General features: G+C 34.1%; 10 protein-coding genes, 2 long non-coding RNA genes and 1 pseudogene across 19 annotated transcripts; 7 read left to right on the top strand and 6 right to left on the bottom strand.

Moving 5' to 3' along the window:
• Positions 1-10,199: 10,199 nt before the first annotated feature.
• LOC122590003 lies at positions 10,200-17,335 on the top strand. 3 transcript variants are annotated; one of them, XM_043762340.1, is made up of 10 exons: positions 10,200-10,599; positions 11,025-11,063; positions 11,912-12,018; positions 12,109-12,179; positions 12,252-12,379; positions 15,541-15,646; positions 16,317-16,376; positions 16,547-16,635; positions 16,904-16,981; positions 17,094-17,335. In XM_043762340.1, the coding sequence occupies exons 3-9, from the start codon at positions 11,913-11,915 to the stop codon at positions 16,911-16,913; spliced, it is 570 nt and encodes a 189-aa protein (XP_043618275.1). In that variant the 5' UTR covers positions 10,200-10,599; positions 11,025-11,063; position 11,912; the 3' UTR covers positions 16,914-16,981; positions 17,094-17,335. The 3 variants fall into 3 exon arrangements, with proteins under 3 accessions (XP_043618275.1, XP_043618274.1, XP_043618276.1); XM_043762339.1 differs by having other exon boundaries at positions 17,087-17,335; XM_043762341.1 differs by lacking the exons at positions 10,200-10,599; positions 11,912-12,018 and having other exon boundaries at positions 11,047-11,063; positions 17,087-17,335.
• Positions 17,336-30,441: 13,106 nt separating this feature from the next.
• LOC122586352 lies at positions 30,442-32,522 on the top strand. The gene is made up of 3 exons (XR_006321961.1): positions 30,442-30,631; positions 31,452-31,493; positions 32,266-32,522. It is a non-coding gene; the product is annotated as an uncharacterized LOC122586352 (long non-coding RNA).
• A 2,600-nt stretch (positions 32,523-35,122) lies between these two features.
• LOC122589480 lies at positions 35,123-37,680 on the top strand (annotated as a pseudogene).
• An 8,533-nt stretch (positions 37,681-46,213) lies between these two features.
• On the bottom strand, positions 46,214-55,831 carry LOC122587094 (NO-associated protein 1, chloroplastic/mitochondrial). The gene is made up of 12 exons (XM_043759169.1): positions 55,400-55,831; positions 54,468-54,653; positions 53,534-53,620; positions 53,365-53,444; positions 52,757-52,859; positions 52,390-52,435; positions 51,941-52,059; positions 51,161-51,274; positions 50,911-51,015; positions 50,719-50,808; positions 47,040-47,146; positions 46,214-46,660 (listed from the first exon to the last, which is right to left on the bottom strand). Exons 1-12 carry the CDS (start codon positions 55,814-55,816, stop codon positions 46,414-46,416), a joined length of 1,701 nt encoding a protein of 566 aa, XP_043615104.1. The 5' UTR covers positions 55,817-55,831; the 3' UTR covers positions 46,214-46,413.
• Positions 55,832-60,418: 4,587 nt separating this feature from the next.
• LOC122588053 (F-box protein At5g07610-like) lies at positions 60,419-61,764 on the bottom strand. Its single transcript, XM_043760197.1, has 2 exons — positions 60,761-61,764; positions 60,419-60,647 (listed from the first exon to the last, which is right to left on the bottom strand). Exons 1-2 carry the CDS (start codon positions 61,762-61,764, stop codon positions 60,419-60,421), a joined length of 1,233 nt encoding a protein of 410 aa, XP_043616132.1.
• Positions 61,765-69,762: 7,998 nt separating this feature from the next.
• On the bottom strand, positions 69,763-78,048 carry LOC122588879 (cell number regulator 6-like). 2 transcript variants are annotated; one of them, XM_043761097.1, is made up of 5 exons: positions 77,939-78,048; positions 77,750-77,859; positions 76,949-77,063; positions 70,924-71,195; positions 69,763-70,222 (listed from the first exon to the last, which is right to left on the bottom strand). In XM_043761097.1, exons 2-5 carry the CDS (start codon positions 77,852-77,854, stop codon positions 69,983-69,985), a joined length of 732 nt encoding a protein of 243 aa, XP_043617032.1. In that variant the 5' UTR covers positions 77,855-77,859; positions 77,939-78,048; the 3' UTR covers positions 69,763-69,982. The 2 variants fall into 2 exon arrangements, with proteins under 2 accessions (XP_043617032.1, XP_043617033.1); XM_043761098.1 differs by having other exon boundaries at positions 77,750-77,854; positions 77,939-78,044.
• A 1,374-nt stretch (positions 78,049-79,422) lies between these two features.
• Positions 79,423-80,430, bottom strand: LOC122588052 (F-box protein At5g07610-like). The gene has a single exon (XM_043760196.1). It carries the CDS (start codon positions 80,428-80,430, stop codon positions 79,423-79,425), a length of 1,008 nt encoding a protein of 335 aa, XP_043616131.1.
• A 7,877-nt stretch (positions 80,431-88,307) lies between these two features.
• LOC122587252 (cell number regulator 6-like) lies at positions 88,308-92,404 on the bottom strand. Its single transcript, XM_043759366.1, has 5 exons — positions 92,261-92,404; positions 92,036-92,168; positions 90,879-90,993; positions 89,937-90,208; positions 88,308-88,859 (listed from the first exon to the last, which is right to left on the bottom strand). The coding sequence occupies exons 2-5, from the start codon at positions 92,141-92,143 to the stop codon at positions 88,623-88,625; spliced, it is 732 nt and encodes a 243-aa protein (XP_043615301.1). The 5' UTR covers positions 92,144-92,168; positions 92,261-92,404; the 3' UTR covers positions 88,308-88,622.
• Positions 92,405-94,934: 2,530 nt separating this feature from the next.
• Positions 94,935-100,754, bottom strand: LOC122589166 (luc7-like protein 3). 3 transcript variants are annotated; one of them, XM_043761416.1, is made up of 11 exons: positions 100,533-100,754; positions 100,272-100,400; positions 99,732-99,771; positions 98,263-98,338; positions 97,443-97,643; positions 97,142-97,354; positions 96,381-96,731; positions 96,222-96,279; positions 95,987-96,089; positions 95,537-95,602; positions 94,935-95,257 (listed from the first exon to the last, which is right to left on the bottom strand). In XM_043761416.1, exons 1-7 carry the CDS (start codon positions 100,573-100,575, stop codon positions 96,450-96,452), a joined length of 984 nt encoding a protein of 327 aa, XP_043617351.1. In that variant the 5' UTR covers positions 100,576-100,754; the 3' UTR covers positions 94,935-95,257; positions 95,537-95,602; positions 95,987-96,089; positions 96,222-96,279; positions 96,381-96,449. The 3 variants fall into 3 exon arrangements, with proteins under 3 accessions (XP_043617351.1, XP_043617352.1, XP_043617350.1); XM_043761417.1 differs by lacking the exon at positions 95,987-96,089; XM_043761415.1 differs by lacking the exons at positions 94,935-95,257; positions 95,537-95,602; positions 95,987-96,089 and having other exon boundaries at positions 96,154-96,304.
• Positions 100,755-111,555: 10,801 nt separating this feature from the next.
• LOC122588989 (conserved oligomeric Golgi complex subunit 7) lies at positions 111,556-124,950 on the top strand. The gene is made up of 10 exons (XM_043761216.1): positions 111,556-111,918; positions 112,692-112,781; positions 112,898-113,017; positions 113,091-113,192; positions 113,302-113,582; positions 120,338-120,483; positions 120,934-121,132; positions 122,284-122,950; positions 123,536-123,868; positions 124,486-124,950. Exons 1-10 carry the CDS (start codon positions 111,634-111,636, stop codon positions 124,759-124,761), a joined length of 2,499 nt encoding a protein of 832 aa, XP_043617151.1. The 5' UTR covers positions 111,556-111,633; the 3' UTR covers positions 124,762-124,950.
• A 3,132-nt stretch (positions 124,951-128,082) lies between these two features.
• On the top strand, positions 128,083-128,746 carry LOC122588051. The gene is made up of 2 exons (XM_043760195.1): positions 128,083-128,366; positions 128,482-128,746. The coding sequence occupies exons 1-2, from the start codon at positions 128,083-128,085 to the stop codon at positions 128,744-128,746; spliced, it is 549 nt and encodes a 182-aa protein (XP_043616130.1).
• A 4,078-nt stretch (positions 128,747-132,824) lies between these two features.
• On the top strand, positions 132,825-136,279 carry LOC122589757. 2 transcript variants are annotated; one of them, XR_006322323.1, is made up of 3 exons: positions 132,825-133,402; positions 135,329-135,655; positions 136,061-136,279. It is a non-coding gene; the product is annotated as an uncharacterized LOC122589757 (long non-coding RNA). The 2 variants fall into 2 exon arrangements; XR_006322322.1 differs by lacking the exon at positions 136,061-136,279 and having other exon boundaries at positions 135,329-135,745.
• A 3,836-nt stretch (positions 136,280-140,115) lies between these two features.
• Positions 140,116-143,870, top strand: LOC122589361 (putative glycerol-3-phosphate transporter 1). Of its 2 annotated transcripts, XM_043761648.1 has the most exons (4): positions 140,116-140,362; positions 141,207-141,284; positions 141,686-142,705; positions 143,198-143,870. In XM_043761648.1, exons 3-4 carry the CDS (start codon positions 141,727-141,729, stop codon positions 143,758-143,760), a joined length of 1,542 nt encoding a protein of 513 aa, XP_043617583.1. In that variant the 5' UTR covers positions 140,116-140,362; positions 141,207-141,284; positions 141,686-141,726; the 3' UTR covers positions 143,761-143,870. The 2 variants fall into 2 exon arrangements, with proteins under 2 accessions (XP_043617583.1, XP_043617582.1); XM_043761647.1 differs by lacking the exon at positions 141,207-141,284.
• The last annotated feature ends 309 nt before the right edge of the window (positions 143,871-144,179 follow it).

Below are 144,179 nucleotides of genomic sequence, written 5' to 3'. Positions count from 1 at the left end.
CTCAAATAGCAAAGAAGTAACAATTGCAAATAGCGTTCAATGTTTCACATGCAATCTAGGAGTCCATGAAGGATCTCTTTATTGGTCATCCTAAAGTCCATAAGCTCAATCTTCTTAATCATTGTTATTACCTGAAAATGAATGCTCGAAAATGTCAACATAATGTTGGTGAGTTCGTAGGTTTAAAGGAATACAAATGAGTTTGCTGTGCATGATATATCAAGTTTGGACAATAATGTAAATATAAACATGTAGTAGCATACTAAATACTGATCAATGCCATCATAGTTATCCAACAACACAATCCTCATCACTCCTGCCAACAACTCAATCATGCTTTAAATACCAACAACTACCAGCTGGAGTATAAAGTTGGTCGATAGTTTTCCAATAGTCTTCAATAGATATCAAAAGATATCTATTGCATCAAAGAAATCAATGCAAGCTAACATACACATTTCATAATTACACGTATTTGTCCATGAAAACAAACAAGTTTTGGCACAGCTAGTAAAGAAATGAAAAGTGTTTTGAGCATCATTTTCCCCCAAAGAAATAATATAAAAAGGGGCCACGAAACTCACCTCAACAAGCAAGTAGTTATGCAAAGTCCAACAAGGTCGCTAGAATCTACACAACATATATATGAACAAGTTACAATTATGGACATGGTCAAGAACCATCCATTGTAACCCGTATTTGATGATATATACATATATGGCTACTTTCAAAATATTCCCAACTGATTTGTCATCTATTATTAAGTTACAAGTCACATAACTTAATATAGAGTATTTGTTTTAATGATTTATGATTTAGTTCTACAAGCTCTTATTCGCTGAAATTTTTGGTAACTTTATCAATTTTTATTCTAGATCACACCCGAACTAACCAAGTCCTTAAATTTTTACCACAGTAACTTTTATGTGTTATATACTTAAATGAATTTTTACAGAATTTATTTTGTTCTTGAACTATTTTTAAAATTCGATAATTACAGACTAGTTAATAAATTCACTGTTTGCGCACAGAAAAGTTTTATAAAAGTTAAGGGCCTTCGAAGCTTCAAAAAAATCCATTTTTTTTACTGTACAATCTTAACATCTCAAAAACGTTTCTAGAGAAAAATAATTTTGTAGTTCATAAAATCGACCAAGATATGACTATTTGAAGTCGACCAAAATCTGTTCGGAAAACTCAGCTTTGCGCAGTTTTGTTATAAAATTCGTTTGACAACCTTTAACTTCATATTTTGACACGAAACTACTTCCACCAGAAAGTAGACTTCCTGAAAATAATTTTAGACACCAAAAACGTGACTTAACCATCTTCCATGACCAAGATACGACCTCTTAAAGTTAACAAACTGAATCTGTCCAGATTCTGAAATAACTCAAACTTACTGTTTTAAAGACTACTACAATTAAATACTTATATAAACCTTTCAAATCCTTCCAACACCTATTTACATCTGTTATTATGATTTCCTTGCCCTCATAATTGTATTTCTTTAATTACATTAATTATTATGCTACAATAAATACGTAAACTTTTAACATTAATATGATTTATACTTCAAGCTTTTGATTTAACCCTAAAAAAAAACCCTTTCATTCATTATTATAAATTTGCCATAATATATATTCATCAAATAGGTTACTTATAAATAAATATTAATAAATAAAAAGATATGCTTATATATATATTAATAAATAAAAAGACTAATATATATGAAAAGAGAAGACAAGTGATTTTACCCCAAGATTGATGATCTTCTTCTTAGATACCTTGACAAAATAAAATAAAATACAATCTATAAGCTAGGATTTCATTATAAATTGTATTTTAAATAAAAATTTCATGAGGATATATTATTATTACCAAAGCTTACTTTGACAATGTTGATTAAAATTTGTTCTTGTGGTGTAGGCTTGGTTCGACGACAGCAGCAAAACAAAGATTTGTGATTTGATTTTGATATATATATAATTTTGTTTTGCCGACTTATAAGCTAGGAGGATGTCTCCATGACTCCATCTCAAATTCAAGTTCTATATTATTTTTTTTTATATATAAATAAGTACTTAGAATTTGCATATAGTTAGGATATATATCATTATTATTATAAACTAATTATACAAATTTTAGCCGTAAATTCCTTTTCAAGTTGTTGAAATGAATTTTTTTTTTTTTTTTTGGTATTTGATATTAAACTGCATTTGAACTTTTTAGATGTTTTATAATTTAACATTATAACAAAACTATTATCTTATGACTATAGGCTTTAACTCACCACAATGTATAGGGATTTATCAATGTATAAAAATGAATATGACATATAGGCACATTGACTAGTCAATGAATTTTGAAATATAAGTTAGAGACTATAATAAATTGCAGGTTTTGGTGACGGATGTCACAGAGTACAATTAAAAGTTGTGCTCGCTTGGTACACAATTCAATCCTTTTTTAGTACGAGAGGGTTATCCGCGCAATGCAATGGTAGGGCGGCGATGGGTGATGGCATTAACGTGTGGTTATTAATGTAAAGGTAGTTGATATAACATGATAGTGTAGTTAATGAAAAACATATATTTCCATAGAGGAGCACGGGTGAAATATGAGATATGTGTAAAAAAATTGGTTTTATGTAAGAGTATTTTACTCATATTAAAGGCTTAAAGTTTAATAAAAAAAATCATGGTTGCTTTATTAGGTATTATAAATTACAGATTTATCGGTAGATATATTTTCTTTTATCAATTTTCAAAACAAATTAAAAAACTAAAAATAAGATTAGAACTCATAACCTTTATCTTCTAATGCTAAACATAAACCACTTGATCCGACTTAATGTTTGCTTATCTTTTCGCAAACATTAAATATATACGGTTCGATTAAGTTACCAAATTTTAAAAAAGCAACTTCTTTTTTTACTCATCACTTTATATATTAACTAGATTATTTTTCCGCGTAATACGCGAAATAAATATATTAAACTTTTATAATATTAGTATTTATAGATAAAACATGTTGAAATACGATAAAGTTATAAATTATTTTTGTATCAAACAATATAAATTATGTTATATATTTGTATAATGATGTTATAAAATTAAATATAGATAATGTAGTTGAAAAATTATGATATTAATATATATATTAAAAACAAAGGTACGGAAATGCGTGTAAAGAATAGTAACGGATCATTTTATTTATTTGGGCCCATTTTCATTTTCTTAATGGGGCGCTTCATTTTCTTTTGGACCCATCTTATATTTTTAATTTTGGGTTTGACAAATTATGTTTTGATCTTTTAAATTGCTTCCAATTTATTTACAAAGGATCACTTATTTTAATTGTATATTATTATTTTTTTAGTTTTGTAACATATTTAAAAGGGGGAGGGAATATGAGGCTGTTAGGCACCTAAGTTGGGTGAAAAACCTCTCACATACCTTTTTTAAAACCATAAAAATCATGGGGGGGGGGGGGGCAAACATTTATTCAAAATATTAAAATATTGGTATGTGAGAGGTTTTTCACCCAAATTGGGTGCATAACAGCTCTAACTCACTTTTCTCTTTTTAAAATTATCTCATCTTAGTACAAGTGAACTATTACATAATATATATACACATAACAATAGGGTGTATGTTTTCAATATATACATCTAACCATCTCATAAAAATTTGTTTGCAATACTTATTAGTTTCAATGTTATTTCGGTTGATGTTTTATTATTATGGACTATTTTGGTTTCACTTTCTATTTTCAATGATTTGGGAAATTAGCTTTAATTATGTTTGTATTATTATTATTTTGTTTTTATTTTAAATATTCTATTTTCATACTTATTATCTTTTAGAATTTATATAATATATTAATCTATTATAAAATTATACCGTCAAATTTTTCTAATTTATAATTTTTTACCCATTAAAAAATCAACATCAACTCAGGTTTTGAGCTAAATAATGTTTTCTAAAAGCATGTAATAGTTCTTACATAGTACAGAACACAATAAATATAATGTCTCTTGGGGCAACGTCCGGGTAACGTATCTTGTTATCATTTAAAACCGTTTTATTGTATATGGTTTTGTAAGAATTGTTTGTTATATAGTTATATAATAGTGATATAAAATTTAATATAAATGAAATGTGTGTTTTTTTTAAAATGTTTTGTACCGGTTAATTTGATTTTTTATAAACTACCCAAATAATTCATACCCATGTTTGAAGTGAAGGTGGTGCTATTATCTACACAAATTGTATGAAATGTCTCTCACATGTTAATTTATTAATCCATTAAAAACATGAAGGACCAATAATTTATTTATTATATAGTAAATAGGATGTGAGGGTACTTATCCAGCTTAAGTATATGTGAAAACACTACATTCGCTTTTTCGACGATGCCTTAATCTTTATTTTTTGTAAATGCTTTTAAATGTAATTATCATTTTGTTTAAGAAGCTGTATTAAGGATATTATGATTAAAAAATGAGAATTAAAAGAAATATTGACATTTTGACATGTTATTCTCAAAAGTGAATATTATTTAGAACAAAAATATAAATCTCATACTTTTCTTCGGATACGCTCTATTATATTTTAAAGGCTTAAACTCAATGAGTGTTTTACATTTTTATTTCCATTTATAATGTTTGTTTATAATCATGCACTTATATATTATTCAATTATATCATTGATTCATTGTATATCTATTTTAAAGTCATGTAAACTTTGTGCACAAGATTATGTGAATGTTAATACAATTCATTTACTTGTTTAAGTTCATAAAAAGTCATTAAAAATTTTAATAATTTTAACGGAGTGTTATTATATTTAACTAAAGAAATTTAGTAAGAATTTTTTTAAAAGAGAGTTGAGATCATCAAAACCATCTAAAGTTATAATTAAAAGTGATTTTTCATCCAACGGTTGTGACTTTTTTATAAAATAATTTATGTAGCTCTTTTATAGTTATTGGAAGATATCTAATAATGGAATAAGTTTATGAAATCTCATTCCTTACATTTTAATTTAATAAAACATGTATTAACAAAAATCTTAAAATTTATAAACAAACTTTTAAATCTACTCTTCTAAGTATGGAAATGAACAAAACTTTGTTTATGGTATGTGACGGGCTCGAAAACTTTGGTTTTCATTATGTAAAGTCGACCGCTTAAAAAGAAAATTTTGATATATATGACTGGAAGTCTGGAAATTTGAATGGTCATTTCTCATCTGACTCTTTCAAAATTGAGGGTTTTATTAAGATATTGTGGTCAATTCAAATTTAACTTTTTTTTGTAAATCTTCTAAACATGAAGGTTTTTTTTTTTTTGAGGGGTGGGGGGGGGGGGGGGGGTGTTAATGACTTTTTATATAAATAATAAAGATAAAGAAAAAACCCTCAATGTTGACTATCAAAATGACTAACCTTATTAGACTCACTTAACATTCTAATGAAAAAACTTTCATTAATATGGATATACTTGTGATAAGCTAAACTGTGTTTTTGCTTGAATCTACATCAACATTTATTTTATAATATTTAATCCTTCATCTCAACTTTTATGTTTGTTTTTACTTTATATAACTAATAGAAATTAGTATGAAATAGATGTAAACGTGTAACACACGAGGTCTAAACTAGTATATATATATATATATTGGTAGATTGGAAAATAATTAATCAACCTAGCTCATGCCTAAAAATCAGCCTAAAACCTTAAAAATTTGATATGTGAATTCCATTAAACGTTCTTTCCTAATCTTGTCCCATAATTTTTTCACGTCATCATCTTAAAATTAGGCATATCTTTAGACATATTAATTAGGTTGATTTATCATTATCTATATTAATTTAAATATCTCTATCAATTATACCTATAATATTTTTAATAAAATAACTTATAACATAAAATCCTTAACACATAAAATTATTACAATATCTTTTTTATATCAATTACTTTAAGAGGATAACTTATATGATGTAATACCCCAAAGATTTTTAAGGTAAAAGAAATTAACCCCTTTTTATAGTTTTGACATTAAATTAATTTCCTAGTATTTTATTTTTGATTTTGGGGTTAATTTAGTTGGAACTTTAGCGGATAGCGGATATTTTAATACCAAGAAACTCGATGGGATGTGGCATCTCCAAAGAGTGCCAACCCTCCTTTTCTTTTGAGTCACCTCCCATTACACTCTTTTCTTATTCTTCTCCTTCATTTTCATGCATTCTTCTTAACTTTTCTGAAATCAAGCCTCATCCTCTCTAATTCAAGAATAAAAATCATAATAATCATCACCATCATTTCTTATCAAGCAATTTTGAAAAGCTAGGGTTTGTGGCTTTTGTGTGGTGGCCGAAAATTTCAAAGAAGAAAGGGGAAAAAAGGATTTTCAACTTAAGTCTTGAATTAGCTCATTGAATCTTGAGGTATTGAATTCCCTTAAATTAGTTTTATCTTTCTTTTGAAATTAGAGTTTTTGGAGTGAACCAATTTGGGGGTTTTTGATAGAAATTGAATTATGATTAATTTTTCCCAATTCCCTAGTTAACCTAGTTGTCATTGAGTTATATGATGTGTTTGATTATGAAATTGATAAGTTCTTGTGATAAATTGAATTTATGAGAAAATATGAATTTTTGCTAGTTATTGAATTGATGATGAAAATGGTGAAATGGGCTACCTAATGTTATAGTAAGAATGAAGGTAACTCAATGACAAATGGGTTGGGTTTTCGGTTTAGAAAGGGCTAGTGATTGAGTATGACTAGGTTGAGCTAGTCAAGTGTGAATGTAAGCTTATGCATTTTTACGATATGATTATAGGTTGAAGCTTGCTTGTTCTTATTCGTTTTTAGCATTATTGTCCTTTTTGCGGAGATGGTGAGTACTCATGCATACGGTTATATATATGTTGGATCAATTGACCACATCATGTTGAAGCCTTTTGTCTATGTGTGGTGTTGACCACATCATGTTGAAGTTTATTTATTTATCCATGTGTGGTAATTGATGCGGCATAAGCCCATGTGGGGCATTGTGATTATGAGGCCTAAGAATCCCGATAGTTGATATGATACAGGGCCTAAGAACCTCCGGGGCCTAAGAATCCCGATAGATATGATTGTTATGATTGTTTAGCTTATATGGATCCATATATGTGTTGTTAGTATATAAGGTGAGCATGTAAATATGACATGACCGTGTCATAGGTTACATGTAATAGTCCTTGTACTTTGCCCTCCTTCGTATTCGTAAATGTATGCAAGTACATTCACTAAGCCTTTGCTTATATTTTAGTTGTTTACCCTTTTATAGGTAGTTCCGGAAGAAGGAACTAGTGTTGATTTAGAGATTGAAGTGTTGAAATGAAGTATTTTGCAAGACTTGAAGTAAATAGGTCATTTGCGGATGAATGACGATCTTTTGGGTAGATACTTAGAAGTCCCATACCTTTTGGCTCTTGGTACATTTTGCGTTGATGGTCATACTCTTGTTAAACTTGTGTTTATGATCAGGTGTAAAGTTTTCAATTCGTTGTGAAGTTGCATATTTGGTCGAAACGGTGTCAAAATGGGTAAATGACCCGTTTGATGGTATCCATGAATTGTGAACATGTTGATGTTGTAAATTGGTCTAAAATGTGTCTAAATGTGTCTTGGAAATCTTTGGAATGTGTTTTATATAGTTCTTTGTGTAATGTAAAGATTACAAGTTGATTCATGTGTCAAAATGCTTTTAGTTGTTGATCAGGTATCCCACTGCGACGCAGTGGGGGTGGTTTTGCCCACTAAGACGCAGTGGGTTTCCACGGAAACAAATCTGGTTCCTCCCACTGCGGCGCAGTGGGAGATGTGTCGAACCCACTGCGGCGCAGTGGGGCGTGTTCATGTTCTGGCCGAGGATTTCCATTGCGGCGCAGTGGGGTTTAAATTTTTTTTTTTTATATTTTCGGTTTATCGAGTTGGGTCCTTTCATATGATGTTAACATCATATAGTTCGATGGAGTTCCCCACACAAACCATAAAATTCATGAGGGCTATTAAACATGTGTAAAAATCCATCTAAAAGTTAACATCTTATAACATTTTCTCTTATTTTAAAATTTAAAACATATCACCAACGGTCACCACTGGCTGCCACCGTCACCGTCTATCAAATTGGCTTTGATGCGTAGAAATAGTAGTTTTTAAAAATAACATGTGTTAAAAATTTATTATCATTAAAGTTGATGGGCTAGAGATGAAGAGAAAAAATAAAATCACTTATATGAACTTGTGAAGTAGAGCGACAAAAGAAACCCAATTGAAACATGTCAATATCTCTATTACTCGTATATCAATTATTTTAAAATTAAAACCACATCATCGTCGAATAATAGTTTTTAAAAATACATGTTTAAAAAATTTAGAGTAAATTACACTTTTCGTCCCTCAAGTTGGCACGTTTTGCACTTTTCGTCCCTTAAGTGAAAAAATTACAATTTTGACCTTAAAGTTGGCAGGTTTTTTCAATCATCATCCCTTGGCCACACGGCGTTAAAAAATGACCGTTAACGAGCGCTCGTGCCAAACACGTGAGGGCACATCCGTCATTTCACGTTACACCGAGGGACGAAAAGTGAAAAATGAAACTACTTTGGGAAAAAAAAAATGAAAATCATGCAAGTATTTATACAAGTCAATCATCATCATCTTCATCATTTATACACACATCTCTCTCTCTCTCTCTATATATATATATGCCTGCCAACGACTGCGTATTCATAGCCTTCCCCACCACCACAAACTTGTCATCTTTCAATCGATTCACAAGCACACAAAAAACATATACCGAAATTATATAAACTAGTTGATTGTGAAAGAAAGTTAAGATATAGATCTGAGAATTCTGTTTCTTGTGATATTGACTCGATGTGTCTGTTTATGGGTGGCAGTGTGTGGTCAGATGTGAATGTGTTCTCCATAGATGTGTATGGAATGAAAAAACGAACAAGATGATATTTGTTTTTGGTTGAAAGTCCGTCAAGATTGGCCGATAGTAGTGGCACCGACAGTAGGAAAATGAAGACATCGATCCGGCAACCTTTTGTTTTCATCCATTCACTCTCACCCGCATAATAAAACTAACAGAGAAGCAAAATGAGGAAGAAAAAGGTTTTCCGGCGACTTCTCCAGTTTTCCTACAATCTTTAAATCAGGAAACCGTTGGTCAGGTTTTGTGCGGGATCAAGTATTGAGTCGATTGGTGGTGATTTCAAATCTTAACTCGAAGAAACAACAAAGATATCGCCACTTTAATTTTTCCGGCGAGATTGAGAATTTTCCGGCAAGAGTCAATCGGATTAATTTCTTGTCATGATTTGTTCGGAATTTGATTTAGAGTGTTTTGGCACTAATTCCGAGCTCTAATTCAAAGACCTGAGAAAGTAATCGAGATTTTACGTTTCCGGCGAAAAACGGTTTTCCGGTCACCGTTTTTTGGAGCTCTAGTTCAAGTTTAGCACCTGAGATGCAAGTAATGAGATGTACTCTATTGTTTAAAGAATAATAATAGTTATTGGTTATATGAATTTTGAACAATGCATAATTTTTTACTGCATAATGTTAATTTATGGTTTGGAAAATGAGCTAATATGAAATATTTATAACACATGTACTATATTTACATTGCATATATCTTTATTCAACCATTTGCTTCATCAACAAATTTGCGAAAAATACAAGAAAAAACGAAAGAACCTTTGAAGATGCATAACAGGAACAGAACTCATTTCAAGATTGGTAAGATTGAAGAGTTATTTCACCAGCTCCTTAGATATTAGATAGCGAAAAGCAAAATCATGAGGAGCCCATTCGAGCTTTTCTCTTAGTTTTGCTAAATGATGTTTCTTGATGGTTTTCTTGAATTTTTCTGGTAAACAAAGTTGGATCATTTCAATCACGCCGACTGAACATAATACTGAATCTTTTGCAAAGCTTTCGACGATTTTTGCATGATTTTCATTTTTTGTCCCTCACGTAGTTTCATTTTTCACTTTTCGTCCCTTGGTGTACGTGTGAAATGACGGATGTGCCCTCACGTGTTTGGCACGAGCGCTCGTTAACGGCCATTTTTTAACGCCGTGTGGCCAAGGGATGATGATTGAAAAAAGCTGCCAATTTAAGGTCAAAATTGTAATTTTTTTACTTCAGGGACGGAAAGTGCAAAACGTTTCTGTAGTTTTTATATGCTTTGGATAAGATGTAACGCGGTGGAAAAAGATAAATGGAAAAAGAAAGTTTCTGTAGTTTTTATATGCTTTGGATAAGATGTAACGCGGTGGCTGTCGGTGGTGGGCGACGGTTGATTGTCAACTACAGAGGGCAGTCTAGGATGGTGTGAGGTAGATGCTAAAACGACGGTGACGGGAGTGCAATGGTGAGTTGAAGCAATAATGAAGATGGTGTGAGGTTGCCGGAGAGTGGAGAAAGGCGGCCGCCGGAGATGATGATGACTGAAGATGGTGGGGCAAGGGACCTAACGGAGAAAGGATAATTATTTGAAGGACTTTTACGAAAATTCCACAGACAGGTTTGTTTAAGGAACATTTGAATTACTCGTATTATTATTTTTTTTTTTTTTGAATTTCAATTCCTTTCTTCCTGTTTTTTACCAAACACAATTTTATTTACTTTTTAACGACACAAATAACAGCGGTGATAAAACAAAGTACAGTAATTGTTTTTTAAACCTCTCAATTCATTGCACATAAAACATTTACACTCCTACTACCACGTGTCCCTTCCCCAAATAAATTTCTCCCTCCCGCCCATATATATCACGCATATCTAACATTCTAAAATTACATTCCAAATTCTCACACTCATCCTAAATTTACGCTCACACACATTCCTTCAGGTAGTATCTTACATAATCATCACATTTTCGAATAATATAGTTTACTGTTTAAGTTCGAATTATAATCTGTAAATTGTTCTCGTTTTGTATTTTTGCAGAGATTCCTTCGCTAAATCTTCTCACTAATCACAATTAAGGTCAGAATTATTTATTTTTGTATAATAATCATCATGTTTTAATTTTACTTATTTTTTTCAGAAATTGTTTGATTTGTGGTTACGAGCTGAATTTGATAAATGATTATTTCATTTAATTATTTAGTCTGAATTTAGTTTTGAGATATGGATCCTAAGATAATTATTTAGTCATAATCATTCTCATGTAACGTATATGTGTATAATCATGATCATGTTTTTTACTTACGTTTTTAAAAAAAAATTAGAAATGGTTTGATTTGTGGTTACAAGCTGAATTTGATAAATGATTATTTGATTTAGTTTTTTAGTCTGAATTATTTGTGATTTATTGATTCAGTTTTAAGCTATATTATTAAGTGATATTTTTGATCTATTGATGTTATAAATTTGAATTATAGATTTCATAAGCTAGTGTGATTTTGTAGCTGCAGTTATAGATCTGTTAAATTGATTTTAGGTTGTACTTTGAAATGTTAGTTAAGTTTTGCTTAGATTTTGTGATAACCGAGTTATACATGACTTCGTGAATTCTGATTCCGAAATGGATCTGTTCATATACAAATAATTACTGTAATTAGTTTTATTACTTCAATTTGTGATATAATTACGAATTTGATATGTAGATATATATGTTCATGTATGTATAGGCAGGATGATGATTGCTATAGTGTTTGTGATTAGGTTATATCGTGTATATGTGTAGTTGAGCTATAATTAATTTGTTATCGAACTTCAAATTTACTTCCTTAATTAATTGATTAATTTTGTGTTCACTTCATTAATTTATTGAGATCTCATTGATCTGTTGTTCCGTTTTAGTAACTTGATTTATTAATTTGTAAATGTAGGATGATATTTGAGGATACACCTGAATTGGACACCCTATATCTGTTTTTGAGTGACACCGTGCTTTCCGATGACGTCAAAGTCAAAGGAGATGTTAGTGTGTATCTAAGTAAGTCTGCAGTTACGTATGAATCATCAATGCTTAATCATATACAAATTATGAAAAATAATAAATTGTTATATGTTTCCTTTTGTGTAGACTCATTGACCCATCATGATAAAGACTCCGTTCTACAAATGAGGAATCAAAATATCTATTGGAATGACAAGGTAAACTATATTATAAAAACATATATTTTACTGAGTTATTAATGTTTTTAACTTATAATTTTTTTGTTTTAGGTCAATGAATATCTCAGATCAAATATTAATGAGGACAATGAAGAGATAAGCTTTTTGTTCGACAAGAGGGATGATATTGTCTTTGTCATTAGCTGTTTGGAAGATATGCATCCCCAGTTTAATCTCAGGTAATTTACTGTAACTTCAGAATACATTGGTAAACCACAAATATTCACAATATGATTATTAAGAATTCCACTGTCTTTTCATTATCATATGCTTGTGAACTGCGATCTCGACGTTTTTGTTCTTGTCCCCTGTCTTTTCGTTATTATATGTAGCCTGAACTTCAGCATTACAAGTCTTCAAGTTTGTGTTCCCTACTAAAATAAAGTACGCGGTTGCAAATTATAAGTGATACAGAGAAAACAATAATGAAATGATTGAATGTTGATTCTTGATTAGAAACAATAGGAGAGGTGCAAATTTATATATGAGGTTACATGCTACCATAGAAAAAGATTGAGCTATCTAAATATGGACACGATAACTATTGTGGGGATTGGTTGACATGCCTCCGCAAGATGGACGCACAATTTGTGAGACCAATCTTGGAGATTAGAAGTTGGAACTGAGGTCGAAGTAATAGTTTGGTTAGGATGTCTGCCAACTGGTCATCACCTGCTATGTGCTTTACACTATAGGATCCTTCTTGAACTGACAAAATGAAAATCTAATGCTAAATGTTTTATGCGGGAATGGAAAACTGGATTTGCCATATAGGTGGTTGCACTTAAGTTATCACAGTAAATGACTGGAACCATAGCTAACTTGAAACCTAGTTCTGTGTGCAAGTTGTTTAACCATTGAACTTCTGTGGTTGTCGATGTACGGCCCGGAATTCTGCTTCAGTAGAGCTTCGGGCAAGAGTGGTTTGTCTTTTGGAAATCCAGGAAATCATATTAGATCCAAGATAGACAATAAAACCTGTTGTGCTACAACAGTTATCCTTGTCACCTGCCCAATCCGCGTCGGTAAAGACATGTAGATTAGGCGGAGAGTTATGGCGTAACAATCGGCCATGATGAGAGGAGCCATGTAAATATCGTAGCAACCTCTTTAAGGCTTGCCAATGTTGTAAACCAGGTGCATGCATAAATTATGATAACCTGTTTACAGTAAAGGCAACATCTGGTCTTGTGATGGAGAGGTATTGTAAAGCACCTACTATGGCCCTGTATTCAGTTGGATCTTTATATGGGGTACCTCTAGTTGTCGGAGGGTCCATTTATGAGAGGCAGCAAGGGATAGAATGAGCTGAAGGGTGGCTGGTTTGAGGGCGGGACTAGAAGTTTCTAGATAATTAATGTTGGGTCGTTGAGTGAACCTTTTGGCGACTAAACATGCTTTGAGGCGTTCAACAGAACCGTCTGGCTTGTCTTTTGTTCGAAAGACCCATTTTGAGCCAACAAGGTGAGAGGCTAAACCTGGTGGAACGAGTGTGCATGTTTTGTTCCGTTTCAGGGCGTCGAATTCAAGTTGCATGGCTTGACGCCATGACGGGTGTTTGAGTGCTTGAGCTATGGTTGCAGGCTCAGCGAGTACAGTGGAGGTAGTCGTGTAGAGATGGTTGTCAGAATTATGATATCGTGAATTTGGTTTTGGGTTTTGTCTGGTGGTCGGCTTATGGTTATTCGGGGGTTGAGAGGGTGTGGCTGAAGAATCAGACGTAAGTTGTCATAAAGGGGTTGACGTATGTGTAGTATGCGGGTTGGTAGCAGATGTTGTAGGGCAGGGAGTGATGGGCGAGGACGAGGTTATTAGGGTAGGGAGTGAAGGATGTGATTGGCAAGTTATGGTTTGGTCGATGTGAGTGGAATCCAAATCGGTCATGGATTGGGTAGTGGTGGGGTTATTTGAGACAGTAGGTTGATTTTGGTTAGGCGTGGTGATTGAAATAGTGATGGGGACCCAAACAGAAAGGTTAATGGTAGATGTAGAATGAGAGGTGGTAAGTTGTTGAAATGGAAAATCTTTTTCAACAAAGATTACATTTCTGGAGGTATACACCTTATATGTGGTGGGGTCAAGAGTGTAATAAGCACTCTGGGTAGGGGAGTAGCCAACAAAAATACAAGGAGTGGATTTATTATGTAGTTTGTTAGGGGAATATGGTCTAAGCCATGGGTAGCATAGGTTTTGGCTAGAGTTTCCCAGGCTGCTTGGAATGAAGAAGAACCAGTAACTATTGGAGCAAAATGCCATAAGCTTGAATTCTTTTAATAGGTAAGCATAAACCCATTTAACCCATAGTGTTGACCTTTTAGTGAGAATACTTCGTATATAAGCAGGTATAAGAGACTTCACATCTCCAATGCGTCGAATACCTAGCCCTCCTTTATAATTTCTGATTTCCAAGACCTATGATTAAACTTACTTATTCGAGCCATGCCCCCATGGAAACAGCCTTATCTTTTACCTTAGATTTAGGGAGACACATTGATTTCCAAGACACCTACGATTTAGCTTTAATTAGAGGAACCAGATTATGTATGCTAGAACGGTCTCTTCCATATTAGGAATCTCTATGCAATCCTCATCCTTTATTGACACAAACTTCTTAACAACAAAAGACTCAGACTTGAGATTGATTTACCAGAGTCAATATCAGCATAAGGTTTCGTACGTTTCTCGTTATCATGTTTTGAATTTGTGACATGAATATTATGGCCAAAGTCTCCACGCTCCTTCTGCTCCTTTTGTTTGCTATTGAACCTAACCCCATCCGCTTAAATGTGAAAAAATTCCCCATCTAATCTGTGCGTAAGTCGTTGCTTATTAGTTACCCTGTTGAAGCAAATAAATCCAAGCTTACCCCTATTTTTGATAATTTATTGGGGATAAGGATATCCAGGACCGTTCCCCATTTTGAACAACTATTCCATACATCGGCCTTCCATGTTCAATTGGATAAATTTATTGATGTGGACATACCTTCCACAATTTTCACATCAGGATGTAAATTTTACCATTACCACTAAAACTTCCTGGAGATGCCGATGATACTGATCTTGTTCTTCTATTCCCTGAAACGTTATGTGAATTATAAATAGCTATTATGTTATTTTGCGTATGTGATGGATTTGGGTTTTTAGTGATTTGGGGTGATCTCTGGTTTTGTAGAATGAAGTATACATCATTGTAAAAATTAATGGAAATTTTGGGTTATTTTTTATTGATAACAGTTGCATATAATCAGTAATGAGATGCGATATTAAATACGAGAAGAAAAGTTTATATCTTTTCATTGCTATTTGTTATTATTAACAAATGTTCATGTTTCATTCAGGGATAAACCACTTCCACCATTTGTTTTTGTGAAGAAGGATGAAGTCGAGCAGCTATCTGCTGAAATCCGTGATAGTAATAATCGTCACATGTTACTCCTCAAGAAGGTGAATACAATTGAAAAGTAATATGTACATATTGATCAAATTAACCAACAATATATATATATACCTACACGGAAATTCTTATATAATCAGATATGAGATAGAGTCATAGTAATGCAGATCAATATACATACATACACAGAACAAGCAAAGAAATTATATATATATATATATATATTCACCTTATCAAATAGCAACTATAAGAAAAGATATATTTGTGGTTATCACATATGTACACGCAGGTATCCTTTCACCCCTTTCTTTTAATATCATAATCCAATGAATTTGTGGTGCTTTCACTGCTGCCTGCTATAGAGTCTTGTTGATGATAAACAAAAAACAGGGGTTGGGAATTTTGGGTTAAATTGATTTGTGGTTATATATATAACATATGTATATGTATATATATGTATAGTATAATATAAGCTGGTTATGAACACATTGTATGTGACTTTGTGTACTATTGTTCTTTGACTTTTTGTTTTTATTTATCTTCATTTTAAATGACTTGGCATGCCAACATGGCAAGGAGGTCTAAAGACAAAAACTAACAATATTTCCTATATTTAGAAGATGGAATCATTTTGATAATCAAAATCTAAATAGCTTTGGGTTAAAAAATTACTTGGATTTAACTTATACGGTTTCCTTCTATCTATATTTTTTTTTTCAGGAATGGGAGGAACGTTACGAAGATGACTTTTGGCAGTCTCTGAAAGCAAACTTGGATAAGGTAATACGAGTAATGATTAATATGGACCTCTTCAAAAACTTTAAAGCTAGCTTTTTTTTGGACCTCTCATCAGAGATGTTCTTAGAATTAGTAGAGATAAACAAATATATAAACATATATAGATAGATGATTTGGTGACAGGTTAATTTACAAAATTTAAAAATGATCAGGTGGTCAACTTGGAGGAAAGCTCCATGTATTGGTATGCACCAAAGCCTGACATGGATCCATATGAATACATGGACTGTGAATGTACAGCGTAAGCATTCTAATTTGTTGATTTATATAGTTTTTGTTGGAATGCTTGATGTGTATATATGGGTCAAAAAGGGATCATTTAGTTCGGGTGGTCAACAGTAGCCTTGGTAGTTTCTATCTACCGAATATTAATATAGTGGAATTGGAATGGGGGTTGGAGTTGACCGATTTTAGAGTAGGGGGAAACGTTGGCAGAGCATTAGCACAAGAGGCAGTATTTTATTAGTTTCATATGTTCTTTTGTCTTATATACGCGTTTTTTCTTGTAGTGGGACCTGACCAACTTACTGTTTCTTTGTAAGCCCACTAAAAAATCGACTGGTTGCCCTTGAGTATGTTTTTCTCAGGTAATTACTCTATATTAATTGTATACACAATTATAGTAACTCCTCAGTATATTTTGTTTATTTTTATTTATTTATTATTTATTATTGTTACTCACTATTTTGTAGGAAGCAGGAGAAAGAATGTGAGATGACCGATGAGGATTTATGGTACTGATACGCCATAATACCTATTGAGGATTTTAAGAAATATATGAACATACATACTCAATTACTACTATATACTAATAAGAAACGAAGTCAGGATTTCACGTTGAGGGGGATTCAACCGTATTTTTTCCCGATCGTTGTATACAATATAATGTGAAAGACATAATCATTTCATAAAATGTTAGTAAAATAGAATTTTTTTTACGATGGTTTACTTTTATGGACTAAATGTAAAGGTTTTACTTAAATTGTCATGGCTAGAAATCATACATTTATAGATTGGAGGTGACTGACTTCAAAAAAACCTTTATATTAGTTGGCTATAAACTAACTTTGCAATGGAAAACATAAATGATTGGCGGGGGCTAAGCACCCCCTAGTCCTCCTACTAGCTCCAACCCTGATACTAATCACTCTGCATATATCATATATGGTGTCCAAACATATATACTTACTACTACTATACTGTATGTGCATGAATACCTAGCTAGATACGTTTGAGGTGGCCGGTTTATTGGGGGCCATGTTTACTCTAGTACTAAACAGGTACTAAAGTAAGCAATTCATGTAATTTTCATGCATGGTGAGTACAATTCATCGATCTATCTTCTATACTCTTATGATAAGATGGCTAGAAAAAGTTTTTCTAATATACGTTTAATTAATTAAACCTTTTGTAATATTTAAATATAGAAGTCATGTGACTAATTATATATATTTGATGTTGTTACCGGAAAATGAACAATTTAATTATTAGCTAGCTAGCTAGATGATTGAAGAAAAAAATAAACCCAAACCAAACCAAACTGTAATAATAATACGATAACTAATTCGAAAATAATTTTGCCTTGAAGGTAATACTCGATCAGATAATGAAATTATACGATGAAGATCGAAAATATTACTCCGTAACTTTTTGTCTAGTTGCAAGACAATAAAAAATCATGTTTGCCAATTTAGCAGCTCGTTTCAATCGACATAAAAGATGATCGTTAACTAAATATCACAATTGTTGTTGGGTGCAGTTATATGTCAAAAGAAAAATAAAGACAAACAAAACTGTTGTAATAATGCCATAACTAATTCGAAGGAATGATCAATAATCGATCGATGATATCAAGCTGCCAGAACATAGATCAGATGGTGAAAGACGGGTCTGTTCATATTCTATGGCATGTTTTTGCCATACATGGTGGTTATCATCCGTTGACTCAAATTCATATACATCTCGTTCGAATGAATCTTTCAACAAGTCGCGGATTATCAACTTCTTTGTCTTATTATTCCGCAAAATAATTTTTCCCTCATCAAAAATACACATAGCTAGCATGGAACTTTTGATAATAAGGCGCTTCATTCCTCCTACGTAATGATGTCAAGCAACTGTTGGAATGTGTTTCCCAAATACCTTGTTTGTGCATTACCAATAACTTATAGAATTCGGGATAACCGTCCATGTTATTGCACGTAACGCAGCAAAGGCGTCCTTTTATTGTGCCCAAAACATCAAACGCTATATGATCTTTGTCTGGAACTTCTATCTCCGAAAACATCATCTCCTTAACATCTAGAGCTAGTATCAACTTCTTGGCTCGTTTGTGTATTAGCGTAGAGGGCAAATAGGCGGAATATCCATTCCTGTGTGCAATAATCCAATACAAAGATCCGTTTACAAACGTGCCAGCATACGTAAAAAACTCAGAATCAGGCATTCGTCGTTTGAGTGTGCCCCATGATTTGTTTTTAACGCTAAATACATTCCAATATAATGAACGAGGTTGGGTATTTTTGTTCTTCTTCTTCTTGAGGTAAGTTACTCGTCCGGCTATCACAATCTTTAAATCATCTTGCTGGGTTACACCATCATGACCAAATCCAAACGCGATTGGGTACTCGGAGTAATATTTAGCTGATGGTGGTGTTGGAATCACAGGAAGTAGGATCGAAATAAACAAGAATAAAAATAAGCAACAATGAGTCAAAAGTTTGCTGTATTATTAAACTTAGCAAAAGGCTTTATGGGTTACAGCAATTTCGACGGATAATTGAGAAAGCAAACAAACATTACTTTAAATACTAGAGTACTAGATATCTATCACAACTGATCAACTAAAAAATAGCACCAATATCATGGAGATCGTGCAACGTTCAAAAACAGCCCACGTCCTCCTTTAGAATCGGTCTTATTCCATGCAGCGAAACTCAAATAAAACTGGGTCAATTCTTAATTTCCACATCAGATTAGCCACGTCATCCTTCAGGTGGTACCAAATTAGGTGGTAAGTCGGGAACTTTATCGTACTCTTTAGTCAACGGGTTGTATAATAACGTTATACCAAACTTAAATTGGGCGGTAGTTTTAATGTTTTTAACATCTAAAAGAAGAATCCCATTGAACCTTCCACCAACCTCGACTTCTTTACCTTGACAAGGAGAATGATGAGGCATCATCCGATACCCACCGGTTACGCATTTGTCTATAACTCGACAAATTTTGCTTGGGTGAAAAATCTTCTCATATGATCTCAAGTCATTGAATTTAGGATCTAAAATCAGACGGTTCCGATGTTTAGATACGCATCTGAAACGCGATAAAAATTTTCTAGGCAGTCGAACAAGTATGTTGTTGAGAATGTCATCGGAGATATACAAAGTCGATCTTTGTAATTTGTATGCCATCTGAACATGAAGTTGGCGAACATGAATGAAACACACGGATATTATATATGAGGTATACACACTATATATAGAGAAAAAAAATAAATAGACTTGTCCTTCATTCAAATTAGGAAAATTTACATATATACCCTACTGAAAGACAAAATTACATCATCCAAAGTGCAAATTTTTAATTACAATACTTCTAAATTAGCATGCATGCTTTGGATAAATATGTAATTACGTTTTGGGTGTCGAATTAATTAGTATAAGCAAATAACAAAGAACAATTTGTTTTTTTTTACCGGTCGCGTTAAACTAGTTTTATATGTCAAAAGGGGTGTCAATTACGCTGATAATTAATATGTTCCTACACCTAAGTCATAAAGTGTATATGTACATTGAAAGTAACCCAACAAGCATAATTAACATTAACCTTAGTCCTTGAAACCGATGGGCCTTACTATTATACTTTTTTTTTTAAAGGTAACTTTTATTGACATACACCTCGACAAATTGTCAAGGCAACCGATTACAATATACAACAACTTTACATCAATTTAAATATACACCAATCATGCCAACTAATGCTCACGTTCTTCTTACGGTTCCTATACCAGAGATACCCCAACGATCTAACGTTTTGGAAAATAGACTCCACTGTGACAACCGTCACCTAAGCGTTCGTCTGACTATACTTTTCCGTTTGTAGAAGGTCATTAACTATCAATTTAAGTCTTTAGACGTGTGGCTATATGGATTAGAGTATGAATAAGACAAGACATGTTTATTGAGCACTAGTGCCTTTAACTTTTTAAGACTTGGAGCAAATGATTGAGGAAGACTAGTTGCCTCATAGAAATGCCAAATAAAGTTAAAATGAACTTTCAAAACATTAAGCGAATCAACGGATATCATTTACGTTTGCCGTATATGGCGTCGTTTTAATTAATTAAACGAGTCAATAACAGAAAAACGTATTGATTTTGTTTTGGTCATAACTTTCAAACCGTAACTCCGTTTTTGACGATTCAAGCAGCCATTTTTTCGTAAAAGAGTCTATTTTACAGATTTTGGTTGAGGTCGACCTTGTTGAGGTCGAATTGGTCGAGGTCGACCTGGTTGAGTTCGACCATGGTTGAACTCAACCATATACATGCCTATATAAACTTGATCTTTCATTCCATCAAAAGGGTTTACACACATAAGATTTCTCTCTAAGGTTTTCTTTGAAAAACACCCTTTTTCATCACAAAAATCTAGATTTCATAGACAAGAAGAGAAAAGAGTTTGTCTTTCAAATCCTCTCTTAAATCATTATCTCGATTTCGGTTCTAAACGCTTTCAATCAATCAAGGCTTCAATTTTTGATCAAGAAACAAGTGAATATTATCATTCTCTTCATCAAAAACTTGTGTAAGTTCTGTTCTTAATCTCTCCAATTTGTTTTTATATGTATATATATGTTTACTCTTTCGGTTCTTATCAAAAGCTAAGCGAATCATGTCTTTGATTGTTGATTGTGCAATTTCGGTTACAATTGTGTGTAAGAATCGAATTGAACCTTGATTAAGGCTTTGATTTGATACATTATGCACTCATGTAATTTGGATTTTGTGCAACTACAAGAATTGAAGATATCATTTACTTGGCTAAAAGACTCTAAAACTAGTCGATTCCGTATCCAAGATTAAGGTTGTGCAATTGTCGATCACATGATGTATGAAATTGGTCAAACTTCACCCTTTTTGTACTGATTTGTGACACTTTTGTGCAATCAAGACTCATGGGTATGAAATGGCTAGCCTTAGATCTCATTATTTTAACAAAATCGCGTCAAAATCGTTCGTTTTGCTCAAATCGCGTATGAATCCGAACCCGGCCAGTTCTAGCTCGACCTAGGCTGGTCTAGCTCGACCTAGGAAGGTCTAGCTCGACCTCTACCTGGTCTAGCTTGACCTCTGGTGGTCTAGGTTGACCCTCTGTTGACTTTTGTCGCTTAAACGACTCGTAAGGTTCCTAGTTTGACCCGAAATGACTTGTTTCAACTCTCGGACCTTTAAGACTTGGAAAAGAATCATTTTGACCTCTGTCCAGATCGAACTAGACCTGCCATGGTCGAGTTCAACCTCTTCCCTACTCATATAGTCGATTTCATTAGCCTATCGTGTCCATACGCGCTTATTCGGTTCTTAAACTTGACTAGTTTTCTCAAAAGGTGTAGTTTTGGTCCAATTGGCTAACATATGAATCAAAGATTTTAAAATAACATATTTGGGCTTTAGTTGGAATGGTTGAGCTTAACCTCTACTCGTTTCAGCTTCGTAAGCTTTTCGGTTAAAATCTCCGGTTTCATCTAGTTTTGATTAAAATTCGAGTGAAACTTATTTTGAACTATAAAATGATTTCAAATGAGGTTATATTGCTATAATAATGTGTTTGAAATTAATAGAGGACTTTGTTGTCAAATCCAGACTCTTGTTCGGTTTATTCGAATTTTGTCAAACGTCATTTTAGAAGTTAAATAAAGACATGTGCACTTAAAGACATTTCTAATAGGCTAAGACTTAAGACCAAAGACTTTCATTGTGACTTGTCATGTATTATTGGTAGGTGTTGATTGTCGTGGACTTTGATTGTGCTTGTCGTGCTCGTCCGTTATACTTTCAGGTGAGTTTCGTAGCCCCTCTTTTTACAAGTTTGGGGTGGAAAGTATACTTATTTTTCAAACAGTTTTGTCGATTCTTGTTTATGTTCAATATGGAGCCTGTGCGTATAGAGTTACTTGTGCCATTTGACGTGCTTGATTTTGTTTATATGTGTGTGATTTATGTGTTTATTGTTGTGATTTATGGTTTGGACGTGCTTATTGTATGAGTTTGAGACTTGGACTAAGGCAGGTACCGTAAGGCCGGACTTTGATGCATTGAGACTTTGAGACATTGAGACTTTGAGACATTGAGTCTTCGAGACATCGAGACTTTGAGACATGAGACATAAGGCATGAGACTTTGGACATATTATGGCGTAACTCTGCTCATTATGTATTGAACTAATACTTGTTTAGACTTTAAAGAATCGACAAAAGACTTATTTCTTTGACTAGACTTTTTAACTAAAACCTACGAACTCACCAACCTTTGTGTTGACACGTTTTAGTATGCTTTTCAGGTACTCAGGCTATTCAGGGATAAGGACTTTCATGCTAGGACTGGACTTTAAAGACTAGAGCTCCTTACTTTTGTTAGACTTTAAGGCTGCATGCCTTGGTTTATTCCTTTTATGGATGTACTTGTAATAAGCTTTCCTAACATTGTCATGACTTTGAACTCATGTTTTGGGAATATATTCATTATATTCTATTTCATATAGCAGTATCTATGTAATCCCATGTCGTGCTGTACTTTTCATGATACCTCATGTTTCCGCCAACGGTGGGGTGTTACATCCACATTGACGTCTTCATTTGAAAAATGCTTTCCGTTTCTAGCTTTCCAAATACACCAACAAGCCACCATTATAATTCCTTTCAGCGCCTTCCTTTCCTTCTTGCCAAGACCCACATGATCATGGATCTCCACTAAATCGTGTATGGAGAAAATAAAGAACGGATGTGCCTTGCACCAAAGGCTGACCTTGTGCCAAATCAGAGTAGCCACGCCACAGCTACAAAACAGGTGGGCAGAAGATTCAAAACTTACTATTATACTAACTACCAAGTTTCTGAAAATTAGGTCTCCGGGGAATAACTAATTTTTAACATTGAGAATTAGATGTCAATGCGACAATGCTCAAGGTATGTTATTTATTATTATAAGGGGATAAGTATCTTAAAATGTAAAAAACTTTGGACGAATGTCTATAGTAGGAAAAATAACTAAAGTCGTGTGTATTGTATGTAAACAACTCGAAATAATGTTTATTGTATGTAAAAAAGCATACGTGACAACCATTTATAGGTGCCACTTGTTAGATTTTAATTGGTTGGAAACATTTTCTTACATACAATAAACATTATTTCAAGTTGTTTACATACAATACACACGACTTTATTATTTCTTACTATATATAGACATTCGTCCAAAGTTTAAAACATTCTAAGATACTTATCCCTATTATAAGTTCCGTCAACTTAATACATATAAATTTAACATAGATAACGATATATATAAGTATCAATCTCGTACTAAATATGATTATAACACGTACGTGGTTTGACTAAAACCCTTTGAAATGGTGTAACCAAGAGTTTTTTATTCAAACCATCAATAAAAAATTTTAATCCTATATATACATGTCATAATCATATTAAACATGTAATAATCATGAGTTAATACACTTAAAAATAAAGAAAATGACAAGGGTCGTCATTAATACCTTATTACACGCATAAAAATCACCCTGAATTTTCGCATTACAAGGTACAACTTTTAACAAAACCCTAAAAATAAATCATGAATAGCATATAATAAAATAATATAAATGATATATTAATAATATCGATGATTACCTTTTATTATTGTGAATTGACCAAAGAAGTGATTTTAGAACGCAATAAACAAATTAGGTTTTACATTAAAAACCCTCTATTATCCCATACACAATTCGTCCAATAATAAATAAACAAAACCTTTTAGTATGTTTTGTTTTGTCTGCTAGAATCGCAAATCACAAAACCAAACTAAAACCAATTGTTTGTTTCTTTACTAGATTATTGACCCGCGTAATATGTGAGTAGACATATATATTTAATAACATGTTATCATTTCATGACAACATATCATTTGATATAAATTAAAAATTTAATAATTATTTGATTTTATGTACATATATTTGATTTTTTTATATAAGATGAGCTATTTGATTCTAAATAAGAAAAATCATATAAATAAATTTTTTTAATTGTATTATTTATTCTTTTATTTGATATAATGTAATCAAAATTAAGAGTTAAGTTTGAAACTTAAAATAAAAATACAAAGTCAACATTTATAATTCCATGGTATATAAAATACAAAGTCAATATTAGAGCTATTTGATTTGATGAAATTTGAAATTAACTTAGCCTTAAATTATATGTTATAGATACGTAATTACGTATATATGTGTATATATATATATATTATAGTTTCAGTTGATATATGAATAACGTAAAGTTAAACTTTACAATTTATATTTTATAGATAAATTTTACTCTTTTAAAACCTTTTCTAAATTTCGCCAGGGGTGTTTCACTAAACCTGCTATGCGGGGCCCCGGGGGAGTCTACTCCAAGGTCTCGAGTTCGAGCCTTGGTAGGTTCTCCTTGACTTTATTTTCCAATTAAGGATGTGGTATGGTGAGAAAGACTATTTAAGATCCGCTTAGTGGGAGACCCTTTCATTGTGCGATTAACACACATCATACACGTCTGAGGTAAAATTCACTTGTCAAAAATTCTCTAAATTTATATATATTTATTATCATATAATAATATTATATAAATATAAAAAGTTATATTTTGTTCATATAAAGTAGAAAGACTGATGTTGTGTTTGACCAATTTTAAAGTTAACGATGAATCATCATTTTGATATTAACGTTGTAACTAAAATTTGAAATTCATCTAATCATCATTGTTAATTTAAGAGGCTTTTATTTATAAATGATATCATCTTCTACCTAAGTTTGAGTTAAGTCTGACTTTAAACTCTTTATATTATGGATTGTATGAACTATTTTGTTCAAACCCTCTCTTTAACTATCATTCGAAATTTTTGTGAAAAGTTTATTGTTAAAAAATTTCAAATTCAAGTTTTAAAATATATTTTTTAAGAGCTCAGTCTACAATTTTTTTAATTCTTTATTTTGATATATTATAATGCCTTAGCCCGAACTCCAAAATAATTATCACTGTGATTCTTAACCATAATCATTTATTCTTTTTGATTTCTTACTAAGCCATGATTTGTTTGTATCCTTCAACTATATTGTTGGTATATTTAGTCTTTTTGTGTTATTTTTTAATAAATTGTAGCGCATAATCTATATTAATTGATGTACAAATAAATTCTTTTTATTAGTTACAATTTTGTAAATCTTTACCGTTCAAACAATAAATGTATAAAAATAAATAAAATACAAATGATATTAATAGATTGAAAAGAAATAATGCATGACAATGATAGTAACAGATTAAAAAGAATTAACGTATAAATATACATTAAAAAATAGCAATTATTATTATTTTATCCTTTAAGTTTGAATCTATATATTGTCTAAACTATAAAGTAGAATGACTAACGTTGTGTTTGATCAATTATAGAGTCAATGATGATAACATCATTTTGATTTAAGCGAGGTAATTTACACTATTAATCTCTTATCTTTTAAAATATATCTCTACTACCCCTTTAGATCATTTACATTTACATCAACCTCCACCACTCGATACCACCACCATCACCAATAGTTGTGACATCACCACTTGTCGCTGACACCATTAGAACGCCATAACAATCACCACCGCCGCATCGCACAATTACCGTGCTTTAAAAATGAAAACTCATCTAATGGTCATTGTTTTCCATTATATAATTTAAGACTCTCTTGTATATAGATGATGACATCTTTCACTTAAGTTTAAGTTAAGTCAATTTTAAGCCTTCCATATCCAAGAACTATATGAATTATTTTATTCAAAGCCTTTCTTATTAACTATCATTCAAAATTCATGATTTCTTGATATCTTTTTTATTATTATTATTTTAGTATATATTGTAGCATATAGTTTATATGAATTTATATTAAAAAAAGTTATTTTATTAGTTATTATTTTGAAAAACTTTACCATTTAAACAATATATGTATAGAGATAAAATATAATAAAATAAAATACAAATGATAGTATTAGTCTATTAGATTAAAAGAGATAATGCATGATAATGATAATAATATATTCAAAAGAATTAGTTTTTTTTTTCGTGAATATACATTAAAAATAGCTATTACTATTAGTTTATCTTTAAAGTTTAAATAGCATATTCTAAATTAATATTTGATAACAATGATAGAGCTATAAATATTAGCTATGTTAACAAAAAGAGAAAAAAACAACTTAAAACTTTGTGTTTTATATAAAATAGATAGATACCCTACATTTTTGTGTTACTTGTTATATGCATAACATTTAGTAGTTAAAAATAGTCATTTTTTTTATATTAGCCAATTAAACTATTGATAGATAAAAATCATTATAAAAGTTCAATGCTATTATAATTTTTTTAACGATAAACTTAGGCTCAACGACATGTTTTTTCATAAACCAATTAGTGTTTTCATTCATGTGAGCATTTTGCTCACATCAGGATTTAAACTCAAGTTTACTTAGTCCTTGGTTTCATATTCAGGACTATAATAAATCAATTTAATAATCTTCAACAGAATGATGCTATAAATCTCCATTAAAGTTGTTATTATTTTGTAGTTGAACAAAAGCAAGGTCACGCAAAATAAACATATTAAGTTTCCATAATATAATTAATAATTATAAATAAAACCTTGTTGAAATATGATTTTGTATATAAATATCTTAAAAATGTTTTGTATTAAAAAATGGTTAGTAGGATTAAATATTATATTAAAAAATGGTTAGTAGGATTAAATATTATATATATATATATTTGTATAATGATGATATAGAATAAAATATAGATTTTTTTAACACCTAAATAAAATATATTGGTTAATGAAAAATGATAATTTTAATATTTGAAAAAGTTTTCTTTTAACTGTAGATGGTACGATATATTTATTATTTTGTTATATAACAACAATGTAAAATTAAATATAATTTTCTTTAGTGTAATAATAAAATTTTCAAAAGAACATTATCTTTTTAATTTTATAAAAAATCGAGTTATTAAATTAAACTATAATAACTAACTATCAAATAGATCAACATAATATGACAATGACCAAAGTCATTAAATATTTTCCTCGCTTGTTTTAAAATAATTATTCATAATAAAAAGCACACTCAATTATAGAATTATATAATCATAATACATATAATTATTAGATGATAATTTACCGTTAAATTTAGAAAAGACAATATATATGTGTGAAAAAAAATGAGGGCCATTAAAATTTAACATAATAGACATGCAGTAATATAGTTAATTAAATTAATTGAGCACTATTTAGATAAATAAAAGTGAAAATGTAACACTATTTTGAAATGGATAAAGTGTTATATTTTTTTATTTAAAAACAATAATATGTTTGTGTTGGTAATGCTTAGTCATAAAAATTTAGTGGTTATCCATTATAAAGGATTAAAGTTAGTTAGTTAGTGTATCCAGACCGGTTAATACAAGAACTATAAATAAGGGACCAAAATCCCCTATAGAAAATACAGTCGCTTATAATTAGTCATGATGATTCCATTGAAAATTTTGTGAGGATTGGGTGAACGGATATGTGCTTTTAATTTAATATTTAAAATGTTTTTGATACTTTATTAATATAATAACATAATGATAGAAAAGTATATTTTCTCCATTTGTATAAAATCAAAAATCAAATTGTAAACTTTAAACTATAATATGTATTTATCTAATAAAGCCACATTAAATTCGTAATAAAGTTTACATAAACTAAGTCATCATACTCTGAATATTTAAGTTCCGTTATATATATAGATTTAATTTAATATAATTCATGATTTATTTACTAATTAAACATTATAAAATTGTTAATACCCAAATTATGATTTTAATCGGTGAAGTGATTTACTTCCCACCTCAATTAAGACACTTAAAACAACAAAGCTACAAAGCATACACTTCTGGTAGTGTTTGATTTTTGTTAATGGTAGTTTTGTTAAAAGTAGTCCACATATATTTTGATTTTGGACATTATTTGAGATATTAAATTTGACAACATTAAATTTGGTAGTATATAAGTTTCGTTCATGATTGTTTTGCAAATATGTTTGAAAACTTCCAAATTTAAAAAGAGCTTAGGTATCTTTTAATTTATTTTAAATTTTTTTATTTTTGTAAGTGATATATTTAGACAAATCATATAAAGTATAAGTATTAATATTGTCATTTAAGAAAAATGAAATAATTAAATTTAATCTAAGGGTTATAAATCAAAGTTGAACCTCATCTAAGGGTTCCTATTTGTTTAGGATTGAATTTAGTACCTTGTTATATATATATTGGTAGATTATTAGTGAATTTTTGGGCTTTTTATATTTTGTCATTTCCAACCGAGAGAAAAAACGAAAGAGTTATTATATTTTGATTAATTGGTTAGGGTTTATTTTATTCTATAAGGTATATAAAGGGTATGGATTTAATAAATACATTATGGAAAAAATAAAAATATTTTTTTCATTCTAATAACCTTATTCACCTCCATTTGTTAAACTTTATTGAAATATTCATATTTGTCAACAAAATCAAATCAATTAATTAACTTTATTGCCTCTATCTATAACCAAGTCAATTTTGTTTTTTGAAAAGCTTAACCAAACAAATTTCGTTTTTTGAAAAGTTTAACCAAACAAAATTTGTTTTTTTAAAAGTTTAATCAAACTAATTTGTGACTAATATATATTAGGCTAAATGTAGCAAACTAACATTTAAAGTATTGTTGTTTATATTAATTCGGTTGTAAATTCTCTTGATGAATTCAGTTTTAGCTTTGAATCCTAAGGGACAAATCCCAACTAATGACATGTTATGCAATGTAGATAGAACTTGTATGGAGTTTATGCAATATTGCAATGAAGATGAACATGGCAAATGTCACCGAAGATGATCGGTGGTGATTACATTCGTCCATGAAGATGATAGGAGACCCTTTCATATGTAAGCCTGCTTTTAATAACCATTGGTAATTGTTAATCTAGTGGTTGAGATTATCCAATTTTGATGGTTTCTTTTTAATACAACTCTCATTATTAAATAACCCTTGCATATACAAAACAGGCTAGCTGGCTGGCTAACGTTTCAATTGACATAAGATTAGATGATCTATTGTTAACAAAAAAAAGTAAAACCAAATTGTACTTATTCAATGATTTCACCACTTACCATAACTAATTCAAAGGGATGATATGATCATATCAAACTAGTTCAGACGGTGAAACCCAGCTCGGCTCATATTCTATGGCTTGTGTTTTCCAAACTTGAATATAATCATCATAATATCTCGACTCAAATCCATATACATCGCGGCCTTCATCATCTGAATAATCTTTCAGCAAGTCGCGGATTATAAACTTCCTAGTCCTCTTATTCCTAATAATAATTTTTCCTTCATCGAAAATACACATATCATGAAGCCTAGCTTCCAAAATAAGGCCACTCACCAGTCGAGCAATGATGTACGTGTTTCCCAAACACCGACCTTGTTTGTTCAATACCAATAACTTATAGATATGAAATCACGCCAGTCTATGACGTCCCTACATGTAACGCAACAAAGGCGCGCGTCCTTTTATAGGTGGTAGGTCGGGAACTTTATTGTACACTACCCTATATATATAGTCAATGGATTGTATAAAATTATATCAACCATATAATTAATGGTTATTATTATTTGGGTTTTCAAGAGTTAAAAGAAGAATACCATTGAACGTTCCACCAACCATGCACGTACGACTTGTTTACCTTGAAAAGGAGAAAACGATACTCACCGGTGGTTGCGCATTTGTCTATAACTTGACAAATCCGGCCCGGGAGAAAGAACTTCTTGCATGATCTCAAGTCATTGAAGTCGAGATTCAAGATCAGACGGTTCCAATGTTTTGATACGTATCTGAAGCGCGATAAAGATTGTACGTACGGGTAGGTAGGTAATCGAACAAATTAAATATGTTGTTGAGAATGTCATCAGGGATATACAAGTCTTTGCCATTATTTGATATGATGAAAATGGAGTTTACGTACGAACATGAAAAACACGGATTTTATTTATCTATACTCCCTTATAAAGCAAATTAGCTTTAAGGGAGTAAGAACCTGATGTGACTAAAATACCCTCCAACTTACTACATCTATACTCTCATATCTACCAAGTTAGACTAAACTACCCTCACTAATACTGGAAAAAAAAAACACCTCTCTGTATCGATCCCTTTTTCTATCATAAACACACACAAAAAATAAACCCTAAATTGATCGACCCTTTCTCCATGTCTCTCCCTAAATTGATCCATCAAATGATTTGCCATTCGTGATCAATCCATATATACACCGCCACCAGCAGATCGATTCGTGATCGATATAGCTTTGAGTATTTTATGATATAGCGGTTAGATAGTTTAAATTTAAAATAGAGATTTTTAGTGATTAGTTTGAGTTGCTTTAGAATGTTAAGGGAAATCTCAAATTTGGTAATGCACGCAATGTGTTTGATAGAATGACTCAAAGTGTTGGGGGCTTTGATTGTTTTGCGAGGATTGCGTTAAATTATATGTTATTGATATAAGTTTATATCAGAGACAAATTGATGTAATTAGATCCTCGCCACACTCAATAATTTCACCTACTTAATAGATTTTAGAGCATGTATGGGATCTTGAGTAATATATGTACATAGTAGCCCAACAATTATGATAGTTAGACTTATTGCATTATTATGAACTAAATGTGTTCTTTTATATTTGCAGACAATACAAACTGCTTTCTTTTGTGTCAGTGAAACCAATAAGGTACAATTCTTAAGTTAAATTTTTGGAGTTTTAGCTCATTTTCTATTTTAGTATGTACTAGCTCATATCTTTAATTTATCCAATATTTTAAAATGCTAATGTCTTCACCAATATATTATATCATTCAAAATTTTGTGTCGTTTAATTTTTTTTTGCATATTCACCTATGAAAGTAGTGTAACCTTCAACATGATATTAGAGGAATGGTTACTTAATTATGAGATGAATGAATTATGGGTACAATATTGCACTAAAAGTGTTGTCAACTTTAGGTATTTACATTGTCGGTGAAGCCGTTTATAAGGTGGTTGCTACCTCAATTAGACAAAATTAGACCATCCAACCCAAGCTCATCAAGGTTAAGCTAGATTAGGATAATATAAAATGTTCATGTGATGATATTTGGCTCTCAAATTCAACGTCCATCTGTTTGTCCCATGTCGCTTTTCACTTTCATACTTTTGGTAACCAATCTATAATCCTGCAAGTATTATGTATTCAGTAAAGGTAATGATGTTTTTCTTCATCAAGCTTCAATGCCTACTTCTGGATATAATCTATTGGCAAAACTCAAAAGTTTGGCGAGTAAGATGCATAAGGTCTATAGCTTCATATAGGAAATTCATAGAACTATCATATATATTCTGCATGTGCATATTAAATTGGTTTAATCTTCGGGTTGGAAGGTATATGATGTTACAAGTCTTCCAGTGAGTATTACAATAGGTTTTATTCATTAGACATTCTATAACCCCCATACTGTTTTCTATAGTTGTTGAAGACGAACATCTGCGCGCCAGGCATGAACTAAACCCTGATCAGAGGTTCGCATACGACGCCATAATCAGGTACATTGATGGTAATATTCCAGAAGTGTTTTTCATAGATGGCCCGGGCGGAACAGGGAAAACCTTTTTGTATAATGCTCTGCTTGCTGAGGTTCGTTCCCGTGGATAGACGTTAGAACAAATCAAATACACATCTGCCTATACACAATCAACTATAGAAAACAAGGCTACCTGAGATTTAAACCTGATTTATGTCTGACTTATGTCACAATTAAGGCATAGCATGACTAATCATAGATCATCCTTTTAGCTTGCATTTTGAAATTGTTGTATTTGGCTTATCATTGCAAGATGTTGTTATTGTGTTAGTGTACTTTCGTGAGGATCTACTGTTTGCAAGAGTAAATTGATTTTTATAAGTTAGTTGAATTTAGAAAGCAAGACAACATATATGTGACATTTTGACGAAGATTTTATTATTTCAAAGGAATTTGTATTGCTATGTCTTGAAACGAATGTTATAAAACTGGTTCGAATAGCAAAAAATACCTAGCTTTGTTCGTACATCCATACGACAAGATGACACTCACCATTAATCGTGGTTTTCTAGACGTACCGTTGCAACGCGCGGACACCCATCTAATATATATATATATATATATATATAGGGGTGAGATAATTTGAGACCACCTCTTATTTTAGGACCAACTAGGACCATTGATTTTTGTACACCATCATGATCTACTACGATATACAAGACTTTTTTGTAAAAACACTAAGACTTTCCGGCGATGAATCCATAGAAAAATCATGTGTAAGTTACTTACACATGTGTAAGTGTGTAAGTTAACTTACACATGATTTTTCTGTGGGCCCGTCACTTGAAAGTCTTAGTGTTTTTACAAAAAAGTTTTGTATATCATAGTTGATCATGATGGTGGTGTGTAACTTACGAAAATCAGTTGAATTGAAAGTAACCTATATGGCAATATGCACAAATTTGACCTCTTCTTGAAACGGATGGGCCTAAAAGGTATTGGGCCTCAAATTTGGACTAACTGACTATGAACGTGGAATTTTGACTACCTAGAATCCTAGATTAAAACTAGCTTCATAGCTTGTAACGCGAAAAGAAGAAAAAATATTGCTACTGATTTTTGTATATCATATATTTTTGACTTTTTGGATTTTCTACTTATTAATATTAGCGTATCTATATAAATTTATTTATAAAAAATCCATGCAACATATAAAAAACGAATGTCACATCAAAACAAAAAAATACTTTTGTATAAACGAGTTCTAATACCTCTAAAGTGTATGGGTTTACAATATATACTTGTATATTCCAATTTACTTTATTTTTATAAGGAAAATAAAGTTTGAACACGTCCATCAGTACATGTATTTGGTCTCTCCAATGGTAACGTAATAGTGATTTGTCATTTCATAAATGTTTTGTCAATGAAAAAATCACATCATGATCACCTTTAAAGAAAGGTACAAAATTGATCTTAAGTTGTAATGGAAGATAAAACTCATTTGAAGTTTTACTCGTAATCTACATGTTATGAAGAGTTTTTTAGACCTAATCACATTTTTTTTCTTTCTCTCTTTTGCGTTTAGCATTAGAACATAACAAGTTAGCAGATAGACATAATAGCATTCTAAGAGAAATGCTTACTTCTGTTGTTACTCTTGACTTCACATTAGTTTCATGTATAAAGGATAAGCCTACACCCTCTGACTGTCGCCATTTTTTATTGCCATTGGTAGTTTACAGGATGGATGGCTATGACTTCAATTGGGGATCAATATATATGCTACCTCGGAGCTTTAGAGCTATAGTGCTAGTTGTTGCCTTGGGAATTGATGTTGTAAGGTAAAATGCATCTACGCATACAATTTATAATATCTCTCAATTCTAAAAGCCTCATATGTGATTATGATGAACATTCCAAAAAGTATCTCCTTCCTTTAGCACTTAACAATTATTCCATTATATTTCCCTTTTAGGTTTCAAACTTTTAATTAATATTTTGTTGTCTTAACATGTTGATGATATGAAATGCATTTTTGTCCGAACCTTAAAACGCGTTACACTTAGTTTGTATGTTAACAAGTTAGGTTCTTAAAATTGGTCTTTTCTAAAGTTCTCAAAAAGCAAAGCTTAAGTTGACATTGTAAATAATGTTCTCAAAAATCTTCCTAAAAGGCTAAAACCTTCAAAACTTGATATGTAGATTCTAATAATTTTCCTATTTAATCTTATCTTTTAATAATGCCACATATCATGTACTTGTAATTATGAAGACTTTTAATTTAATTATTTAAAAGGATTAATCATTATAAAACATAGACAACCAAAAAATAAATTAAAATAAACCTTGTATCACACAAATGAATTATTACTAGCTAGTACAGATGTAAGAATTTTATTAGCTTATAACAAGATTTATGAAAATAAGTTTAAACTTTTAAAAATAAGAGTTTTGTTAATGACAGCTCTAAAGACTGTCAGTATTAGTTAATTTAATGCATTAAAATAAAATACTACTTTTTATGCATGTAATAAGATGTTAATGACAACCCTTAAGACTGTTATTACCATTTTCCTAAAAATAAACACTTATATATTTTTTTTTAAAACTAGTCGGCAATGAGCTGATACTGAATTAGTTATTTATTTCGTTATTCACAAAATAGAAAAAATATAAATAAAAATAACAATAATACGGCAGTAATAGAAAATTGGACCCACATAAAAGTACCGTTAAGCTACTTGCCTCCTACAAACTCGATTCAAAAACCTCAAAAAAACCACTTCCATAAACACACATTTCATTCTACACCAAAATTATTTATAGATTAAGAAATAATCAAATGTAAAATTAAACAAAAAAACACCCCCAAAATGTCATCTTGTTCTATTGAAAATCAAAACCCTAACACTCCTTCTTCACCATGGTCAACGCTCTGGTCAAAGAACAAAAAAGTTTTCGATCACGCCGTTTTCAGCACCATTCGCCGCCGTTCTTTCTACCGGAAACCACCACCTACTCCCCGCCGTTCATCCCCACCGTCACCGGAATATTTCACCGCCGTTTCCAATTTCCCCCAATTTGAAAAAACCGAAACCCTAGTTCCAAATTCTTCTCAAATTGATTACATTTCTCAGATTCCAGAAGCAACCCAGTTGAGGATTCTGTCTGAATTTGAAGAAAGTTTTCAAAGAAGTCAAATTCATTGGTTTCTAAAAGCTGGTTGAATTTGCAGGGTAGTTTAGTGAGGTCTATTAGGGTTTTTGATTGGGGTTTTGTTGTTTCGGGGCGGATGTTTTTGCGGTTTCCGAATCTTATTGATGTTGATTTGGTTAATGGCATTGTTAGTTTTGAGAAATTGTCGAAAAGTTCGAGCCTTTTTTCGTTAGGAGGTGAGTTTGGTCCGTTTTGTGTTGATTCAGATGTTTTTTGTTTAAAGAATAGTAATTTACGAGCTGTCGAGGAAGTAGATTTGGGGTTGAGAAATTTGAGTAGAGTGTACCCAACTCTGCAAAGACTTGTTGTGATAAATTGTAGTGAGATTGGGTTATTGGATGTAGCAGAAAACTGTAGCACATTGCAAGAGCTTGCTTTGCATTGTTGTAATGATCAGGTGTTACGCGCGATTGCAGCATTTGATAATTTGCAGATATTGAAGTTGAGTGGGACTGTTGATGGGTTTTATAGCTCGTTGGTGTCGGATATTGGGTTAACTATTTTAGCTCAAGGGTGTAAGAGGTTGGTTAAGCTTGAACTTAGAGGATGTGAGGGGAGCTATGATGGAATTAGAGCGATTGGACAATGTTGTCAAATGCTTGAGGAGCTTACGCTTTGTGATCATCGGATGGATGATGGGTGGTTGTCGGGTCTTTCTTATTGTGAGAATTTGAAAACTTTGAGGTTGGTTTCTTGTAAAGGTATTGATCAAAGCCCTGGTCTTGATGAACATTTGGGGTGTTTTCGAAGGCTTGAAAGGTTGCATTTGGAGAGGTGCCAGTTGAGGGATAAGCAAAGTTTGAGGGCTTTATTTCTTGTATGCAAGTCTGTAAGAGAGATGGTTGTAAAAGATTGTTGGGGACTGAAAGATGCCATCTTCTTCAATGCCCGTCTTTGCAGGTACATTTGTAGTTTTCTTGATTAATTTGTTCTTTCGCTACTTACTGAATCTGAAAGTCATTGCTAAAGTTCTAGTTTGAATGTTTCTAACCTGTAAGTATTGTTTGAGATTGTAACTTTTCTGGTTGATCTCTCCTGGAATAGATTGTAACTTTTCTGGTTGATCTCTCATGGAATGTAGTATTAAACAAGAGAGAGTTAAATACTGCAAAATAGCTACACTTAGGCATCCAGCTTGGTGGTAATCAGAACATAGGAGTGCCAAACAGTTGGGTTGGGTAATGGGTCAAAACGTGTAATATTGAAAATTTGTTCACACTGAACTGCCAGTCCTTTTTTGTCATCTTTTCTTTTGTATTTTTAAATCTTTTTAACCCCCGTAAATATTTGTGTCTCAAATATAATCACAGAAACTATATGACTACTTTGTTGTAAGTACTTGCATACCCTTCGTTGTAACTTTTTCCCTCCGAAAATTCTAGTCGTTTGGCCCGGAGATATCTATGGAAATGCAAAAAGATACACACACTCATGACAGACAAATAGTTCTATACACTTCAGTTAATTTTAGTGTTTGTTTTGTTATTTACACATTTCCTTTTCATGTATTGTCATTCATAGATCTGTTGGTAGATACTAGTTACCCACAAATAATTACAACATTTCCTTTTTATGTATTATCATTCATATAGTGTGAGAAGAAACGAAAATGTGAAAGTGTCTCTTTTACCTGGTGCAAACACCAAAGACGGGACCAACAAAACAGATAATGATAAACAGAATCTAACTTGCATTGTTCTGCTCACAGGAGGCTAAAATTTCTCTCACTTGAAGGATGCTCGAGACTAACAACAGAAGGTCTAGAATCTGTGGTCCTTTCTTTGAAGGAGCTCGAGAGCCTCAGGGTGATATCGTGTAAAAACATAAAGGAAGATGAAGCGAGTCCTGCACTTTCAACATTATTCTATACTCTTAAGAACCTGAAATGGACACCAGATAACATATCTCTTCTTTCAACAAGTCTGTCGGGGTCTGGAATGGGCAAACGAGGGGGCAAGTTCTTCAAGAAGTTGCAAATTTGAACACCCAAGCCAGAGCTTTTGAAGTTATATTTGCACTTATAATGCTGCAACTTATGGCTTTTTGTTTATTGTAAAATTATGTACCTGAACCAACTTACCAACATATAGCACTGTATCTGTGGATAACAATGTATTAGTAGCTTTAAAATTGTTGTTTCAAGAACATGTATACTTTATGCAATTGCCAACTCTTCTGGTCTTGGTTCGATATAAATACGTTTGTGTTGGTCTTTTGAGGTTGAGATGGTCAAAGTTAAGAGGCCATTTTAATCAGTCAAGTCCAGTTTACAGGTTGAAAAAAGGACTGGATCATAGATGGACATAACAATTAAGCAGAGATGATATAAAAGAAGAGCTAGTATCATACTATCATAGAATTGCAACTTGTGATGTGTTGAGAAAATGTTAGTTATAAAATAATTATTAGTAATTGTATTTCGAAATGTGTCAGCTTGGTAAAATCAATGGCAAGCAACCTATATAGGCCGTGAGGAAAGTTCCAACCCAAGTGTAACCTAATCAGTTATCGATTGTATAAAAATTCATTTTCTTCCTATCACAAATTCTTGATTATCGGTATTCTTTTTAAATGAACGATAGTTAGAACAATTTCTATCTACATCAGTGATCGAGTTGACTGATAGCCCAATAGCTAGCTATATAATCTGCCATTGATATGTGAATTATATATGTTTTCAAGGTGAAAACAAGAATGCTGTATATGCCATATAGAAGCTTCAACACTGTACATGCGGAGGCCAATAGCCAATTAATCTTTAGAATATGTAATTGCATTTATAAATTTCCAACTAAAAAGAACAAGAAATTAAGATCCGCGATAGCTTAAAACTATATCACAATATTTGTTTACCTCTTAGAACCACAATTTTTTGATTACCATCTGCAAACATCACTTGTGTCAGAACCACCTATTTTCTCCATATAGCGATGACCAACAAAACGATGAACCATTTTTTTGAAGGTTCATGTGCCATTTCCTTTAAAATCCTCAATATTATCGGGCACCCGAAACAACTGTTTAAAACTTTTGTCATGAAGATTGTACCTTTTGATATCATCCACAGCTTTCACCACCATGAATGTATCTTCATCTTCTTCTCCTCTAACCACATCTAAGACACTGAATACATATTTATTAGGGTGCCATTTGTATTTATACGTCATGTTTGGGTAAGCAGCAGAGAGTTGATGAAGGTCCACGTGGTACTTGATAAACCACCCGGAACGATTTCTGAGCCTCTCATACACGTTAAAACGTAAAGGATTGTTCTTGTTATCATCTGCGGTATCCACCAGATGTAGATGTCCACGTGATTCCCCAAAGTAAAATGGCATAGTATCATAAATGTCATAACAATTACCTAATGCAGATGTGATCTGCCTCGAGGGCAAAGGCAAATCTTGTAACTTTTCAGTATCTAGCCTCAAGTACATTGGATTAAGACAAGACGGTGCCCAATAAAAGGCTCCATTCCAATACACACCATATCTAAACTCTGTAATGGCAAATATCAAATACCCAAATTACAAGTTTTCAATGCATGATGTACAATGGTCGTAAAACAATGTTTGGGTAAATATGATATTTCATGTTTTAGGAGGGATATATATATATGAAATTAACTCAAAATTTTTATTTATGGAAAGTCGGTATTGATTAAATGATCGTTTTTTGGAATTACTAAGTTCTATTGTTCTAATGACAAAAAAAATCTTATATACACACAAAAAAAACGATATTTACCTATCTTTTTCTTAATTTTAACCGGTCCACCATCTATCAACAAGATCATAATTTGATGTACAAAATACACATGCGGCCGATTAGATTCTCAGCCCAGCCCGATTAAAGGCCTAGTTAATTGCCCAACTTTTCAATATAAAGTGGTCACTATGTAAGTGGACAAGACCAGCCCGAGAAGGAGCAAGCCCAAGAAAATAGCTGTTTTGACGGGAAGTAGTACAAACCTATCTATCGATAAAGGTAAGGAAAGCGGGTTCACATCGCTATCTAACCGCAGACGTTACTAAGCGTGGTCTAGGTGTTCGAAGCATGATTCATCAACAGGTAAAAGGTAGAGTTCATCAGAAACCATTTCTCTCTAAGTCAAGGAAAGCGAAGCCAGCAAGGATTTTAGGTGGCTTTCGAAACATTCTTCATCGACAGGGATGAAATGCCATTACAACTTGCCCGAACGATTACTTGTTTCTGTTTTTAGAACGACATTTTATCCTACTTTTCATAATTGATAATTTTATCGTTTGAATAAACATAATCAACTATCTTAAAATATCTAAAACATAATAAATTAATATCTTATTTGTGTTTGTTTGTATTTGTGAATATTCGTTTATGAACACAATAATATATTAGTGCAAGAAATTTAATGTCGTTTTAGCAGATATATGTGGGCGAGTTGTAACGTGCAAGTGTAACATTACTTCTAATAGTATGTTAGTGCAAGGATTTTTCACTTAATATTGTTTAAAAAGTTTCTCCATGATGTTTTTGAGTTGATTTAGAAGGAAGATAACATTATTATATTTCTAATCGATCATTCTTTTTCTTTAATAAATTAAACTCAAGAACATACTGTACGAGTGTAGTAGGCCAATTAATTAATAATCAATCTTTAGAATGTGTAGTTGCATTTATAAATTTCCAACTAAAAAGAACAAGAAATTGAGACGCGCTACGTCACAATTTTTCTACCTTAGAACCACTATAACAAGAAATTAAACTATATATGAAAGGACGACAATCATGAGTTCATGACACATTACCGACCGGTGTTTGAACTAACCTATTTCCATAAGATATAACAACAACAGAAAAGGGGGAGTGCAGTGGTTGGATTTTGAACATCATAGGAAACATGCAATTCATGATAATAGAGACCAGAAGAGATCAAAAGCTTGTCAAACCGTAGAGTACTGAAACGAGGGTGAGTCAGGAGAGATTGCCAACGTTTGGAAACAGTTCTGAAACGGATGAAAGACTTTGCACAAGGGAGGCCGGCGAATAAGGATTTCGGTAAGAAGGTCATCATTAGAGCCTATAAGTTCTGCAGAGTCATAATTATATGAGTCTGAGACAGAATCATGATCGTCAGCCTGCAGCAGCAGGGGGGAGCATGATGATATTTTGAGTCGCTTGAAACTGGCTTTCTTCATTGTTTGGACGAGTTCGATTCAACAAATTAAGATAGATAGAGCGATTGTATAGGATTTGGGTTTTAATATATGTAGAGTAGGTTTTAAACTTTGAAAAATGATAATGACAACCTTAAGGGTCGTCAATAAGAGCTTATTACATGCATAAAAAGTAGTACTTTATATATCAATAACCGTCCTCTTGAATTTTCGCAAGACAAAGTACAAATTTTAATGCATCAAATTAATTAATACTAAAAAGCCTTCGGTTAAAAGCATAGAATTAATATGTGGGCTTTAAATATGGAAACTCGGTATTGATTAAATAATGCTTTTAACGAATCGCTAAGTTTATAAACACAAATAAAGCATTTTTTCCTCCAATTTAAACTTAAAAATATATGTGGAAAAAAAATTAATAAATCAAGACTAGTACTAAGAAAAATAATTGAAAGGACTAGACTCGATAACTGAAAACACGAGAATTTTTTTTTTTTTTTACAGCAACTCCCCATTGCGGCGCAGTGGGGTTAGACACCACCCACTGCGCCGCAGTGGGAATCCTCGGTCTTGCGGTGCAATAACCCCCACTGCGCCGCAGTGGGATTTTTCTGACCCAGACCTGAGTAAAAATCAGCAAATTTACACCTTGATCAAACTTCAAACTATACAATTCACTTGACCAACTTTCATAAACTCATTCTCAGAAATTCCAACAACTATATAGACATCTTTTAAGACTTAATTACAACATCAACTTGTTTAAAATCTCGTAAACACCATCAATGGGTCATTCACCCATTTTGACACTATTTTCATCCAATATGCAACCATCCAAACTTCCAAAAGCTTTACACTTGATCGTTTACAGAAATTTAACAAAAGTACGACCTTTAAAACTAAATGTACCAAGAGCCATGAGGGGAGGGATTACTAAGCCTCTAACCAAAAGATTTTCATTCATCCATGAATGACCTAAATACCTCCAAGTCTTGCAAAAAGCTTTACTTCTAACACTTCAAGCTTTAATCAACAACTAATTCCTTCTTCCGGAACTACCTATAAAAGATAAACAACTAAAATATAAGCAAAGTCTTAGTGAATATACTTGCATACATTTATGAACACGAAGAAGGGCAAAGTACAAGGACTATTACATGTAACCTATGACACCGTCATGCCACATTTACATGCTCACATTGCACACTAAACGCTATACATGGATCCATATAAGCTAAACAATCATAACAACAACTATTATCGGGATTCTTAGGCCCCGGGGGTTCTTAGGCTTCATAACAAATCAACTATCGGGATTTTTAGGCGCTGGAGGTTCTTAGGCCTCATAAACACTATGCCCCAAGATGGGCCTACGCCAAATCAATTACCACACATGGATAAACAAACTTCAACATAATGTGGTCAATTGACCCAATGTATACATAAAGGTATGCCAATATACTCACCTCCTCCGCAACTTGAACAAAAACGCTAAAACGATAATGCACAAACAAGCTTCAACCTATGATCATAACATAAAAGTGCATAAGCTTACATTCACAACTTGAGTAGCTCAACCTAGTCATACTCAATCACTAGCCTTTCTAAACCCAAACCTAACCCATTTGTCATTGAGTTACTTTCATTCTCAACAATAACACTAGGTAATTTAACCTACCATTTTCATCAACATTTCAATAACTAGTAATAACTCATCTTTTCTCATGAACTAAAATTATCACATGAACTTATCAATTTCATAATGAAACTCAACACATAACTCAATGACAAACTAGGTTATCTAAGGAATTGGGGAAATTTAACCATAATTTATATTCTAGCAAAAAACCCCAAATTGGTTCACTCCATGAACCCTAATTCAAAAGAAAGATGAAAAACTCAATTAAGGGAAATCAATACCTCCACAATGGAAGACAATAGATTAGGGTTTTCAATTCACAATTCCTTCCCTTTTTCCCTTAAAGTTTCGGCCACCACCACAAATCCTCAAACCCTAACTTTTCAATTTTGCTTGATGAGGATTATTTGTGATGATTATTATTATAATTTCTATCTTGAATTTGAAGAAATTTAGCTTTGATTTGGAAGAATTAAGAAGAAGTTGCATGAAGAATGGTGAAGAGCAAAATGGAAGTGTGAGTCATAGGAGAAGAATTTGGCTGGCACTTCATGGCTTGCCACACCCCTTTCTCATATTTGTGGGTATTTTACCCGCTATCCGTTAAAGTTCCAACTAAATTAACCCCAAATCTAAAAATAAAATACTAGGAAATTAATTTAATGTCAAAACTATAAAAAGGGGTTAATTTCTTTACCTTAAAAATTTTGGAGTGTTACAATTATTTTTCAAGCGATATATAGATAAAATAGCACTACAAAGCGAAAAAACGGAGGGGGTCGGGGACCCCGTCCTTAATAAGACCCGTCCTTGGTTGGAAACAAGTTTTGCTACGAAACAAATTCCTCGTGTATAGTCAACATGCTAGAGATTACAAGTACAACTCTAGAGGTGGTAAGATGGATGGATCGGCCATATTGACTAAGGGGTCGAAAATGGTACTCATAATTCTTTAGTTGAGATTATCTTGGCTTTGTTGAAAAGGGTTATCTTTAATAAAACCCTAGTTAATTTATGAAACGAAGTTACAAATCACACCCTACATATAGGCAATACATCGGTTTCCTCTAAATTAGAGTTAGGTATATTAAGAGGCATGCTCCTCACACCAATTTTATCGTTCAGGAAAAAAAAAAAAAGTTACTTCCCACTTATTTGACCCATTTACTTTGAGCTCTTTTATTTACCCATTTTGGCCATTTGCTATATCTGTGGAACTTGTGGATTACAACTTACTAAAATTTGTGGAAAAAGATAACTTGCCTCAGTTACCGTATTTTTAAATAAAGTTTTATTGTAACTTGTATTTTAAATTCAATTTTTGGGACTGGGCTGGGCAACAAGCAAAATCCATGAATTCATGGAAGAAATCCGCAGACTTGTCATTCCACAACCCTTGTGTAAAGCATTTGGTAGTTGATATTAGAGATTAGAATGAATGCAAAACAAGTCAGGTAGTTTATGTTAAAACACCCATTACAAATTTTATATGGATCCGACTGATTAAACATACATATAATAGCATGGTGAAAACAATAATATACGGCATGGAGGCTTTCACACCATGCGTACCTGAATCTAAAATCTCTATGTACAAATTAGTTAATACAAGCAACAACGATCTTTTTGCTATATGAAACATATAAGGACTTCAGATCATTTTTTTTTTTTTTGTTAGGAGATCTGATTTACAATAGCATACAATCAGCCATTGACATGTGTTTTATATATGTTTTCATGGTGAATCTATACCAATTAATAATCTTTAGAATATGTAATTGCATTTATAAATTTCTGAAGGAATTGAGATGCATTAACTTACACAATAAGCTTGAAGCTACATCACAATTTTCCAGCAAAAGGACGACAATCATAACACATATCCAACATTACTACTGGTGTTATAAAGGACCTATTTTCTCTATATAACGATGACCAAAGGAATCATATAATGCATAGTCAATATTATCGGGGATACAGAATAGCTGTTTGAAACTTTTGGCCCGAATATTGTACCTCTTAATATCTTCACCTCTAACCACATCTAACACTCTGAATGCATAGTTATCAAACCAGTGGTCGTCATGCGTCATGTATGGGTAAGCAGCAGAGAGTTCATGAAGGTCCACCTGGTACTTGAAAAACCACCCGGAATGATCTCTCAGCATCTCATACACATTCAAACCTAAAGGATTTTTTTCTTCGCAGTATCCACCTGATGTAGATGACCACCAGATTCCCCGGCAATAGATGAACAGAATACTGACCCCTTGCAGAGGCCCTCTCGGTATCCAGCCTCAAGTACATTGGATTAGGACACGAGGGAGCCCAGTGAAAGGCTCCATTCAAACATACTCCATATCTGAATTTAGTATAAAATTTGGGAGTGAAAGTCTGTTTTAGTTTCTTCCATCTCCCTGTTTGGGACGAATATATTTGAATCTTGTACATTCGAAGTCCATAATGCTCATTATACAGTTTATTCACATAGTCATCGGTATGTCGAAGAATACATACAATTAAGTTTGTAATGAACATACTCGGTTGGATGATAGGCCAAACCCATTAAACGGATTAAACGTGAGTGATCCCCAATAACAGGTGGGAATGGGATGGCTGCAACTTTCTTTGTGGTAGGATTACAAACGCAGTAATTACCGCTACATCCATTCTTATTCGCAACAGCAAAGCAGTAATACATTACACGATTGAACAACTCTGATTCCATCGATATGATCCTCAGGAGAGAAATCAAGACCATGAAAAGGTGGGGTGGTTGGATATTGAACATCAAAGGAAACATTCAATTTATGATAATAAAGACCAGAAGAGATCAAAAGTTTGTCAAACCGGAGAGTGAAATAAGGGTGAGTCAAAAGGGATATCCATTGTTTCGAAACAGTTTTGAAAAGAGCGATAGATCAACTTTGCTGGGAGTCGAATAAGGATTTCCGTAAGATCATCATTAAAGTCAATGAGTTCTACGGATTGATGATTATAAGGATCTGCTATAGAAGCATCATCGTCATCAGCCTGCAGCAGGAGAAAGCATGTTTGAAGGTACTTGAATTTGGCTTCTGTTTCTATGTTCTTCATTGTTTCGACGAGTTTGATTCAACAAAAAAAAAATAAAAATGTACTTACCTAAGGTTATAATAACGAGGGATAAGAATAGAAGACTTCATAGAAACCCTCAAATCATAAAAATCCGATCATATGTACGATAAATATATATAAAAAAAAATTAGTATGTAAACCTAAGTTTAGGTACACACATTCACTAACCATTTGGTCGAGATGGATTAGGGTTAACATGCCAGCCCAATTGTGTTGCATTAGCGTTTGTAATTATTGGTGTGGTATAAATAACAAATAATAGTATCTATTAATATATTTATTTTTGAGTACTTTTTTGTGTATATATCATTACAATTAAAACTGAAATAAATAAATTAATTAATTAATGATTTTGATAATTACAACCATATCAGCTGTGAATAACATGATGTATAAAGAAATTATAAAAAAACTTATTACTTGAGTTTTATGAAAAAAAAAATATATTTTATCACGCTAATGACAACCCATAGGACCCCATAAATCAAAATTATAACATCACCAAATGTATTTAAAGTTGTCGCAAATTAAATTGAGTTTACCCTTTAGCTCGTCCATGGCAGAGACAAGCAAATGCAACGGATTTAGTCCGCCTGTAGAGGTTTATATGGTATACTCCCCTCCAATAAGTCAAAAAATGCGCATCCTGGCTGCGCCACTGCTAGTTCCTAATATCACGCTCATCCTAGTACATACGTTTTGAATGCAAGAAATCTAACACCACTTCAGCAGAACTTTGTGAGGCAAAGTTATAATGTGCAAGTGTAACAACGATCTTTTGCATATGAAACACACACACAAGGACTTCAGATCATCATTTTGTTAGGAGATCTCATTTACAATACAAAATGGAGACAAAAAACAGCTTGCATCCCAGACCTATTATACGTTACATTCCTACTTCTATAGAGGGGGAAAAAAAAAGAAAGGTTCTCAATGCCTCTTTCTAGAGGCATAGAGATCTCAAAAGTACCATTTAGGTCTGGTTTCTTCTTCTTTCTCGGTCAAATCTCGATACTGATACCATTCTCCACCAACCTTTCCCACTGGAAGTGGAGGTCGAACAAAAATCTCAACCGGCTTAGGAACATGGACATCTAATGCAATCTCCATGGCTTCTACAAAATTTGAATCAGGTTCTTTGAGGTTTAGGCCAACTGGTTCGACCGTTATCCACCCAAGACCCGAGATGGCCACATCACAAGCAGGTCTACAAGTCGAATCAGGCATTAAAAGAGAAGGGTCAATGTCATAAGTATCAAATAATTGCGGGTAAGCATGTTCGGTAACAGATCAAAATTAGTAAGTTTAGATAAGGACACAACAGAATTCTATGACGAGTTAAAATGCATCAAGATAAGAGTATAAAAGTTTTATAAAACAATTTAGGAGTTTTGAGCATTTGAAAACATGTCAGTGGACTATCGTCCAGTTTGACTTTTTGACCCATTTAACTGCTTTCCAATTTAGTTATGTTATAAAAGTTTACCCGCTTGACTGATTGGAGATAAAATACAATACAGAATTAATCCAGATTTGTCTGAATGGGTTGGAACTGACACCTCTAATATAATGAATGATATACAAACCTTTTTGCATCGCCGACTCTTAATTGTAATTGGCGAATAGTCTCAAGTCCTGTCCACTCTGCTACTTGTTCTCCACTTGGAGGTGTTAACAGAACTCCTACTTCTTTCTGCACAATTACAACATCAAGCAATCTTCTGAGTTCAAACTTGTAGCATAATCTACATCAATTTGTATTCATAAGTCATAAGTTTGACTTCTATCGACCCAACTCCCAAGTGGTAAACTACACTTTCTTCATAGACAAATATTTATGGTGGGCGATTGGGTAGTTGTTGGGTAACAATTTAAAATAACTTTTAAGCTGGGCTAAGTCGTGTTGAATGTTGATGGTTGGCAACTTGGCCCCACAATCAGGTTTTATCAATTCATATCCATAAATAATTATGGAGTTAAAATGTTAAATATGATTATAATGAGCTATTTTAATAATAAATAATGATAAGGGATGCGATAGCTATCACATAACATTTATTGGCTACTAGTATTGTTGTGTTTTGAAGTGACGGAAGTTACGCTTAAACGTATAGGCCTTTGGTTATGCGGGGTTTCTTTTAAGACGCATATTCTTCGTTCCAAGTGTCAGCATAGTGGTTCTAATTATGTGCCACCCCTTGATTGTGGTGATGGCGTGGTTAGGTTCGTGTTGTTTGATCTCACCAAACCACAAGTTCCACCTTCTGTTACCTATGTTGAAGATTTGGCTACGGACGAGCATGGCGGTTTTAACTTGTCCCTCCATAACACTTTGCTTTCTACAGGGTTGCGTACCGTCAAATCCATCCCTCCAAAGTGTCATTTGGGGTTCTGTCACGTATTGAAAGGAGCTCTTTATAGGGTGATTTGCACGCCTGATGATATATCTTGTTGGGTTAATTTGTTAGGCTTGCCTCTTTGTCTTCTTAAAACCTTTTGCCCGAAGATATTTAGACTCTACCAAGAAGAGTATATTGTTAGTGCCATTTAATCTTGGGGCACGAGGTAGTAGTTTGCAACTTGTGAGAGACGCTCTAGCGAAACCTTCCCCGTCATGGTCTAATATTGATATGGAAAACTTGGACTTGGATGAGAGTAATATCAAACAATGTTTCTTTCTTGAACTCTTCTTCTGGGTTTCTCCTTATAATGATGCTACTAGTGAGGACTTACATGCTAAGCACCCCCTAAAACCTGGTCCCTCATTGTCGCATATATCTATTGATAATCACCACCTCATTGCATTTTCTGTTATGGTTCTTGATATTATTCAGAGTTTCCCTCGGGGTACGTCCAGATAGTTTGCCTCCCAATCACCCTTTGGATTGTTTAAGCTCGGATGCCGCTTGTTGTGGCTATTTCCGATGAGTTAGTATCTTCTATCACCTAAGTAGTGAATCTTTTTCTCCCTCGTAAATACCCCAGGGGTTTGGTTGAGTATATTGCTAGTGGCCCCTCACACCACTTGTTAAGCTAGGTGTTGGCATCCGTCCTATTGTTATGGGAACCGTTTCAAGGCGTTTAGTTTCTAAAGTTTTTGCTACTATGATCCGTCATTCTTTGGATAGCTACTTAGATGAGTTCAAATTTGATGTTGGGGTATCTAGAGGCAAGGAGGCTATTTTCCAAGTTGTGAATTGATTGATTAATGATCGTGGAGATGAGGAGGGACTTTTAATGTTGTTGGCAGATTTTATAAAAATGCCTTCAATTTGGTGTATCTTGATGTAATGCTACAAGAAATTAGTCTTCATTGTCCTTTTATTTCACGTTGGGTGGAATTTTGTTACTCTAGCCCAGCTAGATTATATTATGGGCAACAGACCTTATGTCGCACCAAGGTGTACAACAGGGTGACCTACTTGGATCTTTACTTTTTTCCTTAGTACTACATCCTCTCGTTTGCAAGATTAGAGATTCATTTAGCCTTTCCCTTCGAGCTTGGTAAATGATGGTATTATTGTTGGAGATACTCTAGTCTTACGAAAGGTTTTGGAACTTATTATTGTAGATGGACCCGTTGTGGTTTCTACCCCAATGTTGATAAAAACTGAGGTTTTATGGCCACAGGAGGACCCAGAAGCAGGCTTGCCGATGTTTTCCCGCCTAATAATGCAAAATATTTACAAGACGTTAAGTTATTGGGTCGGTGAGCCTGCTAGTGTGGACTTTGATTTTAGTAGTGAGCTTGTTATGAGATTGGTTGTTGAAACTATTTAGCTTATGGATCTCTAAGTAAGATTAATAACCCTCAGTGTGAGTTGTTAATTCGCACTTGTACCGGTATTTCCAAGTTATATTTCACTATGCACACATGTTTCCCCTGGTTCTTTGAGCGTCCCCAGGGTTCTTTTGATGGAGAACTTCGTTCGTCTCTGGAGCGTATTGTCACTGCTGCTTCTTTGGGTTTGGTGATAGGCTTGCCACCTTACCTTTTGTATTTGGGGACCTTGGTGTTTACTCTGCAGGTGATGTCTTGAACTATGCATTCCTTGCATCTAGACTCCAATCCGATGGCTTGTAGACTAAACTACTCCGACATTCTGGTATTGTAACTTCGGGGACTTCCTTTAATGATGTCTTGTGCGCTTTTTATGCGAAAATGGCGATTGACCTTTCTAGAGATTAAAGTTAGGTCGTTGCTCCCACACTATAAAGACACTGGTTGATATATGTTTCACTTGTGTTACCCAAACGGCCGAATTTCTCTATCTTCTCGACACATGGCATTATGGAAATCCTAAATGGAAGACTACACTTCGAATTGGCTTAAGGTGGTTTTGATCTCTAGTTCAGGACAAACTATGAATGGTACGACCTACCCGTGTGTTCTATGCGCTCGGCTAGGCATTCCCCTATTTTCTGTTGAGATGTCATAGTTAGCTTGTTCCAGGATATTTCCGGGGGATATTTATGTGGACCATGTTGTATTATGTGCTAGTATCATTCGCATTAAACACTAGCATTAGGTGGTGTGTGACACATTGGTTGACCGGCCTAGGGTTTCAACTCGTAAAGATGTCGATATATGGAGATAGAGACAACCCCTTATGCCCGGATGATATGAAGTTTTACTCATGAGATGGAGGGCTTGATGTATGCAACGACGTCAAGTGTGCAGATACTGGTTATGGGTTTGTTCCCTTCTCATTCTCTTCCTTTGGGGAACTTGAGAAGGATGTGGTGACTCTCCTCAAGCGAACTTGAAAGTTATTTGTGGCTCAAGATATTGGAAGACGTGGTGCTACTTATATATTTCGTAAGATTACTTTTGTTATAGTTCGGGTTCCCACTAATTTCTTGTAAATCCTATTAGTTTCTAATAGAAGTGACGTTTTTATAATAATAATAACAATATATTTTCCTTAGCTATTTTGGAGGTTTTATGCAATTGAACAGTTTTGTCAATTTCAGGTATGACTCATTTACTCAATTAGACCCATTTCCGTTCTAGCAAATTGTTACTTATAGGAACCTTGTAGACATATTGGTATAATCCAATCAACCTGATTACCCAAGCATGAGTCAAAATAGCCACCTCTAACATTATATCAGCAGAGCTATAAGCAAGAGTGTGTTATATCTTAATGTTCCTTATGCTTAAATTATTAGTTATCTCTGTAACTAATAATATGAAGCTTTATAGCAAAGGTCAAAATAGCCACCCTAAGAACAGATGACTTTATAGCAAAGGTCAAAGAATACCTTGTAAAATTCATCTGCTTTCTTCGTGGGCATAATATGAAGCTTTAACGCCTTGGGTCCATAAAATGTCAAACACGTTTCGGGAAGACCCTTAAAATTGAAAATAAATTGTAACAATTAAAGAAATAGTGAAAAGGGACTCTACAAGGAAAAAAGTTTCACTTGTAATAGTGAGATTAGAAAGTTTAATACCTTTAAAACATCAACTCGAACGAGACCACCCCAGAATATGGAAAAACCTGTTAAGTCATTAAACTCCATTTTCTCACTTACCCATTGATCCAAAACTATCTGCCACTGTTATGAAAAAGGAAAACATAAGAGTGCATGTATATACTTTCCTTGTACTATCAAGAGTGATGATAAAATATGATCAAAAGAAAGAAGAAAAAGTTGGGATTTCTCATGCAAAGATTTAAGGGGGAAAAGGAAAAGATGGTACCGTAAATGATTGACCCCTGAGCCGACTTCGTGGAGCAAGGGCAGGTAAATCTTGTGAATGAATCACCGCAGCTTGCCTATGATGAAGATGAACTCCCGGTGTGTCATATACTTTCTGTTACAACAAATTAAACTTCAGAATGGACACGTAAACACTTTCTGTCCTTTTTTATAGGCTTACAAATAAGTTGGGTTAAATGCGATTATAAAATGTTAGAATTATAAAATGGTGTTTAATTGTAAACTACTATTAGTGGAAGGGTCATTAGTGTTAATTGGCTTGATTGTATATAAACCCCCTTCCACCCCATTTGTAAAAAAATGCTTTTCATATCAATAAAATCAATTCTATACAAATGCAAGGTTTCTCTCAACACACTCACAAACACACATTTCACACACTAGACCTAGATTCATCATATATCCATAATTAAGCGTAAATCAATAGATTACACAAAAACATATTGAATTATGATATTTCTTTATTTTATATTTTTTATGATAAAGCTTTGGTAAACTGTTTGTATTAAAAAATAAAGTTTAGGCAACTTTCAATCCATCTGACCCCTTTTCATTTCAGCTACTTCTTTTAATTCACCTATTTGACACAATAAATATAAAATAAAACATAAACTGAGTAATATGTTAATGAATCAAAATTGCCACTTCTAAATATATCACTTAATCATTTACCTTCACAAAATAAATAAAAATATACTTCCCTAAAACACAGGTCACATGTTGTATCATTCCTAACATGAAAGAAAATTAATATGCATACCCCTCCTCCAAGGAAAGCATTAATTTGAATCGGGCCAACTGTAGTTCCAGGAACAGCAGATTGTATCGGTTTGTATTTTCTTGCCATTGCAGCAACAGGATCTTTATACGAAAGCATCTCTGGAATTTACAAGATAGCAGATTGTTGCCATTAAATGTAAATAACATTGCATAAAAGTTTCATGAATGCAAGAACAGATTTTTTGACACAACTAAAGGAGTTTTTCCATATTACTTTTTGTTCTTTATAAAAAAAAATTTCATCTGTATGTGGTGTATGCAGGTGCAATAAGAAAAATAAAAAAAATCCATGGTTCAATTGAATGAAAATTTCAGAAATATGAGAAACAGAATATCGCAATATCCAGGAGCGCGAAAATAATGAGTTCGCTTTAAGAAAAGAGATTGAAGTGTCAACAAATTCAGATCTACACTCCAACAGTAACTTACTCAATAGCGCATTAATAAATGCAGATTTCCCGACATTAGCCGCTCCCTATAGAAATAGAGAAATTGGTCATCACTTCTTATATAACTGCAAACATAATCTTAAACTTCAGGTGCATTTTCTTTTAATCCTTTCAAAGATTCATTTTCCTAGTCCAATTTTAACAATAAGGAGAAAAATAAAATAAATTTGTTGGTCGGATTCTGTCACATGATGCGATAAAAATAAATAAAAGCGACACCACCAAACGGATAGTGGAGAAAATCTGTACAAACAATAAAGTTCTTTAGCTGGAGAATTTATTAAATAATTTCTAAAAAACGTGATAGCACATGTACACCTACTGTCGATACCTCAAAATTCACTAACCAGAATATATACGTCACGCCCCTTCTTCTCCTTCTGAATTTCAGACACAACTCCGGCAATTCCAACCAGTGACTTTGAACTTGTCAGATGGACGCTTAATACACTTCAATGAAAAGCATAATTAAAAGAACTGTCTTAAGAGTTTATATTGTATCTTTTGATCAAAATACATGCAAATGGGAATTGTTAAGTAATGTATTTACCCAAGAGCCCAAGACAATACTGAATTAAGATATGCAGGTCGAATAAGTAAAAGAAACCAGATAAACAAAGTGAGCATCAGCTATGCATGGCAAAGATGCTAGTTGGATAAAGATTCAAAATGTGATTATTAATATAATGATTAATGAATTTTGCAATTTCATGATTGGTAAGTTTATTGAATGTGATTATGAACAATTCTTATTAATATAATGAATTTTGTTAGTAAAGCACTAAGTTGTATATAACTGAATATCCTTATACCAAGTTTTGAACCACTGGTTTCTTTTTCAGCTACTCTTTTTAAGCAACCTGTTTCACTTGTTAACCTAAACTGGCAAGTTTTCACCCCATCAGATGTGTTCAACTTAACCCCTCTAGTATTAGCAATGGAGGTCAAGACTTACTTAAGCTTCTTTCTCATGGTGGCTTCAACAACCCAATCGCCAACACAATTGAAATCCGTCCCTTTTGGAAGAAGATCAACCTTGATCAACGAAGTGGACATAATGAGAAAATATAGCAAGAATAAGGGTGGGTTTTGAACACTGAAAAAACAGAAGAAGAAATCAGTACCTTAGTCACAACTAGTATGATCGGATTTGCACCAGCAAGATCACGTACATGAGCCAAAAAGCTGCCATTGAAATCCACTATATCAACCTAAAAGTGATTAACCATGAAACTGAGAACCATTACAGCTAAAAACAAAGGATACAACTATTTTTATGTGTGTGTGTAGGTGGGTGGGTGGGGGGTTCAAAATGACTATTTGCTCTTTGAAAAATTGGATTCGAGTATTGAAACTAGGCATAGTTATCGTCTAACACCGACTTACCCAAAGGTGCTTAATAAGGGATCACTTCAGACTAATTCCTCATTACCTACAAAGGATCGAAAGTCCCCTGAAGTGTATTAAAATAATATCGAACTTGTAATCAGACTTTTGGCACACTAATTATGTACTCCGTATTAAAAAACAGAATTCTATATGGACAAAAAGTATTTTGGGTCAACCCAACCGTCCTGTATCAAAAGCTACCTGTTTTGACCCAATCTTATTTTGATCAATTACTCAACCTGCACGACCCGACCATTTTGGTACCTCTGCTTATGATCCAAATAGGCAAATACGATAACTATGACACAAACTATAATCATAATCAACCAATTGTGCGTAGCTCAAGTGGTACCCACACCCATAAAACACATGGGCACATTGGAAAGACTTAAGGAGGTCTTGGGTTCAACCCTGCCTCCAGCATGCCCCACTATGACAAGGGAGTTGTCATGGAGCTATTCTTTGTGGGGTGGACAATGGCTGGTGCCAAAAATGGCACAGGGGTTCAAGGGTGTCTCTACTAATCTACACCTTATGGATATAATCATGATCAGCTTTTGCTTTTTGCCAAAGAACCTACTTCAAGTCATACTCATTATGATCAGTTTAGAATATAGACACATATCCAAATTTCAAACACCCCTTAATATTTGAATGAGTTGAGCTCACCAATTTTACAACTAAAGCTTTCTCATGGCGCAAGTGAGTTAACTTTTCTCTAAGTTCCTCTGCAGTAACAAATTGCTTTCCGCCCGCATAACCACCATTGCCGCCTACAGCAGTGACCATGTGTCCATGAGATAACAGGCGACACCTACCACAAAGAACTGTTTTAAGCTGACGGTGTTTCTTCTTCTGCAAATAAGACAGTGCCCACAAAAACCACACTAAACAAATCAATACAACATTAAAGTAAAGGGAAGAAAAAAAATGTAGGTTTATAAAACATCTATAACTCTATAAGGAATGATATTGATAAGACCATCAATATTGAAAAGGAGAACACACTATTCACATGGTTTATCAAAAGTCATACGTGTTGGTGATAATATACGTGTTGGTGATGATATATGGTCCTCCAGTTGTACTCATTTTGACCCATTACCTAGCCCGTTCTGCGCAATTGAAAAGAATTATGTTTTTTCAGCCAAACACAAATAAAATGGCATTCTCCAACATCAACTGTTTTAGCTAGACCTAGACTCAATATAATATCTATTTCAATGTAGGCAGGTGATACTCGGCCGACAAGTATGCTTACTGAACTCTTTACACTCTCCTACTTTTGCCTCATTCGGTTGAAGGTCCTTATGGAAGCGGTCTATCTATCTACCTCTGGGTATAGGCAAGACTGTCTACATCTCACCTCCCGATACCCGCTCACAGGGATTGGGCATTGTTGTGTTTGTTGTTGTTGTAGATAATATCTATTTTTTACTCCCATCATTAAAAAATAACAGTACTACAGTCTATGGTTCACCTTCTTTAATTAAAAAATTCATCAAATTCACTTGAACTATTATCCAAATTGAGTTACACAGAAAAAAAAAAAAAAAAAAACCTTACTAAAAACCAAAAAGCAGTAAAATTTGATTTCATACCAGCTGATAAGTATCCGGGTCAACATAACCCGGAGCATCCATTTCCAAAATTTGCAAAGGAGCTCCACACCCATAACAACTTACTATCCCTTTAGCAATTGACCCATTATTACTATTATTGATCTTTTCTTTCTTTTTCTTCTTCTTTTTTTCTTCAAATACCAAATTTGAAGCTGCAGCAGCAGCAGCCAAAAGTTGTTGTCTTTCAAGAAATATATCTCCTCGGGTGGGGGCAGCTGCTCCAGTTCCCTGTGATTCGGGTATAGCTAACTGGGTTTCATAGTTTGATTGATTTTGTGGATTATCTGACTTGCAAATGACTATGACCCGACCCGGATTGAAAGATTTGTGGGTTTTGAAAATGGTGGGAACATGGAGTGGAGTGAAGGAGATGAGGGACAGGGTTTTAGGATTCATTATCTACAACGATTTTTATTATTTTTAGAAATTTTTTGATGCATTTTGGTGTTATAAACCTCAGCGATAAATTTGATGGCTATTTTTGCCCCTATATTTTTCAATTTTTTAAAAAAAAGTCTGTTAAAGTATTATCGTGTCACCAACGATACAATTCAATTATATCCCGACTAAATCAGGGGTGGAGCTAGTAGGTGGACTGGGTATTTAGTCCCCGTCAACTATTCATATTTTCCATTGCAATGCTAACTCATAGCCAACTAATACAAATGTCTTTTTGAAGCAAGTCACCCCTAATCTTTAACACTGCATTCTCGAGTTTTTATTAAAGGAAAAGAAAGGAGAAGATTGGATAGGGGAGAAAAGGATAAAAAATTATGTTGGTTGAAAGGCATTCTCGAGTTTGAAAGGAAACTAAAAGAAAAAAAATCTAAACAAGCTGAACTTCATAAGAGACGGATGAAACCCGCCATGTTCACCACGCAACCACCACCTACAACCACCTTTTCCACCTGCAACCACCACCTGAAAGCCACCTTCCCCCACTTGCAACCACCCCTTCAATCTGCAACCACCACCTGCAACCACCCTTCCACACAACTACTACGCAACCCAGATCAGAAAAAACCTTGATTTAAAACACCCAAATCCTCATAATCAAAATCCCAAATTTTAGGGCAAAAAATAACCAAGATTGAAAAAATTGACCTGAAGCATAATAGGTGTATTAGTACGCACAACCCTCTTTGCTAACATTCCATATGAACCCATCTTTCAATTCTTCTTCAGGTTAAATTCTGTATCTATATATCAATATCGTGAGGAGATAATGATAAATTGGTAATTCTATATATGAGTAAAAGACTTTCCATCCAATTCAGGCCAAATATGGCTGGAAAGTTTTTGGATAAAAAGCCATTGAGTTTCCCTTTCTTTCCCATTCTTTTCTTTGAAGAAAAAAACTCAAGAATGAAAAAAATAAAGTTTTCTTTGCCTTTCCTTTCTTATCCCATAGAAAAAAAACTCAAGAATGAAGTGTAAATGTTTGATTTCTAGTCATGACAGTTCAAGTAAAACCTTTAGATTTGGTCCATAAAAGTAAACCATCACAATAAAATTCTATTTTACTAACATTTTATTAAATGGTTATGTCTTTCACATTATATTGTATACAACGATCGGAAAAGAAATACGATTGAACTCCTCTCAAGGTGAAATCCTGGCTCCACCTCTGGACTAAACAATAATGTATCAATGTTAGGGGTGATATTTATACTATAATTTTTGATTTATTTATTACAAACATGTTTTACTATTCTACTAGATTTTGATCCCGCGAAAGACACGGATAAGTTTAAAATTATTTTTAGTAAATTAGGTAAGAATTAAGTAAGATCATATGTTAAATGAAATTATATTCCACATCTCCGATAACGTCAAATAATGATTAAAAAAGGATCCAATACATTATGTGTAGAAGTTGGTTAAATTTTGGTTAAATGTATATATAGAAAGAGGCTGGACATAATTTATCCAAATAATTCAACTTTTTACATAAATAATGATAATATGGTTGCAAAAGTTATATAATTTCAACAACAATAAGTACGATTAGCTCTAATTATTTGTCTTCCAGTCACATGGTCGCTTCAAGAGCTGAACACTTGGACGTATGACACATCAGGTCAACAACACTGTTGCTGACTTGCTGCAACAAATGTCACAAATAACTGCTTCAATGATCAGCTCATGTAAAATATATACATGACATAAGGAAACCAAAATCAAGAGAAATTGTACGTGCATGTATCCCCTTTCATTGTCGTACCAGGAGACAACTTTCAAAAAATTGTTGTTAAGAGCAATTCCAGGTTGTGCGTCATTCCAAGAGCCAACTTTACAAATTTGATACAAATTTGACTGGCCCATCATGGAGTAGTGACTAGAGTGAGGTCTTGACTGGAGTCTTATCTGGAGCCATGAACGGAGTCGCTCACCGAAGGGAAACCTTGAACTTTAGTTTTTGAAGTAATATAACTGAAACAATTTTACTGGAAAGTAAAGCTCCATTGCTAGTGCATACTCGGAATCATTGGAGATGTGTATTGGCTATAAAGACCACTTGGACGCCATGGCTCGTAAACAACACATATCAAGAATTGAAGATACTTTGGACCTTGAAGAACATATTCACCATGAAGAAGCTGAAGAAGGCACATCCTTATCACTTTCCGATGAAGAGATTGCACTTGATGAAGCTCAAGCTCAACCAATCCAACTTGATGAAGATTGAAGATGAAGACCATTTGAAGACTGTGTATTTGTTTCACTATTATGTATTTGTTTCAAGACTTTGTTTCTTGACTTTGTATTTGTTTCAAGAAGACCAATCAAGACAAATGAAGACAATTTGAAGACAATGATGAATGAAGACTTTGAATTTGTTTAAAAATTTGTATTTGTTTGAAGACTTGTTATTTGGTTGAAGACATTGTATTTGGTTAAAGACATTGTATTTGATTGAAGACTTTGAACTTTGTTGAAGATTAAGATGGTCCTATAACAAAAGTATGCATTTTCGACGAAAAAAGAATGAATTATAGTGAAATATTAATGAGTTTTTAATTATTTCAAGTGTTTTTTGTAAAGTAACTTGGAGTTTTTTGTGTTAATTCACTAAATATTATCATTATGAAGATATTTTTGGTCTTAAGGCTTGGTGTATTAACAATCAAGTGGCCCAAAATCAAATTACGATGAAAAAGAGTGCCGTTAAATGAATTATAGTGAATTATTAGTGGTTTTTAATTTTTTTTCAAGTGTTTTTTGTGTTAATTCACTAGATATTATCATTATGAAGGTATTTTAGGTCTTAAGGCTCGGTTTATTAACAATCAAGTGGCCCGAAATCGATTTACGATGAAAAAAGACCTCTAACGGCCGTTAAATGAATTATAGTGAATTATAACTGAGTTTTTAAATTTTTTCAAGTGTTTTTTGTGAAATAACTTGGAGTTTTTTGTGTTAATTCACTAGATATTATCATTATGAAGGTATTTAAGGTCTTAAGGCTCGATGTATTAACAATCAAGTGCCCCAAATTCGAATTACAATGAAAAAAAGTGCCGTTAAATGAATTATAGTGAATTATTAGTGAGTTTTTAATTTTTTCAAGTGTTTTTTGTGAAATAACTTGGAGTTTTTTGTGTTAATTCATTAGATATTATCATTATAAAGGTATTTAAGGTCTTAAGGATCGGTTTATTAACAATCAAGTGACCCAAAATCGATTTATGATGAAAAAAGACCTAACGGCCATTAAGTTCTGGAAAAAAAAAGGTAGTTAATTTGGAACCGATTCCAGGAACCGGTTTGGAGCCGAATCGGTTCGGAACCTAAATATCGGTTCCATCAGTTCAGGTTTTCAAGACCTATAACCGGTTTCGAACCGGTTCTGGTCAAAACCGATTCCTATTTGGTCAACCGGTCCCGGTTCAGTTCCAGTTCCGGTTCCACCGGTTCGGTTGCTGAGCCCACGTCTAAATTTTGAGTGGATGTTTCACAGACTCCACCTTCTGATGAATTTTGGGCTTTTGGCGGGTTTAAAACTGTGCACTTGAAGATAGGTCGGATTCGGATTCCAGCTCAATTGTGGTCCATTAGCGTTTGCTATGATTTGTAAAAAGCTATACATGAAAAATAGAAAATTTGAAGGTTAACATGTTCCAATTAAGGATTTTTTTTGCTAATACTCAACCTTAGCTCTAAATATATGGGTTAGCAAAATCATTCTTCTATATATAAACCCCTTAATACTTAGTTGTAATATACTATATTTTTAATTTATACACCCAAAATTAAGAATTACACTATGTGAATAAAAGTAAATATCAAAATTTCAAAAGCCATATTACACCGTGTAAATAAAGTTAGATATTATTTTATGATATTTCTAAAAAACTTTTCTAGATTATTATAAAACAATGTTTGTTGCATATATTACCTCTAAAGTGTAAACGGGGAGAACTCAAATGGCTAAAAATGGGAGGGTGAAAAGTGACCCAAAGTATGTGTAGATGCTTTCATGTTAAATTGGAGTAGTGCCCAAAAGATTGATTATTTTGTTGATGAAAACTTATAACTTTATTTAATTATTCATAGAAATTAAAAAAACAAAAATGGGAGAGAAAAGTTTTTGTGGGTCAAACAAACCTGATCCAACCCATATGACTACAACATGTTTGTTGCCTCAAATATGCCATCTTAAGATAATCTCATATTCTTAGTGGCTGTTGTAATTGCCAATATTAACTACAACATGTTTTGTTGCCTAGCTAAAGAAGAATGGCAAAGGAATATGTAATGTGTGGGTATCATATGGTGAAAACAAGAATGGCATTGAATCTAGCTTTCACACAGAGGGAGTAATTTAAAATTAATCTAAACCAATCAATTAATAATCTTTAAAATATGTTAATTGCATAAAAAAACTGCAACTCAAAAGATCGACTTGATACACATGGATAGCAAATAAACTAATTACTAGTACATTGAAACTCCATGACAGTTTTTCTACCTAGCTCGATGTTGGACTTAAGATTGTTAAAAGGAAGCTATTTTTTCGATATAACGATGACCGACGAAACGATGAACCGTTTTTGAGAATGTTTTTGTGCCATTTCCATCAAAACGCTCTATATTATCAGGGACCCGGAATAGCTGTTTGAAACTCTTGTCACGAATATTGAACCTCTTAATATCATCGACAACTTTCACCGCCATAAACATATCTTCTTCTTCTTCTTCTTCACCTCTAACCACATCTAACACTCTGAATTCAAATTTATCAAGACAACACTCCCTAATTTATCAAGACAACACTCCCTAAAACTACATGTCATGTTTGGGTAAGCAGCACAGAGGTGATGAAGGTCCAGTTGGTACTTGATAGACCACCCGGAATGATCTCTCAGCATCTCATACACGTTCAAACTCAAAGGATCCTTTTCATGGGAGATATCCACTAGATGTAGATGGCCACCAGATTCCCCAAAGTAAAGTGGTATTTTATCAAAGGAATAACCACCGTATGCAGATGCGACCCTCACAGGCAGAGGGGATGGCAAAGGCAATTCATGTATCTGTTCGGTGTCCAGCCTCAGGTACATGGGATTAGGACACGAGGGTGCCCAGTGAAAGGCTCCGTTCCAATATACTCCATATCTGAAATCTGTATACTCTTTGGGAGTGAAAGTCTGTCTTAGTTTCTTCCATTCCCCTGTCTGGGACGAATATATTTGAATCTTGTACATTCTAAGTCCATAATAATGCGCATCATTAAACCCATCTCCGTACATAGTTTCTCCTGCCTGAAGAATACAAACAAGTTTGTAATGAGCGCACTCGGTTGGATGATAGGCCAGACCCATTAATCGGATTAACTCTGGTCGATCCCCGGTAACAGGTGGGAATGGGATGGCTGCAACTTCTTTCGTTGTTGGGTTACAAACGTAGTAGTTACCGCTACATCCACGGTCTTTATCGCAACAGCAAAGCAGCAACCCGTTACAAGATTGCACAATTCTGATCCCATCGATGTGATCATCGTCGAGAGAGAAATCAAGACCACGAAAAGGCGGGGTGGTTGGGTTTTGAACATCAAAGGGGACATACAATTCATGATAATACAGACCAGAAGATATCAAAAGCTTGTCAAACCGTAAAGTATTGAAACGAGGGTGAGTCAAGAGGGATAGCCATTGTTTCGAAACAGATCTGAAACGGAAGAAAGACTTGGCAGCAGGGAGACGAATAAGGATTTCGGTAACAAGGTCATCGTTGGACCCGATTAGCTCTGCCGATTGATGATTATAAGATTCTGCGGTGGAAGCATCATGATCATGGGGAAAGCATGTTTTTTTAAGTCGCTTGAATTTGGGTTTCTTCATTGTTTCGCCGAATTTGATTCAACAAATTAGATAAGATCGAGAGATTGTATAGGATTAATTTGGGTTTAATATATAATAAAAACCCTTAAGGCACCTCCTTCGGTTAAAAGCATAGAATTGAACATGTACGTAGGTTTTAAATATGGAAAGTCGGTATTGATTAAATAATGTTTTTAACGAATTACTCGACTTCAATTCAATTATAGGGGAAACCGGCTAATTATTATGAATAAAAGACATATCTCCATACTTGTGAACACATACCATATCAATCAATTTTCGATCAATCCTTTTAATTGTAAACAAAAAAGAAGAATATTTGCGCAAAGATTTGAAATTGGGAATCTCATTAGCACTCCTTAGTGAACACATACCATTTCTTTTCTTTTTTTTTTTTTTTAAAAATTATTATATAAAAAGGTTAGTTTCTTCTTATTAGTCACGATATATTTGAAGCTATCGCATTGCACACATATCCATCTAGCATCTACTAGCCAAATGTCCGCACAATTCAACGGTGAGATGGTGGAGGTGATAGGTCATAGGAGGTAATCGAGGTCATTGGGGTGATTGGTGATGGGATGATCTACCTAACGGGCTCCGCCCTTATCCGTACGGGCTACGCCTTCAGATTTAAAAATTCGTCGAAAATATCTCAAATGAAAGAGCATGAAATTTTAAGAACACCCATATACTTTTTTATAATTTATTAATGTACGGTTTTTGAGATAAAAGATTATGAATGAATTAGAAGAATAAAATTATTTATGAAGGAGAGAGAAAAAAAAATGAATGGTTGAGATTTGAAAAGAGAGAAAAATAAGTGGTTGAGATTTAAGGGTATTATATGTATATTTTAGATGATCATATATATTCAAACTAATGGATAAAAGAAAAGAGTAATTTAGATAGATCAAGTTCTTTTTTGAGAAAATGAGATGGGGTAAATGTTTTATAAGGTAGTTAGATTTAGATATATATACAAACTTTATATATATATATATATATACAAACTCAGGAACCTACATCTTTATCTTACTTTCATTAATATTTAAAATAACCTTTGTTCTTCATTATGATTACCAATTTAATTAATTTCTAGGATTAGCATGAGATGAAACCAATTAATTGGCCATTAATTAATGGTTAGATAGACTTTACTATATATATGTGGAGCGAGTGAGCGAGAAACATACATGATGATTGTGACTTTAACAAGTACCAATCGATCATACATCAATTGGTACCGTAATCATATGATCACATGGGCCTATAGATAAAGGTTGTTAGTCACAGGTTTAAATCTTGTTAAAGGCAAGTGGAGAAACCATATATTGTGACCCTTATGTGAGTATATTATAGAATGAATTGCTATATTATCATTGATGCAATAAGAGCTTTAAATAGCCAATTACAACTTGTTCTCCAAACCTAAAAATTCTTATGATCTATTAAATAAATTGAAGATAAATACAAATATATATCTAATAACAACTTGTTCAAAGAGCCCATGAAGCATATGCCCCGTATTAATTGCCACAGCCTAAAAACCCTATCCCCAGTAGATGGACTTTCTAAACATCCTTCTCGATTTCTATCATACATGTTGTATTGGTCATGGATGCAGCTCCTCTTTCATTACTCTGATCCCCAAAAAATCATCAGCTAAATCCTAACATGATTACCGAACAATAACCCTAATTGGATGCATTAGAAAGGTTATTTCCAAAGTTCTTGCCAACCGTCTTAAAAAGGTGATCTCCAAAGTCATCTCCCCCAACCAATCAGCTTTCTTATCCGATAGAAACATCTTGGATGGGCCTCTCATACTTGACGAGATTTTGGCATGGCTTAAGCGATGCAAGAGAGAAGCTTTCTGCTTCAAAATTGATTTTGAGAAAGGTTTTGACACTTTAAATTGGGATTTTCAATCTCTCCATCATGCATCAAATGAGTTTCCCATCACGTTGGCTTTGTTGGATGAAAGGCATATTAACTTCAACTCGGTCTGATGTCCTTGTCAATGGCAACTCCACGGCCGAGTTTAATTGTGAATGTGGAGTTCCACAGGGTGACCCTCTTTCCCCCTTTATCTTTATTCTTGCGATGGAGGCTTTTTCTGCAACAATCCGTAGGGCCACAAATGTTGGATTTTTTTCGGGGATCCAACTTCCAAACTTTGGACCAAATATTTCCCACCTTCTCTATGCCGATGATGCTATCATCTTGGGAGCCTGGTCAACCACATACCTGGCGAATATCTCGAGGATATTAAGATGTTTCTACCTTGCATCTGGTCTCAAGATCAACCTTCTCAAATCCTGCTTCTATGGCATTGGCTTATCCCCGTCTCAAACCGAAACCTCTACTGGCATTCTTAAATGCAAAGCGGGTCACTTTCCAATTACTTACCTTGGACTCGATGTTGACACCAATGTGAACCGAATTAGCAATTGGAACTCCGTCATTCAAGCCTTTGAAAATCGATTATCCAATTGGAAAGCCACCACCCTCTCGATTGGTGGACGAATTACCCTTATTACGCTCCGTGCTTGACTGCCTTCCTAGATAATACTTCTCGTTGTATAAGGCACCGGTCGGTGTTCTCTCGAAACTTGAAAAAATCCGTAAGAATTTCTTCTGGGATGGGTCGACTACTTCAAAAAAATTGTCGTGGGTTTCATGGGATATTGTTACTGCTCCTAAGGAATCGGGTGGTGTAGGGTTGGGCAGCTTATACTCAAAAAATTTATCTTTACTCTCTAAGTGGTGGTGGCGACTTCCAATGGAGCCAAACTCCTTATGAGGTCGCACTATCACTTCCATCCACTTTTCCCATAGGAATTGTTCCCCAATCCCTTACAAGTCGGGTCTGGTGGGAGCCTGGCAAAATATAGCCAAGTTATGTTCCCACCTTGTTTCTTTTAATGTTTCTTTGCACAATCTGTTTGCAGGCATCGTGGGGAATGGCGCTTCTATTAGATTCTGGATAGATCGATGGCATGGTAATGAACCTTTTTGCATCACTTTTCCTGACTTATTCAAGCTTGAGAAGAAGAAAGGCTGCTTTGTTCGCGATAGATGTACGGGTAACGGGTTTTTCTCCCAATGGGAATGGTCCTGGTCAAATCCCCCATCAACTGATCAACATCAGTGGAACTATATCAACTCCAGGAGCTATTGTCGAGAATCCAAAACACGATCCTGACCAATGCAAACGACATATGGACATGGGCCTACAAACCATCAGAATCATTTTCAGTTAAATCAATGAAAGAATATCTTTATCGTTTGCAATATGGGCCAAACCCATGGCCTTTCCCTTGGAATCGTCTTGTCCCCTGAAAACAAACATCCTTGGCTGGAAACTGGAGAAAAATTGTCTACCCACAAAGGATCTCCTGCTTAATCGGAATGTTCCAATACCGTCCTCTGTTTGCTCTTTATGTAATCTGAAGGATGAATCTGCCCAACATTTATTCATAGAATGCCCCTTTGCCAATGAACTCTGGAAATACATACTATCTTGGTGCAAAGTCTCTATGGCAAAACCATCTCAAACCCGAGAACTCTTCCAGGTACATAAAGACCCAGCAATCGAGCCAAAGAGATCCAAGTTTTTCAGCTTAATAATGTTAGCTTACATCTGGACTATATGGAAAATACGGAATGAAAAAATCTTCAACAACAAGACCCCGTCCATCCGCTATGCTATCAGAGAATTGAAATCATCCAGCTTTTTATGGCTATCAAATAGATCATCAACAAATCGAGTAGATTGGGAAAAATGGTGTAGTTTTAATTTTTAACCGTGTTCTCTAATTTTACTTCTACTCACTAGCATATTGCTAGTTTTCCTCCCGTCAATAAAAATTTTGATTGAATGTTCAAAAAAAAAGCAACTTCCTTAATACGCCCCCCCAAGATGGTGGGCCCATAAGTAACGCCCAGCTTGGATCTAAACTTGAGAAATGGACCTCTGGCAAGAGGTTTTGTCAATGCATCAGCAGGTTGACCAACAGAGTGAATGTGAAGAACTTTCAACTTACCTGCAGTAACTTGTTCACGCACAAAGTAATAATCAAGTGCTATGTGTTTCATCCGAGAGTGATAGACCGGATTAGCACACAAGTAAGTGGCTCCAGTATTGTCACAAAAGAGTCGAGGAGACGAGGAAATGGGCAGTGTAAGTTCTGTAAGTAATTGTTGAATCCAAGTAACTTCAGCTGCTGCATTGGCAAGAGCTTTATATGCTGCTTCTATAGATGACCGTGAAATTGACTTTTGTCGAGAAGACCGCCATGAGATAATGTTGGATCTCAAATAAACTAAGTAAGCTGAAGTGGACCATCTCCCATCAGTTGTGCCACCCTAGTCTGAGTCAGCAAAAGCAGAGAGTGACATAGATGAACTGCGACTGAGAAATAGTCCATGATAAATGGTACAAATAACACATAGAAGCTAGCTTTCACACACAGGGAGTAATTTAAAATTAATCTACACTAATCAATCAATAATCATTAAAATATGTTAATTGCATAAATTCCAACTCAAAAGAATTGACATACATGGATAGCAAATCAACTAATTACTAGTATATTCAAACTACATCACAGTTGTTTCTACCTCGATCTTGGAATTAATCCATTAAAAGTAGTAGCTAGTGGTGTTAGAAAGAACCTATTTTTTCGATATAACGATGACCGACGAAACGATGAACCATGTTTGTGAATGTTTTTGTGCCATTTCCTTTAAAATCCTCGATATTGTCATCTAAGACTCTGAATTCATATCTATTAGGGTGCCATCCGTATTTATGTGTCATGTTTGGGTAAGCAGCAGAGAGTTGATGAAGGTCCAGTTGGTACTTGATTGACCACCCGGAATGATCTTTCAGCATATCATACACATTCAAAACTACAGGATCCTTTTCATGCCAGATATCTACTAGATTTAATTGTGAAGCAATGGGAAGGGTCTGCTGTCCATGTCCACGAGTCTAAAGTCAACGATAATTAAGTGTGTTGAATCTCAGACAAAAAGTCTTGCAGCTGGTGAAGTTCAAATAAGGAAGAGGGAGGACGTGTCCATCTCTACTCCCACTGAGAGAAATAATTATATAATTAAATACTACTCCGTATTTGTTTTTTAACGGCAATTTCAGGCTCAAAGTAGACTTCATTCAATTACAGGGGGGAACATGCCCATTATGAAAAAACCGTGTCTTCTTTCTTATAAGCATTTTATTCACTTCACTTTTAATAACCAAAATCTTTCATAACCCCTTATAAAACATGTTGAATTCTCATATTTTAGGAAATTTCTAATCATAATTAATTCTTCTATACACTTCATCTATATTTTTATACTATCTAATAAAAAAAACAACTCTCTCTTTAAAGTTACTTAAGGAAATTATCTAAAATAACATTAATGATTAAATTACACTCTTAGTCTTTTATCTTATAAAAATCTTCATGAACCTTTTAAATCAATTAGTTTTATATCAATTATCTACACTACTTGACGTTGCTCCCACCACCACACCGTCGTCGACGCATTGCGTGGGTACCGTGCTAGTTGTTCATAATATCAATCCATTTATTGATTGTTGATTATATAAATAGTTCCTTAAATCAAATTGTAAAAAAAAAAGTCAAGAAAAATATTTGGGCAAAAATTTGAACTTGAAATCTCAGGAGTATCCCTTACTACTAAACCATGGATCCTTGTTGTTTTGCGTATCTAATACACACATTTTTCTAATTTCTATTTTTATTTACTTTTTATTAAAAAAAGGTCGATTTTTTCTTTTCGGATCTGGTTCTCCCACGGTATATTTGAAGTCGTCGCATTGTACGAAAAAAAATGCAAAAAACTAAATGTCTTATAATGTAAACTTGTAATTACTGATATTAACCGAAAAATGAGTACCGTTTAATGTAAATATATGAAGTTCAAAGCTTTCCAATTGTTCAAATGGGTTTAGTCATTTTATTAGAAAAAAGTTCAAAAAAGACCTAGTCGGGTTAAGTTAAAAAGTTCGAAAAAGACCTAGTCGGGTTAAGTTGAACTGAATAAAATTTTAGTCTGTCTTAAGGTATGGCTTAAAATATATCTATAATCCATTATAAAGCAAACTGGATTTCCTCATTTTAAGAAATTCTAACACTTTTTATACCTAAAATACCATTAGGCTTAAACAACCATAATATGATTACTCCTCTACCTTTTTTACATTAATAATCAAACTTCTATCGCTACCACTATTGCTGTCACGATGGTTGTAAAACTCGATCGACTCGGCCGGGAACTCGAAATCGGAATCGGGTGTTAAACGGGTCGATTTGGCTAGAATCGGGTGAAAACTCAGTCAAAAACTTGGTCGCTTGTAAAACTCGGTCAAATTAACCTGGATCGGTCAAATCAGTCAAGAGTCGGTTAGGTCGGGTCAAAACTTGGGTCAACTTTGGTAAAAAAAAAATAATAATTCTTTTTTTTTTTCAAAAAAAAATCTTAAATTGGTTTAAGATTTTTTTTATAATGAATGAAGTTTGAATTTTGAAGTATTATGTTAAAGTTTCTAAACAATTATGTTTTAAACTTGAAGTTAATTTCATATAATTTCGAAAACTATAAATCTTCTATATAAAAACCCGATCCGGGTTCTCCCGACTTCGATCCGATTTTTTAAAAACTCATGACCCCCCCCCCCCCGATCCGATCCCGAGTCACGAGTTCCCCAACCTTGATTGTCACTCGTCTCCACTATCACTTCCCTCAGTACTAACTGCCACTGTTACAACCGCCGCATTGTGTGGGTACTCTTCTAGTTATTATTACAATACTAACCCAACTACGACTATTTGAGAGAGGGTAAGTGATCCAATGTGTGTAGAAGCTTTCATGTGAAACTGTAGTAGTGCCCAAAAGATTAATTACGGAGTATCTTGTTGATGAAAACTCATAACTTTATTTACCACATCAATTATTCATAGAAATTAAAATGAAAAGGGAGAGGAAAGTATTTGTGGGTCAAACAACTTAATTCTTTAGGTAAACCTCATATTGTTGTGTTGCTAGGAACACCCTTCCCTCTGTAAACAACATGAGTACAGATTCGTTTAATGAGATAAAAAATAACAGGTAATCGGGTATTTCATGAATGCATCTAGCTCCATACCCCATTAATTAATTACCAATTAAATCACTATTCTTTGAATCAAGTTGTTAATAGGTATGACTTTATTTCCGTTTTCGCTTACTCTTTTGATTTGTGTATGTGATTATTGTGAAATAAAATAAATAAATAAATAAATAAAAAAGTCCGATATAGAACCATTCTTAAGTAAAGTGTTCACACTTGCCATCTATGTACCCTTAATCAATATTTGTCATTCCATATAGAAGTTCCCAAAGTGATCCGAAGCGTAAGTAAATGCTTTCATGTTAAATTGTAGTAGTGCCCAAAAGATTAATTTTCTTGGTAATAAAGATTCATAAAATTATTTACCACATCAATTATTCAAAGAAATTAAGTAAAAAGGGGAGAAAAAAGTTGCGGTGAATCAAACTACCTATTCTGACCCGAACCCATTCCCCTATCCTGACACTCGTACTAGTGTATATTTCTGTTTGGTTGTTTGAATAAGCAGAAATTACCACTCATCAAAATCCCTTCATAAACTACACTGTACAACGTTTAAAGCATGATATTGTGTTTAAAGCATGATATTGTGTTTAAAGCATGATACTGTTATGTACAACAGTTTTGTACTTTTGTTACGTACATATCATCAACCTGACCTACCTACCGCGTTTTTTATTTCTTTTATAAACTAAATGCTAAAATGTGTGAAGACATGCTAATACTTGTACTAGTGCAGGAAAGGCATTATAAGAAGATATAAAGTATTTAAGAATATTGTTTCGGAACCCTTAAGTCTCATGGGAACAAATTTAAGTACCGGATATGCCTTTTCAAATGACAATGATAACTTGAAAGAGAAAAATAATAATCGTATCTGTTTTCTGCAATAACTTATCTGTTATTCCGGATATTGTAATATCTTAACCTTGGATTGGGGAATAATTACACATTCAAACACCCCTTTACAATCCTATAAAACAAAAATGCTAAAAACAGCATATGCATCCGATTCAATAATGTGTGCAGAAGCAACTACATGGATGTAAAATACATTGCCAGCTAATGATCTCATAGCGCTTGCATCTCTAAGGTGGTATGATGTTCATGGCCATTCACTGAGGATGATGTTGCAGAAGATGGCCCTTGACCGTCTTCAGCAGAGTTCATTTGCTGAACACGAGGGGCGTTGACCAGAGTCATTGGCATCACAAAATTATCAGAAAGACGGCCTTTCATTTCCCTGTGTTCTTGGCATAAAGCACACCAATGCAAGCAACAATGCACCATGCATGGATCACATGGTGCGTTCTGCATGTTCAATCAGGCAAGAGGAAGTATCAAGATATTACAAAGTTACCAACGTGGCAAGGTACATATTTGGTAAAATCATAAATGCAAAATTTCAGTTTTTGATAGACTTGAAATACACCGTAAAATTGTTGAACTGATTGCAACACTTTTAGTCAACTGTGTTCATGGTCAAACATTAAAATTGTACTTGTGATGGAGGTTTTTATTACTTAATTAACAGATTGGAGTTTTTGAATCTAATTATGGCTTCAAGATGATCAATAATTTTTGCTTTCTATAAAAATGAAACGTTATTCTGGAAGATCAATGAGAAATTATATTAGAATTTGAGAAGATCGAAAATGTACATGCAGTACATGTCGAGGAGATGATTTTGGCCCATTTAATTGTAAATGGGTCGATTTGGACATTTTCTAAAAATCTGACAGGGTCAAAATAAATTTACCAACAAAGACAATAGGTCACCCCCAAAGTGTGTTATGCTTAAAACCTTCTAAATAGTTTCAATCAAAGATCTAAACTATTGTGTTCATAATGACTTTTATTACATTAATTAGTTGGTGTTTTTTGAAATATAGAGGAAGGTGTTTCGTGTCAACCAGTCTCGACCCATTACCCAACCCGCCCAACATTTTTTCGGAACTCTAGTAAGAATAAGAAAAAGGGTAGGGAATAGGGATTTATTGAAGAAGATGTACCTCAAGATGGTATTTCTTCTGTAACATTTCTCGGAAGAAGCCTGTGTATGTGCCACACATCCACCAACTGAACAGCAACCCCTCGCAGATGTAATATGACACAGTTGGGTCAATAATTCCATGAAATGCTGCCATTGTTGCGGCAAGGGCAAGACCGCCTTCAATGAAAATTGCATGAAGAACACAAGGAGTGGTGGCAGAAGCATAGTCATCTCTCACGCTTTCATAATTGCGCCCAAAAAGAACACATGGACAAAAAAGTCCAGTATAGCCTGAACATAGAATATAACAGAAACATTTGAGACAAAGTTTCCTATTTGGCTATATGCCATGAAAATTTCAAAAGTATGTTTAGAATGCCCAGTGAAAAATCCGTACATTTCCATATTTTCATATATGAATAGTTGTAATTTACTAATTTTCCCATTCTATACTTGGTTACTTCTGTCATATAATCTTGTAAGGTTTTTCAAGTAAATGATACGAATCAAATTCCAGCTAAAGATTATGTAATAATAAACAAGAGGCGCCATAAACAAGTCAAGGGGGTTTCTAGCAATTAATGAATTAGTGTGGTGCTGGGAAATTCATTGTTTCCTAATTACGTTTAATTACTTTTTATTATTATTTCTTGTTGAATAAGTTAGGGATATTAATAAATAGGACGGTAATAGGAGAGAGGGGGGTATTGAAACTATTCTGGAAACTATTGTTACGGAGAGAAGGCTGCCTCTCGAAAGCATCCGACTTTTGTAATTCTTGCTCTATCTCTATATCATTAATTAAACTACCGTTTAGGTTCTTATCAATTGGTATCAGAGCACTTTTATGGGCCAATTTATCCACACACACACAAAAACACCTGTTCATCAACACTGTTCACGAGATACTATTCATCAGAGACGAAAAACGCTAAATAATGACAAAGAAGGAAGAAACGGGAGCAGCAGTAGATGGGCGACTCGGTGCATTGGAGTCCGATGTTGCAGCAATGCGTTTAGAATTGAACCAAAAGCATGCCAAGTTACTGGAACTTCTGAAAACTCATCTAACTGCGACAATAAACAATTCTCCTTTACAGTCTTCAGAAAAATCCAAGGTAACACCAACTGCGCCGCCTCCAACAGATGAGTATGGATATCCTTACTCTTCGTTTCAAAGTGAAACTAGTGCAGCTGGTGAAAAGAATAAGAAAACAGAAGGATTTGGATTTGGAACGGGATCTGCCGGCAGCGGGGAATTTCATAGAACAGATACGGGATGGAATTCGGCTGGAGCTGACTTTAGATTGAAGAAATTGAAGATGCCTATTTTTGAGGGGGATGATGCTTATGGTTGGATTTACCGTATGGAACGAATTTTTCATATACAAGGAATTGGCGGTATTGATCAATTGAGGGCTACCGAGATATGTTTAGAAGGGCAGGCTCTTTCCTGGTACCACTGGAGTGATGGAAGAGCCCCATTTAGATCATGGGAGGAGTGGAGGACTTTAAAAGAAGGTTATTAGACAGATTCCAACATCTCAAGAAGGAAGTTTGTATGAGCAATTTTTGGCTATTATTCAAGTTGGATCGGCTCGGGAATGGGAGTTCCAGAACCAGTCCTTGAAGGAACCTTTATTAAGGGCCTTATACCAGATCTCCGTGCTGTTGTTCGTGTTTTGCAACCTGAGGGGCTAACTCATGCTATGAAATTGTCTATTTCGATTGAAAAAAACAGGTTGTTTGGAAGTTTGTTGCAAGGAGGGGGTTCCTATCGACCAACTGGGTCGACAACAAATTTTGCTAACCGTAATATTGGATCAGGTCCAACTCGAACTTTTTTATCCACCCCTACAACCGATCGGAAAAGAGGAACTGTATCAACAATGCGACCAGGTCAGTTTAAAAGATTAGCAGAATCTGAAATGGCGGAAAAACGATCTAAAGGGCTATGTTTTAAGTGTGATGAAAAGTATGGACCAACACATCAGTGTAAAAGCAAAGCCTTGCAAGTATTATGGGTGGAACCAGATGAGTCAAGGGAAGACGAGTCTTTGGAACATGAAAGTATACATGAACATCTGGACTCGGTGGAGGTATCTTTAAATTCAACAAGTGGATTAACATGTCCTCACACAATGAAAATTCGTGGAATCATAGGTGGATTAGATGTGGTGGTACTAATTGATAATGGGGCAACACATAATTTTGTTTCGTGGGAGTTGGTGGACAAGATTGGATTAGTTTTGTCGGGAAGTAATTCAGTCAGGGTAAAAATCGGCAATGGAATTATAGAAAGAAGTCAGGGAATTTGCAAAGGAGTCCATATCTCTTTACCAGATATACGAGTGGTGGATGACTTTTTACCATTAGAATTGGGTAGTACTCATGTAATCCTTGGAATGAAGTGGTGAGCAACGTTAGGGGAGATGACAGTTAATTGGAAAGAGTTAACCATGGAATTCTATGAGGGCAACAGACGTGTTTTCCTAAAAGGGGACCCGAGTTTGTGTCGTATTTTGGTTACACTTAAGTCGATAATACGGTCTTTACAGCACATAAAGAACAGATATTTTGTTGAGATGAAACAGATGGAAAAGGAAAAGGAAAAGGAAAAGGAAAACCCGACTATGCAATACCCTATGGATGTCATTCAAAGTTTATTAGCTGATTTTGATGATATTTTTCACATGCCAAATGGGCTACCTCCTGAGCGAAATCATGAACATTCAATTGTACTTAAACAAGATACTTAACCAATAAGCGTACGTCCTTATCGGTACCCTTATGCCCAAAAAAGTGAGATTGAGAAACTGGTGAAAGAAATGCTTCAAGCTGGTGTCATACAACCTAGCTTAAGTCCTTTTTCTAGTCCGGTGTTACTAGTTAAAAAAAAAAGATGGTAGTTGGCGTTTCTGTGTAGACTATCGAGCTTTGAATAAAGCTACTATCTTAGACAAGTTTCCAATTCCAGTTATTGATGAATTACTAGATGAGTTACATGGAGCAACTGTGTTTTCGAAGCTTGATCTGAAGTCGGGTTATCATCAAATCCGAATGAAGAAGGATGATGTTCCTAAGACAGCATTTCGAACTCATGAAGGGCATTATGAATTTTTGGTGATGTTGTTCGGTTTGACTAATGCTCCGGTTACTTTCCAGTCTCTTATGAATAAGGTATTCCGTCCCTACTTACGCAAATTTGTTTTAGTATTTTTCGACGATATTCTAGTTTATAGTAAGACACTGGAAGAGCACAAGAAACACATGATCATCATTTTTTCGTGCTTAAAAGAGCATCAGTTATATGCCAATAAAAAGAAGTGTGCTTTTGCTCAACAAAGAATCGAGTATTTAGGTCATGTGGTGTCAAGCGATGGTGTATCATGAGATCCCTCCAAAATTTCAGCTATGTTGGAGTGGCCACTTCCAAAGAATTTAAAGGAATTGAGGGGTTTCTTAGGGTTGACAGGGTATTATCAAAAATTCGTAGAAGGTTATGGTAAAATCGCCTTAGCATTAACTGAAAAACTAAAAAAAGATAATTTCAGTTGGGATGAAGACGCAACCAGTGCATTTCAAGCTTTGAAGTTGTCAATGGCCAGTGTACCAGTTTTGGCTTTACCAGATTTCAACAAAGAATTTGTTGTGGAAACAGATGCATCTGGAGGGACGACCAATTGCTTATTACAGCCAAGTTTTGGGAACCTGGGCTAGAATGAAATCAGTATATGAACGAGAGCTTATGGCAATTGTTTTAGCAATCCAAAAATGGCGACCATATTTGCTTGGAAGACACTTCATTGTACGTACAGACCAAAGAAGCTTAAAATATCTATTGGAACAACGACTTGTAACTGAGGAGCATCAAAAGTGGCTTACTAAGTTGTTGGGCTATGATTTTGATATTCAATATAAGCCTGGGATTGAAAACAAGGCTGCTAATGCATTATCAAGACAAGATACTACTCAACATTGTTTTGTTATTTCAGTATCCACGTTTGATAACTGGGAAGAGATGGGTGATGATTTGTTGAAAGATTCTGAGTTGAATTCAATCAAAGAGGACATTGTCAGTGGGAAAGTGAATGCCGGTGAATATACCATCGTTGATACCACGTCAAGATGGATACCACGTCTCTTTAATGAGTTTCATAGTGGAGTTATAGGTGGTCATGCAGGAGCTCTAAAAACCTACAAACGTATGGCTGCAGAATTATATTGGATTGGAATGAAGAAAGACGTGATAAAATTTGTTTCTGAATGCGAGGTATGTCAACGAAACAAATATTCCAACATGGTTCCTGGTGGGTTATTACAACCATTGGAATTACCAGACAAGGTGTAGGTGTGGGATGAAGTCTCTATGGATTTTATCGTGGGGTTGCCAAAATCTGATGGATTTACTACTATTTTAGTAGTGGTCGATCGATTGAGTAAATATAGCCATTTTATTCCACCACGACACCCATATACAGCTGCTATAGTAGCTGCTGCATTTTTAAAGGAAATAGTCCGTTTACACGGGATCCCTATTTCTATCGTTTCAGACCGGGATAAAGTATTCCTAAGTAATTTCTGGAAAGAATTATTTCGTTTACAAGGTATTAATCTCAAGTATAGTACTGCTTACCATCCGCAAACAGACGGTCAAACAGACTTTGTTAATAGAAGCATCGAGACTTACTTGAGGTGTTTTACTTTTGAGAAACCAAAACAATGGTCTAAATGGTTATCATGGGCAGAGTATTGGTATAACACATCATTTCATTCTTCAGCGAACACGACCCCTTTCAAGATTCATTATGGTCGTGAGCCACCTCGTTTGGTTCGTTATGGTAGTCAGCCTACACCTATCTATGGAGTGGATCGCTATTTGGAAGAAAGAGATCAGGTTTTGGAGGAATTAAAAGATCAACTATCTAAGGCTCATAATACTATGAAGAAAAAGGCTGACTTTCACAGAAGGGATGTACAGTTTCAAGTTGGTGACAAGGTTTTTCTGAAATTACGCCCTTATCGTCAACATTCGGTGACTCGTCGCAGTAATGAAAAGCTCGCTCCAAGGTACTTTGGACCGTATGAAGTGCTCGAACAAGTTGGAAATGTAGCTTATAAGCTTAAATTACCTTTTGACGCAACAATCCATCCTGTTTTTCATGTTTCACAATTAAAGAAGGTGATTGGCAGCATGAAAATCAATGATTTGCCTAATGGATTTACCGATGATACTGTAGTGACGCTTCAACCAGCACAGGTTCTTGGGGTTAGAAAAACGGGCATCAAAGGTGACAACAAGGAGGTATTGATTCGTTGGAATAACTTACCGGAAGTCCGGAACATGATGCTTCTTGGGAACCAATGGATGACATTAAGTGTCGATTTCCAGATTTTCACCTTGAGGACAAGGTGGTTCTTTCGGAGGCGGTTATTGATACGTAACAAATTCCAGCTAAAGATTATGGAATAATTTACAAGAGGCGCCATAAACAAGTCAAGGGGGGTTTCTAGCAATTAATGAATAAGTGTGGTGCTGGGAAATTCATTGTTTCCTTAATTACATTTAATTACTTTTTATTATTATTTCTTGTTGAATAAGTTAGGGATATTAATAAATAGGACGGTAATAGGAGAGAGGGGGGGTATTAGAATTATTCTAGAAACTATTGCTACGGAGAGAAGGCTGCCTCTCGAAAGCATCCGACTTCTGTAATTCTTGCTCTATCTCTATATCATTAATAAAACTACCGTTTAAGTTCTTGTCAGTAAATTGGTAGCGTAATGCATCTACGGAGAAGTTGACATTTGGAAAATTAGAATCTGCCTAAATGTGCATTTCATAAATGAGTTTTTTCACTATTGTTTCTGTTTTTTTTTTTTTTGAACGGCAAGAAGAAATTATATAATTAACGATCACTAGAGAAGAGCTGGGGATCAAAAGTAAAGTACCATCTAGAAATAAATCAAAAGGAACACAATCTAGACTCAACCCGAATCTTTAGTTTCTGTACTATAAGTTTGGATGGAGCGAGAAATCTTACAGCTCTGTCTATCTTCAGTGCAGCCAAATATACCAGTGGTCCAAGGCTCTATAGCAGGAGGCTCAAAGCTCTCTGGCAAAGACTGTCCACATCCATCGCAGGTGCGGACATTCAACTGTAAATTCAGTAAAGTCAAAATGATTTAAAGAAATTAGAAACAAGAAATGAGAATTAGTGATATCCTGTGATATCATACAACAACCTGTACATTTAAGAATTGAGTAAATTGCATGAATTGCCACCATAGTTTTTCATATGTCTAACATTGACGTTCAAGAAAAAAAAAATACCATGTGGGTCGTTAAAAGATGGATTATTGTCCTACTTAGGTTCTTAACTAACCTAATCACCAACTCAAACGCTCACATGTCGGTTACTAAATGACCGAAGTAGAACAAAGTCATTACTAATGACCAGGGTGGAACAAATACTAAAAAAAACAGCAATAACATTCTTTATAATAAACCTTAATTAAAAGCCAGTAGGCTACCCACAGAATGCGGCGCCACAAAATGTTGCTAAAGTGTCTACTTAGGGTAGGGTTCAGAAACAGCCACAAAATACTTTGGTTAAGCGGTGTCCATCTGAGCCAAAAGACTATTGGGTTTTGGTTTTCCAAGTTAAAGTTACATAGGCAAGTCTTGGTATTCCGTAGCCATTGCCGAAAAGGGAAAATCTCATATATATTTATCTTACAAACCCTAATGTCAATTAATTAAACAAAAAGCAATGAAACAGATCCAACAACAATTTTATATTATATATAGATGAATACATACATAAAATTAATCAGATTCAGACCTGAGGAACTTGAATGGGCTGATTAAGCTCTCCTGGGTTGATTTCAACAGGCCCATGATTTTTGTTCAGCTTTACATACCTCAGTTGCTCATCTCCATCTGCCATCTGAACTGAAACCCACCATTGACCAAATTAATACACATACAAAAAGGTGAATATACACACATTCACTGGCTTATTTTTACATACCTTTGACTCAAATTCTGCTGCTGTTTGTGACAAATGCAGGTGAGATTTGTTTGTATAAGAAAATGTGAAATCTGATTAATGGTTTCTATTTCTACTAAAGTTCTAAAATAAATGGTTAAATAAGGACACTGGGATTGTTTTGTAAAAAGGAAATTGTTTTCTTTTGAAGGGGTCAAAAGAGTAATTGACATATTTTTGGGTTTGACTGTTTGACAATGTAATAAATTTTGATTTGTTACTATGCGCCGAGATAGTGATTTATTCAACACTCCGACGGCAATTCTAAAGCATAGTTTGTTTGTGATATTTTGCTAGCACGATTAATTAATTAAGATAAACATTAAAATAAAGTGGAACTCCAATTTGGGATTATTTTCTATTTTGTACATCAGGTAAAACACTTGCAAAATTTTCTTGAAAAGTGTGTAGAGTTAGTGATTTTTTTCTGTGTAAAGTCACCTAAACAATGGAGTAGTTCTGTGAAACGAAATGTATTCTAGTTTCAATGACAGCTAATGTTTTAATCTTGATTACTAGAGCGATATTATTACAACAAAAGAATTTAGTATCAAACAAATTAGAAGGTTGGAAACAAGTTTTTGCTCTAAGTACCATGTTAAGAAACAACTTCCTGCAGGGTTAATTGTGTACAGTCAACAACCTAAAGATTACAAATACAACTCTAGATAGTAAAATGGGTGGTTTGGGCAGATTGACTAAAAGGTCAAAACTGGTAACTCTTTAGTTAAGATTATCTTTGCTTTGTTGCTAACGGTTATCTTTAATAAGACTAGTTAATTTTAATGAAATTAAGTTACAAATTCCTCACTAAAGATGATCAAATTATGCGATTAGTATTTAGAAAGACCACTTTTAGTTACTTCCCACTCATTTGACCCATTTACTTTGTGGTCTTCTATTTACCCATTTACGACATCAATAGAACTTGTGAATTGCAACTTACTAAAGTTTGTGCTTAATGTAATTGAAACACCTATTAGTTAACAATTATTGATAAATCCAACTAATTAAACATACATATATGCCATGGAAGCTTTCACACCGTGCGAATTAACCTGAATCTAAAATCTATATATACCAATTAATTAGTAATAATGTTTTAATCGAATTAAATTTCCATCTCAAAGGACTTGATAAGGGTACGTAACAAGAAACTATAAGAAGAAATTAAACTATTAAAGGATGACACACGTAGTAATCAGCACATCCAAACATCACTAAGCTGGTGGTGTTAGAAAGAACCTAATTTCTCTATATAACGATGACCAACGAAACGATCAACTGTTTTTTTGAATGTGTTGGGGATACGTAATAGGTGTTCAAAACTTTTGGCCCGAATATTGTACCTCTTGATATCATCCACAACTTTCACCACCATGAATGTATCTTCTTCTTGTTCACCTCTAACCACATCTAACACTCTGAACTCATAGTTATCAATGAGCCACTCGGAATAATTAACGTCATGTTTGGGTAAGCAGCAGAGAGTTGATGAAGGTCCAGTTGGTACTTGATAACCACCCGGAATGATCTCTCAGCATTTCATACACATTCAAACGTAAGGAATTGTTGTAATAATCATCTGCGGTATCCACCAGATGTAGATGGCCACGTGATTCCCCAAAGTAAAGTGGCATAGCATAATAAATATCATAATGACCAATTGGAGATGATGTGACCCGCTTGGGCAGAGGGGATGGCAAAGGCAATTCTTGAACCTCTTCAGTGTCCAGCCTCAGGTACATGGGATTAGGACACGAGGGTGCCCAGTGAAAGGCTCCGTTCCAATATACTCCATATCTGAACTTGGTATACCCATTGGGAGCGAAAGTTTGATTTAGTTTCTTCCATTCCCCTGTCTGGGACGAATATATTTGAATGTTATACGTTCCATGTCCATTCTCATTAGACACTTCATACCCACGTGCATCAGTATGTAGATGAATACAAACAAGTTTGTAATGAGCGCACTCGGTTGGATGATAGGCCAGACCCATTAATCGGATTAACTCTGGTCGATCCCCGATAACAGGTGGGAATGGGATGGCTGCAACTTTCTTTGTGGTGGGATTCAAAACGTAGTAGTTACCGCTACATCCACGGTATTTATCGCAACAGCAAAGCAGCAACCCGTTACAAGATTGCACTATTCTGATCCCATCGATATGATCACCAGGGGAGAAATCAAGGCCAGAAAAAGGCGGGGTGGTTGGCTTTTGAACATCAAAGGGGACATACAATTCATGATAATACAGACCAGGAGATTTTACAAGTTTGTCAAACCGAAGAGTGAACCAAGGGTGAGTTAAAAGGGATAGCCATTGTTTCGAAACAGATTTGTAAAGAGCGATAGACTTTGCTGGGAGACGACCAAGGACTTCTGTTAAAAGGTCATCATTAGAACCGATGAGTTGCAGCAGCAAGAGGGAGCATGATGATGTTTTGAGTCGGTTGAATTTGGGTTTCTTCATTGTTTATTTAGGATTAAAAACAGATAGATAGAGCGATTAAATGTATATATATAGGGTTTTAATAAGAGTAAATTGCTGAATTGATACATGTACTTTGGTCGAATTTATTGGTTTCACACTTACAAGATTGACATTACGTTAATGATACTTGTGATTTACAAATTCGCACTCATACCATACCTAGAACTGACTGCAGTCATTCGTGTAATTTACATTTACTATTCATCAATAAATTTGTATTTTTCCTAGGCATGTTAATTTGTTAGTAGTTCAATACCCTAGCAGTGGCATCCAAACCGATAGTAGCTAGTAGTTGGAGACCAAAGTCACCCCTAGAGACCAAGAATGCGATAACACGGTTCACACACATCCGAATAGGTAAATGACTGAAACCATAGGGGAAGTGAGATTCGATCCACGGTCTCCCAACCAACATCCCATCCCCTAAACTCCCAAAAAGGGTCCAGACTTGATCTAAGACCAAATGATTAATAAATTTGTATTTTATAAAAGTTTGTAACTAGTTTAAAAAAAGTTATTGCTAATTTTTAATGATTAATAAATTTGTATTATACAAAAGTTTGTTACTATCTATACTACATATTAAAATAGCACCCTGTTGAATATTACATTATGCGAAATATCTAAAATATCCTTCCTTCTTGAATATTGCATGACTTTCTGGATTCTCTAGGAGGAAGTTAAAAAACTACATATAGTATGAAGCTGCATATAATTGATTATACGTAGCTACATGGGTATGTTTGGATGATTTGTGAAAACATATTCTTTTTGAACTTGCCAAACTTCAGAACTGATGCTTCCCTTTATATTTGTGATACTGTTTAACATTATTAATATAACAATTCATGTGGGTCGGTGGCATCTCTGCTCACCTTCTTTTTTACTCTTTTTCTTCTTCATGCTCTCCACTTGAAATCCATCAAATAAATCGGAGGATTGATGGTTCCTCTTCAACTGTCAGAATCTCTAATTTCGCTCTTCGTCAGGTATTCATCTTCTGAGTTTTGTGTCTAATTTCTAGAAATTTCTTTTGCACTGATTTAATTATTCAAACTTTTTTTTTTTTGATAAGTATTAGGATAACTATAATCGATTTTTTTTTGGATGTTTTTTACTCAATCTAATAAAAGGGGTTGGTTTGATTTGTACCTTTATTTTTGTAATTTTGTTTTACAGGTGTTTATGCCACATCTGTTACATTGAATTTGTGGTGAATCAATAAAGAATAGTGCAAAGGAGTGTTATGGGTGCTTTATGTTACCTAACACATTATCAGTTTCATAGTGCCAATCCAAATGTGGGACATGGTTTGTAATTGCTTTTGTTTTGATTACTTTTGTTGGTTGGATTTTTGGTTCATGTGCTCATTTTCATTGTATTTTGCATCAGTTTCATAGTGCCAATCCAACATACCATTTTGGCATATATACTATGGATCGTTTCTCTTATATAAGGATAAGTGTTGGCGTGTTCGTTATATGGTTGGTAATCAGTTGAACGAGCTATGTGAATGTCATCACTTTGGTATTTCTTTCATTGTAAACTGCTTTAATGGCTGTCCAAATGTGACAGGACGGATTTAGTTCCAGCTTATTTGAGCTTGCATCAGGATAACGCGGGGGTACGGATTGCAGCTGCTGAAAAGGTCACCAAGTTTAGTCGGATTCTTAGCCCAGAACTTGCAATTCAGCATATTCTTTCGTGTGTAAAGGTATCATCTCTGCTAAAACGCTGCTGGTGATCTCTTGGATTTTTATTGCCCACTTATACTGTTATTACATGTATTTTTTGTTAATGTTGGCTACTATTGAAGTTACGTTATCATCGTCGTATCTCACTTAATTGATTGTCACTTATACTATCATCGGTAATCACAACATCGAATGCATTGTCAATGGTATCCGCTGCAACGTGCGGGTACCATGCTAGTATTAAAATAACTAGATTATACCCGTCCGATGGACGGGAACACCATAAATATTACGTAATTACTAACTGCTTATGTATATCGTTTTATTAAATGATAAATCAAATCATATGAAATGTCATGGAAATATAATAAAAGATAACTAAAGCTACTTTTATGATGAGGTTTGAATGAAACTGGTTGATTAAATTCACCAAATATGTTTTACATTATTGTACTATACAATACATTAATGTATATTTGGTGGCGTATGATTAAAACTTGATGATATAAAATACGCTGGAAAGAATAAACATATTATATATAATATGCATAAACTAATTAAATAATAATGCATTAAAACAAACATTATAACATTGTATACTTTAAATTAATAAAATAAAACTTACTTAGAAAATTATTTTTAGAAAAAATATGTATATAAAGTTTTAAATATATATAAATCATGTACGTTTGGTGACATACGATTAAAATTTGGTGGTGTAAAATATGCTAGAAAGAATCTTTTCTTAATCTTAATCTTAATCTTAATATATACTATGAGACAGTTGAAATAATGACTTATTAGTCAATCAAATTGCTCAATTTCATCAAATTGATTCTTGTTTATGTCATCATTTAGATTAACTATAAATAAAAAATCCTAATAATCATTATCCAAATATATTATTATATTCGTTTTTATATTAACTTGTAGAAAAAGTCTTATTAATTTACACTTTTTTGTTTGCCAATAATAATTTAATTTACACCTTTTGGTGTGTATACTTAATTTATACTGAGTATTTATTGTTAGGCATCAACTTGAGAAATTTTTTAAAATTTACAATTATTTAATTAATCAAAACAATTTCAACATATGAAATATTGTCTACCAAAAATTATTTCAAAATATAATAACTTATTAACCAATTAAATCGATCAATTTTATCAAATTGACTCCCTTTTATGTCATCATTTAATTTAATTATAAATTAAAAAATTTAATAATCATTATCCAAATATATCATTATATTAGTATTTATATAATGACGGTGACGAACATGTTAATATTGTACTACAACTTGCAAAGTATAACACTTATAACCATATATCTTCAAAATCATTTAATTAATTAAAACAATTTCAACATATAAAATATTGTCTACAAAAAATTATTTCAAAACCTAATGACTTATTAATCAATTATATCATTTAATTTCATCAAATTGACTCTCACTTATGTTATCATTTAATTTAACTATATATTAAAAATTCTAATAATCATTATCTAAATATACTAATATATTAGTATTTATATAATGACAGTGACGAACCAATGATTATTGTACTTCAACTTGCAAAATATAACACTTGAAACCATATATCTTCAAATTATAAGTTTTCATGACTTCAATGTATGGAGATTAATAATATCATAAACCTCGTGTCCAACGTTGGAGACAGGTCTAAAATCTAGTAAAATAACATATAATATGGCAGTATGCATAAACTAATTAAAAAATAATACATTAAAACTAACATTATATTATAATATTATAACATTAAATACTTTAAATAAATAAAGAGAAAATAACATGAGTACCCAAATTTTTATAAAAGTATATCAATTTAACCAACTTTTTTCAGATTTTCACAAAATATCCAACAAAATCGCAATAACAAGTGAAAATCGCAATGAGATTTTGAAAATCGCTATGAGATTTAGAAAATCGTTATGAGATTTGGCAAAATCAATCTCATAGAGATTTTATAAAATCGCATAAAGATTTTGAAAATCGCATAGAGATTTTGCAAAATCGCATAGAAATTTTCAAAATTTTTATGAGATTTTGATTTTTTTTTATTTTGACTTTTTTTGAAATTTTGACTTCTGCGTTACGTTTTGTGACTTTTTTTTTTTGAGATTTCGACTTTTTTTTTAGATTGAAAATACACTATTCAAAATTCAAAATCTTAATAAAAAGTCAAAATTAAAAAAAAAAGTCAAAATCAGAAACAAGTCAAAATCTCATAGAGATCTTGAAGATTTTGAAAATCTCTATGCGATTTTCAAGATCTCTATAGATGCGATTTTCAAGATCTTTATGAGATTTTCAAGATCTCTATGAGATTTTAAAATCTCTATGCGATTTTTACTTTTTATTGCGATTTTGTTGGGTATTTTGTGAAAATTAAAAAAAAGTTGGTTAAATTGGTATATTTTTTCTAAAAATTGGGTACTCATGTTATTTTCTCATACAACTTAGTTAGAAAATAATTTTTTTTTAAAAAACATGTAGATATATATAAATCTGAAGCTTAATATTATAATAATAATAACAAATAATTACGTACAAAGAGATATGTATAGTATGTAAACTTTTAGAGATATATAAATCTCAAACTTTAAGATGCAGCTAGCGAATCTCATAATATATTTGTTACTTTTTATTGTAAAATTTTATTAACTAATTTTTATTATTAATTAATGATGATTAGGATTAGTGATTAGGAATAATTTAAATGATATTAGGATGCTTAAAATTAAGAAATTAATGAAAAAATGACACATGATGAAAAATCCTACATGGCATGATCTCATTATTGCCAACTAAGAGAAAACATATCCTCTCTTAGTTATATAGAGAGATTTATTATTAATTTTTTACAAATTCTTTATCTCTTAAAATCTATTGTTAATTTGAAAAATTAGTTATTATTGTATAAAAGAGTAATTAATATTTTATATATATTCTTTTCGATTTGTATTGGAATACTATAAGTTTTTATTTAAAAAAATTAATTAATTATTAGAATTTATTAGAAATTTTAAATAGCTATTCATGCAACGTTTGGATTTTGTTTATCTTAAAAAACAAAAGTTGAGTTATAATATAAAATTAAAATAAAAAATCATCTAGTATATAGTGATCGAATACTTGGTTATAAAAGAGATGAGAGAACCAGAGTGTAACCAACTATGACCGAATAGTTATGTTGTGTACTGCGCTATCCTTATCCCACTATATAAAATTAAGAAATTTTTTGCTCAAAAAATATAATGATAAATTATTTTAAAATGGTAATAATTTTTTATAAAATATAAAATTAATGATAAATAATAAGTGTAAATTACACGGATGATACCTATGGGTTTTTTTTAATTACATGTTTCATAACTCACGTGCAAGACACATAAGGGCTACTTAGTGACATGGGGAATCACTTTTGTCACAAGCCTGATTCTCTCATCCTTCAATTTCTCAACCTCACCACGCAACATTCTATTGCTTTCATGTTCTGCAGACAAATCCTGTTGAACCTTGGTTAAGCTCTCATCACGAACAGTGATTTTGAATTCCACGCAACATGGGGAAGTTAATATATTTGAATTTCAATTTTTTAGCTTTGATTAATATATTTTGAAACTATTCGTCCATTGGACGGGCCTAAGCACAGTTAAGATTACATAAATATAGGTCTATGTCGCTATGTTGGTAACCATATGGTCTTCATGGACGGATTTGCGTTAAGGGTTTTACTACACCCAATATATTTAAGCCAATCCTAAATGCACAATCTATCTTTGTTAAATCGAGTCGAAAATACGATGAACACATAAGCCAAATTCAACCCAACTCAATCCAAGAACATGCTTTCCCCAGACTGATGAATGATGATCATTGATGATCATGATCTGTTTCTATACATGTTTTTAAGGTTCTATACTTCTATGTATTGTCATGCTTATGTTTCAATGAATATCCCCAGACGGATTTTCTATTTTCTATTCTCAAAGCTATGGGGTTCGGGATTAAATGGATTGCATGGATTAAAGGATGTCTTTCTTCTATCAAAGCTTCGGTTCTTATTAATGGAAGTCCTACTCAAGAGTTTCCAATTCAACGGGGTCTCCGTCAAGGGGATCCAATGGCCCCTTTCCTGTTCATTATTGCCATGGAGGGCCTGCACGTTGCTATTGAGAACCTGGTTGCAGCTGGTATGTTCAAATGTGCTAACATTAATAACGTTTTGGTGTCTCATCTTTTTTATGCCGACGATGTTATGCTTATGGGCGATTGGAACAAGAAGAATCTTGATGTTATATCAAATGCTCTTAAGTTCTTTTATTGCATTTCTGGATTAAAGATTAATATACAGAAGTCATCTTTGATTGCTATTGGTGTTAATGATACTGAGACGAAGCAAATGGCAAGTAACTTTGGATGTAAAATGGAAAAGTTGCCCTTCACTAATCTTGGCATTCCCATAGGTGGAAGCTCGGCGAGAATTAGTACATGGGATCCCATCATCTCTAAATTTAAAAGCAGATTATTGAAATGGAAGGCTAATCTTCTATCCATTGGAGGTAGATCTACTCTTACTACATCAGTGCTTGGATCTCTTGGTATATACTTCTTTTCTATTTTTCGTATGCCAAAGAAAGTGAATAAAAGCCTTGAATCGATTAGAGAAAAAAAATTTTCGGGTGGGGATAGCTCTAGAAGAAAGATTGCTTGGGTTAAATGGGACACGATTGTGACATCAAAAGATGATGGGGGCGTGGGAATAGGTAGTTTAGAGGCGATGAATAACGCCCTTCTTTATAAATGGAGATGGGGGGCACTTAATAATTCACATAATTTGTGGGTTCGTGTTATCGCGGCCATTCATGGTACAGATTGTTTTACCGAGCTAACTGCTAAAGGTCGCGGGCTTTGGTATAGAATTGTAGAAAGCTGTAAAACAATGCACAAAACAGTCCCGGGTTTGTCAAAATGCATTAGTCGATGGGTTAGTAATGGCATAAATACGTGTTTCTGGAAAGATGTATGGTGTGGGGAATCGTCATTAGCTACGACCTTTCCGAGATTATATGCTTTAGCTACTGATAAAAGTTGTTTGGTTAGTGAGTGTTGGATTAATTCTAATTGGGTTTGTAAGTGGCGACGTCCTTTGTTGACTAGTCGTGAGCTCTATAAGCATGAAGATATGATAAGTAGATTACCCTCCATGTTGCAAGTTGATAAAGATGATAAATGGACTTGGAGCTTGAATGGTAAGTCAAAATTTTCGGTAGCACATGTAAGGAAGTTGTTTGAACATCACAGAATCACCACAAAAGTTGGACCTGCTACAAAATGGAACACTTTGGTTCCCAAAAAGGTAAACTTATTTGTCTGGAGATTGAGAAGAGACTGCTTACCTACATATATGAATCATTCTGCAAAAGGAATTGATATAACAAACACCTCATGTTTCAAATGCACGAATGGAGTGGATACAAATAGTCACATTTTTCAACATTGTGTGACTTTTAAAGAGACTAGAACCATGTTGAGCAATTGGGTGAGACATGTGATTCGTGATGTTGCATTGGAGTCCATTTTCAGTTGGTATGATAATTTAAATATTACTACTAAAATTCGAAATAGACTTGAAGCGATTCTCTTTATTTGGTGGTGGCACATTTGGAAAGCCAGAAATAAAAAGGTTCATAATGACTTGGACGAGAGTGGTTCCGTTATTTTCAATTCGATTGTATCGCAGTCGTTTCAGTGGATTCAATTTCGAGATAGAAAGAATCGCTTATCATGGGACGAATGGGTCGTGAACCCATTGGCTGATTGAGTATGTCTTTGCAGGTGTTGTTTCGAGAGTCCTTGTTTCCTTAGCACTTGTGTGAGGTTGCATCAAAAACATCACGAAGTGAAAACCGGTAGCTCGGCCTTCGCTGATGGGGTTTTTTCTTAGGTCTTGGATTTTTCTGTAAATGGTATGAGTTTTTTTCCACCCTTTTCGCAACCTTTGCAGTTAAAGTTTTAAGAAAAGTCTAGATTGTGTAAAGTGTTGTACTTCTAGATTTGTATTTTGTATATTGATCACTAGTATCTTGCTAGTGATCGGTTATTAATATAATTTATTTATTGCTGTTCAAAAAAAATACAGAGTATAATAATATCTATATACCCCCATACCGTGACTAAAATTCCACATAAGAGACCCAAGACATATCAAGACAATGCTCCATTGCCTCATAATCATCCATCCAAAGTCAGTAAAGCTCACCCAGAAAACTATATAATATACTCTAACAGTCTAATCATCATACCTACGAGTTCAAAACCTAAACTGAAGTTCAGATTCCCTCCTATCAAACAACGGTGATTGAATTAAAATACAAAATATAAAGCAACCAATTCAATTATGTCTGTAGAAGCAACTTCATGGATGTAAAATGTAATACCAGATACTGCTATCATATCGGTTGCATCTCTAGGTCGGTATGTTCATGGCCATTTGCAGAGGACGATGGTGCTGAAGATGAGTCTTGATTGTCTTGAGATGAGTTCATTTGTTGAACAGGAGGGGCATTGACCAGAGTCATTGGCATCACAAAGTTATCAGAAAGCCTTCCCTTCATTTCCCTATGTTCTTGACACAAAGCACACCAATGCATGCAGCAGTGAACCAAACATGGATCACACGGAGAGTTCTAGATATTTAAACAACCAAATGGAAATATCACAACTTGAAAGACTACAGTTATAGACAACTAGTTGTAGCAAAATGAGTGTATTAGGGTAACAGGTTCAGTTCATAACATATTTAGGTTGGAATGACCCACAAACATTTTTGGTCCTTTCTTACCTAGAATTTATAAATAAATTGTGTACTCATACCTGATACCTCTGAATATAAACTGTTGTCTATAACTGTAGTCTTTATAATAGATTATTATATAAACTTTTACATGGTATCAAACATATACATTATTGTTAAAACTTACATGCAAGATTTCGTTTTTTGTTAATTAAAACTCAATACCACTTTTATGCAAATTAAGCAACAAAATGGTAGCTGGCAATGCTAAACATTGTTCCACAAGATTCACCTACTTTGACACCTATTGAGAAGTATTTTAGAGACCATATCTGACTGGTTGCAGCACTTAACAGATGATGTTACTGGCCAAATACTAATTCACATGATTAATACAGTACACTTGGCTATTTCAACCCATTTGCATAGGGGGGCATGCCTATTTCAGTTAGGTGTGATCTCAAATGGTCCATATACTCAAATCAACACATTTAGCGAAAACGAAAATGTGTTGAAAGGGTCGAAAGTCAGCCGGAGTCCACTTTTAATGCCAAAATCACTTAAATCATTCTATTTGACAATTTGGATTAGTATTGCAGAAATTTTAATTCTATTCATTGTTATCGATTGACTAATATATAAAAAATGGACAGACAGTGTTTACTGGCCATTCCAACTCTGGTGGGCCTGTTTCGAGTTTCAACCCTTGCGGAAAACACTTAAACCCATTTGACAATGTTACCAACTAGTCGATCTTACTCTTACCACCTCTAATGTATAGTATTGGAAGACTTTGAATTTCATCATATTATTATGAGCAGGTGTTGTAAAAAAGAGAGATGAATTTTTTTTTAAAAATGGCATTTCATAAAACGGAAACTCTAGCCCTGCTACTTGAAGGGGGTTTTCACCATCATCTTTCAGTAAATACACAAACAATATGTAAGAGCCACAGAGAAGGTATGATTACCTTAAGATGGTATTTCTTCTGTAACATCTGTCGAACAATGCCGGTGTATATACCACACATCCACCAACCAAACAAAACCCCTTCACAAATGAGAAATGATGTCCTCGGGTCAATAAATCCATGCAATGCTGCTGTTGTTGCAGCAAGTGCCAAACCACCCTCAACGAAAATTGCATGAAGAACACATGGAGTAGTTGCAGAAGAATAGTCATCTCTCAAGCTTTCGTAGTTACGCCCAAACAGAACACAAGGACAAAAAAGTCCTGTCCTGCCTGAAGATATAGAATAGCAGAGAAATTTAAGAGAAATAATTTGCAAATTACTCGAAATGTACAAATATAACAGTCAAACATTTTCCTAAACTATGTGTCAGATAAACATGTCCCAATTATTATGAGATGAAGTGTCATAATGTATTGTAATCTACTTTGTCAGTTGTCCCACATATTAACTTTCCCAAAAATCTTATATTCGTAAAAACGCCGCAAACAAAAAATAAGCAAAGAGATAGAAATGATTCATGAGTATCACAAGAGAGAATATTTAGTACGCAGTTCAGTTTTTTTCAAACTCATCTAAGACTATTAATGCAGGTAAGTAAAAGTTTTAACAGCATGCATCACAACGGGTCGATTTAGAAGTAATCAGCTGATATATGCACCGAATGGCAATTAGATTATAGCTATAGGCCTGTAGCATATTATCGGCTAAATGTTTCATGTCCACAAGATTTTCTACTCTGAAAAATGTGAAAATCAAAGAACAAACTTGCATAAATAGAATTGTGAAATGTTGATATTTTGAAGATACTTTGTGTGATACTTATCGTCTATATTATCTAGCATTTATGTATAATTTTGGAATAGCCACCTAACAAAATGAAGCAATGAACATTACAGCTCAATTCTGTTGGAAAGCTTAATTGCCAAGCAAAAAACTTACAACTTTCAGTATCTTCTGCACAACCAAAAATACCAGTAGTCCAAGGCTCAACAGCAGGAGGCTCAAAGCTCTCGGGTAAAGCCTGTCCACATTCATTGCACTTGCGAACATTCAACTGTAATTCAAGTAACATAAAAGAGAACACATATAAGCAATTTGCAACAACAAATATGCTATCTCTTAGCAAAAGACAGAACAGAAAATTCACTACTCTTGAGAAGTTAGAACTTCATATGCGGAGAAAATAAAAAGAGTGAATAAATTGCAAAACAAACAAAATTATTCTCGGCTAAACTTGTATCTATAATGATTTGGTTCCTTTTATCTCGTGTAATGTCATCAACATGAATATTATAAAAGTGTATTCTATTGTACAAATAAGAATACCCCTTGCGGAATCTAAATCTCTACACTACAAACAAGAATGTGCCACATCACCCTCTCCTCTCTTAGATGACCATTGTCCACTGTCATCCACCGCCAAAAGTACAAAAATCCTCTGAAATTATTCACCGCGGTAGTGTGCAGAATGTTCATGAATTCATACCGATTATCCTCGAGAGCTTGACATATTTGGCAACTAGTACCATAATGTACCCACATTATGCCGTCATCCACATACATCACAAACACTTCCCTACCCTAAACTTTCTCTCATTCTCACTACTTGGATCACCACACCATACAAACTTTTTTTTGGGTGAAAACAACATACAAACTTACTATTATCAAAAATCCTAAAATCAACATCCAACTGCACACACAAATTCTACGTAAAACACATCATTTCAGAATAGTAAAACACTTACGAGAAGGTCTACGTACACATCTACCTAACGCGGTTTTTTTTTCTCACAGAATTCCACCTAACTAGTAAAAACATCTCCAAAATAGTCCAAATTCACTATCTAAAAATCTCACCTTCTAGATCTGAATACAAACTTCAAAATTTTATTTCTAAAAACAAATAATTAACTAAATTCCTATATATATATATATCAAATATTCAGATTCAGATCAAGTAATGTCTATATCTATATCTATACATACAAACTTTTACATATACAAACCGACATTAAAAAAAAAAAATATATATATATATATATATATATATATAAATACACATACGGAATGAAAAGATGAGAAAATGATGAGACCTGAGGAACTTCAATCGGCTGATTAAGTTCACCGGGATTGATTTCAACCGGCGCTTGATTTTTGTTCAATTTTACATATCGTGATGGATTATTATCTCCATCCGCCATCCTCTTTGTGTTGATCTTACCTGATCTGATATCAATTATATATTATGAATATATAGATATAGATATAAAACTATATATGTAAGTATTATTATAGAGATATATAATTTGTATAAGTACCGTTGACTGAATTCAGTAGCTGGTCAAGCACACAAATGTGAGTTAGTATGTTGGAGTTGGAATGGAAATTTGGTGTGAGGTTTAAGAAAGAGCAGGTTGTTTCGGATATTCTACCGATACACCGGGTCGGGTTGTTTCGGAGAAAATGTTTCTTTTTTGTTTTATTTGTTGGCAAATTTAGCCCATTGATTACTTTTGTTGTGTTGATTATGTATGAAGTTTAGATAAAGTCCAATTATGCAAGGCCGGTTTAATTTTTTCGGTGGCCTTAAACGTAACCAATTTTAGGGGCCTCTACTTGAAAGTCTGTAACAAAAATTCTCATTCTTTATAAAAGCCTAATTATAATTCATTAGATAATTTATAAACCTAGAACAAGAATAAGATTTCTGATAAAAGATTGTCTTTAAGGATATTAAATGTATTGATAAGTCTATTCAAGGTTGGGAATGTTCATGCTCATCATGGTGTGGACGCCAACACCGGTGGAAGTAAGTAAACACTTTGATAAAAAAAAAAGTGTTCCTCAAATATGGCACTGAGTCTTTTGGGGTGCACAACATAAGTTAAAATAGAGTTAGTGGGAGATGGGGGAAAGCAATGTGTATCGATGATCTAAGGCATATTTTAGTCAATTTTAGTGAAGACAATAGATTTTTAATGTATTATAAGTGTACTATTAAGTGATCGATGTTTTAATAGTCGATTATAAATCTGGGAGCTTCTTATATGTATGTGAAGGATGATTGAACTTTTATTGTGTTTGGTGTATTTGTAAGTAGAGAATCAAATGGCATTTTTAAAAAAATTGATATTCGTACCATAAAAGTGGATACACCACATAATACAATTATTAAAGCATACTTTACAAGCCAATAAAGCATGTTTGTAATAGATTAATCAAAAGATGTGGTACAAATATGACCCTCTCATTTTTAAAGTAGGATATTCTCCGTACAAGTGACATATAGATATCGATTTACTCCAACCAGGGTGATATAAATATTGAGGGTGTGTTTAGTTGTGGAAAATGTTTTCAAACTTTTCATTTTCAATTTTTATAGAAAATGAAATGGGTTTTCTATCTCTGGAAAATAAAGGAAAATTTTGAAAACGCATTCAAAACTAAAAAATGAAAAACAATTTGAGGCTTTCAAAATTTAGAAAATGAAAAGTGAAAAACAATATAAAAGTGTTTTCTAATTTTCCATAGAAAAGTAGAAAATTTCCATGGAAAACATTTTTGAAAAACTATGATTTGAACGCATTTTTTGTTTTCCATGTTTTCTTGTAAATCAAAAATAGAAAACAAAAGGTGTTTCCCCAACTAAACATATCATAAGTTACTCCAGTTAAAGTGGTTTTTCTTTGGCCTCATGCGTTCTAGATCCTACTCATGCTCCAAGTTTTCATTTTCTAATGGATTGGTTTAACTCACTATGTAAGAGTTAACTTTTTGAATGAAACATGGTTTATGAAAAATAAGTTATCTTATGTTCCTTCCAATTCTATATTATTTTATTTCTTTAAGTGTTGGTTGATATATTGACTCTTGAAAGGGTTATTTATATAACTCTTTTTCCTTAACTCAAACAAATTTTCTTTCAGCGTGACAATATTGATTGATATATTTGTAATGACTTAAAAATTAGGGGATAAAGCTTTGATAATTTCTAATTGACAAATGAAAAAGCATAATAAGTAATTCCATTACCTAATAAGTAACCTAAATCCAAAATCAAGATTGAACACCTAACAATGACAAATGAATCTAGATAGCTTTTTAAAGTCAAATAAAATTTGTTCATATAGACAAATAAACTTAGCTTTTACCTTATTTTTCTCTTATTGTGTTCTCTTTTTAATAAAAATCCAGCTGATAATTCTTTGTTTTTGTTTTCTTTTGTATTTAACTTTTTTGTTTTTGTTTTCTTTTGTATATAAGCGTTTGATATGATTTTATATAATATACTTCTTATCTATTAGTAGTGTTAAATGTTAATTATAATACTGTCATCAAATTGTCATTTTTCTTCATCAGTATGATTACTCTTTCACAATCTTATACTTGGAAAAAAGTTCCCAAGCTAACGTACAAACATTATTCCTTGTTTAATTGCAAAATTCTCCTGAGTTAATTTAATTATATTTGAAATGTAAAACTGCAAATTGCTTTCTTCATTTCCTTACAAACTTATTCATTCATGATGAAACGTGGACGTGTGTTGTTTTAGTGGCCATTTGTGTCGTTTGCGTAGTTCAGTGGTGTAATCTAGTAACTAGTAATTTTATGCCAAAACGAGAAAATAGATAAATGCAGTTGGGCTAAAAAAAAGAGTCGAATAAACTATGCAAAGTCGTAAAACAAGAACTACTCGACATACGTCCAGTTTATTAATCGTTCTTTTGCATGTCCACTCTGAGAAGGGTTTATGTTTATTCACAACCACCAGTTTATAAACAGAATAAGTTATGATACTAACGTTTACTCCTTTCGTCTAAAATGAGTTTATAGACAAGGTAACGCTAACCTGACATTTTATGACTTCTCTAATAGTCCCATCTTGTTGTAAATTAAGATAGTTACATATCCTATTGACACATTTTATTTTTTTTTATTTTTAACGGCAGTATCCTATTGACACATTTATTTCAATCAAACACACAACAATCATTAAAACATTAAGGTCTTTGACCTTAGGGAGATCCATCTGGGTTCAAGTCCCACTTACCACATTTGTGGGTGTGAATTAATAGAAATTTTTCAAAAGTCCTAAGTTTCATCTCAGATATGCGTGTAATATAAAAGTAGGAGTAGATTAGAATATCGTTCTAAAAAAAAATGTTTTCACAAAACCAAATCAAACCAACCTAGTCAGTTTCGCAGTTTAAACTCACATGGATCCCACTCGATGATACATGTGTTGTCTTGAATCCTAGATGACACCCTTCACTAGTTGGTACTCGTCAAAGCTCTCAACCCAACTTTATTTCGATCTAGAGAACCAAGAATCACATTTAGAAATTCCAAAGATTAAAATAGTCCAAAACCCTGATGATAGACATTGTTTATTCCTCCATTTTCATCAAGTAATTACACGAATAACACCAAGAATAATCTTATTATGTTGAACTCTCTCAAAAAGAAGTTTGACATACACAAACTTTAAATTGTCATAAACTTCACAACCGAAATAAAATGTTTTAAAAAACTGGTGTTTCATCCATAGCATTACCATATCAAAAAGAAATTCATGACTAAATAATTCCTTGTACCTCATTGTAAAGCTCATATAGAAAGTATGTGCATTAAAAAACTCTTGGACTAGAGATCCAACTTTCCTGCAAAAACACAAGGCTGCATATTACACTTTAACTTTTGGTTACCTCTTTCATGATTCTCGGACAGAAATGATTTTTTGGTTAAGTGACTTAAAACAATCACTCAACACAGATAATCAACTTCAGAGGTCGGATATCATCATTGCACATACAAAACCTGCACCACATTTTATGAAATACTTGGGTTTCCATTCTTGTATGCATATCAAGATTTATTGTGTTTCATAATCCTTTGTTGGAGTGTGCCGGTGTTGGCATAAACCTCAAACGAGGTTATTGCTTAAACGCGAAAGTAAGCCTCACGACAATATCCAAGATCAATTGCAAAATAGCAACTTATAAACTATTAAGAAGGCCTAAAAATGTATGGAAAGATATGGTTACCTCATAAGGATTCAACCAAAAAGAATTCAAGATTTAAGTCCGTGGGAAAACCATGATATCTTGAGCAGCAGGAATACTAATTTGCATAAATCAAATCTGTGTTCTAAATACACTCAAGGATAACCCCAAAAGCAAATGGGATTAAGTGAGTATGGTAGCAAAAACCCTTTAGAACAATTAGCTCCCAATAAACATTATGAAAGAGATGCAACAATGTAGTGATAATGATACCTACCTCCAACTCTGTTCTCCTTTAGTTATATTGATTTGATAGAAGATTAGTCTCAACAAAGCTGTGAGAACAAGAAAGAGTTTCACCTATGAAGACATTGTAACTTAATACTCCAAACTTAACATTCATCATAGAACATATTGAATCATAAAAAACATCTACCTCTTCCAGACTTCAAATCCCAGAGACATTTATCAACCGAATTCACTAAAATAGACTTCTGGATGATCTCTATCGTCCCGACCGAGTAGGAGAACGAGATCTGCTACGCTCACGTCCACGGTATCTATCCCTATCCCTGTTCCTGTCACCTCCATTTCTAGAATTATTGTTATTGTTATACCTACGATCTGATGCTCTTCCTGTATCACGATTGCCTCTGTTGTTACGATCTCGACGGTCATGACGATTCCTGTCCCGATCAGCTGATCCACTTCTACGGCCACCTTCAAGTTCCTGATCTCTTTGCTTCCTTTCTTCTGCTGCTTTCTCCCTTGCCTTCTCTTTGGCCTCCTGGTGATTACAAATCATGTTATTGTCAAGGATTATACTGTAAATAATTTCATTGTTAGAGGATTACATGCAGGAAGATGGAAAAGTAAAAAGTTTAATACAGGTTTATATTAAAACTAAACATTATTAGTACTGGTTAGAACGGGTCAACCAGGGCAAGATTGTCCTGCAAACACTTTCTGTTTTCTTAGTTATCATTTATTATTAGTACCCTAATCTTTGAATAATATCATTTTAGAAGATTGTGTCCAAAAAATTTTGCACCTTTCAAGCGGTCAGCCCCTTTTAACCCTCCCCCCTTTGAGCTATTTTTTCTGAGTTGAACCTTTTGAAATAGAACAAAACCCATATTGGCCCATCACATTGTAAATGGGCTAAAAAGGAGACTTCAATTAATACAAGAATGGTACCTTGTACTCCACAAGGAAATCTCTCACGAGGCCATAACCGATATGTTGTTTTCCAGTCACATGAGATTGAGTTCTTTCAAGAGCATCATTTGCTATCAAAAAGGAACCGCATGTTTCACAAAGTGCCATCTTCTTTTCTTGGGAAAGCATTAAATTTTTGTCATTCTGTGGATGTAGGGTCAAGGCAGTTTTCTCAATGTTAAGCATATCCACCTGTAAAAATAACAATCATACATATATAAATATGCTTAACAAAAACCGATTATTTAGAGACTACAGAAACCAACTCAATTGCTGGCACCTTTCTCATAAGTGCCTCAGCTTCATCCACCTTGCCAGCTTCCCCAAGAGCCTCCACCGATTCTAAAAGGTTCTTGATTTTCTCTTCAAGCACAGATAGTTGCTCAGATTTTTCAACTGGCACAGGTGGGGGAGGAGGAACTTCAACCTCTTGTGCAAGACGCTCGCGACCACGCCTCACTCTCCTATCCAAGTCCATGACCTAATATAGAGTAATCGTGACAAAAAAAATAGCAAGTAAATACATGAATGTTGTCTACAGGTGGCCATTTCAACCCTTTTAATTATAAACGGGTCAGCATGTGTCATGTTTTATCTCGAACATGTCAAATAGGTTAAAAAATACAGCCAACAAGAAAAATGGTCGAGATTCACCTAAATTGTATTTTTGAATCCTACAACCTTCAAAATGGTTAAATACTTAAATATCTGTCATGTGCTAAATATATGTTATGTGGGACATCAGCCTACTCGTATTAACCTTACCCCTTATACTATCTTATATGGGGAACCCCAATCGCACTAGCTTGCTAGTGGGGTTCTTCAGGTGTCTTCTAGGTGTTGCAGTACTGCCTTGACCAGCATACCACTTATAAAATTAATGTTTGTATTATTTAGTAATAATCTATTTAAAAAGAGATCAAAGAAAGTGATCCAAGTCAACCCAACCCATACTAAAATATTCATGTATGCATCTGTTACCCAACCCTCCTGACTTCCTATTACCAACTTCTAATCTTGCGAAAAATTAGAATTAAAAGATGTGATGTCTTTCAAGTTCATTCAAATATGCAATAAGCATCCTCCAAAATACAACTCACCAGCTTTTCGCAGAAATGGGACAACTCAGCTTCAAATCTTGGCACATAGGAATCATGCCTTGGCGAGTTCTCAAAGCTAAAAGGATAAACACCAAATAAAGAAAAATTGTTAAACTCACACCAATTTTACCAATAAGATTAACAAGTACAATGAATGAATGTTTTGGAAAAGAGAGCACAATTTGGCAAGATTACAGAATAAAATTAAATCATATCTACCATTGATTGGCTATAGCTGGACTTAAAGAGAACATAGTACCTTGGGATCTGCTATCAATACAATAGGCTTGTACCTCAGATCATATCAATTAACATGAAAAGCATAAAACTATACATTGTGGGTTCCAGTCCAATATGGGACAGATGAGTGAATATGTGTCGATATGCGTGAATATTTGCATTACAAATTTTTCAATAAAAATGAAAAAAGGGAGCAAAAAACTTGAAGTAAATCTGTAAATATCCACTACATGTCTAAACTTTTCATGACGACTACCCTAACCTCTATAGGAATACTAGAAACTAATTTACACACTGGGAGCAGTATAAAACATCTCCTAAACTCACATCACTGTTGGCTATTTAATGGACCTTTTCTTGTCAATTAGGATATCTCCGATCATTAAATAGACTAAACCTGTATCTTCTCAAGAACATCAAAACTATCGAGGCTAAAAGTAATATGATATTCTCAGTGCGCAGAAATATAACTATCAAATAAGTGTCATTTCACAGGATTACATACTAACTACATCAACATGTAATTTACCAAGGAAGAATCCAAAACAAATGCCAATATACTTTTAGAAGCGGCTTAGTTGAGAGCGTAAGCAATTCACCATTAAGATACTTTTTTTTAGAACGGCATAAAATTTTATTACTAAAAGATCGACTAACAAGGTGCTAGTGATCCAAGAAGTTCAAATACAAATACAAAAGAAAGAGGCTAAAACCAAATAAAGTTACTAAAGATCTCTTAGCTTGGGCTTCCCGAATTAAACATGTGTTGAACTTTTTAAAGATTTGTGCATGCACGCAAGATGACAACTAGGCCGTCATCCTATAGCCTATCATATGACCTTTATAATGTAATAAAAAGTTTCATTATACTTTAGACTTATAACAGAAAATATCAGAAAGCCTATAAAATACGCAGTACAATAAACTCTTTGGGTTGCTCACATATATAGCCTCAGCATCCTGAATAAACTAAACAAGTAGAAAGGTAGACGAAAATATAAATCTGCCAAGCATTGTACCCATAGAGCTACATGTATTGCCTCAATACCATATATGTATCATGTTGAAGTCACACGAACATCCTCCAGAGTGCAGATTGTAATATACAAAAAGTTAACATCTTTACAAGCTTGCCCTCAATAATAATGAGATTTTTATACAAATTATGACACCCAAAAGACAGTTATCTACAACTTACAACACAAAATTAAGAAGTTTGCGTTTCTTACCTTTCTTTCAACTTTGGATCATGGATTTTAGGGCATGGACCTGAATTACGAAACAATGCATCATCAATCATTATCATCATATTAACCTTTATTACATTAAGAAATCAATAAATCTTTCGATAACCATTCATTAAATCCTGAATGAAGCAACAAGTTTCTATCTTTATCATTTATCAGCTAACTTTTTCCATCAAAACTCAAATTTTTCGTTACCAAGTTTTAAAAAGCACAAAATAGTAGCCACACAAAAAAAAAAGCCATCATTTTTTTCATCTTCACAAATGATGTTGCTTTTCACAACCCAAACCCGCTCATATCAAACAAAGCTCAATTGGCGGCCACTCGGATAATGGCTCATCGACCTTACCCAATAAGCCGTCTATTATAAATCATGTTCCTTTTCGACTCCGGTGGGGATTAAACCCATCTCTGGAACCAACTACACGCCCAAGGCCATATTTTTCAATCTTTATCATAATTCATTCCTAATAATTAACATAAAAAGGTAAATTGGATGATGGTAAACAGGGGAAAACATACCGAGATCACTTCGAGTATTTACGAAGAGATCATGAGGACAAAACTTGACCATATAAAAGCCACAAACTTCCTTATCATCCCATGTTATTTCTTTATGTCCCCTTCTTTCTTCCTCAGTCAAATTCCTAGCTATTTATTCCATAAATACATAAATTAATAACTATAAGGGCTTCTTTATTCAGATCAAAATGTAATTCAACTATATATTAATAACTAGCTAATCATAAATAAAAAAAAATATTGAAAAAAGAAAAAGAGAACCTGAACCCATGAGTTCATCAAGTAATGCTCTTTGGGCGTCCATGGTAAGTAATTTGTGAATATCTGAAAACCCTAATTGAGATTTTTTTCCAGCTGGTGATTTTGGGGGTTTGGCTTAGATTATATAGGTTATATCTATATCGTATTGGAACAAGACAGCATAGGGCGTGAACAGAAATCAATGTATTATATCCTGTTTGTTTGTTTGGGTGTTCGGTTAGTTTATGTTTTTACTTTCGCAGCTTCGCTATTTATGTTTTTTTCATATAATAAAAAAAAAAATAGTCCCTATGAAAGAAATAACTAGGATACTATTAATGAGTATATATCATTTTTCTTTTAAAATATTCACATTAACCCTTTAGATCAATTACTTTTCCATTAATTATCTAATATCACTTGACGCCGCCACTACTACCAACAACCGTCCCCCACCACCACATCATCACCGTCACGAAAACTGCCGCTTTATGCGGGTAACATGCTAGTTTATATCTTTATTAAAATGTGAACTACTTGTATATATCGAGGTTTAAAATAGCCACCCGTCTAATACCATAGTGGTGACGGTGGCAGAAGGTGGTGGCAGTCACCTGTTGGCGTTAATAGTGGCAGTAGCGGTGTACTTGTTAATGTAAAAGTGAATGATGTAAAAGATGATAATGTAGTTATTTTAATAGTTAATAATGTATGTTATATATAATAGTATCAACGGTATTATATACTTCGTATTTATTAGGTTACGAATATTTACATTAATAAATAAAAGAGATAGGTACTTTGGATGAACTAGGTTTGAAAACTATTTGGAGGTACAATGGGTAAATCTAGTATTTGTGTTGGGAAAGAGTTAAAAGTTGAGGGCTAATTTAGGTATTTTAAAAACTAAAAAGTTTTAAAAGAGAAAGAAATAATTTTTTTTTAAGGAAGTATAGATTTTTTTTAACTAGGTGTGAGTTAAATAGCTTTTGTGTATGATTTATAATTTAAATCTTTCGATTAAAAACTCTACACCAAAGCTTTAAAGAAAAGACACACATTCAATCTCAACATAAGCGAAAATCCAATATCTATAATTCATTGATATAAATTAAACATTTCTTTGTCACTAAACCATTTAGTTATGTGTCGTTCTACTTGCTAAAAAAGGATTAACCTAAAATTTTAGTTAAATCTATGATGTGTTTCATTAAAATCTGATAACTTGTTAATTGTAATGTAACAATTAGATTATACCTCGTATTGTTACAGGCATGGTTGTAAATCTCGGTTATCTCAGCTGATATATTTCTTATCGGCGGTCGACTAAGATGATATATTCTCGATATATCGTTTTATTAGTGGTCAACCGAAACAATAATGAAAAACGATATTTACAACCTTGGTTACAGGTATTTTTCCCCAAACTTAAAAGATATATAATAAATTATAGTAACTTTCTTTGAATTTCAAAAAAGGGGGAAAAAAGCAGAATATTTGACAAGTATCAAAATAAAATATTAGACTGTTGCAGAGGCTATTTAGGTAGTTTTACTAATAAAGGAAAGGGTTTGCTAAATATAGCCCTTAGGGTTGTGTTTAAGGTGCATAAATTGTTTGTACATTACCATGAAAATCAGGGGCGGGCTTTTTAAGGTACAAGTTTTTTTATACACGCTAAATACAGTCCTATTTTCCATAAAGGACTATGTTTTTTTTTTAAAAAAAGTATTATTACATTGGCCTTTTGACACTTTGTTTCCTAAGATAAAAAGCTCAAGCCTTTAAGTTTTTAACTTCTAAATAAGGCTTTTTTTTAGCCCAATCATCAAACTCTAGAAAACCCCAAAAATTCTCTTGTTAAACATTTTTTATGTCTCATACATGTCCACACATTTTATTGTTATTCAAGTTAAGTGTTGGTCCATTTGGAAAATTTTGGTTCATTTCACTCTCGGATTTAAGGCCCCGTAAGTTATAAATGGTCAAATGAGTGACGGACCCAATATAGGGGTTGTGAGGTGCTTTGCCCCGCAAACTTCCATGCTTTCCGTTGATACTCTAGCACATAGTCGACTTGTACAAAAGGTTTTTTGAACCAAGCCATTTCTAATCTCCAATAATATTTGATCATATTAAACTTATTATAAGAGCAGAAATATATAAATCATATATTACATTTTCATTTCAGTGGTGTGAATCAAAAGTTGCAAACATTCAGTAAAAAAAATATGAAAGGACTCCCAAAGTTACATGTTTTGTAGTTATTTTCTTTTTGTCCTCATGCTCACTTAAGGTTTAGGTTTAGACCTTGAATTTTATAAATAATTACATTTGTCTCATACTATGTTAGACCATTTTTAACCCACCATACTGAAATTTAGTGTATTGATGCCACATCATCAATATATTGACTTACCATACTGAGTTATTTTTACCAATAACCCTCACATTGAAATTTCAGTATATTGATATCATATCATCATTTTCTATTAACATTAAAAAGTATATTGTATTAAATTTTAGAAACCCAATAAATTACATTAACAAATACATTTTATTAATAATGAAAATATTTCATTAAATAAAACACAATTATAAATGTAAAAGAAATATATAAATAAGTTAAAAATATGCTTATCAGCTATCACCCATCCATATGTATCATCATCGTCTTCATCGTGTTGAAACCTGCAACTCCATACATATCACCTTTAATTATTATTATTTTATTTTTTTTATTTCATCATACCACAGCCAGAAAAGAAAAAAGAAGCTAAAATAAAAACATAAACAATTCAATACGCCCTATTGAGCAGCGCGGTGACCAGCACTTTGGACGGATACACCGACCAAAACGCCGACACCTTTAACCTGCGGCGCTGGAATCTCAGCGTAAACGTATCGGAGGCAAAACGTTGTTGCCACGTTGCCCGTTAAAGGTGGTCTTACATATAGACTTTTTTCTTTGTTCTTTTTTAAATAAAAGCTGGAGACAACATGTATTTAAATCGTTTTTTTTTTCATCTTGAATATAGCAATTGTTGAGAGTTTTATTGTTTCTTATGACACATAAAGAGAAACTTTCATTGAAAGAAAAGGCTTTGAAAAATTTTAATATCATCATTTATTTGATGGTTGGTTCGTAATTCTCAAACTTTTGTTCTTTCCAGATGTAATGAAAAAAAAGCTTTGAATTGAAGTAGATAGATTTTTAATAGCTTTTATTTCCATAATTTTGTGTCAATCGTTGTTATTATTATGTAGTGGCGGATCTAGAATTTCAAGTCATAGGGATCTTTGAAATTGTCACATTGACATAGCTGAGGTGAAAACTAAAAAATAAAAATAAAAATGGGTTGGGTTGACCAGTGAGGTTACAAATACAAACGCGGAAATATCAAGTAATTGCACTATTAAAGGGTAAATTTTGTTATAATATTACCCAATCATGTTTTTAACTTCGAATTTTTATTATAAGTCTTCCGTTCAACTATTTTTTTAGGAGTATGTTTTTTTAGAAATATCAAGCAAAAAGTTATCATGTCTTATTTTTATGTCTAATACGTACCTAAAACAAATAAAATATACATAGTTAATTACGTATTCACAATCACATTTTAATGAACTGAATATAAGATAATTTGATCAAATTTATTTCAAATGGAATGTTAAAATCAAATACAAAAAGTTAATAGTCACATGAATTGAACTTTACACTGACATGACCACATATTTCTTTCTTATTTCAATGTGCACATCAAATGGTCACATACCCCATTCATTTTTTTTAAAGGTGAATTTCGCTTGAGAACTTCGTGTCGTGATTTGACATCGGGAGGTCTAAAATACGTTGTCACAACCGGGTCCGCGCTAAAGAGCTTCCTCGAAGTAGAATTGCCTATTTCAAATACCCGATGGGGGGAAAACCCCCTACTAATCCGCCCGAAGGCACGACGATTAATAAGGGTAAACCCTGTCTCCTCAGACCTGAATCTGGTTATACCGAAGCCAAGCCTTCATAGAAAGACTTCCTATGTACTTCTCAAGTTTTGAACCCAAGACCTCCTGCTTGTAAGGCAGGTGTTTCTTTTCTACATTTTCTACCTACTAAGCGGTGAGCCAAAAAGTGAAATCGAAACAAGAAGTAAACATGATGATTTCAACACCAGGAAAAGATACCTTGGCAAAATGAATAAGGGTTTATTCTTCATCGTTTGGAATCGATGGTTACTGTGAGTTTTTTTTTTTATTATTATTTTAGTCAATATACTTGGGCTTTCTTCTTCTTTATTTTTTTTTCTCAAAACCACGGGGGTTCATTATAGATTTCTAATAGGGGTCCATAAAATTTTATATAGGCTCTTCTGGAAAAAAAATTATTGCAGGGGTGGTCCAATGACCCCCTACAATGCATATGCATCCGCCACGGTTACTATGTTGCCTTACTTGTTATTTCCTTAATTTTGATAGACAAAGAATGATACAACATAAGAAGATCACTTGTTTGTAAAAAAAAAACCTTTAAAAGATCACCCGAAAGACTAAAATGAAGGATGAAAAACCTAAAAGACAGATGACAAAATATTTAACATCAAAAACCTCAAATTTATTTTTAACTCACATCAATCCTTCTATTGTAAAATACTAAATTGATTCATTTCAAACTTTTTATCAATCAAGTTGATAATTATCTAGTCGAGCTTATCTATAATCCCTTATATAACATATTTGTAACACCTGTCGTTTAAAAATATGGATTTCCAAAAACTTTCGCTTAACGGCGTTAAAAGAAAGCAGAATTAAACTTTAAAAGTCCAAACCAAAAAAAACCTGTTTAGTTTATTCATTAAATGGTGTTACTAGCCATATCATAGAAACAAGTCTAAATGGAAATCCATCGGTTGCCCAACATTAAACAACCGACATTATAGTAAATACAAATCATAAATATCTAAACATAAATCAACGTCTAATGCAAGCAGCCACTATGGGTAAACTACAGCCAACTTCAAGGTCATCTACCCATGTTTCACATCTTCTCACATCTACCTGCTCGCTATTGTTGCACCTGAGGACACAACACATTTTAAAAGAGCAAGTGTTAGCAAACAAGTTATCTAAGTAAGATAACACATAGTTTATAAAACATTTGTCAATTTAAAACATTATAGAAAAGTCATATTTCATATTAAAGGCACATATCATCACAAGTCATCACATATGTCATATCACATCTCGCATTACACATCTTCCAAATAGGATGGGTCATCCTAAATGTGCCTAGTCATCGTTTGCATCTTCACATATATCATCTTAACATCTTTATAGTTGTGACATAAGTCACGCATCTCATATAACATATACATCTTTATAAGTGTGACATAAGTCACACCCGACTAGATGGACAAACCTTATGGTTGTACATCAATGTCGTTAAGGAATGACACGCCAATCCCGGAGTAATCCGTATGTTCAAGACAAATGGGGTGGGTCAGACCTCCCGTATTACTCTTCACATCTTTGACTATGTCGCAAGGAGCCACCCAAGCAACAAGTACGGGTTAAGCTTAACACTTTCACATCTAAATTACGAGCTCGATTTCACATCTCATATGGTTTAGGTGTATATACTACCTAAACAAGTATCACATATACATCTTTACGTTTGGGCGCTTAAATGTGCACGTGTCATGACAACTTAATAAGTCTAGTGAACTAGATGAGCAAAGTCATGTAATCATGCACATTTCACATATCATCATAATATATCACATTTCAATTCATCTCAAACATTACATATCATTTCATAGCATATCATTACATCTCATATCATTGCATAACATTTCATAGCATATCATTACATATCATCTTTCATTGCATAACATAATTCATTACATATTGTATTTCATAACCACTCAAAGCATTTCATATCATATCATAACGTCACGTATCTTTGGGGTAGCATTTCAGGTTTCAATATGCATATACATAGCTCATATCACCTCCCGTATAATCCCGAATACCCATAAGCAACCAAGATACATTAGGGGAAGTTATTATATGAAAACTATGTTTTTGTTGAACCCTCATCGTGTCAAAGTAGTGTATCTTACCTCGACGGAGTACTCAACAGTCACAAATGTGTTTAAAGTGCTTGACAAGTGTTCCCGACAACCTACAATACAAGAAGAATGGATAAATAAGTCAACTAGACACTTAAACGCGCTTAAAACCTTTCTATTGGCTGATCTCGCCGAGCCCAGGGTGGTCTCGTCGAGTTCAAGCTTCAGATTCATACCCTTCACTTGCAGGCGACTTTTCGAAGTACTCTAGACGACCAAATGAGTAAAAACGGAGTTCTTATGAAATATAGGAAATTCAAAGACCTTTCCAGAAATATAAAGTTTGACTCTTGAAGAGATCTAATGAATAATCTATGACGTTTGCAAGACAAGTGTGTAGAATTCGTCTTAAACCTGACCAGTTTTAGAAATCGACATTTTTCGCATACTTCTGGGCAAAATCACCAGAAACTTTGTACATATAGAATTTAGGGGACACATAAGGGTTTTCAGAAATTTAAGATTCATATCCTAATTCGTTCATATAAAGAAGATATGATTTTTGCAATACGACTGAATTTTCAGACCTAATAACCCTTTGTTTTGCAAACAATTTCCACCATCAAACATCCATGTCAAGACACCATGACCTCTACAGTTCATACAACATCAAATTAAGACTTAATTATCATTATTAAATCATCAATTGATTCATGGATTCATTATACTCATTTTACAATCGATTTGACACCCGAATGACCTAAATCGACTCACAAACGCAATCGAATTCAAATCAAACCTCAAGACCAGATGTGACCCTCATATGAAATACATAATATCATAACAAGATCATAAATATCACGTTGATACCTGTAGGAAATCACTAAACCTCAATTGATCGAAATAAGGGTTACTGAACGACCCGAAATCACCGATTCTATCAATAAAACGTATTCAATTGATCAAGACCATATATGAACGAATTGAATAGATGAATATAACCAAAAATCAGTAGATATAACCATCCTTACCTTAAAGATGATTAGAGATTCGATCTACAAGCGTTTAATCACTCCGATTCAACCTGAAATTAACACGTTTAAAGGATTTTCGCAAGCGAATCATATCGGGAGAGGGAGGACGGTTTGGAGTGGCCAAGAACTGAAATTTTGATTATCATTAGGGCTAAAGGAACCCTAAAAGCTGGACAAAACTTTCCAAGGCTTACACTTAAATCCCTACACTTCACATCTTTACATCTAAGGCTTAAACGACTTAACGGGAATCCTTACTGACACATTTAACACATCTTAATCAACTTTGACATCTTAAACACATTAACATATACATCATTAAGGCATTCAAGCGTTCCACATATAGCACATTTATCACCTATAAGCATTAAATCTCCTAGAGACTTAACGGACACAAGGTGTTGACTTAATGACTCAAGTCAACCGTTAAATAAAAAGTTTGGGGTGTTACAAGTGATATCAGAGCAACCCTTGGGATTGTTAGGAGTGTATGAAACACTTGCATAACTCAACGAGAACGTTGAGTTGTGTTTGGGGGGTGTAAAAGCATACATCTTAACATACAAGGGGGATCCTGTAAGAACCCAAACCTCCTTAAGCAAAATCGTATAATTTTTTTTTTTTTATATATATATATACCCACTGCGGCGCAGTGAGGCATAACACCTCCATTGCGGCGCAGTGGAAATCTTCGGTAGAAAAGAAATGAAGCTCACTGCGGCGCAGTGAGGCACCACACACCCACTGCGGCGCAGTGGAATTCCTTTGCATCAAATGCCCATAAGCCCACTGCGGCGCAGTGAGCTAAGACAGGCTCCCACTGCGGCGCAGTGGAGCTACCTGCAACAGACTTTTGAACAAAGATCAGGTTTTCCTTGCACTTGACTCTTTTGTTAAAACCAAAATACCATTTCAACTTCAACATCTCCAAATGCCAAAACATGACCTTTAAAGCATATAAATCACCCATACATGAAATCCTTTCTTTTTACAAGACTGATGACTACAAAATTCCACAAGCGGGTCGATAACCCTACTTGGGTAATTGTCAAGTTAATTACAAATTCTACCATTACTAACGTTTTTAACGCAACTACAAACTTTCAAAAGTTCATCCAAAATAATTTGACCAAATAACATGTATCATAAGCCAATGGGTACCAAAGGGATCATCTACCCAAAATATCCAAAACGCCAACCTTCCAAATGGCAAGAGCTTCCAATTCTAACTTCACTCGATTTCTTCCTTACCTTTGCCACTACCAACTCCTATAAAAGAGTTAAACACTAAAACATAAGCAACGCTTAGTGAATGCATACACATATAATCATAATCATGTCATTTCAACTTTGTGCATCAAGCACCATATAAGCCTAGCAAGCTAGCCTTTTCATACACTTCAAACAACATACAATCATTTTCAACATGGCCATGGATAATTTGGCTAGTAGGAATTTACCCACCTACTAGCTCTTAAAAACAAATTGACTAGTAGGAATTTACCCACCTACTAGTTCTAATAAACAACTATCAAATGGGTCATAGGAATTTACCCACCTATGACCTCTAGTAACAAGAACATGATTATATGCATGTACACTCACCTTAACTTGGCTAGTTGACACAACAAGGCTACAAGATCAACAATTTAATCTTCAACACCTATACAAGAGTAATCACATATCATCTATGAGTTCCATGACTCAACTACTTACATTCAACAACTCTAAGATTATGGTGTTTGGCTACTAAACACTTTCCAACAAATCTTCAATTTCTCAAAATAAAGCTTTGTTTATAAACACTAGCCAAACACCATGAGATTCTTACCAAAGGGGATTCTCACTAACAACAAATTCTTTCAATCAATAATCCATATATCATTCAAATTTAGTTAGAGTTTTACTTAAATACCCCAATAGCAAAAACCCCAACTCTAAGGCTAAGAACCCTAATTTTTAATAACGAATCAAACTAGGGTTATGAAATCTATACCTCAAGAAAGGGGAAACAAGGAATTAGGGTTTTCAAATTGAAATTCTTCCCCTTTTTCTTCCTTAAAGAATCGGTCACCACCACCTCCAAGAAAGCCCCAAATTTCAATTCTAACACAATAGGAGATGATTGTTGATATAGTTTTAGGATTGAAATTCTTTAATTTATGAATGAAGATTCAATTGCATGGACTATGGAAGAATTTTGAGACAAATGGGATAGTTGGGAAAGAAGTGAACTTGAAGTGGGAAAATATGAGTCACAAAAGTGTTTGCCTGGCTCATCACTTGAAAGCCACGTCCCATACAAAATTTTTAGTGGGTTTAATACCCGCTAGCCACTAAAGTTCCAACTAAATTAACCTCTTAACTCAAAACAAAATACCAGGAAACTAAGTAAATGTCAAAACTACAAAAAGGATTAATTTTCTATTACCTTAAAATATTGGGGTGTTACAGATCCTGGATATAAGTGACATCATTGGCCTTACATAACACAACGCGGTTTGGGCGTATTGGCTGTGGATGAGAGAAGAACTCCACTGTTAAGTGTGCTCAGGTGGCAGCAATGCCAAATGGGTGACCTTTCTGGGAAGTTTGCCCAAGCAACCAGAAACAAAGCCGTGAGCCTGCGGGCAAAGCGGACAATATTGTGTTGTGGTAAGGCAGGGTGTTACAATATTAGACTCTTTATTTTAAGAAATTTAACAATCTTTTCAATATCCCCATATTGCCCCTAATTTACACATCACCTCTAATTCTATATCTTTAAACACAATCAGACAAATACCTTACCAAGATCTATTAGTCACTTCTTTCTCTCCTTATTTACACACACGCATATCGATTCCATCCTTACTATTTTGTATTCAAGGTTGTAAATAACGGTCGGTGGTTCCTTCGCGGCGGACGACCTTTAAGGTTAAAGTACATTTCGCGGCGTTATAACGGCGTTATAACGGAGACTATAAAATATAAAGGAATTTATATAAAAAATATATATATTAGCAATATCCTAACAAAATTAGTCAAAAAGGACCGTTAAATCCGTTATTTGACCGTTAAATCCGTTATTTTACCTTTAAATCCGTTATTTGACCGTTAAATCCCGTTAAAACAACTGTTAAATCCCGTTATAACGGCCGTTAAGGCCGTAAATCCGTTATTTGACCTTTATTGACTCAGATCTTTAAATTTACCCTCCATCCCCTTTAAACATAACGGTGGACCTCCGTTACCATTATAACGGCCGTTAAGGCCGTTATTTACAACATTGTTTGTATTAGTATCATTGTTTAACCGCCACAACGCGCGAGTACCAACCTTCGTATCTTATAAAGCATTTTGGGTTTTTTTATTTATGGTTAATCTTAAAAAGTTAAGCATATTTTTTTCCTAAAAAATTCCTTTCAGCATATTTATGATTCCCAAAATGCCCATCCACACACTATAACACTAAATTACCATATCTACAATTATAACAAATTGTCATTTTTAAAACAAAATTCCGTCGCAATGCGCGGATATTATGCTTGTAAATATTTATCCACACTTGAGTTTGAAAATAAAGGCCTGGAGCAAGTTTTAATTTCTTAATTTGATAACTTGAGAGTTAGGAGAGATCTATGGTTAGACCTCATACATCTAGAAACAGAGGTCATGGGTTCGATCCTCAGGCTCAGCAAGGATGGAGGTCCTTTTCTACCTATGGTAAAAACTGAAAGCAGCCTCTCTACCTTTGGTAGGGGTAAGGCTGTCTACATATCAACCTTTCCCATACACCGTCGAAGACGGTATTGGGACCCAAAAACCCGTGAAAGATGGCATTGAGAGTTACTTTTTATAGTTAGGAGAGATCTAGATAGATGACCACAATATATAAATGAAAAACTAAAGGGACTAAAATGAAAAAATCTAAAACATATACACGAGAAGTTACTTTACTTGATCCTCGCCAACGGAAAACACATAAGATTTGCTTGCAGTGAGCACCGGAGAATAATCAAAATCAAATCAAAAATCAGAGATATGATAAAAGATATTGGATCATTTTCCGACGAGAAATTCGACGCTAAGAAATGGATAAACAATGCCTGCCAGTCACGTCATCCAGAGGATCCATTAGATACTTGCTTAATCGATCTCGAAACTAGCTTACAAGACGTTTCCGAACAGATCGCTAAATCTCTTGAGGAACAGAGCTCCGCCGCTATCCTCCGTGTCCCACGCGCCACACGTGACGTCATCCGTATCCGTGATGACGCTCTTTCTCTTCGTCAGTCTGTTGCTTCTATTCTCCTCAAGCTTAAAAAAGTAAGATCTCATATATTCACTCATATAATATATATATTTATATATGTGTATATATATAATTATGTATATGTATATATGTTAATTGTGCAATGCTGAGTAGTATTCACTGTCAATTGCTGTCAGGATTTATATTAGGATTTTGACCGTTGTTTTCGTTAGCAAATGTCGTTGTTGATTTGCAAGTTATGTAATTGTAGTTGCTGAATTGTTGATAGGTCTGATGATATATCCGAGTGTGTATATATATATATATATGCTGATTGCTGATAGTGATATTGATTGTGTAATGAGGTTCATATTTTTGGTGTTATGTTAGGGTTTATAGATGTACTACATGTTGTACGGATCGTATAGTCTAGGTAAGAAGCAAATGTGTTTCGATAAGCTTTGCTTTATAAAACTTACGGAGTATTATGTGTTTTGTTATGAACATTTTGTGTTATCCTTAGATCTGTATAATACTGAATGTCTGAATCAAAATGTATAGCACTTGTTGTGTTTTGCTATTGTGTGTCCAACTCTCGAAATGTCTAGTTTGTGGACCAAACTTTCAATCCATTCCTATTGTATGTATCTGGCAATCTCTTTTGACTTGTGAAATGGTGAGGTGATGCCAATTTTAATAGCAACTTATATGGCTAACAGTTTAATAAGACATAGTCAAATTGTACGTATTTCATTTCTCCTAATTGGTCTTTTGTTCATTGGCTCAATGTCTAGAATAGTATATGTAGGCTTACCTTATGTGCAATTCTTGTTTTTTATGTCTATAGGCGGAAGGTTCATCAGCAGAATCAATAGCTACCCTTGCTAAAGTTGATATAGTCAAGCGGAGAATGGAAGATGCTTACGAAACACTTCAGGTGGAAATATATTATATTCTTTTGAATCCATTATCTTCATTCACCATGACCTTTGTGATTTGCTTTATTATAATGGCATGGAATCTTTTAAGCGTCTTCAAATTTCATATGTATAGGATGCTGCGGGTTTGACTCAATTAAGCTCCACAGTTGAGGATGTTTTTGCCAGTAATGATCTTCCTCGTGCAGCAGAAACCTTGGCCAACATGAGGCATTGCTTGACTGCTGTTGGAGAGGTAAAAGTTCATTTATATCTCATGATCATTTTTAAGAGGTTCAATATGGGTTTATCCATCGTTTTCTTTTCAGGTTGCAGAATTTGCCAATATTAGAAAGCAGCTTGAAGTCTTAGAGGACAGACTGGATTCAATGGTACAACCCCGTCTAACAGATGCAATAACCAATCGCAAGGTGAAATTTGAAGTCAAAGTTTCCGATTGATCTATAATGCAATGCCTATAACCGTTACTTCTATGTCTGGAGATTTTAATTAATGTGCTCATATATTTCATGTGTTTAGGTTAATGTGGCCCAAGATTTGCGTGAGATACTCATTCGCATCGGAAGATACAAGTCCTTGGAGAATCACTATACTAAAGTTCATTTGAAGCCTATTAGGAAGCTTTGGGAGGATTATGAATTAAAACAACAACGTACTAAGACTGGTATCGAGAGAAATCAAGTTGAAAGTATTTTGAGTTCCCACGATTATCAATCAAGTTCGCCTACAGTTTCATTTCCCAGTTGGCTGCCCAGTTTTTATGATGCATTATCCCTTTATCTTGAACAAGAATGGAAATGGTAAATGTTCTCTTTCATATCTGATTCCAGTAGGCTATATCAGTTCTTACACGAAAAGCTTATAAAACATGCCTGCACTTCTTATGATGTACATTATTATGTGCCATTGCCTGCAATAAAGCACAGTGTATGATCGTTTCGCTTATACATAATGAAAATTGTTCTTTTTATATACTTTTTTAAGGATATTAAATCCAACTAATCCCATGAAATCATTATTACTATTTATAAAATGTATCCTAATATATGGCAATTCTCAGATAGTGATAAGACAGCCTCAGGTATGAACTGCTAAGAAATAATAGTCAATCATAAATGAGGCAATGACAGGTTAGTGAATGAGATAAAGTACTACTGGATTGTAAGGCAGGGTTAATATTGAAATATAATCATTGTAGTATTACCAGATAGGCACAGTGTTGGTTTTCTTTCCGTCCTTTGTTCACTTCACACAATTCACCCTAGCAAATAACCTACGTTACACAAAGGCCTTCTCTTTGCCAGAGGTATTGGATTTGTTTCTCATGTAGAACTATGAGTTTGTTTTTGTACATTTGGTGTAGTAGTAAGGGTACTATATATGTAGGTGAAGGTAGAAAGCATCGAAGTCTGGGATTACTTTTTGCCACCTTTAGTTTTTTCCCTGGGTTCTTGTTAGATTACTGTTGTGGCTGCTGGCGCTTTATTATGATGTACCTGTCTCTTTGCTCAATTTGGTATCAGAAATTGAATGCCCGATAATGTTAATCATTGAATTACAGAGTTGTGCTTATGTTATTTATCTAGTAAATGGTCAAATTGGTTAAATGGCACAAGAATTGGTAGTTATTGTATGTCGCAATTGTAGACTCACGTTATATGTGTTGAAGCTAAAATAGTTCTACAATAGGTGTATAGTGTACCAAGGAAAACAGTCTTAAGCAGGTCCCAAGCCAACTATGTGAATTTAATGATTACGAGAGCAAGTACCCGCGAGTTGTGGCGGTGAGATGGTGGGGGTGATAGGTCATAGAGTGTGATAGCCAAATGCCTTAGCCGTACGGGCTCCGCCCTCGGATTTAAAAATTCGTCGAAAGTATATCGAATGACATCTCTAATGAAAGAGCATGAAATTTTAAGAACACCCATATAATTTTTATAATTTATCGATGTACGGTTTTTGAGATAAAAGATTTTGAATGAATTGGAGGAATAAATGATTTATGGAGGAGAGAGAAAACAAATGATTGGTTGAGATTTGAGGAGATAGAAAGGGTGTTAGGTAAATATAGAATTGAAATATGGGCATTTTGAGAAAGTAAATGTTGAAACTTAAAATGTAAACATGGGAGATCTGCTTTATAATATAGTATAGATAAGAGGGATCATCATTGTCTTTGAATCTGTGGTATAGCTAGTTGTCCAACAATAGTAGTGGGAAAGCGGCCTCTATTAATTTAAATATAGATATAGATGTACAGAGAATAAATGCTTATGTTAATATAGTATTAGTTTCCATATTAGTATTAGTTTACATATTATTAGTTTTTCATGTATTAGGTTAGTAGACTCTATAAATACAACCTCTTGTAATCCTCATTATCACAATTCAATATAATAATCTATAAGGTTTTTCATGGTATCACAACCATAAAATCCGGACACAATTTCCGGCCTCAAAATTCTGACCAACAACCCTAAAAATCATCTAAAATCCGGCCATCTACGATTAACCTTTTATATCTTCGAATTAAACGACACCTCCACTACCAATATACTCGAAATTACTTTCCGAGGACAACCCAAAAGTTTCGCGACCCCGGATCACCACATGCCGCCTTCTTTCTCGCCGGAAAATTCAAAATCCGGCCAATTGGCTCGTTTTTCCGGCGCGTTAGAGTACACCGCCACCACCGTTGTTATCCTCAACAAGACGACAAATTCCGGACAAAACCCACCTCTTTGATTTCACTTTAGCTGCCATTGACCGCTGCTGCCGCCGTTGACCACCGAGTTGACCGCCACGCCGGAACCCTAATTATTTACGAAAAATAGAAATTTAACTTGATATTCTAATGGCAATGCTAAATCCTATCTCCACACAAGACAAAGCAATCCACAACTCCCACAAATTTGCCTTCAAACTATCTCCAACTAATTATGGATATTGGAAATCCATGCTTGAAGCTTTTTTCACCACACATGGTTTATATGGTTACATAAATGGCACAATTTCGTGTCCTTCTCCAACAATACAAGAAAAAGGCAAAGACAAAGATGCTTCATCCACTTCACAACCAAACCCGAATCATCTGATTTGGTTATCTAATGATGCCCATGTACGCATGCTTATTATGTCTACTGTGTCTGAAGCATCGTTCCAACATGTATAAGGAGGTAATTCACGTGAATTGTGGTTATCTCTTGCTCGCGCATATGCCCCACAAACCTCGTCTAGGGAATATACCTCTAAGTCACAACTCCTTTGACTTCAGATGAAAGAAGGTGAATCAACTTCTACTTATCTTACTCGAGCATACTCTAGAGTATGTTGATGCTCTTGCAAATATTGGCGAACCAGTGAAAGACAAAGACCTTATGATGCAAGTTATTACAGGTCTTCCCGATGATTACAACAACTTCAAATCAACCATACTTGGCCGACCAACCCCCTTGGCATTCTCTAAGTTGAATGGGCTTCTCTTGGATCTTGACTACATGGTTAAGAAACCCGTGGCTAATTTAACCCCCGCTCAAGCTTTCTCGACTGCTACATTGCCACAGTCTTCGAGCCCTTGTGGAAATTAACCTTCGCTTCCTAATGATACTATGGAAACCCTTCAACAACTGGTAGCTCGTCTTGGTTTTCAGCTTCAACCATCATCTGCCTAGTCACCTCAAACTTTTTACACAAATCGGTCCACAATAACCGAGGCAACAATAAGAACAATCGTAGAGGTCGTGGCAATTATCAGAATTCCCAAATTCGCAAGGGAGGTAATCAAAATCCACTTTCTTGGGCAACTAATCAAAACACTATATATGGTACTTGTAGCAAGTGTGGAATCAGTCATGTCCTGTCATAATGCCCAAATCAGGACCCTCCACAATTCGTAACAGGCAGCCGTATGCTAACTTTACTCAGACCAACTATGCTGCTAATACTCGTTCTCCTGCTTCAACTTCATGGCTTCCTGACTCAGGTTCTAATTACCATATTACTCCTAATCTCTCTAGTTATGACACGTTCCAGCTGTACCTTGGTGATGACAATGTTCATGTTGGCAATGGTAAGGGTCATCCTATTTTACATATTGGCTCTTCAACTTTTTATTCACCTAATAAAAGTCTTTCTTTACGAGATATCCTTCATGTTCCTGAAATTAAACAAAATCTTCTTTCCGTTCAAAAGTTTTGTTTAGACAAAAATGTGTTTTTTGAATTTCACGCAACTTTCTTTACTGTGAAGGACAAGGTCACCCGTTCTACCCTCCTCACTGGTCCAAGTAATGGAGTTCTCTACTCCTTTTGTCTGCCACATTGTCAACCTATCCAAAAATCTGTCTTCACCACTGTTTGAGTCTCACCTTACGTGTGGCATCAAAGACTGGGTCACCCTCATTCGAAATTGTTTTCTTCCATGTTATCTAGATTTAAGTTATCGCTTTCTAGTAATAGTTCTTTAAGTCATTGTATTGTTTGCTCTATTGGCAAGTCTTCGAAACTGCATTTACCGTTATCTCGCAATAAAGCTTTAAATATTCTTGATCTTGTTTATTGTGATGTATGGGGTCCTTCACCCGTTCCTTCTTTTGATGGCCATTTTTATTTTTTGTTGTGTGTTGATTCCTTTTCACGTTACATGTGGTTCTTTCCCTTGAAACGTAAATATGATGTCTATCATATATTTACTTAATTTGTTGCTATGGCAGAACGTCAATTTAAAACAAAATTGAAATCAATCCAAACCGATGGAGGGGGTTAATTTCGCAAATTGTCGCCTTTTTTTTCTCAAATCTAGGCATCATCCACAGATTCTCTTGTCCTCACAGAAGTGAACAAAATGGCCTTGTTGGAATACGACACTGACATGTCGTTGAAATTGGTCTCACTCTTCTTTCTCAATCCGGTGTCCCATCTAAATTCTGGCACTTTGCTTTTAACACTGCAATCTCCCTTATCAATCGCATGCCCTCTTCAAAGACAGCACGCACCTCTCCTTTCGAGTTTTTGTTCAAACGGACACCCGATTACACTTTTCTCCGTGTTCTTTGTTGTCAATGTTTTCCTTACCTACGACCCTATAATCCACACAAAATGGATTTTCGGTCTACTCCTTGCACATTCTTGGGGTATAGCACCTCTCATCACGTGTATCTGTGTTTTGACCACGAGTCTGAGCGTCTCTATATTGCTCGTCATGTCCGCTTTAATGAACACTTCTTCCCATTTCGTCAACCCGCCTCGCCACCAACACCTACCTCTCAACCAGAAGAATACTTCTGGTCTTATCCATCACCTCCACCTCCTACGATAAACCCAGTTTCAGATGAGTTAGTTGAAAATGTTGATTCACCTCCTCAACCTGAGCCCACAACTACGTTCATTGCTCCTGTCCAACCTGTACAACATTCATCAGAACCCGCACAATTCGTCGATCCTATTCCCTCCTCCAGACCATCATCACCACCTCAGCCCACTACACGCACACGTCCTTCAAATCTTAGCCAAAATCCAGCTAAAACATAATTTTTTGATCCCTCAGCCTTTGCTATTGCTAATAGGAACCCTCTTTGGGGCAAAGCCATGGAGGATGAATTTTCGGCTCTCATGAGAAACGACACATGGTCATTAGTGCCACGTGTTCCTGGAAAAAATGTAGTTGATTGCAAGTGGGTATACAAAGTTAAACGTGATCAACGGGGAATTATCATTCGCTATAAAGAGAGACTTGTTGCTAAGGGATTTCACCAGCAGCCGAGCATTGACTACACTGACACCTTTAGCCTTGTTGTCAAGGCTACCACTATCCGGGTTGTTTTATCTATTGCTACAGCTAACGATTGGCCCCTGAGACAATTAGATGTCCAGAATGCTTTCTTACATGGTGATCTTAAGGAAACAATGTATCTAGGCGGTTTTGTCGACAGGTCAAAACCTGATCATGTGTGTTTATTGCACAAATCATTGTACGGTCTAAAGCAAGCACCAAGAGCGTGGTTTCATCGGCTCTCTGAGGCTCTTTATTGCATCGGTTTTAGGGGATCCAAAACCGATCCCTCGTTTTTTATCTATTGTGCTCGTGGTATAGTGCTATATATGCCCGTGTACGTTGAAGATATTATTTTGACAGGTAACAACCCTTTGGTCCTTGATCAGGTTGTTCATTAGCTTAGCCGTGCCTTCGCCATTCAAGACATGGGGCATCTGTCCAATATTTTGGGTGTGGAAATCACATGCACAGGTTCCGATTTGTTTCTATCTCAATCCAAATATATTACAGATCTCTTGGAACGCACAAATTTGTCCAATGCCCAGACCAGTTCCATCTCCTCTTTCTACATCTGTGGTTTTGTCTAATGGTGTAGCACTACTTTCTCGGATCCCGTAAAATATCGAAGTATTGTTGGGGAGTACGCTACTCTTTCTATATGCTGTGAACAAAGTGTGTCAATACATGCATTCCCCGACTGAGAATCATTGGTCAGTTGTTAACCGTATTCTTCGTTACTTACAAGGGACATCCGGTTACGGATTATGCATCTCTAGCAACTCATCAACTCAGTTACATGCTTATGCCGATGCCTCCTTCAATGCTATTAATGCTTACTCTGATGCTGATTGGGCGAGTTACCCAGATGACCGTCGATCCACAAGGGATTTGCTATATATCTAGGATCTAATTTTGTCTCTTGGTCTGCTAGAAAACAACGCATTGTATCTCGGTCATCCACATAGGCTGAGTACAAGGCTATGGCTGACCCTGTTGCCGAACTTACATGGCTTCAATCTCTACTTCAAGAATTGCGCATTCCTATACATACTACTACAACATTGTGGTGTGACAATCTAGGCGCTACTTATTTGTCAGCTAATCCAGTCTTTCATGCTCACACAAAGCATGTGGAAATTGATTTTCATTTTGTACGAGAGAAGGTTGCTGAAGGAAATTTGTCAATAAAGTTCATATCTTCACATGATCAGATTGCTGATGTTTTTACGAAGGCGTTATCTTCAGATCGGTTCATGCTGTTGCGATCCAAGCTAAGAGTCGCACAACGGCCTTAGCTTAAGGGGTGTATTAAGATAGTATTGGTTTCCATATTAGTATTAGTTTAAATATTATTAGTTTCCATGTATTAGGTTAGTAGTGTTTATAAATGCAACCTTTTGTAATCCTCATTATCACAATTCAATACAATATAAGGTTTTTCAACTTATATATATATATATCTTCGGTTCTAACTCATGATATGGTTGGATCATATCAAATCATACTATTTACTATTTACATCAATTGTTGGGATAAAGCAGAAATTCAGTGTCTGAATTTAGTTAAGTTTCAGTTGAATCATGTGGAATTGTAAGATCATGATGTGAATGGTGAAGATTCTCCCAACTGTAATAAAGGTTGAGAACATCACCTTGTGTTAGCACATGTGAAATCGGTTAACCATTCTTATATTTTAAGAGTGCGGCATGTGACCGGACCATATTAGAATCATATTATCCTTTCAAAGTTGCTATCTAATATATATATATATATATATTTCCAGGTCTATGCTTGCTTTTCCAGAAGATTACAAGACTCTTGTTCCAAAGCTATTAATTGAAGCAATGGTGGCTGTGGGTGCCAGCTTTGTTTCTCGCATCAACCTCGCAACAGGAGATGTAGTTCCCGAAACCAGAGCATTAGCCAAAGGTCGCAATCTGAAACTAATTGTGATTTTTATTTTGTGTCATGAGATTTGCTTTAATTTGATAAAAGTAGGTTTGTAGTCTTTCACTCAATTTTTCATGATCTAAGGTTTATCTGATATTCCATTACTTCATTCAACATATATAGGGTTGGTTTTGCTTTCGAATTTTCGCCAACATGGACTAAGTATATATTTTCTCATAAGAGATTGCTTTCAGCCTTTTGATCAATTAACCTTGTCATGCGTAAGAATCAACTTGAATCAGTTTGCTTTCAGAAATGAAAGAAATATTGTTGATAGTGTATTGCACCTATGTCTTGGGTGTTACTTTCATATGTTGTGCCGTTCATGGACACACATTTCATGTATAATCATGCTATATGCCACTCTTTCCCTGTTCTGTTAGAATATGCCGCACTATCAAAACTTAAGCTTCCATGTTACAATTTCAGGTGTATTAGATATCTTATCTGGAGATATGCCAAAAGGCGTAAAAGTGCAGACTAAGCATTTGGATGCGTTAATTGATCTACACAGTATGACCGGCAGTTTTGCAAGAGATGTGCAACACCTTTTTGGAGAATCAGATCTCAATGTTTTGAGGGATACTCTCAAGGCAATCTACCTTCCTTATGAATCATACAAGCAAAGGTAAATTCCCATAATACCCTTGTTTTTATCATTATAGAATAAAGTAATTATCATTGAGAAAAATATTGCTTCTACTTTTGCATTGATTTTTATGGTATCATACAAGTAAGTTCACTTTAAAACACATGGCAGGACATATGAGAAGGGTTCTGGTGCTACTTTTAGATATTAATTTTGCTTTCTCCATGTTGCCTGCAGTTTCAAAGCATTTGTATTGGGCCCAATTGAGTATTTCCACCACATATTCAGATTTTTTTAATTGATTTAAATTAGCATCTACAAAGATGCTCCGTTTTGTGAAAGAATGAATCATATATTAATTTTTTTGGGTAAGAGGGAATTCTTAAAAGTACTCTTGACATTGATATCTGTATCATCGTTAAGAACTACTTTACAAGTTCACCCTTTTCTCCAATAGTTACACATAAAACACGTATCATCATGTGTCTATCTGTAATCTTTCAACAATGTTTATAATTTCCTGTTTGCATAGTAAATTAACACATTTCACATTGATCGAGTTGTATCCTTTATCATTAAAAGTACCATCTAATCTATATTTAATGAATCTGGATTTTGTGATCTACCTAGCGTATTTATACATTGTGCGGAAGCAATTGGTCTTATACTAACGTCAACAATTAGTTCATTTCACATATTTGAAGGCTAAGAGTAGCAAACAGTATGCACATGCCTAGCCGACATTTCCATTTCGACCGTTACTTATGAACGGATCAATCCGGGTTATGGTTCATCTTGTGGATCAAACAGATGAAAACAATGAATGTACTTGGGTGGAAACAGTACAAATGTTTTGAACGATCAAAAATTGTTTGAAGTGTACTTTATTGCACAAACCAACCTATAACATTATTCAAAATTTTAGATACTATTGAATTAACCTAAATTATATAACTTTTGCAGTATTTGACACATTTTCTAGATACTGTTACAAAAATATGTATAAAAACATGTTTTGGGTCAAAAATCCTGTTTAGACATCTACTAGTAGAAATTTACCCATTTTGACCTGTTACTGAACCCACCAGATCCACCCTTTCTGCCACCTCTACTATATTGTTGCAAATTCTTCTTTACTCCCACACTTTCTTTTTTCGAGGATGCAGTTACTAATCTAAATTATGTTGTAGGTATGGACAAATGGAGCGTGTTACCCTCTCAGCTGAGATTTCAGCTATTGATCTGAGAGGTGCTGTGACTCGTGGTGTTGGAGCACAAGGGATTGAACTTAGTGAAACCGTTAGAAGAATGGAAGAATCAGTGCCACAAGTCATTGTACTTCTTGAAGCATCTGTAGACAGATGCATCAGCTTTACTGGTGGCTCAGAAGCTGATGAACTCGTTCTTGCTCTTGATGATGTCATGTTACAATTTATTTCAACCCTTCAAGAAATCCTTAAAACCCTAAGAGTTGTATGCGGGGTTGATATTGCCCATGATGGCATTGGTTCAAAGAAGGAAACAGGATCAGATAAAAAGGAATCTCGTAAATCCGAGTTGTCAAGTGAGGAAGAGTGGTCTTATGTCCAGAGTGCACTACAGATACTCACGGTTGCAGATTGCCTGTCAAACAGATCTGCAGTTTTTGAAGCTTCCTTGAGAGCTACACTTGCTAGATTGAACACAAACTTATCTTCTGCAGTTTTTGGCTCTAGTATTGACCCAAATTCATCGCATGAGACTGTTGATGGAAATGGAGATTTATCTATGGCTGGAAGGGCTGCATTAGATGTAGCAGCATTAAGGCTCTTTGATGCTCCAGAGAAAGCACGGAAGCTTTTTAATCTGTTGGAGCAGGTATGTGTTCCATTTTTATCCTTTTTCTTTTTGATACCTGAAGCTGGCGCTATAGATGACAAATTGAGTTGGTCTGGGGTAGTTAACAAATCATATCAACATATAGTCATCAACTTATAAGTAAAAACTATATCAGCACCTATATGAATCTATTTTTTTGGTCCCGGGCACACATTGCTTCATATGAGCGCACACTCGTACCTCCTAACCCGTATGAAGTACAAAAATTACACTAAAAAAGTAACATATGATTACAAATTTTTTACTTAGATAATAAGTTAATTTCTTTTAGTAAAGTTATTTAGAAGGTTTTCCATATTTAATACACTTTGGAGTTTGGACAACTTACCTTTTACCTTTTTAGTCGGTTTTTTCCATATATTCCTGTTTGACTAGTGACAGATAAATCACAACCCAAATTAACCCTTTCGTAAGGAGATGGGATATATTGCTACCTCTATCCAGATATGAAAAGAATTAGCTACCTGAGCATAGATTTGGCCCAGGCTTTCTTCTACCCTCTAGCTGAATCTTCATGTATTATATCTTCGTCTCTATGCAAATAAACATTTTCTTTTTTCTTAGTCAAAAGATCCACGGTTCCATGCACTTCCAGTTGCATCTCAAAGAGTTTCAGCATTCGTGGACGCAGTAAATGAACTTGTATACGATGTCCTCATATCCAAAGTAAGAAAGCAGTTTAATGGCGTTTCAAATTTGGCCATCTGGTCTGCTGTGGAGGAACAAACTGCTTTTCACCTTCCGAGCTTTAGTGCATATGCTCAAGCATATGTGACAACTGTGGGTGAATACCTTCTCACTTTACCCCAGCAGTTGGAGCCACTAGCTGAGAGCATTTCTAACAATGATGCTAATGCCGAGGAGGCCCAATTTTTTGCAACAGAATGGATGTTTAAGGTACACACTATACTATTTTTGCCTCCAATTATAAAGATGTAGTGAACTAAGGCGATTTGTATAGAAAGGCAACCAACTTTGTTTGATTTCTGTAACTGGCAACCAACTTAATTTGGCCAATACCATAACTCAACGTAAGCGGTATCAAATCACCCAATCGACGCAGCTAAAGAAGATCTGAACATGGTTTTTCAGGCATTTTTCATTAAACTTTCGACTGTCGAGGGTTGTTTTAGGTATTTTAAAAGCTTAATTCTCAACAAAAACAGATGGTAATTACCCAAAACAGAAATAAGATAAAACTTGGTTGCCTTTTTATGCAATTACCACGTTGAGATATACTCCCCGTGACCCAAAATAAACACAACATTGATGGGGACATATACTTCTGTGAATTTGTTCGTTTATTAATTATGTTAAGTACCTTGCTAATGGCAATTAGAGGAATGTTATCCAAATCAATATTTTGATACTTCTGACCTGTTTGACCTCTTATACATTTGATATTTTGAGGAGCCCAATCTATACGTTTTGTAGGAAAATGGGTCAAAATTGAAATCTTTCAACATATCTGTGGTTATTAATGTTTAGCATCCCTGTGTTGCTTATTGATATAGGTTGCGGAAGGTGCTGCGGCTCTATTTATGGAGCAACTGAGAGGTATCCAGTACATAACAGAACGGGGAGCACAACAGCTATCAGTAGATATAGAGTACTTGAGTAATGTGTTGTCAGCATTGTCAATGCCCATCCCTCCCATCCTAGCTACATTTTACACTTGCCTATCGACCCCAAGAGATCAACTCAAAGATGTCATTAAAACTGATTCAGAAAGTCTTGATCTCCCTACAGCCAACCTTGTTTGCAAAATGCGACGTGTAAATTTGGAATGATAGGTAGGGAACAAGATGCATGTTGTACCATTTTCGCTTCTTAGGTAGCATGAGGAGTTTTGGTATGAGATAACTACAATTTTAACTTTATATTTCTTCCTATATATTTTTATATACTTGAATGTAGTTATGAAATTTTTAGGTTTTTTGGAGTACGAGAGTACAATATACCTGCAAAAGTTCGATGTATGTGTTCGTTGCTGATATAAATGAAATGAAGGTAAATGTTATGGGTTAAAAACTTGAAATTCAGCAAGGTTTAGCTAGAGAAATAAATTTGCATGTTTTATATCTTTGAAACCATTTGTCATCTCCGGATTTACTTTGGGCTCATAGCCATATAATATTCAGCCAATATATAGCCATATAGGTATAAGAAAGCCCAATGATTTTCTTCTAGTATATTTTCTATTCACGAAATCGTGTGTCATCTACTCATCTCCGGATTCACTTGTATTGCTGCTAGTTGGATTCACTTGTATTGCTACTAGTTTGGAATACACTTCTTCCGCTATTGTTAGTTACGACTACGGCATCCCTTAATTCTACGCATAAATTCCAAGTTATGTGAATGACACCAACACCTATTGAAACAAACAGCACATCAAACAAGCTAATATTCATTGGTTACGTTATATTTCAGCATGTCTACTTATATCGTATTTCTTCAACATCTGCACTAAACTATTGACATAAAAATCATGCTCCATTTTCGGAAGAGATCCCTATTAAAGGATATATTATTATGTTAATTACTATGATGCAGTTCAGTGAGATTAGTATGATACAACTTAGGGGTGTCAAAAGTACCCATAACCCCAACCCGAATGGGTTGGATCATATAGGTCACCTTATTCGGGTTAACCCGAACCCAAATATTTTGTATGGTTTGGTACATAGATAAACATGCAAAGATTTGAGTGACCCAAATTACCCGAAGAACCTATTGTATATTATTTGATATTGTTATATGGGCTTGCGTTATTGTTAATTTGTTATCATATAAACCCTTTTGCATATGTTATTTACTCTCGTAACAACAATATTCTGGTTCTTGTACTACTCTTCGTTGTGTTGGGAGCTTATTAAGATCATCTGTACAAAAGCTTAAAATGTGATTTATTTCTATTCGTGTCATATGGCCACCTTACTAATTTTTATGTTATAAAAACCCTTTTACGCCTTTTACCCATTAGCTTATCATGACTTTTTGGGACGTCCAAGGCCACTCCTCGGCTCCTTGCGTCTTCCCCTATTCATGAGCTCTCTCCTAGAACACCCCAAAGATACTCCTCTCATTATAACCTCTGATTCTTCCCCTCACATCACGTTGGATCCGCGTCTAAAGTGAGAAGAAACCCCTAGACGCCGCCTTGGACGCACCCCGAGATACTAGCGTCCTCCCCCTCCTTGGCGCGGGCGCAGGAGAATACGCCCTATAAGGACCGGCCTAACAGTCACAAATTGACCCAACATTATAACGGTAATTTTATTTGGGTTAATATTGGATACACGAAACCAGACCCAACTCGAATAACCGAACCCAGATAACTCAAAACCATATAAACCCGAATTCTTATTATTTTGAGACTTAAACAGTCGCAAACCCGATTAACCCAACCGAATAACACCCTAATACAACACTACATGAAAGGGTCAATACTCAACACATAATACTTATGATTTTGTATTATTTAATATGATATCAGAGCCATATAAATTTGCATCGACATATATTTTACCCTAATGGACCATAATCATATCACATCAAATTCTATCCAATCAAGTTGGGTCATGCTAATTAATTTGACTTAACATATACTTTAAACTCCTCAATGACCACATTTTGGTTTTAGCGACTTCCATTGAACTCTTGGGGCTACCATAATTTAAGTTGAATGTTCGTACAAATTTCACACATTTCAGATCCATGGAAACCAACCACATACTCTAATAATAGCACCAACGACTAATACTGTAGATCTGATTACATACAATCATGAAAGCAAAATAATATCCGACATACCCCCAAAAGAAGTTAATAATATCCTGGTCGACATTATAAAACTTGACCAATCAAGAAATGGATACGATATATATCATGTAATGTAGAAGGAAATAAAACCAACATAGGGAAATTTCGTGGGCAACTTCATTGGGGTCTACTAAATGAAAATGTTTGATTTCATATGTGACATGTCCATGGTTTTAATCTTTTAAGATTAATCATTAAAACATATTTTCTTTAAATATACATAGAAACGCATTTTATGGGGAAAGATTAGGTAAAACATACATGGAGGATTATGTAAAATTCAAGAGAGGTTATGTAAAATTCAGAAGGCTAATTATGTTTATCAAACTTAAATGTTTAATTTGTAACTTTTTTTAAAGTGACAATCCCTAACCTTAGATAAAATCTGCAGTACGAATCATTTTTCCTTTTATATATTGTAAACTTCATCATGAAAATTTTGTGGTTATGGTCTTATGGAATAGATAGTACTAGGTTTGTGTGGGTTTTAACTGAATACCACTAACAACTTTTGATATTTTCACAGGTTTAAATGTTATGCTGAGTTGGTCCACCATCAATATCTATCTATACTATATTATAAAGCATATTATCTATGTTTAAATTTTAAGTTTCAACATTTATTTCCTTAAAATACCCCTCATATCTATTCAATATTTACCTAAAATAACTATAAGAGCATTCACAATGGGTTTGTCCTTGCTGGTTTGTGGCTCGTTCTCGGTTGAGGGACGAGCGCACACCGTTAGGTAGGTGTGGCTCGTCCCTGGGCTCGTTCTCGCTGGCTTGTTCTCACACAGACGAGTGAGGAGCGTATGTTTTTTATTTTATTTTTATTTTTTTAAGCAACGGTCAAGTTTTTTAAAGTTTTCAAAAAATTGACACAATTAATCCCTAAAACGGCCATTTTTGAATTTTATACACATTTTCACTTTTGGTCCCTTTTTTTTTTATCATTTATATATATATATATATATAACATCTTTACATTTATAGTTTTTATACACAAAAACACACTTTTATAAACATAAAAAACACATTCATATATCTAAAAATCATCATGTCTTTTTCACTTCCGTCGATTGCTAACACATACGCATGACCGGAGTTATTTGGGAACGACTCCGACGATGAAGAACTTATCACTATAATGGGTGATTTTATCGATTTGGTCGAAAATGGGGAATCTTCAACCCGTCTCACTCGTGTTTATATTCCAAAAGATCGACTTGGTGCAGGGAATCAGTTGCTGAATCCCACCACACTTCTTTAGGCGGCATTTTCGAATGCGAAAAGAGTTGTTCATGCGTATAGCTAACGATATCACTTCTTTCTCCCCAGTTGGTGATGAGCCTGTGCCTCGTCGTTTTGTTGAGCTTCGAAACCAGCGTGTAGATGCAAGAGGTAAACTCAGTTTTTCTACAATTCAAAGGTGTACATCCGCGATACGTCAGCTGGCGTATGACAACGTGGCCGATTCACTTGATGAGTATCTACAAATAGGTGAACAAACTTCCAGAGACGTGCTTGATGCTTTTTGTAAGTGTGTGTTTGACCTTTACAGAGAAGAGTATTTATGAAGACCAACAACAGATGATATACAACGTCTCTACCAGAAACACGCACAACTTCATGGTTTTCTAGGGATGCTTGGGAGCATTGACTATGCATTGGCCCTGAAAAAGGTGTCCAAAAGCATGGCAAGGCCAGTTCACTCGAGGTGATAAAGGGGTACCAACCATCATGCTTGAAGCGGTTGCATCGTACGATTTATGGATTTGGCATGCATTTTTTAGAACGGCGGGTTCAAACAATGACATAAACATACTCAATCAATCACATTTGTTTAGGGAAATCGTTGAGGATACGGCTCCGGATACTTCATTTACGGTTAACGGAACCGATTACCAGAAGGGGTACTATCTAGCCGATGGTATTTATCCTGAGTGAGCGACATTCATCAAGGCTTTTTCATGCCCACAAGACCCGAAGAAGAAAAAATTCAAGAAGTATCAAGAAAGTGCGCGAAAAGATGTGGAACGAGCATTTGGAGTTCTCCAAGGTCGTTGGGTGATCCTTAGAAACCCCTCAAGGTCGTTTAGTGTCAACAAGATTCGTCGAACCATGTATGCTCGTGTCATATTGCATAACATGATTGTTGAGGATTCGGGTCATGCAATAACCTCCTATGATCTAGAAATCCTAGCTGAGCCACCCCGTGTACCTGTTCGTACCTTCCGAGAGAGGATGGCGGTCCACGCACGGACCAATAGGAGCTTCGAGACCGAGGGGTTCACCATGGTCTTCGTCATGATCTTGTCGAGCATATGGAGTCTCCTGTGATCCATTGTTGTTTGTCTTAGTAATAATAAATTATGAAACTATGTTGTTGTTTTCAATTAATAATGTGTTGTTTTTTTTAGTATTGTATTGTATGCTTTTTTATTTAATGAAATTTTTAAGTGTGTTTTTTTTTTTAAAAAAAAAAATTGAAGTTGTATAAGTTGGAGGTTTAAAAGTGTATAATTAAATAGATGGTAGAATATTGGGTTGAAAAGGTAAATTTAAATAAATAGTGGGTCCTAGACTAGTTCTCCCATTGTGTGTGTTTTGGGGAATTAGTCCTTAGTTAGTCCTTGGGCTGATGTGGTGCTGACAGGGACTAGTCTTTGGAGGATGAGTGCCTCCCACTGTGAATGCTCTAATACTCTTTCCCTATCCTTAAATCTCAACCAATCATATTTTTTTTTCTCTTCCATAAATTATTTATTCGTCCAATTCATTTAAAATCTTTTATCTTAAAAACCGTACATCGATAAATTATAAAAATTATATGGGTATTCTTAAAGTTTCATGCTCTTTCATTAGAGATGTCATTCGGTATACTTTTGACGAATTTTTAAATCCTATACTATATTATAAAGCAAATTATCTCTGTCTAAATTTTAAGTTTTAACATTTACTTCTCTAAAAAACCCTCCTATCTATTCTATATTTGCCTAAAGTAACTATAATACTTTTTTTCTCTCTTTAAATCTCAACCAATAATTTTTTTTCTTTCTCCTTCATAAATCATTTATTCCTCCAATTCATTCAAAAATCTTTTATCTCAAAAACCGTATATCGATAAATAATAAAAGTTATATGGGTGTTCTTAAAATTTCATGATCTTTCATTAGAGATGTCATTCGATATACTTTCGACGAATTTTTAAATCCGATAGTGGAACCCGTAAGGTTAAGATATTTGGCTATCACACTCTATGACCTATCACCCCCATCATTTCACTGCCGTAATAAATGGGTACTTACTCTCGTTATCTTTAAAAAGTCTTTTCTCAACATTAAAAAAATAAAAACAAAGAAAAAATATTTTCTTTACCTTAACTCACATGCATATAATGCCTCCTCATCAAATTATAAAGTTTTTTAGTTTTGTTGGGCATTTTTTTTAATCACTAAGTGCTGAATGTATTAAGTGGCTGAATATATAAATAATGTCCGAATGTATTAAGTAAAAAGTAGGTATTTGACGGTTATTTTTGTTTATTAAGTAAAAAAATAACATGAATTTTGACTGAATGCATTAAGTTGTTAATTATTAAGTCTATTAAGCAAAAAAAGAGCGAGGCCTAAGGGAGGTACCTAGAGTTTTTACGATAAAAGAAGTAGAATGCATCACAGTTTCGATTTAAAACTAGCAAGATACCTGCATAATACGACAACGATGACAATGGCGACATCAAATGGTGTTGTTAATTGAATGTAAAGGTGTTTAATTTAAAGGGGTAATAGAGTATACAATATAATAATAAAGTGATGGTCTAATTTTATAATTAATGATTAGTGGTGATTTAATTAATTGAGGGTATTTCACTATTTTGCTCAATTTGCATAGGGAAAAGAACTTTTATAATATAGTATAGATGAGGTAAGAAACAATACGAAGTTATTTGTCGTCAACACTAAGCGGGTATTATATAATGTATCTACCAATATACTAAAATAGAACGAGTATGGTAACCGCGCAATGCGGCGGCGATGACATTAGTTGCGATATGGTGGCGTCGGTGTCAAGTGGTGTAAGTAATTGAGACAAAAATATTTGATTTTTAAGGATAGTGAATATCTTTTGAAAGATAATGAAATGATTGTGTAAGTTAATTATTTAAGGGTAAAATGGTAATTTCGCATGTCCCAAAATTGTAAACTTTTCAATATAGAGGTATAATTTTTATATATACTAAAATAGAATTATGAGTTCTTTAAATTACACATGATGTAATCCATCATCTATTTAATAAATAAAATATTTTTTGGAGTTTTAAATATGTGATAATTTTTACATAACACAATATATTACTATAATTTAATACTTTTATAAATATTCTTATAAGAGTCCTAATGACTAATTATTATACATACGAAAATATAAACTCTAACAAAATATCCGTTAAATACTAAGATAGTACAAATGGGTTGATGACTCATTGATAAGGTCTTAGATCTTAATTGGGCAAAATCTATCAGGGTTCGAATACTACTTCCTACATTTGTAGGAGTGGATTATTAAGGGGGTTTTCGAGAGTCATAAGTTGCATTTCAGGCATGCGTAGTTTGAGCTCCGATAATACCTAATTGGATATTATTGTGGTGTCTTGAATGCTAACTATTAACTCGCTATTCAAAAAACCAAGATAGTTTAATTCGAAAGAACATCATTTTACAATTTATATCGCACTACACTTACGAGCATATGAGAAATGATAAACACAACCTCCGAGTTTATGACGAAGATATTATTATATGTATAAATGAATTGCACAATTACTGTAATAGCCTCTGATATTTACGGATTAATAACTAATGTACAATTTTTTTTTATGTATGTATTATATCATATATTATATCAAGAGATTGAACACCCCACACGTTTCATTGGAACTTAATTTAGTAATCAAGAATGAATAAATTAATCTGTAGACGTATAAGCTGACATGTAAATAGATTGGACTGTTTGTTAGGATATCAATGTTGTTATATAGGCAAGAGATACATGGAAGAAATTTTATGCAAAGTCGTAAACGTCTTAACAACATATATAGAATGTATGATTATCCTTCCACAATATTTTAATGAATTTCTATTTTACTATTAACAATTGAAACAGAAAACACTGAAGTACAATTAATGATTTCCACCACTCGTGCAACGTGTATTAACAATATATATTAATTAATTTCGAAAAACAATCATATGGGATGCCAAAAATCCAAAATAAATGAAATGCTTTTATTATGATTTGATGGTAGAAATCGATAGAGCAAAACCAAGAGATTGAAGTTTCTTTGAAGCTTCCTTTTGAATTACACGTTGTCCATTTTTGTATACTTCATTTTCGTGGGAATATATTGAAAGAATAGTCGTTCTGTTATAAAATTATAAACACAACCCTTGCCCCCCTTTTTTTTATATTCATTTTATGTACTGTTGACTACAGAGAGTTTTGTTATATCTATAGAATCCGAGTTATATTTCAATGAACGGATATCAATATGAGTCATGATATTACTTTCCAAAGACAGTACTAATCATTCTATATACAACATAGCTAGGTATCAACAAATTTTGTACTGTTATTATTGTCTCAATGTTATGATATAGCTAGGTTACTTTCAACTGCCTTCATCTTCCATCAAAATTAAGATGGATAAGCATATGATCATTATGAGAAGCATAACAATTATAACCATGCAGAGACGCATATCAACACACATAAGTAATAAAATGCAACGCTTATAAGTAAATGATAAAACCCAAGGGGGCGCGAATCCTCTTGACTTCCACTACATTTACCTATATACTAAAAACCAACCTGTTTTTTACAAGTTTATGTGCACAAAATACAAACCTACAAGGTACAAATACATATCCATAAGTTACAACATCTGTCTTCCCCCCCCCCCCCCCCCCCCTCCTTTACAAAATACATAGAAGTCTCACACACATCTGGGCATTCAGCAAACCACACACATAGAAATACAAATATAGATACATCCCAAATTAACAATCGATGCTCAACTAAGATCTTCTTCAACATAACCCATATAGAGATTCTAAAATGCAAAGTCGATGCTACTTACATAGTTACATAAGTTACATAAAATTAATACGAGAAGATTGTTACTACTGAGATTTTGCACGAAAAAGAGTTTGCGGGCAAGCTAGCTTTTGATCGCATTTCTTTGTGCATTGGTGGTGGCATGTCGTTTACCGGTTGCATTATCCTTTTTTACTGAATATCTCTACGAGATGGATATAAATTGATGCATGCATAAGTGATGAACTGACTATCGATACATCAAGACTTCGAATCACTAAATCGATGATAAGGTTTCACTCCTGAAAGCAAAAAGCAATTGTACGTTGTGGTGACGCTGATGGAAATAGTAGATCACGATTTGAAATCGTAAGGATTGAGGCGGCTGAGTGGATTAGTGGCGGTTAGTGACAAATAGAGGCAATGGCGGTGAACGGGGATGGCAGCACCAATAATTGTTGTGACGACGGTGGTGGAAATAGCGCTTGGTTGGTTGATGCGGTGGTGGTAAGATTTTTGATGTTGGTTTGATCATCGTTTAAATTACAGAACAAAAATTGGCAAAAGGCACTTTATGATATATATTGAATTGTTGATTAAAATGAAAATGCTTTCCTACAGAGAAAAAAAAAAGATACAAAAGAAAAAAGAGAGGAAACTCATTTCTTACACCTACCCTTTTGATATTGACAACTTAAATGTGAGATATACATAGTGTATCACAATATGAATTGACACGTATATGGCTCGAACTTTTGTAAATCACTTGGTTTAGAGTTTATATTTATTTTTTGATATATTTAGTTTTTAATAAATATATATTATAGGAAAATTCATTATACATTTGGGTTAGCTTATTTAAAGAACAAATTGAAGATTTTGATCTGCGTTTATTAAACATGTAGATGTAGATAGTAAAAGACAGTGTATATAATTTGAGAATTATACTTATATTTTAATTACTATTAAAATTCATATATCAAGTGTACTTCTGATTCTTAACAACTTAAGTATGTAATATAACACCTTTACATACCAATTTTTGAGAATAAAAGTTATACTTTTCATTCTGTGTAATGAGTCGTTGATTCTACTTAGAAGGAAATCGCATATACCACGTTATAAATTTTATGTAACGTTGTGCCTCCCGGGGCAACGCCCAGGTAAAAATCTAGTATATACTTAAAACCAACTTGTATAATACTCGTACAAATATATATATATATATATATAGTGAAAAGTTATTTTGAGAACCTTTTTTTTGCGAGAACCTTTGAGAACTTTTCAAATCAAGCCCAACCGATTATTCTTTACATAAAAATTATTTTTTGATTGTTTTCTAAATAACTTATGTGTAATTTTGAAGTTTATAATTGTGTGGAGGCATGGATTATCATCCATTATACAATTATGTGGAGATTTGGATTCTTGATCACATGTGCACGAATATTGCTACGATCACATGTATGCAAGTCGATCACATGTAATCATAGCAATATTCGGTTAACTTTACCCCTAAACTTTATATTTTTCACTTTAACCTCACTCAAGTTTTCATTTTAATTTCACCTTTTTAATAACGAACTTTTAATTTAGGTTCTCATATTTTCACCGTACACTTTTTCACAATTACGATTCTACCTTTTAGAATTTTTCTTTCCTTTTTTAGTTTTTCTTTTCTCACTTCTGAATTTTATAAATTTACAATTCTCATCCTCGCCTTACTTACGCCATTTAATTTTGATATTTTCCCCCGTTATATGTAATTTTCATCATTGTTACATCTTGTGTTCGTGTAACTTCACATATATGACTTTCGGACATTAATTATGTGATATAATTGCATCTATTACTTGTGTTTGTTGTCACTATTGTTATCTTCCTTAGAAACTAATCATTATTTGTTTTGTGTATATATATCAATCATAAATAAATATTCGTTAATGATTGTATAATCATGGTCGTATCAATAACTTTAACGTTTGAAACACTAGCTTGTCCCGTGGCGACGCGCAAGAAAATTTACTAGTTATTAACTATTTTAAACACCCCACCTGAAAATTCCAATAATATCATCTCCTAGCTGACGAAGTGTTTATTAAAATCATCGCCACCACCGGCCACTTGCCAATATTGTCACATTAAAGCGCTGCTTATTAAGAAATACTGACACAAGTGGATATCCGACTAGTATCAAAAAAAAGTCTAAAATGCTAAAACGGAGTATTAGTTTCACAATTTCACATCAAAACAAGAGTACATATTTTGGCACATAGATTGAAATTAAAATTACACTTACAATTGTCACTATCAAATCTTTTTTTATTTACATATGGACATTTAAAATAAATATCAATAAAAATATACTTTAATTAATTAAAGGGGCATATATATATGATATTTTATTTATAGTATTATATATAACATGGACAGAAATTAATCACCGGGTTTGGACATTGGATGAGTAAGACATGAATGTTGCGGATAACCAAGAAATCTGTTGCTACGTGGAAGATTTTAGTCGGCTGGTGGGACCCAGTCCGGTTACATGTCATCATCATATATGCCATGTCGGATGTGAAAGGCACAGCTGAAACACGAAACGAATAATGCTACGTGGAGATTCGCATATTCCAATCATATTTATTTATTTACTGTTATTATTATTATACTCCGTATTTTTATGTTATTGGGACCAAAATTTAAAAGAGGAGATCGAAGGACTTGTGATGCAACTTCGAATAACATTCTGCCAAAAAGGTAATTTGAATAACAATTGTATGACTGTATGAGTACCTCAGCTTATTCTTTACGAGTATATTGATTAATTATTTGATTGGTTGTAAACAAGCCATTACGGTGGAGCCCGAGAAGTATTTTACTATTTATTATATTTGTGAACTAAGTTTTTTTTTTTTCGAATGATGGGATTAACCCAGCTATTACTTGTTAAGAGGGTTTTTGTTTTTTTGGTATGGCAAAAAAAACCTGATTTTGGAAACGGGGTAAAAAAACCAAAAACAAAACTAGTTCAAAATCGCCTTTGACCAAACTTTAGTTTTCATGTCTTAGGATCGGGTCAAGGCGGGGTCTTATCGTGTCGTGTCTTATCGTATCGTGTTCTTACACTCATTTAATCAAAAACCGAATTTTTTTTTTTTACAGTGGATCTCAGTGGAAGATCTCTGCCCAGATCGTTCAAAAGCCCCCACTGTGGCGTAGTGGGTCTGAACTCTCCCCCACTGCAGCGCAGTAGAAGAAATCTGCTCAGGTTTTTACTTCAAAATCACATTTCGTCACATAAAACCATTTGCATATTCACTTAAATACATCAAAACATCAATCCACCTTTAAATTAACTTATAATATCACAACTTCTACTTACAACCATGTCTTGATCAAAAAGGATACATGAACTACAAAACGGGTCATTTATCCAACCCATTGACTTACTAAACATTTACATTACCATTTATATTTCAAAGAACCAAAACTTGACATTGTCAAAGCTTTTTACCAAACTTGACTTGTCAGCCAAAAATGCGTATCAAGAGCCAAATGGGTCAAAAGGGAATTATCTACCAAATTTTACCCAAGTTGCCAACCTTCCAAGACTATCAAATCTTCCGCTAACTTCACACGATCGGCTCTTTGTTCTTGCTACTACTACCAACTCCTATAAAATATTAAACAACTAAAAGATTGATGTGATCAAGGAAAGACTTAAAGCGGCTCAAGATCGACAAAAGTCTTATGCGGATAAACGAAGAAGACCAATTGAATTCAATGTTGGTAATCGTGTCTTGTTCAATGTCTCCCCATGGAAAGGTGTTTTATGATTCCGAAAGCGTGGAAAGCTAAGTCCTCGATTTATCGGGCCTTTTAAAATTTTGGCTAAGGTTGGTAAGGTTGCATACCATTTGGAGTTACCGGATGAGCTTTCGGGAATTCATCCTACATTTCATGTGTCTCATCTTAGAAAATGCCTTGCCGACGAGTCTACTTTTGTGCCTTTGAATGAAATAGAGGTCGATAACAAGCTAAACTATGTTGAGCAGCCCGTTGCCATAGTTGAAGAGGAACTTAGAAGAGTACAAAATAAGATGGTAAAAATTTATAAAATTTTGTGGAAGCATGGAAGATTATCCGATTGCACATGGGAGTCCGAGCATGATGTTCTCGTTTACTATCCGTCTTTACATATGGCTTGGATCACGAGGTCGTGATCCGTTCCAAGTGGGGGAGAGTTGTAACACCCCAAAGTTTTAAAGGTAAAGAAATTAACCCCTTTTTATAGTTTTGACATTTAATTAATTTCCTAGTATTTTATTTTTGGATATGGGGTTAATTTAGTTGGAACTTTAGCGGATAGCGGGTATTTTATTAACAAAAATTGAAATGGGTCGTGGCATCCCCATGGAGTGCCAGCCAAGTTCCTCCCTCCATAGTCTCCATTCCACTCCTACCTACTATCTCTTCTTGAAGCTTCATTCACTCAAACTCCAACCAAATTCTAATTTCCTCAAAAGTTCAAGAAATTCTTCATAGATTAATAATAACATTACCCTTCCCATCATCTAATTAAGAATTTAAAAGTTAGGGTTTGTGGTGATTGTGTTGGTGGTCGAAATCCAAGAGGGGAAAAGAAGGGAAAAAGAGATTTTAACCTAAAGTCTTGAATTAAGTTATTTGAATTTTGAGGTATTAATTTTCTTAACTTAGTTTTTATCATTTCTGTTAGAAATTAGGGTTCTTGAGATACCCAAATTTGGGGATTTTTGCTAGAAAGTGAATTGTGTATATTTTTTCCCAAATTCTTAGATAACCTAGTTGTCATTGAGTTGTATGATGAGTTTGAATAAGAAATTGATATGTTTACTTGATAATGATGATTTATGAGACAAGTTGATTTTACTAGTTGTTGAAAAATTGATGAAAGTGGTAGATTGAGCTACCTAATGAAATTGTTGAAAGTAAAAGTAACTTAATGACAAATGGGTTGGGTTTGGATTTAGAAAAGGTTAGTGATTGATAAGTATGATTAGGTTGAGCTAGTCAAGAATTGTGAATAAAAGCTTATGCATATTATGATATGATTATAGGTTGAAACTTATATTGGTGCAATATCTTGTTATCGAGTATTTGTTCTAGTTGCGGAGGAGGTGAGTATATTTGCATACTTTTGTGTATACGTTGGGTCAATTACCATATGATGTTGAGTTGTGTCCATATGTGGTAATTGATTTGGCGTTAAGCCCATGTGGGCCATAGTGTGTATGAGGCCTAAGAACCTCCGAGACCTAAGAATCCCGATAGTTGATTCAGTGGGGCCTAAGAACCCCTTGTGAATGAGGCCTAAGAACATCCGGAACCTAAGAATCCCGATAGTTGATATTGATTATGTTTGTTTAGCTTATATGGATCCATGTATAGCGTTAAAGTTCAAAGAAGAGTATGTAAGTATGGCTCGACGGGGTCATATGTTACATATAATAGTCCTTTGTGCGTTGCCTTCCTTCGTGTTCATAAATGTATACAAATATATTCACTAAGCATTTGCTTATAATTTAGTTGTTTCAATTTTCTTATAGGTGGTTCCGGAAGAAGGAACTGAAGTGATTGATTAGAAGCTTGAAGTTAGAAGTCTTTTGGAAGAGCTTGTAGATTTGAAGGTACTATGACCATTCGCGGATGAATGGTATTATTTTGGTAGAGACCTTGTTATCCCTCCTCACTATGGCTCTTGACTCTTTTGGGATTTTTGGTAAATTGTCATTGCACATTTCAGAAAAATTGGTCATGTGTAAATCTTGTGGTTTGGCAAAACTAGTTGATGATTTGAAAAGTGGCGAATTGGGTAAATGACCCATTTGATAGCGTACATGAATGTTACATCGTATAGATGTTATAACTATGTTTACAAATGTGTCAATGTACATATTTAAATCTCTGAAATGTTAAACATGAAGTTTGGCTTGGAAATCGGACGATTGCAGGTTTGATCAAGTGTTAAAACGATTTTTGGGGTGCTGATATGAAGCCCACTGCGCCTGGTTTTCACCCACTGTGGCGCAGTGGAAATCTACTGGTCCGGGGTGCACTTTGCTCCCACTGCGCCGGGGTTGCATCCATCCACTGCGGCGCAGTGGGTATAATCTGTAAAAAAAAAAAATCGTGTTTTGTCTTATCGAGTCTAGTATTTTCACGTTACTCTTTCTTCACTAAGTATCACCAGACTCAATTACAATTTTTATGAGAAAAATATATCTCATTGGCAATATACCATTTGGTGGTAGTTATCATCATGCCAAGATATGCAAATATGTAGATGAAATGTCAATTGGATTGGTCCACTTAGTCAATCTACTAACCTGATTATTTCACGTTGAGTCTGGGTATGCTTTTTAGTTGTGAGGTCGAAATCCAAACCCCAATAATCATTTTAAATTGATTTAGTTTCTATTTGCCCTAAAAACTACTCATTTGACTTATCAACTAGTCAACCCGTTTAACAAAAAAAACAACCCATTTGACCCAAAACAAACCTATTTAATAACGTTAACAAAAAATTCACTTTACCCAAAACCAACTAATTTGACCTAACAACATCGATTAGCTCGGGTCTAGATTGAGGTTAGAACTCATAGCGTCAACCTGACTTGGGTTAACTTGATTGATTTCTCTAATTTATCATGCTAAAAGCTTAAACTACATAATGAACCAATCCTAATCTCATTAATGAGGTACAATTCTAAAATGTCTAGATGAAGTCGATCCACGTACGTACTCACCTTCTAAATATTCGCATGAGCATCATTACAATATACAACGAATCGTTGCGGAAATGATTGATTGAGCACAATCATGTAGGTCGATCTGCCTACATATTCATCTGGTTGAGTTAACTCAACGGCACATGAGTACACTATTGATCATCGTACACTATAAACAAATAAACAATAAATATTGCATTTTTTTTATCGTATATATTTTGGTTAATAATAAGGGTAAATAATGCGTCTCTATTTAAGTGGGTAGTTGAACCACCTTTAATATCATGCAAACACGAATCACCGTTTTCAGGGGCGTCACCTTTCAATGTGGCAGCTGCATACCATTGTGGACTCTATATATGTGCGCATATGCATATAGTTTATAACTACTGTGGTCCTCCATTATTTCACATTGTACATTGATTTATTTTATTGTTCATTTTACACAAAGTAGTAAAATGAAGACAAAAGAAAGGGCATTATAGTAATCCATATTATGCAAGAAAAACTATCTCTATAAAGATGGATATAGCCTATAGGAAAGCTTATTATGTCAACGTACTCTCACACTCCGCATATATCATCCAGAAACAGATTAAGCAATTTAAACTCCACAACACAAGAAGCAGCAGCAGCAAAAATAATCATTACATTCAAGCACACAAACAAAATTTCTAGCTACATATATATTTAGGTACGTCACAACTTTTTGACTTTTCATTATTACTTTCTTTAGAGTTTGGTTATATGTAGCTAGTTAATTATTGAATGTTTAACTAACAAGTATGAAATTCTTCTTCATCATCTTCCTACTTTTATATATATAATAGTCCTTTTTCTTTAGCTGATTTTCATATAATTTATAATCTGGTGGTTATCTTACAATTATCAAGCTTAAATTTGAATCCTAATATACGAGTATCGTTATTACTATCTATCTATAAACACATATATATACTTACTAATTTGTGCTATTAATTGTTGCATATTTTCATCATCTGACATATGTTCTTATGTTTGCTTTTGGTTTCTATTTTATTCTGAGAGATGGAAGATACGAATACGACACCACTCTTTTTTTTTTTATCTAGACAAGAATTGTTATATATGTATACATGATAAAAGCGGTGATATGTACCTAATTTATTTAATTTTTTCTCCTTTTCTTTTATGGATATGGCTAGTTTCTTGTGATTAGGGGAGCTTTTCCTTTTTTTTTTAAACTTGCATACTACTCCTTTTCTCGCATTTTACCAAGAAAAGTAAAAAAGCAAACTCATACGTGTTATACGTTAGTTATTGTAGCTAGATCTTCTTTTGAAACTAACTATGTTAACTTTACTTTCCTTTAATATTTACCTCAGACCCACAACTTGATTTTCCGACCTCTTTACAATTGAGGCACGTCTTCGATCATGTGCACAGAAATTGCCACAAATAATGCTTACTTCAACTATATTCTGTTAGTATTAAAGTAAAAGAAACAAATTCTATTGTATATTTTTCCTTCTAAAGGTGTGTTTAAAATTGCATTTTAGTTCACCAAACAAAATTGGAAGTGGTATCTACAAGGAACCCACAACCATGCGCCTCTAAAGATCGAAAAACCCCAAATTGTACGTGCTTACTTAGTTTGCAAACTTTATTCTACTTAATGTTATATTTTTGGTTTTTGTTTAGCATAGATTAGATCTGGTTGGTGGGGTTTCTTTTCAACTTTTACCTTCTTTTATTTTGTCTTGTACCTCAAAAATAGAACTACGTAGTCATGTGTTTGACTTATAACATGCGGTGCGCTTCATTCACATAAATTTCTGTTGTTTGAATTTTGGTACTATACTATACTAGTACTATTCAATTAAGAAAGAAAGTCACCATATAAACATGCATGACATGTCCTGTCGACAACTTAAATAATATATGTTATTCTATAGGCCTTTCTTGAAGCTTAAGGGTCATTTTCACCACTTTATATTTCATAATTTGATTGACACCATTTTTCTTCCATATATTTCAGCTTGATTACAAGGGTGGAGTGTTGAAGACAAACTTTTATCCATGAGTTCGATGTCAGACCCCGAAAACGCACAAAAGAAAATCAATACCAAACCTATCGGAATCCGATTATTAGAATGTACCAAGAAATCGAGCCTCTCGTTCAAAACTCATCAAGTAATAGTCCTAACCATTACCTTTTTAGCATACGCAAGCTATCATGCTACTCGAAAAACCACCAGCATCATAAAAAGTTCACTTGATCCTCAATCACCAGACAACTCGTTTTTAAAAAGTTCCAAAGCCCTTTCATGGTTACTAGGAGGCGGTTGGGCTCCCTTTAACAGTGGAAATGGGACTGCATTGCTTGGAGATCTTGACTTGGCATTCTTATTTGTATATGCAATCGGCATGTTTTTCTCGGGCCATATAGGAGACAGAATGAACCTAAGGATATTTTTAACAATAGGAATGGTTGGAACTGGTTTATTCACCTCATTATTTGGAGTTGGATACTGGGCAAACATTCATGTCTTTTACTATTACTTGATAGTCCAAATGCTTGCTGGGTTATTTCAATCAACGGGGTGGCCTTCCGTAGTTGCAGTCATGGGGAAATGGTTTGGAAAAGGTAAAAGAGGGCTCATAATGGGTATCTGGAACGCTCACACATCCGTTGGGAATATTGCTGGTTCTTTGATTGCTTCTTATTTCTTGAAGTATGGTTGGGGTTGGTCTATGGTTGTTCCTGGTGGAATGATTATTTTTGTTGGTTTGCTGCTCTTCATGTTTCTACCTGTTGATCCTGAATCAGTAGGAGCTGAAAGGGACGAAGATAAATCGAGTTTACCTGAAAAGATAGGGGCAGAAGTCACGAAACCTTTATTAATCCCAACGATGAGAAGTGAGAAAGAATCGCCAGTTGGGTTCTTGGAAGCATGGAAAATACCCGGGGTTGCCCCATTTGCATTTTGCCTCTTTTTCGCAAAGTTGGTTGCTTACACGTTTTTGTACTGGCTTCCATTTTACATCAGTCACACAGGTAAACTTGTTTGCTAGATTTACGTATCTTTTTAGTAGAGGTAGCAAAAATAGGAGATTAGGGGTCGTGTCAAAACGAGTAACTTTTAATGCATATTAAAGGTTCAGATCAGGGTGATCCACAAAAAGCCCTTTCCCCTTTTCTTTAAACTTAATCAGAATTAGTAATTATATCAAACATGATTTAGAAAACTAGATTATCATAATACGTACTAACCTTCTTTTGCTTAATAAAACAATCTAAGAGGTCTTTCATACACTTGAGATCACTTTTAACTTACAACCTGTTTGACATGACCCATTTGCTCTGTTTCATGAAAGCCTACTTTTTATTTTTTACACTTATTTGACGCGTAACTGCGTAAGAGATAAAATATTAGCCAAAATCAACCTATTTATAAACAAATAGGTTGAAATTGCCACTTTTACTTTACGGTTGTGTTAATTGGATAATAAGTTGTGTACTAAACTTAGAATTTCTATAATTTTGCAGCCATAGATGGAGAATACTTATCGGACGAGGCCGCGGGTAATCTATCTACTTTGTTTGACGTAGGGGGTGTGGTGGGAGGAATCCTAGCAGGTCATATTTCCGACAGATTAAATGCTAGGGCCATTACAGCAGCAAGTTTCATGTATTGTGCTATTCCTGCACTATACTTCTATCGAAACTATGGACACACATCCATGACCATAAACATCATCCTCATGTTGGTCACCGGCATGTTTGTTAATGGGCCTTATGCTCTCATAACAACCGCCGTCTCAGCTGACCTTGGGACCCACCGGTCCCTGAAAGGTAACTCTCGAGCCCTTGCAACAGTCACGGCAATCATTGATGGAACTGGGTCCATTGGTGCTGCAATCGGACCATTGCTTACGGGATACATTTCAACCCAGAGCTGGAGCGCGGTTTTCACCATGCTTATGGCAGCAGCTTTTGTGGCAGGGTTGTTTCTTACCAGACTTGTGGTCGCGGAAATAACTACTAAATGGCAAGATTCGCGACAAGGTTTGACTACTAATATTCGCAGGTCTCCTACTAATGAAGTGTGATTACCTCAAAATTGAGTATACAGAAGAAAAAAACAAGGCACTTTTGTACATACATAAGATATCGTATACATAAATTTAAATCAATTTTGTATTTTACTATTTGGATGAATGCTTCTTAACTTCTCAAGTAGCTAATCGTATTAGTGGTGAAATTTTCGACCCATTTATTTGGTAACAAGTCCATGTTGGGTTGTATTTATTTGAAGTGGTCATATGGTTAAACTATAACGAAAGAGCCGAGAATTGAAACAGGTCAATTGTGTTAAAAGGGTCAAAAGTCATCTAATTAAAAATGTTTATGATCTAAAGGGAACCATTCAATAATTTTATTAAACTGCTGTCAAGTAAAAATGAAAGATAGTTGTCACTTGTCAGAACTCAAAACCAGCCCAAACCAACTTGACCCGCCCATTGTGCCA

This window comes from Erigeron canadensis, chromosome 2, assembly GCF_010389155.1.
Source record: "Erigeron canadensis isolate Cc75 chromosome 2, C_canadensis_v1, whole genome shotgun sequence".
Lineage (NCBI taxonomy): Eukaryota > Viridiplantae > Streptophyta > Magnoliopsida > Asterales > Asteraceae > Erigeron > Erigeron canadensis.
Note: the sequence above shows the minus strand (reverse complement) of the source record. Positions and strands in the feature narration are given on the sequence as shown.

Excerpts from the sequence above, each read along its gene's own strand:
- LOC122590003 (XM_043762340.1), top strand. The coding sequence starts at position 11,913 with ATGATATTTGAGGATACACCTGAATTGGACACCCTATATCTGTTTTTG. Across the intron at positions 12,019-12,108 it reads AGATGTTAGTGTGTATCTAA|ACTCATTGACCCATCATGAT; the intron begins GTAAGTCTGCAG and ends CCTTTTGTGTAG. Across the intron at positions 15,647-16,316 it reads ACATGTTACTCCTCAAGAAG|GAATGGGAGGAACGTTACGA; the intron begins GTGAATACAATT and ends TTTTTTTTTCAG.
- LOC122587094 (XM_043759169.1), bottom strand. The coding sequence starts at position 55,816 with ATGAATCCTAAAACCCTGTCCCTCATCTCCTTCACTCCACTCCATGTT. Across the intron at positions 54,654-55,399 it reads ACCCGGATACTTATCAGCTG|AAGAAGAAACACCGTCAGCT; the intron begins GTATGAAATCAA and ends TCTTATTTGCAG. Across the intron at positions 53,621-54,467 it reads AAGCTTTAGTTGTAAAATTG|GTTGATATAGTGGATTTCAA; the intron begins GTGAGCTCAACT and ends AATCACTTTTAG.
- LOC122588053 (XM_043760197.1), bottom strand. The coding sequence starts at position 61,764 with ATGAAGAAACCCAAATTCAAGCGACTTAAAAAAACATGCTTTCCCCAT. Across the intron at positions 60,648-60,760 it reads CATTCCGGGTGGTCTATCAA|AGTGTTAGATGTGGTTAGAG; the intron begins GTACCAACTGGA and ends ATTTGAATTCAG.
- LOC122588879 (XM_043761097.1), bottom strand. The coding sequence starts at position 77,854 with ATGGCAGATGGAGATGAGCAACTGAGGTATGTAAAGCTGAACAAAAAT. Across the intron at positions 77,064-77,749 it reads AGCCCATTCAAGTTCCTCAG|TTGAATGTCCGCACCTGCGA; the intron begins GTCTGAATCTGA and ends CTGAATTTACAG. Across the intron at positions 70,223-70,923 it reads AGAAGAAATACCATCTTGAG|AACGCACCATGTGATCCATG; the intron begins GTACATCTTCTT and ends TTGAACATGCAG.
- LOC122588052 (XM_043760196.1), bottom strand. The coding sequence starts at position 80,430 with ATGAAGAAACCCAAATTCAACCGACTCAAAACATCATCATGCTCCCTC.
- LOC122587252 (XM_043759366.1), bottom strand. The coding sequence starts at position 92,143 with ATGGCGGATGGAGATAATAATCCATCACGATATGTAAAATTGAACAAA. Across the intron at positions 90,209-90,878 it reads TGCAGAAGATACTGAAAGTT|GCAGGACAGGACTTTTTTGT; the intron begins GTAAGTTTTTTG and ends CTATATCTTCAG. Across the intron at positions 88,860-89,936 it reads AGAAGAAATACCATCTTAAG|AACTCTCCGTGTGATCCATG; the intron begins GTAATCATACCT and ends TTAAATATCTAG.
- LOC122589166 (XM_043761416.1), bottom strand. The coding sequence starts at position 100,575 with ATGGACGCCCAAAGAGCATTACTTGATGAACTCATGGGTTCAG. Across the intron at positions 97,644-98,262 it reads CCCATTTCTGCGAAAAGCTG|GTCATGGACTTGGATAGGAG; the intron begins GTGAGTTGTATT and ends ACTCTATATTAG. Across the intron at positions 97,355-97,442 it reads CTGAGGCACTTATGAGAAAG|GTGGATATGCTTAACATTGA; the intron begins GTGCCAGCAATT and ends TTATTTTTACAG.
- LOC122588989 (XM_043761216.1), top strand. The coding sequence starts at position 111,634 with ATGATAAAAGATATTGGATCATTTTCCGACGAGAAATTCGACGCTAAG. Across the intron at positions 112,782-112,897 it reads ATGCTTACGAAACACTTCAG|GATGCTGCGGGTTTGACTCA; the intron begins GTGGAAATATAT and ends TCATATGTATAG. Across the intron at positions 113,583-120,337 it reads CTTGAACAAGAATGGAAATG|GTCTATGCTTGCTTTTCCAG; the intron begins GTAAATGTTCTC and ends ATATATTTCCAG.
- LOC122588051 (XM_043760195.1), top strand. The coding sequence starts at position 128,083 with ATGCGAAAAGAGTTGTTCATGCGTATAGCTAACGATATCACTTCTTTC. Across the intron at positions 128,367-128,481 it reads TTTGACCTTTACAGAGAAGA|GTGTCCAAAAGCATGGCAAG; the intron begins GTATTTATGAAG and ends GCCCTGAAAAAG.
- LOC122589361 (XM_043761647.1), top strand. The coding sequence starts at position 141,727 with ATGAGTTCGATGTCAGACCCCGAAAACGCACAAAAGAAAATCAATACC. Across the intron at positions 142,706-143,197 it reads ATTTTACATCAGTCACACAG|CCATAGATGGAGAATACTTA; the intron begins GTAAACTTGTTT and ends ATAATTTTGCAG.